The sequence below is a fragment of the Trifolium pratense genome, linkage group LG6 (assembly GCF_020283565.1).
Source record: "Trifolium pratense cultivar HEN17-A07 linkage group LG6, ARS_RC_1.1, whole genome shotgun sequence".
In the NCBI taxonomy this organism is placed as follows: domain Eukaryota; kingdom Viridiplantae; phylum Streptophyta; class Magnoliopsida; order Fabales; family Fabaceae; genus Trifolium; species Trifolium pratense.
The window spans coordinates 38,035,393-38,140,525 of record NC_060064.1 but is presented as its reverse complement, the minus strand read 5'-3'; the positions used below and the strand labels follow the sequence as shown (position 1 = coordinate 38,140,525).

Below are 105,133 nucleotides of genomic sequence, written 5' to 3'. Positions count from 1 at the left end.
AGGGCAAAATTTTCAACCACCACTACTAGTAGTTAGTCCGCTCTGCTCCATCCATTTTTAAACAGATTAATAATGTAATAGGACAGAGCGGGGCAAGTTGATCCTTTTTACCATCACTACTTATTAAAAAGGAAGTGTGTGTCTGGATTATTTGAAAGTCCTTTTTCTTATTCAAAATAGCCGGTGACTTATTAAGTACATGGAGGTATTCTTTTATAGGCACAAAAATAATAGGCACAAATTTAAGCACATACATCAATTTAAAAAATTAAAAAAAAAATTGTCACATCAATCAATATTAATTTAATTATTTTATCTTTAATTTTTAATCTTGTGAATGTGCCTAAACTAAATTTATTTAGGGTCGTGTCTATAGTAGAATTTGTGAAAGACATGTTACCTAGAAACCTAGAAAGGGGTTTGAATTTTCCACGACAAACCAAATAAACTAAACACTAATCTCTCTCTGACACGTGAATGAAATAAAAATACGTAGAGATTTCCCTCATCACTTCACTATGCCATGCATGCCTTGCCATACCATGGTGTTCCCCCTAACTTCCAGAACTTTCTCAGCTAAGAAGATAAGAACCATCCATTCCACGCCCTCTTTCCATTTTATCATCATGCTATTTGAGGAAATTAAGAAATTCAATAAAATAGTAACTAAATTTTGACAATATTCTCATTTTTAATTAATACTTAATTTTGAGTCTAAATGTTGGTATGGTTATATTTCACAAGAACTATTACCTGTATCCTTATTTATAAGTAAAACTCTATTTTTTAGAGTAACAACTGATATATCTGATCTATAATATAAATCAAGTACATTAATTATTCAATAAATATGAAATGCTAACTTTCGAGCTCCACAACAAAAATGTGTTTGATCAAAATTTTCTTAGTTTATAACCTTCTTACTCTTTTTTTTTTTGGGTCACAAGTTTGTAATCTTCTTTTACGGGCTTATATATTTCAAGTAGCTTATCATTTTAATTAATAATAAATATGTACTATACTATATTTTTCTCTAAAAAAACTAATTTATCGATTATCCACTCTAAATCAAACAAAGTATCTAGTAAAGAAAATTGTAACTTTGCAAATATAAACTATTATCGAACAAATCTGGTCACATAATTTTTTATTACAGCATATTTACATAATCTTATAAACTATGTATAAATGATCCGTTATAAATTCAAAACTGTGTTCCCACAATTGCTTTTTTGGTGACAAATTTTACCAAATATTTTGGAGTACAAAATTTACTAGATATTCGTGATATGTTGCATTAGGATACCCTATCCACGCAACCTCAATAATATAATACGAGCTTTCCAAGACTATCGACCTAAACAATTTCTTTTTTTTTATATATATATATATAGAGTGATAAAGAAAAGGTGACGATGCACAATATAATTCCTATATTAAAATGGATGATTCTCACTGGTTGATAATTTTAAATATAAATAAACAAATTCAGCTTTGTGACAGTGATGGCCACAGTGGCGGGGACGGGGAGCTTTGCTTTATTGTGTGGAAAGATTAAAGAGCAGTGAAGTGATTGTAAAATTCATCACTCAAAGGAATTTTGTCAACAAAAAAAAAAAAAGTCACTTGAAGAAATTGATATGGATGTAATGTAATATTGTAAGACTAGATTGTATTGCTTGCCAGTCCCAACAAATGCGCCACTTGTTGCATTCTTTGGGTACATTAACTTCTCCTGCACACACGTCGTGTTTTTTAAGGGACAAAATGGATCGAGTGATCCATCGTTAGTCGGTTTGGTGGTAATTGATATTAAACTTAGTAAGGAGGATCACAATATGATCTCCACAACTGCAATTGGAGGGATAAAAACTACTTAATATCATAATTGACTCCCAAGCTAGCTAGATTAGACGGTTTAATGAGCCAAATACTGATGATGAAAATAATAAATAAAAAAATCAAGTCAGTCTTTTTTTTTTAATAACAAATATATTATATATTAATATAAAAAAAAAATATAAGAAAAGATTCGGAACAACCAAGAGTAGTAAAAGTTAACTTCATTTTGTTAAACCGGATTAAACTAAACTCTCCAATTCTTTAGGTAGTTTATCAAAACAATCCTAAAATAATCATAACAGACGATCATTCTTCTCGAGCGCAACCTAGCGAACCCGCGTACAGGTGCGGAACTAAATTACAAAAAATAAATAGAATAGTGATAATCTGCATAGAGCAGAACAGTCTGAAAACTATTACGAGGATCGAGACAGATAAGCACCTGGTACCGAAAGTGGAGGCAAACCCAACCCTCGAAACCTGACATTCACTCATATTGAGTCCATATCCAATTAATTAATCAATTAATTCTAAATAGAAATCTAATTAGCCTTTTATTTTATTTGATCACTTAATCAATTAAGATTCCTAATTAATAAATAGCTAATATAATTATATAAAAATATTTTCCCACATAATATTATTGTAATATCATAAAATATTCCAACAAATAAATCTTCTTTAGGTTGAAAACTAGCACTTAAAACTCCTAAGCATGAGGAAAAAACCCCTCATAGTTTCAACCAAATGAAAAATATTAAGACAAGCGAGAGGAGCCTTTCAAATCTTTAATCTATCTTTATGAAAATCAATTTTTTGTAGTTAGAAAATCAACACTTCACACTTCTCAAAAATATGGCTAATAAAAACAATTTAATCAAACTTCAGTTTTTAGGTTCTATAATTCAAATTTTGTTTCATCTTTAATTTTTTTTACCATTAATTTTAGAAGATAATTACACATGAATAAAAAACAAACGAAAAATATTATTTTATTTGATCACTTAATCAATTAAGGTTCATAATTGATAAATAGCTAATATAATTATATAAAAATATTTGCCTACATAATATTATTGGAATATCATAAAATATTCCAACAAATTTAAATAAATCTTCTTTAGGTTGAAAACTAGCACTTAAAACTCCTAAGCATGAGGAAAAAACCCCTCATAGTATCAACTAAATGAAAAATATTAAGACAAGTGAGAGGAGCCTTTCAAATCTTTAATCTATCTTCATGAAAATCTTTTTTTTAGTTAGAAAAATCAACACTTCGCACTTCTCAAAGATATGGCTAATAAAAACAATTTAATCAAACTTCAGCTTTTAAGTTCTATACTTCAAATTTTGTTTCATCTTTAATTATTTTTACCATTAATTTTAAAAGATAATTACACATGAATAAAAAACAAACGAAAAATAAATTGCGTCACTAACTCTTTTGAACGTCTAACCTTTCAAATTGAAAGAATAATTTTATTTGGAATTTGTTTTTTTATTGATGTTGTCTAGTATTATAATTTATTTAGATAACAAATAAAAGTCAATTGATTTTATTTTATATACATAAAGTACTCAAAATTATATTGTTGAAAAAATTACTACATCCAAATTCCAAAATATCTATATATGTCCCATTTGATCAACAAAAAAAATGTGACAAGGCCACATAAGATATACGCACGTACGGAAATACTACTAGCACTAAATAAAAGTTTTATTTTTCTCCTTAGATTTTGGTGGCAGAATATAGTTTACCTTCACCAAAGTCACCAACCAAATGAGAGAACAAGAAGCTCACTCTTCATTCATTCATTCATTCTTCTACTTCTGAAAAAAAGAAGCCTTTCCATAAATTCCATGCTTATCCTATTTCCATTCATTTGATTCCAATCAATTATTATTATATAGTGACTCTTTTTACAAGTGTTACCACTCAATTGAAGGAACAAGTTGAATTTCCCTTTCAATACATATACTAATACCATATCCTATCCAAAGTATTATAAAATCAGTGTGCCAACCAAAACCACTCTCTCCAACATGTGAATCCCCACAAACAATATTAATTTAATCAAACAATAATATATAGTTTCCCCACCATTATATCAAATATTTCCTTCCTCTTTAACTTCCAGAACTTTCTTAACAAAGAACCCACTTGCTATTCATAGAAAGGATTAATCAACTAATCAATAAAATAACACAATATTGCTTCCAAGATGTCTAGAATGTTCTTAATAATACAATTTTTTTAATATTAATGTTTCTCACTATAGTTCACTCTCTCTTTCTATATAAACCTTCACAACACTTCCTCTTATAGCTTTCTTCAAATATAGGTAAGACACCTCATCAAGTTCTTATTCAACTGTCTTAACTAGTTTCCATATTTCTTCTTTCACTAAAAATTCCCAAATTTTCAATGCTTCATTTTTTTACTTTTTTTCTTTCAACTTCTTTGAATCAAGCTCTTTCTCTTAATAAGCTCATTTTCACTTCTTTTAAACCCCCCCTCTATTTTAACTTCTTTTAAAACACTCAAAAATTAATTTTCTGCTGCGACTTTCTTTATTGTTTTCGAGCAACCTGATCGTGATAAAATGAACTATTTGTACCCGGTGAAAGAAGAGTATTTGGAAATTGAAGCAACATCATCGTCGGCGTCGACGACATATGAAAGAGGAAGTGATGAGGGATCAATGGTTGTTATTCCACGGCCAATGGAGGGACTACATGAAGTAGGACCACCACCATTTCTAACCAAGACTTATGATGTTGTGGAGGACCCCACAACAAGTCACATAGTTTCATGGAACAGAGATGGTGCTAGCTTTGTTGTTTGGGATCCAAATGCTTTCTCAAGAGATCTTCTTCCTAGATACTTCAAACACAACAATTTCTCAAGTTTTGTTAGACAACTCAACACTTATGTAAGTATTCTTCTGTTTGATTAAGATTAGGATTATGATTTCAATTGTATAGATAGATACACATTTATCCCAATTAATCAACCAATATCATATTTTCTTTAATCCCACAAGAAAAGTTGTGATATTGACCTTAATTAATATTAGTTGACTGTCCTGTTAGTATATTTCAGTTAGCAGGAACATTGCATATAATATACAGGGTCGGGTTTGAACATAATACTCCAACTATATTATATAATAAGTTTGGGTCATTTTACATTACTTCTATATTTTGCTTAAGTTTTTTAGTAATATTTTAGCTTTTAAAAAAAAGTGCATTAAAAATATATAAAAAAATATGTTTAGTATTTTGACAAAAAAAAAACGTTTAGTTAATCTTAATTGATAGAAGAAAAAAAAAGATATTTTACACGATTATTATCTAATTATAGTAAAATAATTGAATTATTGTATAAAACGTTTCGAGTGTATATTTAACTTTTCAACTCAGCAGATATTTTCACTATTTAGTTGCTTTATAATATTTCTTTCTATTAATTAACTTATTTTTTAATATAGTATTATTGAGTAAAAAAATAAAATATTTGTTCTATCTTGAAGTGGACTCTGTTACCATTTCTCAACACTCTATTTTTAAGAATAGATGCCCAGTCCTCCACAGAATTCATTAAATCCCAGCATAATTTCAAATTAGCAGCTTCATTGATAGTAATAAGAGATCTCAATCCAAGCCCTCCTTCTTCATAAGGTGCACAAACTTTTTTCCATGCTACTGTGACTAACTTCTTTTGACTAATATCACCACTCCAGATAAAGTTCCTGGTCCAAGATTCAATGGATTTGAGAATAGATGAGGGCCAAGAGTAGATTGTGATGCTGTAGATAGCCATACTTTGAATCACTGACTTCACTAATTGCACTCTACCGGCTATTGATAATAAAGAAGTCTTCCAAGCTGAAAGTTTAACTTTGATTTTATCGGCAATGGATAGAAATAACTAGCTTTTGGCCGGATCTTGTTATTGGCTTTGTTCTTAGGTTTTAGTACTCCTATGTACTTTTTCCCCGATGTGGGTAGAGTACGTCTTCTACATTTTCCTCCCATTTCTCTGCTTATTAATATATTTATCACTTTCTTTGCTGCTTAAAAAAAAAAAAAAAAACTGAGAATGAATGTGGTGATGGTGGGGCAATGTTGAAGACAAATAAAATATAAACCTTTTAAGTTTAGTGTTTATTTAATTTTTATTATATTTTTAATCACTATAAAATAATTTTTCAAGGACTAAAAATATAATAAGGATTAATTTTTCAAAATACAAGTTAATTTAATAGTACTCCAAACCAAAACTAAGTGCATGATAATTTTTCATAGATTAAAAATATATTAAAAATTAAGTAAGAATTAAACTTAGAAAGTCATCATTTTATAGAAATAAAAAAAAAACATATTTAAACTTTTATTTTATTATCGATATTATTATTTTGTTAATAATCATTAGAAACCAAAAAAGGGAAATGAAAAACCCAGAACACGGGTTGTCTTCAACATTGCCCCACCATCACCACATATATTTAACTCTAAGACTATGTTTGAATTGGTGGTATGTGGTGGAATGAAATAGAATGAGAAGGTATATAATAAAATTTCATTGTTTGGATTTGCAAAAAACTAATGGAATGAAACCCAATGGAACCAATTTCATTCTATACCACTCAATCCTTCAATTTTTCATTCCTCCCAATTTGGAGGGTATCCAATAGAATGGAACATCACATTTTTAATATTACTTTTTTATTCTTATTTTATTTTTCTCTTTCAGCTTTACAACTCTGTTCTTCATTATATTTCTTCTTCTCCGAAGCTTTACAACTTTGTTCTTCTTTGATTCTTCAACGTACCTTATGCGTGGCTATCTTTTGATTTGCTTTCACGGGAAAAACTTACAATTCAACAAAAAAGCAAACGAACACTAAACGTTGATATTTATATGGCTTCCATTATCATACTAAAAAGGAGTTTTTGATTTAAAAAAATCTTGTATTGTTTTTTTTTAGTTCTACTTATTTAAAAGGTATAAATTTATATCCGAAATAATTTTCTTTCTTTTATTCAAAAAATAAATAAAAATGTTTCCTTTCTAAAATATATTTATATTATGAAATCCATTTTAATATATAGTAGAGTGAAACATTGATCTGTCAAAAAAAAAGTAAAACATTGATATTTTTTTTTTTTTTTGGTAAGTAAACATTGATATGTTTTATAACTACAATTTAGATGACAAAATATTGCAGGAATATTTTATATACATTTTAAATATTCAACATATTAGAAAGAAAAATATTTAATAGAAGAATATATTTTAACCAAGGATAAAAATGGAATAAAAAAGTTATAATTTATTCCATTCCGTCAATTTTCCAAACAACGGAATGGAAAATTTATTCCGCTTCATTATAAAATACCCAAACAGTGGAATGGACTATTTGTTCCATTCCATTTCATTCTATTTCATTCCGCTCCGCTCCGTTATTATAAATTAATTTTATTATTTTATTTAATTAAGGATAAAATATAATTCCAGTCCCTATTTTTATAGTAAATTTTGATTTTCGTCCCCGTAAAATAAAATCACTTGTTTTCATCCCTACAAAAAAAATTCTTTTGTTTTTAGTAGGGGTGATCGTATCCGAACCAATCCAAAAGTAAAACCGCAAATCGAACCAAACCAAACCGAAAACCGCAAAAACCGCATTTGGTTTGGATGTATTTGGATGGCTTTCTTACTGAACCGCAAACCGCAAAACCGCAAACCGCAAAAACCGCAAAAACCGCGGATAACCGCAAAAACCGCATTAAGTTACTATTATATATTTATATTCCAATATCGTAAAAGAAAATATATTTATATTCCAATATACATGCCCAATTACCAAGTCAGTCGACCAAATTAATCGAACTTCAAGTTGTTTTTATTTTTTGTACTGAAATTTTATTTTGGTTTTGTAATGTTATTTTAAATAAACAAATTATTTTTTTTTTTGGTTTACAATGAGCATCGAACTCATGACCTATAACATACTACCCAAATCCCTCACCACTAGACTAAATAAACAAATTTTATCGGTACCGTGATGTTATTTTGAAAATTCAATTTTTTTATATATTTAAAATTGTAAGTTACTATAATGTTATTTTGGATAAATAATTTTTGTTGGTACTACAATGTTATTTTGGAACTTCAATTTTTTATTTTTTTTTTATGCTTAAAATTGTTCGGTACAATCGTTATGTTTTAAACCGCACCAACCGAACCGATCCAAACCGCATTGGTTTGGTTTGGTTTGGTTTGGATGACTTTTTAAAAATCAACCGAACCAAACCGAACCGCATGCATTTTTATCTCGCGGTTAGGATGACTTTTATGCTCAAAACCGAACCAAACCGCACCGCGATCACCCCTAGTTTTTAGTCCCAAATGAACAAAATTTTGATATTGTTTTGACATTTTTTAACATAATATAGACTTATCACTTGTATAGGTTTAACATGATAAATAAACATAATATAAACCACTTTAAACATAAAAATGTCATAATATTTGCATCAAAATGTCAAAATATTGGCATTAAAATGTCAATATTATGTCAAAATGTATTTTTGACATAGGGAATATAGATCAGAGGGAGTGGTTATGGTGCATAAACAAGATTTATGTACCATACATAAATATGGAAAATTGCTCAGTGCACCCTCAAATTTCTCGCACCCCCAGATGCGTGAGAAATTTGGGGGATGCGCGAGAAATCTGGGGGTGTGCTGAGCAATTTTCATTGTTTATGTACCATGCATAAAAAGAAGGCTTATGCACCATAACTTCTCCCTAGATTAGATGCATTAAATATACAATGAACATAAAAAGTACATTTTTATTTATAAAGTGTTAAGGAGGAAGTAAAGTACTCCCCTCCGTTTTTTTTTTAATTGTTGTTTTTGAATAGTAACACTAAATTAAGAAAGTGAATTTTTGCATTTTTTCTTTCTATTATACTCTCGGGGTGTGGTTATGGTGCATAAGCTTTTTCCTTATGCACCATGCATAAATAATGAAAATTACTCAACGCACCCCCATTTACTCCACGCAACCCCATATGCTACCCCATTACTCGCGCGCCCCCCATTTACTCTGTGCGCATATGCTACCCCATTACTCGCGCGCCCCCCATTTACTCACGCGCCCCCCATTTGCTTAGCGCACCTCCCAATTTTTTTTCTTTTTCTCCCCTAGATTTCTTACGAGGCCCCCAGTTTTTTTCCTCCCCTAGATATCTAGCGCGCCCCCCAGTTTTTTTCCTCTTCCAGATTTCTAGCGCATCCCCCAAATTTCTAACGCGCCCCCCATTTCCAATTAAATAATAACTTTTGTTCCTTTGAAGTACATATTATAAGAATCTATTTTCAATTAATTGTGTTGGATGATTATATAGTCATATTTTAATTTAAAATTACATACTAAAACATGTACTGTAATTATGGTTTAATTTATTACAATTAACATAAATCATTAGACGAAACCATTGGTTTTTTGTTTTATTACAAAATCATTAGACAATTATTTTGGTTTCACATAGAAAACTATCAAAACCATTAAACCATACTTATGGTTTCAGTAATAATCAGTATTTAAAATCATTAAATCATTTAGTGTAAAACCGTTTTACAATACAAATGGTTTCAGTGTATAACTATCTGAAACTATTTAACCAGCATAATGGTTTCCAGGATTTTTAAAACCATAAAAACACAATATTGATTTCAGAAAACACACTAGCAATATACCCGTGCTCCCGCACGGGACGCGCGTTTCGCGCGTTTTGTTTCGTGGGGGGCCTTGGGTCGGAAATGTGTGTGTGATTCTTTTAATTGATTAGTTTATTGATTTTTTAAAAAATTGGAAAAAATAAATTTTGTTTTGTGTAACGTAATATAGTAAATTCTAAATTTGATATTAGTTTAAAATGAGAAGAAATATATTATTGAATAATAAAATATGTAAAAATGAATTTAATATGTATTATATAATAAAAGTAGTTAATGAAAAAAAATTGGAGAAAAATTGAAAGAATTATTAATTTATGTAAGGAAAATGTTAATATTATATTATTATAAGTGATTTATATTTAAAAAAACTATTGATTTAGCAAATGATAATTTATTATATAAGAAACTATTATAAAATAAATTAACATTTACAGAATGTGATGAAAAATTAGATAGAAAGTAAAAAACATTAGCAATCGATGATAGAAATTTTTCATCAGCAACAACGTATTCCACGTGTATTATTTAAATGCAACATTGTAGTAATTTTAATATAGTGATGAACATTGTAGTTATCCCGTATATAATTAATTAGTGATGCACATTGTAGTTATCCCGTGAATTTTTCATCAGTAATAATTTATAATAGTGATTTTAAAACTTTTATCATCGATAAAAATTGTCTTCTCCCCGTGATTTTTTTTTGTATCAGTAATAATTTGTAATAGTTATTTTAAAACTTTTATTAGCGATAAAAATTATCTTCTCCCCGTGATTTTTTTTATCAGTAATAACTTGTAATAGTTATTTTAAAACTTTTATCAGCGATAAAATTGTCATCACCCCGTGAATTTTTTATTTTATCAGTGATAAAATTGTCATCACCCTGTGAATTTTTTATTTTATCAGCGATAAAATTGTCATCGCCCCGTGAATTTTTTATTAGTAATTAGTAATAACTTGTAATAGTAAAATAGAGTTGAAGACAAAAAGAGAGAGAAGAAGGTGAAAAACAAAAGTAGAGAAAATTGAGGGAAATGAATGAATGAAATTTGAAATGAAAGTGAGAATGAATATTTAATGTGTTAAAATTTGAAATTCAAATTAAAAAAAAAGAGTGGGAATCAAAAAGAGAACAAAAAGTAGATTATTTGCTAAGTCCAAAATGCCCTTAAAAATGATGATGTGGCTGCAAAATTGATTAGGGTAGAATAGAGAATTCCACAACATGTTCTTTTGTTAAATTGTTATTAGATAGATTAAATAAAACCATTTTACAAAACAAATGGTTTCACTTTTTAACTCTCTGAAACCATTTAACCAGCATAATGGTTTCCAGAATAATATTGCATATATATATATATATATATATATATATATATATGTTTCTCTCACCTTAGTATTTATATAAAACCATTTAACAATACTAATGGTTTCAGTGTATAATATCTTGAAACCATTTAACATACCAAACAGGATGAGATTCCGAAAATACCAAATAGAATTAATATTAGTTTGTCTAGCTTTATCGTTCGATTATTCGAGAGATGAGCGAGGGATGAGCGGATGCAAACCCGTCGGTCCCCTTTTTAATCCAATTTTATTTATTAATTTTATTTGCGGAACAACCGGTAAGCAAAGCGCACGGCCAACGTTCGGTCATTCGAGGGTTTAGCGGATGTAAACCCGCCGGTCCCATTTTAAATCCAAATTATTTAATTATAATTTGTTTTGTAGGTTTTTATCATTTTTTTGATTTTTTTGGTTTAAATTAAACAAATTAAATAAATTAGATAATAAATAAATAAACAAATAACATCACAAGGGTTCATAAAGTAAGCAGGAGAGGTGCATGTAGCATGAAAGAATACAAGCCCAACCCACAAGAAGGCCCAGCGCAGCAACAAACAAAAAAAATAGGTGGATGATCTGGACTGTTTGATTAATCAGACGACTCATGCTTGATCAGGAGGGTGGAAGCACTAAGGCTGCTTGATCAAGAATCAAAGGCTAAAATGGAATGGCGCGCGGAAGTAACGATGCGCGCACGCGTAGGGAATTAGCATGCATGATAACTTTTGCACCTCATCTTAATTCCCCAATAAATTCTTATTTTTTTGCACTCTTTTCAATAAATTTAATGTTATGCAAAAAACAAATAATTAATATATTATTTTTCTCTCGTAACAGTCAATTGTTTTTTTTTAGGAAAAAACAATTGTAACAAAAAAAAATATAGCATGAACTAGTTTTATTGAAAAAGATAAAAGTAGTTGATAAAGAATTTAATTGACAAATCGTAACCTTAAAATACAAAAGCGACAATTAAATAGAAAGATAAATCCGACAAAAAACGACACTTAAAAAAAAAAAAACGGAGGGAGTATTAGGAGTTAAAACATGACTGAAAAAACCAAAATTAACCATAGGTAATTCCCTTGTCGTTGTCGCTTATAACTTCACCAATGCGATAAGCTTTTTCAACATCATCAAGTATTCTATTAGCTGCCTCCGAACTAACTACCAGGACCATCCCTATGCCCATATTAAATGTTCGTCTCATCTCGGAGTCTTGTATGTTCCCAGCCTAATGTGAGAGATTATTAATACAGAACTATACTTAAGATTTTGAAAATGAAAATTGAATTCAATTATATGCAAGTATCAGAAGTTGGTTATTGAAACATGTATTACCTCCTGAAGCCATTTGAACACTATAGGGACTTCCCATGAGTCTTTGTATATAAGGGCACCAAGGCCTTCTGGAAAAACACGGGGTATGTTTTCTGTTAAACCACCACCTGTGATATGGGCAATTCCCTTCACCCCTCCTTTGCTAACTAAGTCAAGCACCTGTTGATAAAATATGAGAAATCTTCAAAATCTAAAGAGAAGGAAACATCACATAGTAGAAAATTTATGACAGTGAAAAACGATGAATGACCTGTTTAACATAAATAACAGTTGGTGCCATTAAAGCTTCTGCAATTGTAATATCGCCACCCGGAAGTTTACCTTTCAATGATAGACCACTTTGTTCAAGCACACTGTTAACATATCAATACATTTCAGTAACCAATAATTTTAAAGCTTAAATACGATTTTAGTTTTTGCAAATATCATTCATTTTGATTTTAGTCCCTGTAAAAAATATTTATGCCCTTGTAAAATTACAAAAGTTTTAAAAAAGTCCCTAAACTACATTTTTCGATGATTTGGCCAAATTTAGGAAAATGTGGCACATGTTGACTGTACAACTGTTGCTGACTTGGCACTTTTAAATTATTTAATTAATAGTTATCTCTAATTAATTCTTTTAATCTATTAATTAAAAATGTAAAACTAATTAATTATTAAACCAATTTGTTTTATACAGTTAAATAATTAAACCCAAACACTCCTTGAAGCCAAAATTGATCTTTGTTGTGGATGTGAGAGTGGTAGTGAGAGAAAGTCACGGTTGTTGTGGATGGGAGACAGTTGTCTGGTGGTGGTGGTGGTTGTTATTGTGGTTGTGGAAACTGCCAAAAGCGATGCCTACACACCAGCGGTCTCAGTCAATGGAGTTCCGTCGACAAGGAACTCCTTAGGTGTTATTCAAGACTAAAATCAAAATGAGTCATATTTGCAAGGACCAAAATCATATTTAAGCCTAATTTTAACAAAATTGATAGATTTGATTACTCATCGTCAAAACCAAAACCAACCTTCTTACAAGTGAGAAGCCATTAGAATGAACTCCACTAGATGGCAAGCCAATAAGAATATCACCAGCAATAATGTTCTTTCCATCAATTACAGAATCTTTCTTCGCAATGCCAACAGCACAGCCACATAGATCAAAGTCACCTTCTCTGTAGAGACCAGGCATCTCTGCAGTCTGTAAGTGTAAAATTAACTAAGTCACCCATATTATCTCTTTATCAACAACCATATTTGCAGATGGTTGGGTATATGCGTAGGAGGGAGAACTATTTAAATAAATAAAAAACTAGAAAATATTTCAATACCTCTCCTCCTAAAAGAGCACAATCAGATTGCTTACAGCCAGATTGCTTACAGCCATCAACAATGCCTTTGATAACCTGAATAATAAGAAGAAGAAATGAAACAAGGGGAGAAACACAATAAGCTCTATTTAACCAATACACACAGAGCTCAAACCATAACATCAAATGCACATCCATTACCTTCTCAGCAACATCCACATCAAGGTGGCCAGTAGAATAGTAATCAAGGAAACCCAAAGGTTTTGTCCCCGAAGTAACAACATCGTTGACACTCATCGCAACCTAAACAGAAACAAGGATGCTCATAATACAAAAAATTCAAATATCATAACACATTTCCAAAAGTTTAAAAATTAAAATTCAGTTTCCACAAAGTTCACCAGATCAATCCCAATTGTGTCAAGAATGCCAGTTTCGAGGGCAAGCATCAGCTTCGTTCCAACACCATCCATACTGGCAACAAGGTACGAACCATCATCTGCTCAAAAGCAAAGGTGAGTCAAAATATAATAAAAGAACAAAACACGAGTGAAGATGAAAAAAAAGAGTACCTAAAGGTAAAAAACCGCCAAAGCCTCCAATCCCAGGCGCCATCTTCGCTATTCTTCGAACGAGTTCAGAACCTGCGTCGATATCAACGCCGGCGCCCCTGTACGTGAGACTTGCGCCCCCTGCTCCAGCAACCACAGTGTTCTTGCCCCTCTTCGACATCGACATTGATAATACGCCGCTGTAACCGCCGATTGGACAGCATAAATCGTGTCTGATTGCAGAGGAGCCATTGGACTTGATAGGGTTAGGCTTAGCTGATGCTACTGCAAGGTAACATGATAGCCCTGTGCATGCTCCCAAGATCATTGTTGAGACCAATACAAGAACTGAATAAATCAAATCAATGACGATAAGTTTCGCTCACTCAGATAGAATAAATCAAACCAAAATTAGTACATAGTTCATTCTAAAAAGTTTGTTGTTTAAGGTTTTAGCACAAAAATGAAAATAGCAATTATTGATACTACAATTTAACTATGTTTTATTTTTGGTCTCTATAAAAAAAGTAGCATGTTTTGGTCGTAAAAATTACCATAGTAGTTAATACCGGATCACGGAGCGGTGCGGCCAACCCCAAAATTGGCCCCAAAATTGGGATAGCGGCATTCCGGGGAGCGGGATGGCCGGGATGCCGCTATTTCATTTTTTTTATTTTTATAAATTACATAAATAATACTATAAACATATAAATTAGAACATAGAAGAAACAGAACGAAACATAGAAGACAGATTCTACACTAAAACAGAACAAAACATAGAAGAAACAGAACGAAACAGAGATTAGAACATAGAGAGAAAATAAAAAAGGCTTGGAGAAAGAAACAGATTAGAACAAATAAACAGAGTTTAGAACCAAAAAAAAAAAGAAACAAAGCTTGGAGAAAGAAACAGAGATTAGAACAAAGAAACAGAAATTAGAACAAAAAAAAAAGTACACTTGGACAAAAAAAACAGTGCAGACAAAAATAGAAATATAGAAGAAACAAAACAATCAGAACAAAGCTTAGAGAAGTAAAGAAGAAACAGAACAAACCTTGGTGTGAAGCTTTGATGAGGTGAAGTTGTGGAGAAGAAACAGATCTTGGAGAAGAAACAGATGAAGCTTTGAAGCTTTGAAGAGATGAAGAGTACGATGAAGCTTTGAAGAGGTGAAGAAGAGATGAAGTTTTGATGAAGCTTTGAAGAGACGATGAAGGTGAAGAAGAGATGAAGAGTACGATGAATTTTTTTTTGGATCGGTGAAGAGGTGCGAGGGAATAGATCGTGAAATTGGAACTGGCGGCTAGGGTTATGTGAAGTTGTGAACTGATAACAACAAATTAATTGTAAAATACCTAATATGCCCTTACTAAACTCAATAAAATTCCAAAAAAATCCTTTAAAACCCATTAACTTAGAAACCCAGTCCTGACCCGGGATTGAGACCCGCGACCCGCGCTGCTCCGCTCCATTGAGAACCCGGTTGTAGCGGCCGAGAAGCTTAGTTGCTCCGCTCCGACCGTTCCCATCCCGGTGAGGTACCGCTCCGCGACACCGGGATCCCGTCGGGATCGCGCGCGATTGAATACTATGAAAATTACTATACACGAAGTTTTTGTCCCTACGGTTAAACCACCTATTTCTAGTGGGCGCCTTCTAGGGTGGTCCCCACGGTGGGCGAGTGAGCTTATGCTAAACTTGCCTGTATAACATTTTTCTAAATGTTTTTTTTTTTACAAAAATCTTCTCCGCAGGTTGGGTCACCCATGACCACTGCCTTCCACCGATTTTCTGCTGTCAATTAACCAATGCAGAGAAATCACCAATGTTTTAAAATCAACATTTTAAGAAAAATTGTATTTAGCCAAGTTTGATTTCAACATCAACATAATGTATTTATTGTGTCATGTTTAAGAATGAGTTTATTTGGAAATTAATTTAGAACCTCACAATCCCGCTATAGTGGAAAGCAGACCTGTATCATAGCGGGGAGGGGTCTGCCGCTACACTATCCCGCTGTAGCGCCGCTATTAACATCCTAGGCTGTTGATGCATCTATTTGCAACTAGATTTAAATTATAAAGCAGGTGAAGAAATTCATGAACTAAATTAAATTAAACCTTCATATATAATATAATAAAAATGTAATCAAAACATAACAGAAAAACTGAGTCAATCCTCATGTACACAGGGCCGTCTCCGAGTATTTAGAGGCCCCGGGCAAATAATAAAAATGGGCCCGGTAAATAAAAATTAAGAGATAATTAGCAAATAAACTTAACATTTTACACAACAAATAAAATTATACAACATCAACAACATAACAACATCCTGTTCAACAACTAATTAACAAGGGAAATTGAAGCATTAGCATTTAGCAACATAGGGAAATTGAAACAACATCTTGAGAAAAGCTAATGAAACAATTAAACAAACAATATCCTGAGACAAGCTAATGATTTTTATAATAACAACACAGGGAAATTGAAAGCAGTACCAATATCTTAATATATGAATTGAAGCATAAACAACATCATCAACAATAGAAAATGAATAAAGAAGAATAAATTAATAATTAGAAAAGGAAAAAACTGATCAACTAACCTTGAATTTTGATTTTTCCTTGTAGGGTTAATGGGTTATGTTTTTCCCCTTTTGTTTTAGAGAGAGATAGAGAGGAGAAGGTCACTTCTTAGACTCAAAGGGAAGGCGACGATGATGGCGCGGTGGTCACTGGAGTTCACGGCGGTGCGGTGCGGTGGCTTCGGATCGGAAACAGTGAAGGAGAAGATGAAGAAGAAGCAGCGTACGCGTACTACTGATTGCGATAGAAACATGCGTGTTTGAGTTTTTTTTTTGTTGTTAGTAGCTTTCCCTTTGTTGGGCTTAACTTACTATTGGTTTTCTAACTACTATTTAAACCCCCCCTATATATAACTACCTAAATATAAAAAAAAAATTGAGGCCCCAATTTTTTGGAGGCCCTGGGCTTGGGCCCTGCCTGCCCTGGCCCAAAACCGGGCCTGCATGTACACAGGGAATCTAAACTGAGGTTTGAGAAAGCAAAATACAGAAAGAAAATATGAAACCTGGGATAGGATCCTAAATCGCTAAAACTCTACCTCTCTATGCCTCCAACAAATCCCAACAACTTTTTCAAAAAAAAAAAAAATCCCAACAGCAAAAGATGTGAGAAAACTAGGTTAAAAACACAATTTATAGTTTGCACTGCAGCAGGCTGTGATCTAGAGCTGTTACGCACACAGAGTAAAACTGTGCACCCTCGCAGAGCTGCTACGTGGCGCGATCTGACGCGATGGTACACTATAAGCTCGTGGACCCTCGGCACACAGGATTCCAGCGACTGATCAGCATCATAACGATAAAAATAAAATCATTAGTATTTTGTCTTACGGCTAAAGCATGGGTACTCCATTTGAAGGAGAGTACCGATACCGAGTACGTATTGGGTATTAATACGTATCTGGTACATCATGGTACGCACCGAAATCGTATCAATATTTTTAATTTTTTTTCTCATACAGGGTACACCATGGGGTATGCCAAACACAAAAAAATGGGATTTTTTTCGATTTTTTATCAAAAAAGAGTAAGACATATAATAAAAAAAAAAAAAGGAGACAGTTGTCTGATGGTGGTGGTTGTTGTTATTGTGGTCGTGGAAACTGCCAAAAGTGATGCCCACACACCAGCGGTCTCAGTCAATGGAGTTCCGACGACAAGGAACTCCTTAGGTGTTATTCAAGACTAAAATCAAAATGAGTCATATTTGCAAGGACCAAAATCATATTTAAGCCGAATTTTAACAAAACTGATAGATTTGATTACTCATCGTCAAAACCAAAACCAACCTTCTTACAAGTGAGAAGTCATTAGAATGAACTCCACTAGATGGCAAACCAATAAGAATATCACCAGCAATAATGTTCTTTCCATCAATTATAGAATCTTTCTCCGCAATGCCAACAGCACAGCCACATAGATCAAAGTCACCTTCTCTGTAGAGACCAGGCATCTTTGCAGTCTGTAAGTGTAAAATTAACTAAGTCACACATATTATCGCTTTATCAACAACCATATTTGCAGATGGTTGGGTATATGCGTAGGAGGGAGAACTATTTAAATAAATAAATAAAAAACTAGAAAATATTTCAATACCTTTCCTCCTAAAAGAGCACAATCAGATTGCTTACAGCCATCAACAATGCCTTTGATAACCTGAAGGGAAAACACCGCCAAAGCCTCCAATCCCAGGCGCCATCTTCGCTATTCTTCGAACGAGTTTGGAACCTGCATCGATATCAACGTCGGCGCCACTGTACATGAAACCTTCGTCCCCTTCTCCAGCAAACACCGTGTTCTTGCCCCTCTTCGACGTCGACATTGATAATATGCCGCTGTAACAGCCGGTTTGACAGCATAAATCGTGTCTGATTGCAGAGGAGCCATTGGACTTGCTAGAGTTAGGCTTAGCTGATGCTACAGCAAGGTAACAAGATAGCCATGTGCAAGCTCCCAGGATCATTGCTGAGACCAATACAAAGCGGTTAAGGGGAAGACTAGTGAGAGTGTGAGACTGTGAGAGAGAAAAGTATTTTGGTTTAGGTTTAAGGATTTAATTTATACCGTGTAAACAATTATACATGCCTTTAATGAGATAACAACAAAAATCATCATTTTTTTAACGTACAAAATTAAAGATAACAACAAAAATAATCTTTTTTTTTAAACGTACAAATAATCACAATTTAATCTAATATTATGATGAGTGACCTCTTAAGTCTTATGAATCTAGTATAGGATTTACGGAGGTGAAAGCCGTGAAAGGTGCTTGTTGCGAGGAGAGTTAAATGTCAGGGCTCCTTCCTTGGCTGCCTGTGTCAAACCTTTGTCCAAACCAGAGCTCAAACCATAACATCAGATGCACAGCCATTACCTTCTCAGCAACATCCACATCAAGGTGGCCAATGGCATAGTAATCAAGGAATCCCAAAGGCTTTGTCCCCGAAGTAACAACATCATTGACACTCATCGCAACCTAAACAGAAACAATGCAAAAAATTCAAACATCATAACACATTTCCAAAAGTTTAAAAATTAAAATTCAGTTTCCACAAAGTTCACCAGATCAATCCCAATTGTGTCAAGAATGCCAGTTTCGAGTGCAAGCATCAGCTTCGTTCCAACACCATCCATACTGGCAACAAGCAAAGGTCGGTCAAAATATAATAAAAGAAAGAACAAAACACGAGTGAAGATGAAAAAAAGAGTACCTGAAGGGAAAAAATTGCCAAAGCCTCCAATCCCAGGCGCCATCTTCGCTATTCTTCGAACGAGTTCGGAACCTGCATTGATATCAACGCCAACGCCATTGTACGTGAGACCTTCGTCCCCTTCTCCAGCAAACACCGTGTTCTTGCCCCTCTTCGACGTCCACATTGATAATATGCCGCTGTAACCGCCGGTTGGGCAGCATAAACCGTGTCTGATTGCAGAGGAGCCATTGGACTTGCTAGAGTTAGGCTTAGCTAATGCTACAGCAAGGTAACAAGATAGCCCTATGCAAGCTTCCAGGATCATTGCTGAGACCAATACAAAGCGGTTAAGGGGAAGACTAGTGAAAGTGTTGAAGTGGCAAAGTTTGTCACAAGAAAGAGGGGTTTGAATTGTGAACCTTTTAAAATTTTAACCTTATAGCACAATAAGAAGTGTTAGTAATTAAAATTAATTCTGTGTTAAGTGAGATCGTTCTAAGAATGATCTGTGCAGTGCAAATATGACAGTAGAAAATAAAAGTTAAGGGAAAGAGAATCAACACAAAGAGTTATCCTGGTTCACCCCTAATCTTTGGGTTACGTCTAGTCCCCACCACCTGTGAGTTTATCCACTAGAATCACTTAAAGTTACAGATTCAAGATCTACAATTCTTCTTTAATCTTGACCTAAGATCAACAATTACCAAAGCTCCTAGAGCTTTACACTTTCCTTGTCACCTTGACTAAACACACTCAATCAATAGTCACGTATTGACTTGAGCTATTACAATATGATTGATTTGATTCTAAGCTATTTTGATACTTAAAACAAAATGAGAAGCTTAGATAAAAACACTCTAAAAGAGATTGATACTCTGATTATGAAACAAAATTAGAGTGACTTAAAAGAGCTTTGAGCTTGAGAGATTGAATGTGATTGTAAGACTTAGAATGCTTGAAAACTCTTGCTCTTTCTCTTGGATCTGGTTGCCTTTTATAGATGCTTGCTTGAGATTGAAGCTTGGCCTTCAAGTATATCAGTTAGAGACCAAAATAGAGCCGTTACTCAGAGCCAAACAAGCAGCAGATATTTTCTGCATAATTGCCAGATTCTCTGCTCATTCTTGAAACAGTCTTAAACTAAGTTTTGCTTGGATTCACAAAAGCCAAAGGAGTGTGAGCTGTTAGCAAGTACAAATGGGTTGTTTCCTGCTTCCTTCCAATGTCATAGATCAGAATATAGCCGTTTGAAGCTTCAGAAAAAGAATCATGACAGTTGGAGGTGGTTTTGCAAAACTGTATGCAGGAACATTCTTGAATCATTCTTAAACCATTCTTTCAGCATATCAACAAGTGTGATGAAGCTTCATCCTTATCCCTTTGTGATGTGCAGCTGTTTACTAGCCTCAAGGACAACTCAAAAATAGCTTCAGCTTGGAAATAAAACAGCTGGAAAAGTACCATGGCATGTAAGACAAAAGTGTACTTGTATGACACCTTCATTGAAGAATGTTCCTTTATTGTACTTGGCTTCAAGTGCATCATAACTCATAGATCAGAACTTGTTGTTGCATTCTGATTGGTCTATGATATGTGATCAGATATTTCCATTGGTTGATCAATACCATAAAGGATCAAGCTCATAGTTTACTTTATGACTAGGAAAGCATATGCTTAAGTTCCATCAATATTGTTGATCCCAAAAGAGATTAATTCATGTAGAGATTTAATCCACTATTCCTTTGTAAAAGTGCTTATTTGTTTTGTCCTTAGTTGACTTGAATGATCAGAAAGCACTTAAACCAAAACGTGCTTCTATTCAAAAGTGCAGTCTGTGTCTGAAGAATGATCTTAGATTGGTCTTAAAACAACTTTGCAGGATTTTAACTTTGCAAGTGAGTTGTTAGAATCTGTTTAAACTTATACCACTCAAAAGCACTTGTTAGATAACAAAATGATCAGAATCATTTAAAATATAATTAAAGATGTTTGTAATCTTTAAAATATCAAAAGTGGATTTTGCCTCAACAAGTGTGAGACTGTGAGAGAGAAAGGTATTTTGGTTTAGGTTTAAGGATTTAATTTATACCGTGTAAATAATTAAACATGTCTTTAATGAGATAACAACAAAAATAATCCTTTTTTTAAAACGTACAAATGATCACAATTTAATCTAATATTACGATGAGTAACCTCTTAAGTCTTATGAATCCATTTTAGGATTTACGGAGGTGAAAGCCGTGAAAGGTGCTTGTTGCGAGGAGAGTTAAATGTCAGGGCTCCTTCCTTGCCTGCCTGTGTCAAACCTTTGTCCAAACCAGAGCTCAAACCATAACACCAGATGCACATCCATTACCTTCTCAGCAACATCCACATCAAGGTGGCCAGTGGCATAGTAATCAAGGAAACCCAAAGGCTTTGTCCCCGAAGTAACAACATCATTGAGACTCATTGCAACCTAAACAGAAACAATTCAAAAAATTCAAACATCATAACACATTTCCAAAAGTTTAAAAATTAAAATTCAGTTTCCACAAAGTTCACCAAATCAATCCCAATTGTGTCAAGAATGCCAGTTTCGAGTGCAAGCATCAGCTTCGTTCCAACACCATCCATACTGGAAACAAGGTACGAACCATCATCTGCTCAAAAGCAAAGGTGGGTCAAAATATAATAAAAGAAAGAACAAAACACGAGTGAAGATGAAAAAAAGAGTACCTGAAGGGAAAAAACCACCGAAGCCTCCAATGCCAGGCGCTATCTTCGCTATTCTTCGAATGAGTTCGGAACCTGCATTGATATCAACGCCGGCGCCATTGTACGCGAGACCTTCGTCCCCTTCTCCAGCAAACACCGTGTTCTTGCCCCTCTTCGACGTCCACATTGATAATATGCCGCTGTAACCGCCGGTTGGGCAGCATAAACCGTGTCTGATTGCAGAGGAGCCATTGGACTTGCTAGAGTTAGGCTTAGCTGATGCTACAGCAAGGTAACAAGATAGCCCTGTGCAAGCTTCCAGGATCATTGCTGAGACCAATACAAAGCGGTTAAGGGGAAGACTAGTGAAAGTGTTGAAGTGGCAAAGTTTTTCACAAGAAAGAGGGGTTTGAATTGTGAACCTTTTAAAATTTTAACCTTATAGCACAATAAGAAGTGTTAGTAATTAAAATTAATTCTGTGTTAAGTGAGATCGTTCTAAGAATGATCTGTGCAGTGCAAATATGACAGTAGAAAATAAAAGTTAAGGGAAAGAGAATCAACACAAAGAATTATCCTGGTTCACCCCTAATCTTTGGGTTACGTCTAGTCCCCACCACCTGTGAGTTTATCCACTAGAATCACTTAAAGTTACAGATTCAAGATCTACAATTCTTCTTTAATCTTGACCTAAGATCAACAATTACCAAAGCTCCTAGAGCTTTACACTTTCCTTGTCACCTTGACTAAACACACTCAATCAATAGTCACGTATTGACTTGAGCTATTACAATATGATTGATTTGGTTCTAAGCTATTTTGATACTTAAAACAAAATGAGAAGCTTAGATAAAAACACTCTAAAAGAGATTGATACTCTGATTATGAAACAAAATTAGAGTGACTTAAAAGAGCTTTGAGCTTGAGAGATTGAATGTGATTGTAAGACTTAGAATGCTTGAAAACTCTTGCTCTTTCTCTTGGATCTGGTTGCCTTTTATAGATGCTTGCTTGAGATTGAAGCTTGGCCTTCAAGTATATCAGTTAGAGACCAAAATAGAGCCGTTACTCAGAGCCAAATGTAACACTCAAACCCATTATTTCTATATTTCTACCTTAGTAAAAATCTTTTTCAAAATACGCAACGGAAAGTAATGTTCGATATTATAAAAGTTGTGGTTCGAGTATTACATTCTTCAATCAAAATAATACTAATGTAGTTAATTAGTAAAAATACTTGTTTATACAAATGTTAAATCAACTAATGTATTTATTGATTATACAAAAACAACCTAGACAATAGACTTTATATACAATATAAAACCCTTTCCCGTGTCACAATCAGAGCGGAGCTTCACCGACGACTCAACATCGAATACCACAAAATCCTGTAAAATCTGGACCCCCAACGGTCCAGCACATAACACATAAAAGAGAGTTAGATAACATACTCAAAATAATACAAGTGTAAGTAAATTGTACTTAAACACTTCTTCATAAAAACATGCATAATCATACATTATACATATACATCACCATCATTCATGCATATTCATATATCATGCATATTACTTCATTTATCACATAATCAATCATCTACAATTATATACCAAACATATAGTTTCACGTCGTCTCGGACAATACCAAAACATCAACAAATACATTGTTCAGATTATGGTCATGACGGACCCTGCGTTGTTCATTTTATAGTCATGACGGACTCTGCTACTCACATACGGATTAACAATCAACATTTACCAAGTATGTGTCAAACATCATTTATAATAAAATGCACACATAATCCCTAATGCAATCTAATGCTTCACATTCATGTTATGTCCTCTAGACACCTCTAATGCATGTGGTACCATCGTCTTTATCAGAGTATTTCACCTCCGATATCCGTCTTTATCAAACAAATATAGTTCGATATCCTTCTTTATTGGACAAGCCAATATCCCTAAATATTCATGATGCATGCACTCAAAACTCATGAATATATTCATCAACAATTTTGGCATATAGCCCGTCAACAATAACGTGGAACACTATCCAACGTCCGTCTTTATTAAGATAATCAATACCTTAATATCCGTCTTTATTAGAATAACATAATTCTAATATCCTTCTTTATTAAGTTGATTAACACCTTAATATACTTCATTTATACTTCATACATGATTAACAATCAATATATGCATCAACAATCATCAACAAGCATCAACAATCATCAACAATCATGTAAGAATAAGACACTGATTCGAAACTACATGCAAAGGAAGATCGCAGATGAAAAACTGGTGAAAACTGCAGTATTTCCGCCTGGGGCGGAAATATTTACGCCTGGGGCGGAAAAACATCAGAAAGGATGGCTGCTCACTGCTCTTCCGTTTTAGGCGGAAATTACTGGACAGCCTCTCATTGCAACGATCATAACTTGGGCTACGAAAGTCCAATGGAGACGCACATATACTCGTTGGAAAGCTAACAAACAGGGCTACAACTTTTATGTTGGCCACTAAAACCAGTTCGCAACGAAAAGAGGTCAAAATTGCACGTAAAGGTTCAGACCTCATAGATAACAATTTTCTACATTTCTCATTTCAAACTCTAGACTCTCAAAACTCTCACATAAGTCATTTTTCATGTTATAAACCCCAAATAAGTTCATATTCAAGTGCAACAAGCATATCTAAACACAAAAGGACAGTTCATTTCTCAGATCTACGCCATAAACATCGAAAAAGTAAAGATTGACACTTTTTCATCAAAACTCTCAAGAACACAAAGTTCTTGAGTTTAATCCATTAGAAAGCTCGTTTTAACCATTATTTCCGTTCATTAATCATGTTACAAGCATGTTAAACATATTAAGAACCTTAGGAACGATTTCCATCAAGAAAATCCATTCCAATCTAAAACGAAAATGGGGTGGAGGAAGTTCGGGTAAGGAGAAATCGACATTCTCCCCTTCCTCGAGTCACCCACGAATATGAAATCTACTCTCTTACCTGGATTCGAAGAAAACACGACGAAGCTCTCGAATCCCTATCTCTCCCTTTGCCCTAGCTCCCAAGCTCTCCTCTTCTCCTCTCAAGAACACAAGAACCATGAGAAATGAAATGTTTCTCCGTTCCTTCATGGCCATATGGCGCCCCCTCACACACACAAGGCCCATTGGGCCTCAAGCCCAATTGGCTTGGCCCAATAACACGTTAACTCTCTCTACTCGCTTAATAACTAAAGTACTCGATAAATAACTCAAGTTATTAACTTAATTAAAATGCCACGTTAAATAAAATATTTTAACACATAAAAATAATAATATGAAAATTGGGTCGTTACAACTCTCCCCCACTTAAAAGATTTTCGCCCTCGAAAATTACGCAACTAAAGCAACTCCGGATAACTCCTGTATCCGACCCTCCAACAAAACGCTCAAAACGCTACACATTACCAAGTTTGACAAAATTAGTTTATCCCATCCAACACAATTTTTGTCCATCTATCAACAAGAGATCAAGGACGGCCAGTTCCTCAATTTGTCGATAAATATTCAACAATCATGATATCGGCACAAACCATTCTTATCAAACCGCTAAAACATCCACTTCGTACGAAACATCCATAGACTCACATTCTACGGCCTCACAACGTTACCCTAAAACAACCAATTGAACACACTCTGAAAAAAAATACTTCCACAACTCCATAACTCCACAAATCCTATAAGTCTCTGATTCCCTCATGGATCACTTAACCGTGTTACATCACTTATTCATATTCGAATCTTATTTCAACTTATCACTTGATAGTTCAATTCCAACAATCACTTGATGACCAACATTCTCAAACTTCATTGACACAAGCTAAAAACTACCGTCTCTAACCGTCAAATTCCTTTTCTCGCATATCTCCAATCATTGAGTCGAATCTCGTTACGACTATTCTATTCCCAAGTAATCTCTTAACCAATATTTGCATTCCTTAACGCAAACATTTTCCAATACCACTTCTCCTTAATTCCTTAGTAATTCGCTACTTCAAAATTAGACCACTGCCTAAAATTGGTTCTCCAAACAATCATAACTTCTATCTCATTAGTTTCAAACGACATCTTCAATTCGCCCATAATCCATCTATCGATGTTCCTCATCATCTTGCATTGCAACAAGCATACTCTTCTCCGTTTATTCACTCATCGAATTTTTTATTCATCTCTGACCCCTACCAATCATCATCTCTCTTTGGATAGTTATCTTTAAACTCCTCCTTAGTACATTCGATACCAAAATCAAACTCTTGAATTAAATCTACAAAGCTCCAAATATTCGCCATACGATCTAACTCTATCCATTAAATTCTAATCAACCTTTGTCTTAGTATTTTTACTCATGACTCCTTGTCTAATCCCAATATGACATCTCTAGAAAATTTCCAAAATTCTCGTCCAAATACATTTTAAGTTATGCACCAAGTCACTACCGTTTCATCATCCATGATGAAACAATTTAAAATCCTTTACTTCATTGTCACCGATTACGACCATACTACATCAACATCCACGATGCATCTAACAAAACTAGTCTCTACCGACTCTTCCATTCCATGAATCCAAATTCCTTAGCAAATACTTACTCACTCTTATCTTTTGGGCACCACAAAATGCTCTCCGACACTTACCTTAGGCATCGCCTTCAACTCCTTACTATAAGTGCTAAAACACAACATCTACTCACATGTGCGGTAATTCTTTTTCGCAAACTCCCACCTAACACAAGTCACTTCCAACATGACCTCATATTACTTATTCTCTGAACGTTCTCCAACGGCTAACTTTCTTATTCTTCATCATTCAAAAATGATACCTCTCTTTTAGCTTCATCTCCACTTCTAGGATCTCATTCAACTTCGACACAAATTGCCCTGTCATTATCCAAATCCAATTACTCTTTCTTCAACATGCCTCTCACAAAATCCTTCGGATCGTTATCCCACTTCCATCTTCGAATAAACTCGATTATTCATACAATCCTCACTTCCAACGATTCACCAAACATACCAATCCTATTATGATATTTCTCAATTCCATTCTTATTTACTTTAAAACCTACTTCCCTTCATCGATTAATTAACACCAACGGTTCACTAATCTTCATATCTCTTTCTCTAAGCTTCTCAAATCTCTTCCGAAAGTCACTCCACACTAGACTTAGAACTTCAAATTGTTCAACCAATTCATCCTACTACCATATGCACGACTCACATAAAGCTTCTTACTCAAGAATCCGGTACAACATCTGATCCACTTGGATGACAACTTACTTCAAAATCATCACCTCCTCAAGAATCTTAATCACTTCCTCTTCCTCATATTCGACTCCTTCCGATCAAACAGATACTTCAACCTTGGTCCACAAAAACACGCCTCCATACTTTTAGTGCAACACATGATCTCCAACCGTTCCGAATACTCTTCATCTCACTTAACCAATCTCACCAACTCCCTACGGCGAAACACTTAGTCTGACAACTTCTCTTCTAGGAGTTTCTCACAACTCGTTGCTCCCATTCATTCCACTTCGAACAACGTCACCACTTCCTGAATATTCTGCTTCAAGAGCATCTCTACTCATCTCATCTTCTCACGTTCGAAACATCTCGGAGGGATATAACCTTCTCCCCCACTTATCTCAAACCCACCTACACTCTTCCACTATAACTTCTGGTGCTCACACCTAACGGTTCTATCGTCTCTAAACATATTCTTCCTAAGAAGAAACTAGTATCGACATCGTTTACACGCATGTCGCATACAGGGGACAAAACCTAACCCACGATACCTAAACACTAACACAAATTCATGCAAGCATTCAAGTAACCTATACTTCCCTCACTTTTCAAAGTTAGGAAATCAAGCAATCACAAGAAAAATAAACATTGCAAGGCAATAATTCATACTCACATTCAGTCAACTCAGAACAAGACGTCAACAAAAAATAAATTTCTTGTCTGGCTCCCTCGCTTAGCAAAAGCTAGCGAGCTCCCGGCGAGACAAGTCAAAACATTCACAGGACTTAGCAAGACTTAGCGAGACTCAGCGAGGTTCATTCTTCGCCTAGCGAGCACATCCAAAAATCTGGGTGCTCTGCTACGGTTTTGAACTTACGCTCACTGAACTCTCGTTTTCTCGACTCACTAATCTACAAAATCCAAAACATCAAGCATATAACATCATTATAGACTTGAAAGCACAATTAGAATCATGCATCACAATTACAACATAGGATTATGAGATCTTCATGTTTTTACTCATAAAACGCATAGCAATTCAAATGCCTAGTAATCATCTAGCACATGTTATAAACAAACATATAACAAACACATACCAGGACACATTAATATCCTACTCTTCTCACCATTTTGAAAATTAATTTTCACTCACCCAAAAGAAAATAACTCTATATTTTCACCAAAATCTTCAAGAAATAATATTAGTTTTTAAAATTATTTCAAATCATTACCACATGCAGTTTTATATCATGCCGGATCGTCACATGCAGTTTTATATCATGCCGGATCGTCACATGCAGTTTTATATCATGCCGGATCATCAACAATTAGCAATAAGCATCAATCCATCAAGTTTAAACTACAAAAAGGTTAAACTCTACGCATATACAACTATTATAAACATAGGAGTATAGCACTCACACCATTACTCACAAAAAGAACGAATAATTTAATTCAATTCACATCACTCATAGTTCCTAAATGAACAACATAAGTGATTTCACAAAACAAACACAACAAAATTGTTAGACAAACACGACTGACACACAATACTCACTTGGTCTGACTGCACAGACCTGCTCTGATCGACACATAACCCACACAGTCCGAAGACGACCTGCTCTGATACCAATTGTAACACTCAAACCCATTATTTCTATATTTCTACCTTAGTAAAAATCTTTTTCAAAATACGCAACGGAAAGTAATGTTCGATATTATAAAAGTTGTGGTTCGAGTATTACATTCTTCAATCAAAATAATACTAATGTAGTTAATTAGTAAAAATACTTGTTTATACAAATGTTAAATCAACTAATGTATTTATTGATTATACAAAAACAACCTAGACAATAGACTTTATATACAATATAAAACCCTTTCCCGTGTCACAATCAGAGCGGAGCTTCACCGACGACTCAACATCGAATACCACAAAATCCTGTAAAATCTGGACCCCCAACGGTCCAGCACATAACACATAAAAGAGAGTTAGATAACATACTCAAAATAATACAAGTGTAAGTAAATTGTACTTAAACACTTCTTCATAAAAACATGCATAATCATACATTATACATATACATCACCATCATTCATGCATATTCATATATCATGCATATTACTTCATTTATCACATAATCAATCATCTACAATTATATACCAAACATATAGTTTCACGTCGTCTCGGACAATACCAAAACATCAACAAATACATTGTTCAGATTATGGTCATGACGGACCCTGCGTTGTTCATTTTATAGTCATGACGGACTCTGCTACTCACATACGGATTAACAATCAACATTTACCAAGTATGTGTCAAACATCATTTATAATAAAATGCACACATAATCCCTAATGCAATCTAATGCTTCACATTCATGTTATGTCCTCTAGACACCTCTAATGCATGTGGTACCATCGTCTTTATCAGAGTATTTCACCTCCGATATCCGTCTTTATCAAACAAATATAGTTCGATATCCTTCTTTATTGGACAAGCCAATATCCCTAAATATTCATGATGCATGCACTCAAAACTCATGAATATATTCATCAACAATTTTGGCATATAGCCCGTCAACAATAACGTGGAACACTATCCAACGTCCGTCTTTATTAAGATAATCAATACCTTAATATCCGTCTTTATTAGAATAACATAATTCTAATATCCTTCTTTATTAAGTTGATTAACACCTTAATATACTTCATTTATACTTCATACATGATTAACAATCAATATATGCATCAACAATCATCAACAAGCATCAACAATCATCAACAATCATGTAAGAATAAGACACTGATTCGAAACTACATGCAAAGGAAGATCGCAGATGAAAAACTGGTGAAAACTGCAGTATTTCCGCCTGGGGCGGAAATATTTACGCCTGGGGCGGAAAAACATCAGAAAGGATGGCTGCTCACTGCTCTTCCGTTTTAGGCGGAAATTACTGGACAGCCTCTCATTGCAACGATCATAACTTGGGCTACGAAAGTCCAATGGAGACGCACATATACTCGTTGGAAAGCTAACAAACAGGGCTACAACTTTTATGTTGGCCACTAAAACCAGTTCGCAACGAAAAGAGGTCAAAATTGCACGTAAAGGTTCAGACCTCATAGATAACAATTTTCTACATTTCTCATTTCAAACTCTAGACTCTCAAAACTCTCACATAAGTCATTTTTCATGTTATAAACCCCAAATAAGTTCATATTCAAGTGCAACAAGCATATCTAAACACAAAAGGACAGTTCATTTCTCAGATCTACGCCATAAACATCGAAAAAGTAAAGATTGACACTTTTTCATCAAAACTCTCAAGAACACAAAGTTCTTGAGTTTAATCCATTAGAAAGCTCGTTTTAACCATTATTTCCGTTCATTAATCATGTTACAAGCATGTTAAACATATTAAGAACCTTAGGAACGATTTCCATCAAGAAAATCCATTCCAATCTAAAACGAAAATGGGGTGGAGGAAGTTCGGGTAAGGAGAAATCGACATTCTCCCCTTCCTCGAGTCACCCACGAATATGAAATCTACTCTCTTACCTGGATTCGAAGAAAACACGACGAAGCTCTCGAATCCCTATCTCTCCCTTTGCCCTAGCTCCCAAGCTCTCCTCTTCTCCTCTCAAGAACACAAGAACCATGCGAAATGAAATGTTTCTCCGTTCCTTCATGGCCATATGGCGCCCCCTCACACACACAAGGCCCATTGGGCCTCAAGCCCAATTGGCTTGGCCCAATAACACGTTAACTCTCTCTACTCGCTTAATAACTAAAGTACTCGATAAATAACTCAAGTTATTAACTTAATTAAAATGCCACGTTAAATAAAATATTTTAACACATAAAAATAATAATATGAAAATTGGGTCGTTACACCAAACAAGCAGCAGATATTTTCTGCATAATTGCCAGATTCTCTGCTCATTCTTGAAACAGTCTTAAACTAAGTTTTGCTTGGATTCACAAAAGCCAAAGGAGTGTGAGCTGTTAGCAAGTACAAATGGGTTGTTTCCTGCTTCCTTCCAATGTCATAGATCAGAATATAGCCGTTTGAAGCTTCAGAAAAAGAATCATGACAGTTGGAGGTGGTTTTGCAAAACTGTATGCAGGAACATTCTTGAATCATTCTTAAACCATTCTTTCAGCATATCAACAAGTGTGATGAAGCTTCATCCTTATCCCTTTGTGATGTGCAGCTGTTTACTAGCCTCAAGGACAACTCAAAAATAGCTTCAGCTTGGAAATAAAACAGCTGGAAAAGTACCATGGCATGTAAGACAAAAGTGTACTTGTATGACACCTTCATTGAAGAATGTTCCTTTATTGTACTTGGCTTCAAGTGCATCATAACTCATAGATCAGAACTTGTTGTTGCATTCTGATTGGTCTATGATATGTGATCAGATATTTCCATTGGTTGATCAATACCATAAAGGATCAAGCTCATAGTTTACTTTATGACTAGGAAAGCATATGCTTAAGTTCCATCAATATTGTTGATCCCAAAAGAGATTAATTCATGTAGAGATTTAATCCACTATTCCTTTGTAAAAGTGCTTATTTGTTTTGTCCTTAGTTGACTTGAATGATCAGAAAGCACTTAAACCAAAACGTGCTTCTATTCAAAAGTGCAGTCTGTGTCTGAAGAATGATCTTAGATTGGTCTTAAAACAACTTTGCAGGATTTTAACTTTGCAAGTGAGTTGTTAGAATCTGTTTAAACTTATACCACTCAAAAGCATTTGTTAGATAACAAAATGATCAGAATCATTAAAAATATAATTAAAGATGTTTGTAATCTTTAAAATATCAAAAGTGGATTTTGCCTCAACAAGTGTGAGACTGTGAGAGAGAAAGGTATTTTGGTTTAGGTTTAAGGATTTAATTTATACCGTGTAAACAATTAAACATGTCTTTAATGAGATAACAACAAAAATAATCCTTTTTTTTAATGTACAAAATTAAAGATAACAACAAAAATAATCCTTTTTTTTTAAACGTACAAATAATCAAAATTTAATCTAATATTATGATGAGTGACCTCTTAAGTCTTATGAATCCATTTTAGGATTTACGGAGGTGAAAGCCGTGAAAGGTGCATGTTGCGAGGAGAGTTAAATGTCAGGGCTCCTTCCTTGCCTGCCTGTGTCAAACCTTTGTCCAAACCAGAGCTCAAACCATAACACCAGATGCACATCCATTACCTTCTCAGCAACATCCACATCAAGGTGGCCAGTGGCATAGTAATCAAGGAAACCCAAAGGCTTTGTCCCCGAAGTGACAACATCATTGACACTCATTGCAACCTAAACAGAAACAATGCAAAAAATTCAAACATCATAACACATTTCCAAAAGTTTAAAAATTAAAATTCAGTTTCCACAAAGTTCACCAAATCAATCCCAATTGTGTCAAGAATGCCAGTTTCGAGTGCAAGCATCAGCTTCGTTCCAACACCATCCATACTGGCAACAAGGTACGAACCATCATCTGCTCAAAAGCAAAGGTGGGTCAAAATATAATAAAAGAAAGAACAAAACACGAGTGAAGATGAAAAAAAGAGTACCTGAAGGGAAAAAACCACCGAAGCCTCCAATGCCAGGCGCTATCTTCGCTATTCTTCGAACGAGTTCGGAACCTGCGTTGATATCAACGCCGGCGCCACTGTACGCGAGACCTTCGTCCCCTTCTCCAGCAAACACCGTGTTCTTGCCCCTCTTCGACGTCCACATTGATAATATGCCGCTGTAACCGCCGGTTGGACAGCATAAACCGTGTCTGATTGCAGAGGAGCCATTGGACTTGCTAGAGTTAGGCTTAGCTGATGCTACAGCAAGGTAACAAGATAGCCATGTGCAAGCTTCCAGGATCATTGCTGAGACCAATACAAAGTGGTTAAGGGGAAAACTAGTGAGAGTGTGAGACTGTGAGAGAGAAATGTATTTTGGTTTAGGTTTAAGGATTTAATTTATACCGTGTAAACAATTAAACATGCCTTTAATGAGATAACAACAAAAATAATCCTTTTTTTTAATGTACAAAATTAAAGATAACAACAAAAATAATCCTTTTTTTTTAAACGTACAAATAATCAAAATTTAATCTAATATTATGATGAGTGACCTCTTAAGTCTTATGAATCCATTTTAGGATTTACGGAGGTGAAAGCCGTGAAAGGTGCTTGTTGCGAGGAGAGTTAAATGTCAGGGCTCCTTCCTTAGCAGCTTGTGTCAAACCTTTGTCCAAACCAGAGTTCAAACCATAACATCAGATGCAAATCCATTACCTTCTCAGCAACATCCACATCAAGGTGGCCAGTGGCATAGTAATCAAGGAAACCCAAAGGCTTTGTCCCCGAAGTAACAACATCATTGACACTCATCGCAACCTAAACAGAAACAGTGCAAAAAATTCAAACATCGTAACACATTTCCAAAAGTTTAAAAATTAAAATTCAGTTTCCACAAAGTTCACCAGATCAATTCCAATTGTGTCAAGAATGCCAGTTTCGAGTGCAAGCATCAGCTTCGTTCCAACACCATCCATACTGGCAACAAGGTACGAACCATCTGTTGAAGTAAGCCCTAAGAGCCAATCTATTTTCATAGTATTTGCTTTAGGAGTTTGAATATAAATATGGCATTTCTTTATTATATTTGTAAGGTTGCAAAATAATGAAGTCCCTAGAATAGAAAGTCCGTTTAATAATTAAGTGTGACTTAATCATGAGATAATATTAAACATAAGGACACTATTCTTAAAGTATCCGTAGTCGAGCTTTAAGGTAAAGGGGATAACCTTAAAGCATAAAGACTATTATGAAGATAGACTGATGATCACATCTCATGGATCATGGGATAAGGAGTTATCAAGTCTTGACGTAGGTATAAATATTAGGAGTAATATTTATACTGGATTGACCCGCTATGAGAGTACTACATGCAAAGTTATGCAAAGTGTCATAAGTTACTCTCATGGTGATAATGGTGTAAACCGCCCTTAGACCTGAAACCACTTTGTACCCTAGATGTGGAGTCAAGCACTTTGTTGCTGATCTAACGTTGTCCGTAACAGGATAACCATAAAGGCAGTTGATGGGTACTTCACAAAGCATGCCGAGGGACAGTAGTGACCTAGATGGAATTTGCCAATCCTGCACAACAGGATAAATGTCATGGGCCCAATATTGAACTGGACAAAGATGACACCAAGTATGTTTTGTGTTCAATATAGACATAAAGGGCAAAGGGGTAATTATACACACTGATATTATCACAAGAGGTTATGTTTAGATCACATGTTAATTTCTCGTAACTTGAGTAGCAGTGATGTGTTGCTAGATACCGCTCACTGTTTATTGTAATAAATAGTGATTTATTATAATTGTCAATGTTACGGAAACCTACAGGGTCACACACATAAGAACAATCTAGTGAGATTGGAACACCGTAAGGTACGGTGCACCTTGGAGAAATAAGGAAATATGATAAGGGTATTATGGTAATTAAAATGAGCATTACATCATATGGTATGATGTAGCAAGAAGGGGGTGCAAATATGTACTAGACATATTTACATGAGAACGGCGCCCACTATAGCCCATTTAGTTAAAAGGGCTTTAGTGTAATTTTGCCATGGCAAGTGGTTCTATAAATAGAACCCTTGTGGTAAGGAGAAATAGTTACACACTTTTGTTACTCATTCTCATGAGCCTTTGTTCTCTCCTCTCTTGAGAAACCCTAATCACCTTTCTAGAGTTTTTGTGAAAAACCCTAATCCTTATTTTGTGCCTCCTTTCTCCTAACCCTTCAAACCATTGGAGCTAGCACTCCATTGAAGGTTGTTGTTCGTGTGGACTGGCTAGAGGCGTTATACCTTTAACGCTTGTGATCAAATTCGTTGGTGACTTGGTGGTGACCTTGTTCGTGACGGTTCGAGGTTCTTGTTCGTGACCTTGTTCGTGATTCGAAGTGTTCGATAGCCGTTCGTGATTTAAAGGGAGTTTTCGAACCAAAAGGTAAAACTCTAAACACAATTCATGACCATTCGTAAGGATCACAAAAGGAAAATTTTAAAATTCCGCTGCTTTTATCGTATCAATTTTCCTTCAGTGGTATCAGAGCCACTTACGAAACCATGAATTGATGTTTGTTTAAATTCATGAATTCAGTTTTAATATGATTAAAACAGTTAATAAAAGATTAAAATCGAGTAATTAAAATTTGACGGTTGTTTGTGTATAAATTGGATGATTAACATTGAAACGGCTCCGGAATCCGACACTTGTATGGTGGAGCATGCGATATGTTGATTGTCCTAAGGTTACACGAACAAGAACGGTCAATACTTACATGTGATGTAAGTTTTGTGTATGAATTGGGTAATTAACATTGAAACGGCTTCGGAATCCGACACTTGTATGGTGAAGCATGCGATATGTTAATTGTCCTAAGGTTACACAATCAAGAACGGCCATAAACTTATATATGATATAAGTAACCGTAATGCAAAATGGTGTATGTGATATACCGTTAGTAATTTCGTTAAAATTATTATGAAAGTTATTCAATTAAAGCGAGCCGTGTTCATTTGTTTCGGAATCCGACATTTGTATGGTGAAACAATGACATGTTGATCAATTGGATTGAATTTGGTCATAAGGAATTTTGACGGCATGAAAGGGTTGCACAAATGTTGTGTCATTAAAATTAGGATTTGCAAAACGTATCAAGTGTTGATGCGAAAAGTAGATGATAAATATATTTAATTTTGAAATCGTTTCAAAAATTCTAGAAATATCTTTTAAAATTGTTTTAAAAGATAATATCATCAATTTTGGAAATATTTTATTCAAAAGGGTTTTGATTAAATAATTTTCCATATTTGACAAATATATTTAATTATGAAATCGTTTCAAATCTCTAGAAATATCTTTTAAAATTGTTTTAAAAGATAATATTACCAATTTTGGAAATATTTTATTCAAAAAGGTTTTGATTAAATAATTTTCCATATTTGGAGAATTGTCAAAAGATTTAATTCTACTTTAAAATAATGTTATTTATTTTAGCAAATTTTGATTCGAAATATTTAATTGTGAATTAAATATTTGAATCAAACTTACCTGATTTGATCAATCGCCGGATTTAATTAATTATGAGACTTTAATAATAATAAAGTTTGTTTGTTATTATTATATTTGATGATCGGTTATGGCCTTAGTTTATTTATTTTATTGCATTTGGTTTTTAAATACGGCCTGCGTGTCGTGCCTTATCTCTATTCTCTATATTCTCTTCTCATCCACTCCCTCGTATGTAAAACGAGTATTCTTTTATATTATTATGTAATATTATGAAGAAGAAGAACAATGGAGGTCAACCTTGGAGATCATGCTTGGAGAAGTATAGATCGTTTTAGGTTAGATTAGGTTCTCACATTGGCTTGGGAGAACAAATGCGCTATGGGCCATAACTGTTTCATTTTATTATATTATGTATGTTGATGCATGTTATGAATGGAGTGACGTCATTGTATGTAAGCCGTGGTAAGGTGAGATCAAATTAATTATAAAAGCCCTCAAAGGAATTAATATTAAGTTTTATTGCTTTCCAACGAATAGCGCCCTTCAAGATCAATATCGATCAATGTAGGTTTTGCCAACGCGAAGTGCATTGTCAATATTGATAAGTTGCGGTGAGGTAATTTATTTATCCGATCGCTATTTAATGGGTCTAACTTAACTAAAGAAAATATAATAAGATTATATGACTTTAGAAGCAAGTATTGGGTCATTCCATGTGATGGATTAGAATAAGTGTTATTCACCCAATAGAAAGGATATGAGAGTTGTATGAGATACAATTGGAAAGGAGTTTCCTACCTAAATAACTAAGTTTTGTGTAATCAGCCCAACGCTGACTTAAAACGAAGTGAAATATGGATCTCATTCTCACTAGAAAATCTTCCAACGGGATTTTCCGAATCAAATGTCGAGGGTCATTTGTTTTGAGTAAAATAGTGAGAGAGCGTATTTAATTAAAGACCAAATTAAATATGATTTAGTCATAATATCTTCATATCTTTGTAATTAGAATTTCGAAATACAATACATATTAAGTTGTCCTTATGAAGGACAAGATTTTCAGAAAGGAGTTTCTGTATTGGTACAAATTGAGAATTGTTCTCAAATGCGAGAAAACTATAAGTCTTGAACTATAAACTGTGAACAACCTACTATAACTAGATTGGAAAAGGGATACTTGTTAGAAGCATCAAGTTGACGTCTAGATATAGAATATATAATAAATGATGTGATCATTTAATCTCAAGTAAGATCCTTTTGAAAGAACTTTAGAGTATGATAAATTTCTCAATGGATCAAAAAGTTGGTCATAGGATCAATCTAACAAATTATAATGGAATAGATATAGACAAAATTGTTTTGAATATCTACCGGAATTTGTTGAGTTGAATGAGAATTAATTTGCACTATCAAAGATTTGAGATATAATATAAATAAGATTTATATTCCTCTTATTTGAATAGTACAAAATGGTTGTCAAAGTAGAACGGCTATGGTTAGACCATTAAATAAAAATGACGTAAATAGTTCTTGGAAGAGTCAAACCAAAAGTATGAAGTGAGACTTCAATAATGCACATATTGTTATAGAAAGTCAAAATTTCTATTTCTACATCAAAAGTATATGATACAAGATGTTGAATCTCAATTTTTCGAAAATAGAGATGCTTAAAGAATTAGAACATTGGCTATAATTTTAAGTCAACCCATATCTAGAATGAAAATTGTTTCATTGATAATGAGAGCTTATGCAATGACTTAAAATCGAGTTTGAAATGGAACACAATAATTGTTATTGAATTCCATCTAGTAATAGAAGTAGCAATTGTATATCTTGTATTGACAATATATGAATTGTAGCCTTAAATGATAAGACAAGTAATGGTCCTATCATTTAAGCAAAGTTTTCTATACTATTACTCCAAGTCAAGTAATGGACTAGGGTTCCATGGTCTTGATAGGGTTATCTATAACAATCGTGATAAGAGCCAAATATGATTTGGACCTTAAATATATCAAGAGCATTGTTGTTTAGTACAAATATTCGATGTGTCAATAAAATAACGCATGACCTATTTGAACAATATACATGAGATGTATGTCGACCACTAAACATATTTTGTATATTGAGTTTATTTTACTTCATTAACATTGATGATTAAAATCATTAGATGTTGGTAGGTGTATGACACCAATTAGAAATCTTTGAATTTGTCAAAGAAATTCAACAATGAAGAAAATAGAACTCGACAAAAGTATTTAAGTTATATGAATGAGTCATATCAGTAAATACTTAATTAAAAGACTATAATAACTATTTTATCACATCATGTTTGACATGATTTAAGGATAGTTTAATTATATATTGACTCTTTCTATAAATCTCTTTACTTATAATTAATCTTCACCCACAATTAGTTCCCTTTTAAAATGATCATAAAGACACCATATGCGATATGGAGGTAAGAGTACCAAGTTTGTCTTTATGAGAATTTTGGATTAAAATTTATTAGATAAATCTAATTCCAAATGAATGAATGAATAAGTGGAAATATCCTAAAGAAAGGGATATTGGTCCTATATCACTCTTAAGGACAAAAGGTTGTTTTGTTGCTAGGTTTGAAACATTCCTCTAGTGGGAGTGTGTCTCTAAAAGAGACAGTGGGAGTGATATAGAACTTGAATAAATTCAAGTACCACAAAACATATTTATTTAAAAGGGAATGCAAACCGGTTCCTCAAGGTTGTTGAAGAACCATTGTTTTAAAGTTGCACAAATCCAAGATAAGTCTAACATATCACATATGGCTACAAGGTATGGTTTTATCATGACTCAGCAATGTGATATGATTCTCATGGAAGATGAGTCTTTGACTTTCTAAAAGGTCGTAAGACGATCTAGATTATGAGAAGTGGCTAAATGCCATGAAATCTCATACAGAATCCATATACACTAACCTTATGTAGATAATGGTTATGTCTTCAAGATGAGTAAGACTCATACGATGAAAGTGAGTATTCTTTTTGAACACTGATATGGATGGTATTAAGAATACCTTATAATATTTGATTGCTTCTGCTAAATGTTGTACTACATGTTTTGGTAGATGGATAACAAAGTTGCATTCCTTAATTGGAATGACCTCATATATATGCGTTGGACATATACGTAAGGGTTTTGTTGATCCAAATGATGCTAGAAAGGTATATAACTTGTAGCTATCTAATTTTGATTAGATAGAGTTCTCAGAAAATTAAATTATTGTTTGTTCCTTTTATGAAGTTTTATGAAAACAAATTAACAAGGACAAACCTATCTAACTTTGATTAGATCGAATAAATTTTAATATTTGTTCCTTTTGAAAGTTTTGTGGAAAACAAATGAAGGACAAATATAAATCTTGTGCATACAAAGTTTTAGTGGGAGTGATAATATCTGATATCATATTAATCATCAAGACATTTTTCTTATACATGTGAGACATGACTAAGAAAATAACTCTTGATGAAACACTTAGGCAAGAATTCCTAAAGAGTTAGGAATAACCTATGTACCAAAATTGAAATTAGTGTTTGACACTAACTTACCTTCAAGAATATCCCTAAGGACCTTAAAGGAACTAAGGCCTATTTCTTGAAATAGATAGGTATGGGAAGGATCATTATAAGGAAGTTATAATGAAGGAAGTTTCCATACCAATGTATTGTATATCATGGCTGAATACAAGCATCGAAAGCTATAAGATAAGCTTCGTAATATGTTTGTTTCAATTAAATAAGTTGAGTATTTAAGATTGGATCGTTTGGCTCATGATTGAGCTAAAGATATGTTTCCGGTGTTACAAGTCACATTAATCACATTAGTGATGGTAATAGTTTAATCTTGCAAGAACACTTGAAAATAGATCTCACCGACGATTCATGAATATACTTAGACACTTATATATTTCGATAGAGATCGAAATAGAACGTTGGAAGATACGTAAGATACCAACATAGGAAATAGTTCCTTATCCACTAACAAAGCCTCTTGCGCAGTTGAAGCGTGATGGGCATACTAAGTCTATAGGTATTAAGAGAAACCTAGATTGGCTTTAGTGCTAGTGGGAGATTGTTGGAGTAAGCCCTAAGAGCCAATCTATTTTCATAGTATTTGCTTTAGGAGTTTGAATATAAATATGGCATTTCTTTATTATATTTGTAAGGTTGCAAAATAATGAAGTCCCTAGAATAGAAAGTCCGTTTAATAATTAAGTGTGACTTAATCATGAGATAATATTAAACATAAGGACACTATTCTTAAAGTATCCGTAGTCGAGCTTTAAGGTAAAGGGGATAACCTTAAAGCATAAAGACTATTATGAAGATAGACTGATGATCACATCTCATGGATCATGGGATAAGGAGTTATCAAGTCTTGACGTAGGTATAAATATTAGGAGTAATATTTATACTGGATTGACCCGCTATGAGAGTACTACATGCAAAGTTATGCAAAGTGTCATAAGTTACTCTCATGGTGATAATGGTGTAAACCGCCCTTAGACCTGAAACCACTTTGTACCCTAGATGTGGAGTCAAGCACTTTGTTGCTGATCTAACGTTGTCCGTAACAGGATAACCATAAAGGCAGTTGATGGGTACTTCACAAAGCATGCTGAGGGACAGTAGTGACCTAGATGGAATTTGCCAATCCTGCACAACAGGATAAATGTCATGGGCCCAATATTGAACTGGACAAAGATGACACCAAGTATGTTTTGTGTTCAATATAGACATAAAGGGCAAAGGGGTAATTATACACACTGATATTATAACAAGAGGTTATGTTTAGATCACATGTTAATTTCTCGTAACTTGAGTAGCAGTGATGTGTTGCTAGATACCGCTCACTGTTTATTGTAATAAATAGTGATTTATTATAATTGTCAATGTTACGGAAACCTACAGGGTCACACACATAAGAACAATCTAGTGAGATTGGAACACCGTAAGGTACGGTGCACCTTGGAGAAATAAGGAAATATGATAAGGGTATTATGGTAATTAAAATGAGCATTACATCATATGGTATGATGTAGCAAGAAGGGGGTGCAAATATGTACTAGACATATTTACATGAGAACGGCGCCCACTATAGCCCATTTAGTTAAAAGGGCTTTAGTGTAATTTTGTCATGGCAAGTGGTTCTATAAATAGAACCCTTGTGGTAAGGAGAAATAGTTACACACTTTTGTTACTCATTCTCATGAGCCTTTGTTCTCTCCTCTCTTGAGAAACCCTAATCACCTTTCTAGAGTTTTTGTGAAAAACCCTAATCCTTATTTTGTGCCTCCTTTCTCCTAACCCTTCAAACCATTGGAGCTAGCACTCCATTGAAGGTTGTTGTTCGTGTGGACTGGCTAGAGGCGTTATACCTTTAACGCTTGTGATCAAATTCGTTGGTGACTTGGTGGTGACCTTGTTCGTGACGGTTCGAGGTTCTTGTTCGTGACCTTGTTCGTGATTCGAAGTGTTCGATAGCCGTTCGTGATTTAAAGGGAGTTTTCGAACCAAAAGGTAAAACTCTAAACACAATTCATGACCATTCGTAAGGATCACAAAAGGAAAATTTTAAAATTCCGCTGCTTTTATCGTATCAATTTTCCTTCACCATCATCTGCTCAAAAGCAAAGGTGGGTCAAAATATAATAAAAGAAAGAACAAAACACGAGTGAAGATGAAAAAAAGAGTACCTGAAGGGAAAAAACCGCCAAAGCCTCCAATCCCAGGCGCCATCTTCGCTATTCTTCGAACGAGTTCGGAACCTGCGTTGATATCAACGCCGGCGCCACTGTACGTGAGACCTTCGTCCCCTTCTCCAGCAAACACCGTGTTCTTGCCCTCTTCGACGTCGACATTGATAATATGCCGCTGTAACCGCCGGTTGGGCAGCATAAACCGTGTCTGATTGCAGAGGAGCCATTGGACTTGCTAGAGTTAGGCTTAGCTGATGCTACAACAAGGTAACAAGATAGCCCTGTGCAAGCTTCCAGGATCATTGCTGAGACCAATACAAAGCGGTTAAAGGGAAGACTACTGAGAGTGTGAGACTGTGAGAGAGAAAGGTATTTTGGTTTAGGTTTAAGGATTTAATTTATACCGTGTAAACAATTAAACATGCCTTTAATGAGATAACGACAAAAATAATCCTTTTTTTTAATGTATAAAATTAAAGACAACAATAAAAATAATCCTTTTTTTTAAATGTACAACTAATCAAAATTCAATCTAATATTATGATGAGTGACCTCTTAAGTCTTATGAATCCATTTTAGGATTTACGGAGGTGAAAGCCGTGAAAGGTGCTTGTTGCGAGGAGAGTTAAATGTCAGGGCTCCTTCCTTGCCTGCCTGTGTCAAACCTTTGTCTAAACCAGAGCTCAAACCATAACACCAGATGCACATCCATTACCTTCTCAGCAACATCCACATCAAGGTGGCCAGTGGCATAGTAATCAAGGAAACCCAAAGGCTTTGTCCCCGAAGTAACAACATCATTGACACTCATCGCAACCTAAACAAAAACAATGCAAAAAATTCAAACATCATAACACATTTCCAAAAGTTTAAAAATTAAAATTCAGTTTCCACAAAGTTCACCAGATCAATCCCAATTGTGTCAAGAATGCCAATTTCGAGTGCAAGCATCAGCTTCGTTCCAACACATTCCATACTGGCAACAAGGTACGAACCATCATCTGCTCAAAAGCAAAGGTGGGTCAAAATATAATAAAAGAAAGAACAAAACACGAGTGAAGATGAAAAAAAGAGTACCTGAAGGGAAAAAACCGCCGGTTGGACAATATAAACCGTGTCTGATTGCAGAGGAGCCATTGGACTTGCTAGAGTTAGGCTTAGTTGATGCTACTGCAAGGTAACAAGATAGCCCCGTTCATGCTCCCAGGATCATTGCTGAGACCAATACAAAGCGGTTAAGGGGAAGACTAGTGAGAGTGTGAGACTATGAGAGAGAAAGGTATTTAGGTTTAGGTTTAAGGATTTAATTTATACCGTGTAAACAATTAAACATGTCTTTAATGAGATAACAACAAAAATAATCCTTTTTTTTAAACGTACAAATGATCACAATTTAATCTAATATTACGATGAGTAACCTCTTAAGTCTTATGAATCCATTTTAGGATTTACGGAGGTGAAAGCCGTGAAAGGTGCTTGTTGCGAGGAGAGTTAAATGCCAGGGCTCCTTCCTTGCCTGCCTGTGTCAAACCTTTGTCCCAACAAACAAGACCATGTTTTTTTGGGATCAATTTCATCCTACGGAGGCAGCTTTGCGTATCTTTGTCGACAGAATTTTCGATATTAATATGAGACAGCTAGTAGTAGCCTAAGTTAAGAGTTAGCAATTAATTTTTCCCTTCAAAAATCAAATGACTTTTTTTTTTTGCACGCCATCGAACAAAAATTGTAGACAACAACATGAAAGGGGTATTAGACTATTGGTTTAATTAATAATAAAAAGGATGGTCCGTAAGAAAGGTGTCGTGGAAAAAAATTGTAATACATGGAGGCCATTGATTCCACATTAGCTAAATCATATCAATAGACATATATGGAGGCTATTATTATCTGCATCTAACAGTGATGAGTGATGACTAATATTAATATGATGAAGATCCTTGTTGAAAACTACAACCAAAAGACTTGGTCATGATGCATTAGGAACTAGAGAATATCTCCTCGAAAAAAAGGTTTAAGTCGCCACTGTCAATATCGAATGTCAACAATTTCTCCATGGCATTCTGCATTAGACATGTCTATTTTGAGTAAACGATATCCAATATGTAATAATATCTTTAATTTGACTTTTGAAACTGAAATGATACCTTGTATTCATCATCTTGAGCGGAGATGTTCTCATTGCATAACCTCTCAACACAATTGTTTTTTGAAACAGCATCCAACACAACTTCTGCTCTTTTTATAATTTCGTCTGGCACGCCTGCATGAACGATGTAGCTATCTATCAGAAACTGAGAATGGAAAAAGAAGACTCAACATTATTCATCACACTAATAAAAAAGTAAAATAAAATAAATATAAGATTATACTGTGTTGAGCATTACAAATACCAGATAAAGCATCCATCCAATATCAATATTTTTAGTTTCATCTTCAAAGTAAATTTTAGTCCCTATTCTGTATAGTTTTTTGTTGACTGGCCTCTGCTGTACAGTTTTCACCAATAAAATATACTTCTAGTAACATATCATCACACCCTCTCTTCTCTTATGCTGTATTGGTTTACACAGTGAAAAATAGTGCTTAAAAGAGTGTATTAGAGTGTTACTAATACTCATCTTTACTAATTTGGCTTTTGGTCCCAACAACTAATACCTTGTTTGTATTATTATTAGATTTTTCTATAATCAATCAACTAAGGCAATGCTTCTGGTAGAATATTTATTAAGCAAACAGGTGTTAAGTATCAATCCCTCTATTTCTTGGTTATTTGGGCCTTAGTTCTTATAATTTCTAGTAGCTAAAAGTAAATGGTCCTTATTTTCCACCAAGGATTAATCCCTCTAATTTAAGGTCTGGTTTTATATGACATGAAATTATTGACCTATAATTGGGGTGGTGATGGTGAGGTCTAGATTCCCGACAAAGGCAAGGGATGGGTCATGAATTGTGATAGAACAAAGTCAGCAAACTGTGTGGGATCCCACATTGGATGACATATGATTATATGACTGAATCCGCCCCCAACCTATAACTTCCCTGTAAAAAACTCAATTACGCACAACTATAGGAACTAAAGGCACCCTTAGACCATGTATATTTATCAGTGACTCATAGAATGGCCTGATTTCATTACTATTAGCGTAAACATAATGAAGCTGTCTACATCGTACAAGTGATTGAAAAATGAAGCAATGCTATCCTTTCCTTTTCCTCTCTCTTAGCGGCACATTCGTGAAGGCGATCCACCAATTAAACCAGGCACATGACAGTTAAGAGTGTTTCTGACATTCATTATCTCTTGCAAAGACAATAGGGTAATGCATTTCAAATGCTTTTAACTTTTCTTGTGATTTGAAAGAGTTCAAAGAATTCATATTTATCCCATAAAAGCATTCTTTATCAATAGATTTCTCAAGAAATTTAGTGATTGCTCAGAATCAGAATGCCATTACATTACTTCTATGGAGAAAAACCTAAGATTTTACCAATATATATCACATGTTCATTTTTAAGACTTAAAACCAAAGATTCCACTTCCACTCACCTGTCCGCGCATCCTCCCATCGTGTTATAGTAAAATTAAGAACCTTAGCATAGACCTTTTACAAGGAAACCATAACGAAAACAGACATTCATGTATCTCCTTATATAAACAGTAATCTTGTAAATTACCTGCAAGCAATGCACAGTGCAGCCCTGCAGGATTCCCAAAAGAACTCGTGTCATTTCCATCCATATTTCAATTGATATCAAATATTAGTAGTAGTAAAGCAAAAGCATACCATAGCTATGATGCACATGCCCTGGAACAAGTCTGCATCAATATGAAAATAAGTTGATAACAAAGCTGAAATCTCCTCAGATGAAGAACCATTTTAGTTCCATACTAATTTAAATAATCTAGAAAGTGTGAGGATGTCATTGAACGCATCGAATACAATCACTCATGCACATATTATTATATATTAGGCTATTAGCTATATCAGGATGGGAATGTTGAAACAAATGTATGCTCAAATATATAAATTTTGGCTAACAGTTTCCCATATCCAGAGTCTTCCATAAAAAGGTTCGCATTTTATTAGGTTATATGGGCCGTGGCATCAAATGCCCTTGTGAGGTAAATATAATTCATAGCATACCACGTGGCACAATCAACAAAAAGATACCTATATAAAAATACGATGTCTTCCATTTGAGTTGAATTGTCTTTCAGGCCTCAGTATACTCATCGTGTAGAACTTAATCTGCTCAGACTAAAATAGTCCAAGGAAACCATATTTTAATTATCATTTATCTCAATTGACAGTTTTAAAACATCCAACTCCACCATAATGAATAAGTACAAAACCTTGGTCAAAGAACACCCATGCAATAAATCCATCAGATGAGTGCACATGAAAACCTACAAAATTCATACAACAAATGACAAATACGATGAACATGTTATCACAATGTCATTTATGGAATTATCACAATGTCTTCCCCTTTAAGATGAACATAGGCTGAATCTATATATAAGCATGCAGATCTAATTGAAAGACGGCTTCCACTAAAGAGGCAAGGGCAGGCCATAAAAAAGTATTGAGAAACCAACTGAGCATGGTCCATCACCAACATAGCATAATTAAAAATTACATCAATTTTCAAATTTGAAATAAAAGATTGACATTTCAGGAATATAACTGTTAAACCTTTGGAGGTTCATCACATGTGATAAAGTGATTTATGGCCCCTGCAAGCAGACCAACACCGTCTGAAAGGAGATCAAAACATATATGCTAAAAATTAGTCTCTTCAATAAAGACATGTATTACACACATATTAATGTTTTAGACATTTCACAAACATTGAAGAAACTGACCTTCTGTAAGAGTACCTTTACCAAATTCATCCACCAGACACAGAGATCGTGAAGTAGCATGCCTGCAGGTGCAGGTTTTCACCACAACAACCATAATTAAATCTCTCACTATCATTACATTTCTATCATATCAGTTCCCACATGACCTCTAAATTCAAAACCTATAGGTTGTTACTGGAAAAACAACAATAAAATCTTTTACTATAACTACATTTCTATCATGCATTAACTTGACATATAACCTCTAAATCCCTTATACGGTTTTGAATTTTTTTTGTTTCTCTTTATCCCTGACTATTAGGGTGAGACTATCCTCCAAATTATATAAGACACTGTATCCTTTTTATATGTTTATAATGAAAACTTCATTATAGTTGTTTTCCTGATCCTCTATTGTAAAGTTATAAGAGTAATGTGGAAGAAAGGGTCATCCGCACAGTTAAAATAGTAGGTGAATATTCAGATTAGCCCAAGATTAGTTTTAGTTCAATGTAATAGAGTTATCCTTATCGGCCTTTTTTCGGCATACCTCAGCATCATCCCAATTTGATGTAGATCAATCATAAATGTTGATTGTTCTGCTGTCATAAGCCTGCTTCCCATCGCACAAAATATTCTGCAGTTTTTATCCCCCAAAAAAAATGTTAACATTAAGATTGTAATATCTTCTTTTTAAAAAGTTAAGATTGTAATTACTAAACATACAAAGGTGAACTCCTGTCTCACAATAAAATACATGGGATACAAGAAAGGCATACCTATCTGTCAGTCCAACAGTTGCTGCATCAGCTGGTACAAAACTACCGATGTGGGACAGGAAAACAATTACAGCCACCTGGAAAACACTTGGTTATTTTTTTTACCATAGCATCATGTAGTAAGGATCAAGTATCCGAAAAATTGTATGCAAAATAATATTTTTGTTCAACTACAAAACCGATAAAAACTTGTTAAAGTGAAGTACATAAACAGACAAGCTCGCCACATCAAGTAAATAAAGTTATTTTAAGTTTGTAAATTTAGAAAAAAAAATTGTAATTGTCCAAAGAAAATTGTCCTCGTTACTCCTGAAACTTCTATATGACATGCAAAAAGGTCCCATGCCCAACGGACTCATCCAGCTAACATTCACCACATGAACCGAATGACTGCGTCCAATTGGTGTAATAATGTCTCAAAATCATAGGCAAAAATACATTACACTGATGATACAACAGAGTCAGAGATGTATGGCCTGCAAAGCAGTAAAAAAATATTTCATTTGTATTTATCACTTGTTAAATTGTTGTATAGTAATCAGTAAATCTTCTGGGGTTTATTTATCACTGCCTGTAACTTATTTACAATCTGTAACTTCATTCTGAAATGGGTTTTTCGGTTTCAAGATTCAAAACTCCGTTAATAATTGTAGCATTTAGAGTTGTCAGATCAGATGAATAATAACAATCAGCAGTTGATACGTACACATACTGTTAAAAACAATAGTTCTGATACATATTTGAACATTAGAAATAGAGGTTAAAAATAAGATGGTCTGCCTCTTCAACATTATTGCAATTTGAAACAATAAATACAAATGGTCTAGACAATACATATTCTAGGAATATAAAGAACTAATTACTGACCAACCTGTTTTATATAGATACTCTTCCCAGAAAAGTTAGGACCAGTAATGATATTAACTCTTCCTGATAAAGAGTAATTGAACAGGGATTAAACAGTAAAATTATATCCAATAGGATTTCTTGGCCGTAATTTAGCTAATATCAGTTATTTATATCTATAACTATCTACCATCATGAAAAATCTTAGTATCGTTAGGAATAAATGTGTCTACAGTCATTTCCTGTAAAACATGCCTACAAACAAAATCAATTGTTATCATTAGTCATTTAAATAGTTATCCATTATGAAGAGGTTTGTTACGAATCAGATGGTTCAAACCTTCCATTTTTTATATCGAGCATGTTTTCTTCGGACAATAAAGGTCTGACATAATTGTTCTGTCGAGCAACCAAAGCCATTGACAAAAAGCTGGGGAAACAAATTATCAACGATGAAATGCCTGGGCAAGCACATGTAATTATAATGACAAAAATTGATCATACCAGTCCAGTTCAGCCGCAAAAGTTGAAACCTTTATCAAATGGATTGAGAACAATGATACATGTGAAAACAAGTCTCTAGTGATCGCCCTCTCCATATCTTAAATGACAGAATTCAGAAATAATCAAGTAAATGTTTGCACCAAAGACCAAGTATTGCAACTCTAGAAGCAAGATAACATTCTCTGTAATGTATCTTATATATGAATCTGTTTTTCTGAATGAGTTACATCAAGGTTTGGAGCTAACTCCTTACAATAAGAGAGGGCAATTCGTCTGTTACTGACCAACACAAGATGCAGAACAAGGAAATAAGTAATATAAATGGAACAGACTCCTTCCAAGATGAAAACAAAGCATATAATAAAAGAACTATAAAAAACGTGGAGGTTGTTGACTTTCTAAAGCTGCAGCATGAAAGACTGGGTGCACCTTATTTTTTGAATTTCCCTCAATAGATCCGCCAAAAAGTGAAAAGACATCAGGGAAATATCAAATAAATAAGTAATTACCTAGAATTTTATGATAGATATCTCCTAGAAGATTGTCCAATTCTCTTGTCTTTGGCGTACGATAAAAGTATCTTTTCGTCTCTCCATCTTCATCACAAAACTATATTTGAAATGATTGCCATCAAAATAGAATATATTGATTAGAATAAATTACTTAAACAAAGTGGAAACACCAACATACAGTGTATTCCCATTCTATAAGTTTCTCGAGAGTAGCTTCTTCAAGTTTTTCTTCAAAGATGCACATCAAATATCCTACAGCAAACAAAAAAATATGCAAGAAAAACACGTTAATATAGCAGTCGCCTAAGAAATAGTGTATTAAGAAATAAGAATAGTATACGCTTATTAGCAAATATAATTCAGCAAGAACAGTGAAACCACTCGTTACATGTTTTCTGGATACAAAAATTATTCATAGTCAGGACTACCTATTTTCTGTATATAATCAATACATGGAACAAACTTGTCCTTGCATAGATCGGGGAGTTGTGCAAGTTCCAATGATGAAACCTGTAAAAAAATGTATTATGATGAATAGACACACAGCATATTTGTTTTGCTGAATTAGAATTTTGAATTTTCATCAAAGACTACCTCTTCCAGGAATTCTGGCAGTTCCTCATATATTTGCCTTAGCTCATCCAACTAAGAATAACCAATTTATCAAAAGTCCAAAATAAAATATCAGCCACAGTAAAAAACAAATTTTACATTATGAAGGAAGAAAATTTATGTAGTAGAATAAAACTTCAACAGCTATGGACTAATTCATCTGTTGAACAACTACGCAAATGCTTGGCGAAACAATTTGAGGGATCGAAGTTTAACCTCATCACAGAAACCTTCTTTCACCACTGTCATATAACCCTTCTCTTTACTTCTATTTACATCAATAACCCCAATTATCTGTAAAAGATGGTCAGTTATAACAGGAATCCAATTAAAGGATAACCAACAAATGTCACTCATACTCAAAAAAGGATCAAATAAGTTTCTAATCTCTAGATTGTGTTGACATTAAAGATGCTCTTTTTTAAAATAAAATAAAATTGGATGCCTTAAATCATCAAAGCACCATTATACACAATTTAGTTTTTGCATCTCATTCTGGTAATTAATAGGAATAAGAAAATATAACATACCAGCTCATAGACATAAGCAAGCTCCGTTGTTATGCATGAATTTGCCTGCAGTAGTATTGCGCATTAAAAAAAAATCATTTAAGCTAGAACCTATACAAGTGCACTTGAAGAGAATGGATGCCTACCATCTCAACAATATCCAAGTTCAAGTACTTCAATTCTTCTTGAAGACCTTCGGAAATTCCAACTTCAAATATCTTGTTTATATGCAATAGTGCACTGATGCTCTTAAAAGATTAAAAAAAAAAAAGATATAAGAACAATTTTGTGACACCAAAATGTGATATTCATCGGCAAATTCCTGTGACTCTTAACAGTTTGAACTTCACAGGAGAATATATAATGTTTATCCTAAGAGTAAAGGCATCCTCTCATACATACCAAACTTGTGTGTCAAAATGAATTCATTAATTAACAGCGTACTTATACTGCTATGTACAAGAACAACATCAATGCCCAATATACTCATATCATGACAAAAATAATGGATAATCCAGGAAAACTATGAAAAAGATATTCCATCCATATATATTTATTTTTTTTTCAAAAAATGACATTTAAATAATTCACATATTTATATCATTTTTTATAAATCACAATCAAACCATATAGAATAGAATGGAGTAAACCTCGGGGAGTAGAAATAGAATCCAGATAGTTTAAATGATTTTATGTCACGTTTGCAACTTTTATGTCATGTCATTTTTCCAGCAGCAAGACTTCGTTATTTTTCAATCATTACTTACAAGCTTAGACAGAAAGTAGGAATAATATGAGCGGGGGGATTACTAGAAACAAACTTTCGGTTCCCCAGGCAACAAGTAACAGGATACAAACAAAGGTGCTTACAAGTTTATGCCTTTTTGTTAATGGAATTGGGATCACAACATAATAACTCAAGGAACCTTTTACATGTAGAAGCAAGCATGACCTCAAACAGCACAACAAAACAATAACTGGAAATCAAATAAAGGCCTCAAAGACAAAATTACCTTCAGAAGTGCTGCCCAATCATTGCTAGTGCATATGGAGCTCGGAGAGTCAAATTTCTTGATTGATTGAAAATTAAATATTTGGACATATAAGTATACAGAGAAATAAACTTATGCTGAACAGAGAAACATCATATTCTTAATTATACAAAAATGGACCAGCCTATCTTCACATAACAAAACTCTATACTCATAAGATAAAACACAAATATCAATGCAGCATGTAATAGTTAAAATATCAGTTTCAACAAGATATTGACTTATTTTTTGAAAATTTCAACAAGATATTGATAATACTCAATATATGTGAAAATGGTTTTTAAAAAATCCAATAATTACCATAACAATTAAGGGCATACATCATACTATTTTTCAATAATCAGTTGACCCCTAAGAAAACAGGATCTATAGAAGAGAGCTTATTAGAAGGACAACAACATATTCAAATAAATTGGGGGGAGGTGGGATCAGGAGAGAATTTTCATGCCTTAAGCAAGTGGGGTATGTCTTTCACAGATTTCAGGGTTTCTCGTAAAGAAGCAACAAGTTCTTCTGAGCATTGAAAGAAAGATATCTATTTCCCATCAAAGAAAATCAGTTCTTTTTTACTAAATAGCTAGTTCATCTACAAATGTACAATAAAGTAATACACTATAAAAGGATACAGAATTTAAGCGGTAGTTTAGAACTTCAAGATCAAGTATGGGCCTCAAGAACCACTGTCTGAAATGGGAATACGACAAAAAATCACTAAGTTTTAATGTTTAAGATGTATAAGTATTCAATCTCACAAATTTAATAGTTTGTTACTTATCACCTCAAAAGACGTCTACCCATTGGTGTGACACACTGCATTCAGGACAAACACTTATTCATGTGTTGCATGAAACTGGCACTCACTAAATTGAATTAAACAGCTCCAACAAACCTTATTCATCATTCCAAATACAGAAAACCTGCAATTAAGACATATTACCTCAGAAAGTTACTGAATTTTAAAGTATAATATACTAGATTGAGTCAGCAACTACCCTTCTTTTGCTCTACCAATTCCCATGTGGCTTGGGTGCTTGTCTATCTGGAATATTTGTAATGCTTCGTGAGCTGCTGCATCAAGTTTGATAAAGTTATTTCTGTATCTCCAATTTAAAGAAAGACACGGGTTGAAATCTACATTATCTCCTTTCAAATAGCACAAAGTTGAAGAATAAAATATGGATTGCATTTAAGGGCCGAGTATGTGTAAGGATACAGTGAAATTTCTGCTGAAGAATCTATTGTAATTGATGTATTTCCAGATTCTTTTTGCTCAAGAGTGTCTACAATCCTTTCATTCTCTAATATTGCAAGAAGGCCACCACTAGCACGAACTTGTACTTCACTTCCCATGTCCATCATGGAACTCAACTGCAATTGTAACATGGAATAAAGGGCAGAAATACATGTAAATCTGTTGGAGTATTGCACTGATATATGGAAGGAAAGGAACAATGATTCAAACACCAGACTTAATACACGTAAAAAATATCCAAAGAAAAAATATTTACATTATTAATCTAAGCAGGTGCATTTATATGTAACAAACTTAAGATGCTTGGAAGATCCCCTAATATGATATATTGAAACAAAGATGATAAAATGCAGTAGTAGTAGTTTCGGACTCACAAAGTAAATCCTCTCCTTGACGTCTAATCCGTCATCCATTCCCGCCACCCGAAGGTAAACTAATCTGTAAAAGAAAGAGGGAGAGAATGAGAAAGAAGAAGCAAATGAATGCTAAGATTTCAGCACACCATTTTTGTTTTTCCTTTTATTGGAACGATTAGATTGGCAATTCACCAAATAAAATTTCATACAATATCCTCGTTCCAAATCAAAATGAAAAATTATGCATGTTAATTAGAACAAGTACAAAAGAAGACAGTTTGTATCTCTTGAGGGAGAAGAGTTTTGCCGCCTATTGTGGTCCTAACTTTTCTGGTCCTAACTATGCATGTTAATTAGAACAAGTACAAAAGAAGAGTATACAAGTACAAGTAGTGAAAGTTAGGACTAGAAAAGCACAAAAGTTAGGACCAGTAGTGAAAAATTATGCATGTTAATTAGAACAAGTACAAAAGAAGAAAGTTTGTATCATTACTGGTCCTAACTTTTCTGGGAAGAGTATCTATATAAAACAGGTTGGTCAGTAATTAGTTCTTTATATTCCTAGAATATGTATTGTCTAGAGCATTTGTATTTATTATTCTAGCAACATATCATTGACAAGCGCACTGCAAACACTTGATAAAAAAATTCTTTTAAGATTTTAGCTGCTTCAATACCTGTGCCACGCTTGCTCATAGCTGAATATTGAACTTTTCACAAGCTTTACTGTAAGAGCCTCAGCTACTTCATCTGCATTACATCAATTGGTAAAATGATCCAAGAGCTAGGTTTTTGTAATTCAACCACATGATGTGCACTATACCACTTCGTTGCAGAGCAGCCAAGAAAGATTCTTCACATTTAGTGCTTGTGTATATGACCAGAGGGTTTGCTTGAAATTTCACTGCATTAGCCATTGAAGCCATAAGACATTCATACATTACAACCCATAACTAATAAGAAAAACATTTACTGCAAGTCATTAGGGGCATGTGGAGCACAATAGTGACACAATGAAATTAGGGTGAAACGACAACACATAAAGCAATTAGGTTCCAGTTTCAACCATGATGGAATACCGCAACCAGAAGCAACGTAGAAACTAAAACTGAAATCAAATCCAACAACAATAATGGGGGAAATCATACCCAGATCAATAACCGAAAAACCTTTATCCCCGTCATCCCAAACTTCAAGCACATTTAGCTGTCGGAGGCTGGAATCATAATATGAAACTCCAATTCTGTAAAGAAGATTTGAGAGTTCATCAAATCAAGAATACATGATTTAAACCCAAACCGAGATGTTCCTGTATCATGGGATTCATACATGCACTGCATATACCTTTTATAGTTATCTAACCACTTTTTACCAATCACTCGGCATATTATAATTTTTATATTATTTTTAATTATCAATGTTTCTGAAACAGTTGGCCACTCAATTTCAACTACCATCCTGCAACATCATTCTTCACACAATTTCACCTCCAATCATGCACAGAAACTATGATTTGATTCTTGCATCAAACAATTTTATTCTAGATTGGTTGGCAATTTCTAGCAACAGATATTTGAGCTACTAAAAGAAAGCTTACCTATGACCATTTTGTATGCAGGCCATGTAAACCTACATAACTCAAAAAAATCCAATTAAGAACTGAGATTACAGTGGAGTAAATTATCAATTTAAGCAAAAATATTACAAGAACTAAGCATCGAAGCTGATGAGTTATTTATGTGTAACCTCTAAGAAATTATAATATTTTCATATGCTAACTTCTAATCTAATATGAAACATGTTGAATAAACTTATTTAAAACTCAATTTAGAATTTAGTACTTAACTTTATTACACATAGACCTCAAGAATACTTGTCAGCTTATATAAATCATGTTAAGAAATTTCTTACACAAAAGAAATCACGTCACTAAATTGAAACTTATTCTTCTTTAATTTGAACATTCCAGTAACTCTTAATTCAGCAGCACAATATAAGGCCACACCTCCCGGCTCCCGCCATAGATGTCTAATTAATAACTGTGACTTATTATTGATTATCATACACTGAGCTTGAAATAGCAAATTATTAATTATTTGAAGATAGGATTAAAGATTAAGCAAAATCACTCTCTATTTCAGTATCAACTTCAGTTCATCAAATTAAACGATTATAGACCGTTATTAACTACAAATTAACTGTTTAATTTTCCAGATTCTCTATAAAAACGCAATAATTAATCAATTGCGCCGATTTCAGTTTTAACCTCGTTGATCTGAAACGAAGTGTGTGATTGTCAAGGAAAATAAAATTAATTAGCATAAATAATCAAAGGATTTAATTAAGTTTGTGGAATTTTCTCGCATTTTCTACGCGGTAAGAAACGAAAAATTGGAAGAAAAAGATGCGTGAGGAATAGACCTGAGGAACGTCATCGATTTCATCATCCATGTCCTCCATTTTTGGCGATCTTGTTTCTGAGCTAGCGAGTAAACGAGCGAGTTAATGTGAAAGGAAAATGAATGTGCGAGAAAGTAACGGAAATTTGAGCGGGGAAAAATCGAAATGGAGAAGCTCTGATTTTATACTGGGGTGGAAACTGGAAAGCAGTGGAAAATCTGAATAACTGCTGCGATACGGCGTCGTTTGCTGATCCGAGAAGCATGGACTCGTGTCATATAGGTCCAATTACAGCTTATCAAAACAAAAAAAAAAGGCCCAAACAAAGCTTATTAAAATAAAAAAAAGCCCAATCATAGCTTCGATCTAGTCGTTGTAATAATAGTCGTGTTGTGTCGTAAGTACAATTTAGTTGATAGTTATAATGACGTTGATATGCATCTAAATTGGGACTTCCTATTTTCACAATGTATGTGTGTGAGTTTAGTCACTAGACTACTTTTTTTTTTACGGATAGTCACTAGACTACTTAACAACAATAAAAAATCTTCAATACTCATAATTTTTACGAGTATATGTTTGTTCTAACATAGTAGGCAAAATCACAGAGAAATCCCGCGACAATATGAAAACTCCACTTTGTTTACAATCTTCTTGAACCTTTAAGAAGTCGGAGAAGAGCTTACACATTTCATTACTCACCTTCTCCACTTTATTGAAAAATTCATTTTACCCACCACCGTATCAAATACTTCTATTCAACCGAGTCATATGTCTTTTTAAAATGAACTTTAAACAAAAGAAGCTCCTTATTAAACTTTATAACTCCATCCACCAATCTATATCGCACTCAATATAATCCATTAAAAAAATTAATTTTCCCCTTCAAATAAAAACCATAGTTTTTTCCTTATTTATTATCTAAATACAATGAAAAGAGTCATGCTAAATAGTACTGTATTTCAAAGGCACCAATTAAAAAACAAAAAAGATATTTTTTTGCATTAAAAATAACATTTTTTTTCATATTTTAAGAATATTAATTATACAAGTTTTAAAATAATTTTAATGGTCATGCTAATGAATGCCTTTAACACTAGTTAAAAAATATGAAAGTAGTAAACTTTACGTTATAAAAAAGCATATTTTACATTTTAAAAATGTTTATTAAATAATTTGAAGACAACTTTACTACTTCTAATTCTTTAAATTTAACTAGTGCTACGGAGATATACTAGTACTTAATATGTACTATCCCTAACATTTTTTTAACATGTACTTAATATCTTTAACAAGTATTCTTAATGCTCCATTTTTAATTATAAGCAAAAGTCAACTTTTTAGATTCATTGAATAACTAATGTATCTGACATATATTATAGACCAAATACATCCATTATTGAATGAATCTAAAAAGTAGAATTTTGCTTATAAATAAGAATGGAGGGAGTACTAATTAACATTTTCTTAAAATAAAACTTTTAATGTGAAAAAAGTTTGCAACTTTTACCTTCTTTTCATATGATCCAAAAGTCTAAAACTAATTTTCACTCCTTTTCAACTATACATCTGTTTTGGATTCAGTGAAAAAGAAGAATTCAACGTGAATTTAGAGAAACAAACATAAAAAAGGCCGGCCACTATGATTTGATACATTTGTCAAACAAAATTAAGTAAAACAATAATTTAATAAAACTTTTTTTTTTGACGGAATAATTTAATAAAACTTAAACCAATCTAATCTCTATAAAATTATTTATAAAAGTTAATTAAAAAGTGTTAATTATTTTATTCCATTTTTGTATAAATATTTTAGTGTCCATTTGACGTAGCTTTTTTTGAGCTTATGCAAATAGCTTATGCAATATAAATTAAGTTTTATGTTATTTTATAAGTTCACACCAGTGAAAATTATAATTTTATAAACTGTTTTATCATAAACTATCTTGATAAATTTATAATAATATATAAAAATTACATAAGTTGTTTGCATAAGCTCTAAATAAGAGAAAAAAAAGTTAGGGCAAACGATAGCTCGCAAACCACTGAAATTGTGATCTTCCACTACCGTGTTAGAAAAAGCACCATCACCAATTCACCATCATCAGCGTCAACTCGTTCCTCCTCTTATCGAACACTTCAAATACTAAATACAATAAGCTATAATTGAATTATCCACGTTACAAATAATCACTTCTTCCTCACCGTGTTTTAAGCTCTTCTTCATATTCATAGATAGTGCGCAGAAAATGGAATCACCTACTTTCGTTTCAAAAGCAAGGACAGCCTTTCATTCCGCTGCTGCAAAAGCGGAACGTGTTCTTCTCGACTTCAAATCAGATCGAGGTTCTAATTTTCATTTCAATTTTCATGATTTTAGATTTCAACGGATATGTTTTTTTTATTCCATTTTTGGGAGTTTTTCATTTTATTTTATAATTCTTATTTTTAAGATACTTGTTTTTGGAATTAGCATTGACTTAATTTGTTAATTGTTGAAAAATATCAAGATAAACAATCTCCTAATAGCTTCACAACGCAATCTGGAATTGAATCTCCAAGCAGCAGCGAGAACGAATCTAAGGTAATCACAATTATGAGAAATTTTTGTTTTTGTTTTTTGTATTTCCCTCATTCAAATTGTTGCATTGAGCGCGGTGAAAATGTATACATTTAGATTATGAAATTGTTAGGTTTTGATTGAAGGTTAATAAAGGAAGGGAAATTTAGATTAAATTTTTGTTACTTGTGGAATTTTTAATTTTATCTGTAGTGGGTGGTAATTACTACTAATTACTTACAAATTTGATTTTTGTAATGGGTTTTTTTGTTGCAGCTTCGTGGTGTACCGAAGCATCCTATAAAGTCGAGACCGAAGAATATAGGGATAAAACAAGATTGGCAAGAGAAGTTTAGGAATATTCGGATAGGGAGAAAAGAAGTTGAAGCTGAAGATACAGATAAAGTTGGGGATGCAAACATGGCAATTCCATTTTATGATGAAAATTTGTATATTTTGAATGTGAAGAATGATCTTGAAGCTAAGGTAAGAAAATATGAAACATTTTAGCTTAAGAATTTAGCTTCTGATTATGTGCTTATAGGTTAGCGTTCTTTGATGGTAGAAAAGTTTGATAATGTGGGCTTTGAGCATTTTTTGTTTTCAAAATAGTCTCTGTCAAACTGTGTCTCATGTCATCAATTTTGACGAGTAAATTAATATGTAGAATAGGAATGCATGGTATGCTTATGGTGAACTTGTAATGTATGCTTGTTTAGAATCTCATGGTTAATTTCATCTTTCCAATAACTTAATTAAGGATACAGTGGACATTTTCTCGTTGATTAGCCGAATTAATTATACAAATGGGTTGCTTTTATGATTCGTGTGTGAAATATTTGATTTAGGCTTCAGAAGTAATTCCATCTGTAGAAGCCCTAAATGCTGCGATTAAAGATCCCATTGCTGCGTCCTCTGTGCTGAAGCAATTGGCTATAGCTGTTGAGTAAGTTGTAATTTTTTTGCAATTCTTTTTCCTTTGCTTGCTCATTTTTCCCGCCACTTACCACAAACTACTCACTCAAAGGTTCTATTCTATGTTATCACATTCTACTTCTCTGGTTGCGAAATTCTCCTATTCTATTAGGCACTTGATTATTAAATGCAAGTCTGTATAATCAAACAACATTAGAATCTTGTTTCTGTCGTTCTGAATGATTTTCAGCTTAATGATACAATTATCTTATCCTCTTCCTTAAAATATTTGGACCTTTTGACTAGGGCTGGAAGTAAGACAAAGTCCATGAAAGATTTTATATCTTCATCAGGAAGTCCTTCACATGCAAGAGATAGGGTAGGCTTAAGTCTCTCTGCATTAAGGCTTTAGTGTTACGTGAAAAGGAGGATAAACTTACCTCTGAGTTTAGTAGGGACGAGAAAGTTGTGCTTTTGATCAATGCTCTTTTTGATCCAGGTATGTGCATTTTAGGAGGCTTGGTGATGACGTAATTGCGCCAAACAACCTTTTTACACTTGAACTTTTTCCTCTTGACATATTATCCTGTGATGATCTTTCACTTTCATTGTAATATTTGCAAGATATTCGCAGAGGAAGATTTCCTTAGAAGGAAGATCGATTCGAATCCAGAGGAAAATGATATAACATCTTTGGCAAGAGATATTCATGGTGCTCCTCCTGAAAGTCTTGTTGTAAAGTTGGCCGAAATTGTTGGAAACTACAAGGCCCTCCGAAAAATGGCTCTGTTCTGGTGCAGCATTGTTGCTGAAGTATGTTTAACTCGAAAATAACTTTTGGTTATGATATTGTATAGACACTTCATTGTTAATCTAGGAATCTAGTTTTGATTTATGCTTTTGATCGCACTTTCTTTGATATTTATTAAGTAACTGTTTAAGGAGTAAGGACTTACGATCTTAGTAATAGAGTGCATTGTCATTACAAAATTAATATCTTCATCTTAAATCACATGATTTGGACAATTAATATCTTCATCTTAGATCACCGTATTGAGTTTATTTATTATTTTCCTCCTTTTTTGGGTACTTATTTTATAGGATAGTGATTTTTTTTTTCACTTTGTTCTAATGGTGCTTCCCCTCTTCCCCATTGTTATTATGGTTGTTATATGTTTTTTTATTCTGGTCTATTAAATTTGCATCCATTTACTTCCTTCCCCTTAGCAAAAAAATGAAAACTTGAAGGAAAAGAAGCAAACTATTTATATGTTGCGTGATTGGAAACTTTGAGATGCTTTACAAATCAACTCAATCCTATGAGTCTTGATCCTGTGAAGTTTTCTGCCTTACTTCTTTCTCCTTCAAATCTGCTTGTCTTTGAAAGAAAATAAAGAAATACTATCTTAACTCATGTCTAGAATTTGTAACTTGAACTTTACTTTGATCAGTAATGCTACTCCTTAATTTTCCTTCTTTAGTACCGGCTGATGAAGAATATTTTATTTTTTTACTGATGCAGCTGAGAAAATTTTGGTATGAAGAACAATATATACCTGGAGTCCCTCAGAATGAGATTCCAGACCTGAAAACATGTCTTCTGAACCAACACTTTCAAGTAATTAATTGCTGTATTTCTCGGAAGAGGCTCCGTATCGTTGCGACTGAATCTCTAGACTCTATGATGATGCAAGCTAGTTCAAGCATTAAAGAATCAGCCAATGATGATGATGGAGTTCCTGCAAGCCCTGTTTTATATGCCAGATTAAATACCGGAGAGCGTGTTCTTCGACTTGGTGCTAATTGCCCCTCTGGTGATTTGACTTTGTTGGAAACTGGCGAGCCTGTGTACTCTCCTGTCACACAGGTTTGATATATACATTTATTGTTCTCTATAATTTCCTTTTCAACTTGTTAATATACCTGAGATATCTGTGATCATTTCATGTAGGAAGGACCTTTGCTTACAGAAGATTTAATCAGAGAAACAGAGGAGTTTGTGCTGTGGACTGGGAGGTCTGTACACCAACTGAGATTCATCTTTGACCCAGTTTGTTACCTTACATTCTAAATCCATTTTCTGTTTTCGTTATACAAATCCCAATTCACTGTTTTATGTCACAAACCTTTCGACTAAGTAATCAACCTCATCTTGCTTTTTGATTAAATATGCCTTTTGAATCGTTTGGCATGATCTAAACCTACCACCTGTTAACTTACAAGAAGTTACATCAATTACTCCTAGGACCAAGGTCTGAGAATTTAAATATACGACCATTGTCTACTTAGATCTTTTTTTTAAATAATCTATATAAATTTGCATAATGTTGTTTTCTAATTCATGGATGATCATGTGTCTGTTTCTCACGCGACTAGTATTGCAAATGCTAGGTTCATTTAACTGCGGATGTGCATCCATTATGTAGTACCTTATGTTTAGCATCAACTAGGCATTTCTTGATTACTGACTTACCTTTTGTTGTCAGTGTTGGCGCTGGCTGCTCGCAACTGCTCTCAGATATGCAGGCTTTCAAGGTCAGGCTCTTACTTGTACTGAACTTTTCTTGCCATTATGAATGCTTCTAAAGTCTAACTATTTTTAATATGCCTAATGTTCTGTCTTGAGTTAGTTTTGTTTTTCATCATATTTTAGGCTGCGAATCCTGGATGTATTTTGGAGAATTTTGTAAGATGGCCCTCACCTCCTGATTGGATAGACAATGAGGCTAGTATTGAGGACAGTGATGTTTTTGACAGTGGCGAGTCATTGTCGACCAGAGGCCAACTAAGTCGGCGTATACAAAAAGAAGGTCTGCTAATGATCTTTTTCATCTTATATTGATGCTTCAAATCTAATTTTTTATTTTTTTAATGTTAATGGGTCATCAGCATCTGATACAATTGTGGATTTTCTCTGATTGAAGCAAATATAGCCTATTCACTGTATCTGGTCACCAATTGTGAGAAACTTGTGCTCTATGGTTATAAATTTTACCATCATTTAGTTTATCGTGGCTTGATCTACATAGACGTTGTAGATTGGTGAGTTGTGAGGTAGGTATCACGGAGTCTACTATATATATGGCAGGAAAGTTTTAGTTCAGGCTTGATGGAAGAACTCTTGCGGTAAACTGCTCAGATTTAAGGTTAGAATGTCTGACAATAGAACTTGAATAATTTTTTAAGTTGAATTTATAATTAATAATAATTTAAAAGGGGATACTTGGTGTAATAGTTAGAATTTTGGTTGTGTAACTAGTAGGTCACAAGTTTGAATTGGGTTGTAGAATCAGCCTCTTGCGCATATAAGGTAGGGTTACCTACAATAGACTCACAATGGGTTCGACTCTTTCCTGAACTCTGCCACAGCAGAAGCTTGTAGCATTAAGTTGTTGTCATTGACAGTCATTGATATTGGCTTAGATCTTCCAGTTTCGTATTACCAACTGCCTTGTGCAAACCATTGGGTTGAAAGTCTTTGCATCTTATGTGTCTATATCTTTATGGCATCTATGTAAGATATATATTGCGTAAAAGGCTATGTCTAGCACTTTCTAAATCAAATAATCTACTACGTTTTGCAGGATTATTGGTGCCTCTTTGCAAAAAGGCTATGTCTAGCACTTTCTAAATCAAAATATCAATTTCGGAGTTTTACGTCGAAAAAACATTAAGCACATAAATAAATCGTCAACATAAACAAAATAGAGATATATATAACCAGCCAGATTAAAAGATTACACTAGAGTCATAACTAACTAAATCTAATCCTAATAACAGGGAGAATTAATTACACAAAGCAACGTTACAATACACAACTAGAAGAGATGGAAAACTGACATCGATGATTCCGCCGCTCCTCTTTTGATCACTCTCTGCCTCCAAGGAATTTTCTTCCTTCCCCCACTGGTTCATTGAAGCCTTGCGTGTTTGTAAGAATGAATGGAATGGCTACTGAACCCTTTTATAGGATTTGAAACTTAACAATTAAGTATGCAAAGTCTTTGCTATTAAGAAACATCAAAGTGGTGGGTGACTACTTGGACCACTTGACCGCCTCTTTTCAGCTTCTACTTTCTTCTTTTTTTTTGTTTGTTTTACACCTGTTATGTAAATATATATAAATGCAATAATAAATATAACTAATAAAATAATATATAGTATCTATTATAAATTAGGAGATATATCAATATTTAAATAAGTGTCTTTAATTTAAATCATTTATAAGTAAAATTGACACTTATCATCAATCTCATAAAAACCTATAAAAGTGACTAGAAATAGGTGAAAATAGCTAAAATACTAAGTTGCTAGTAAAGACTAATATTTATAATTAGTTGAGGTTTTTACTTCAAATAACTTTATAAAATAAGTCAATAAATGCTTAAAATATATAAGTAAAATTACTGTTTTTTGACACTTATCACTAACGCCTCAGGAACACTAGTTAGCATTTGCCTTAAATTATTAATGCTTGGTAAACCAAATTATCAACAACGCTTGGTGTTTTTTTTTTTTTTGACGGAACGAGTTGTACAATCCCTTTTCTGTTCATTAAACAAAGAAACTTAAAAAAAAATAAAAAATGATGCAAGATATATGGATGGACACGAGGCATTAAGCATAGTAGTTCCAACGAAACGAACATATTTGGAGGAAAGAATTCTCAAGAGAATTAACATTATCTTTATTTTTGGAAAATAAATATTTCATATAGATTTAACAAAACTAATTATTGTTTTTTTTTTTTGATAAGCAATGTTAGTTGTTAGTATTACAATATTATGTTAGTTTTTTTCTCCTTTGCCAGTACTTGAACCCTGGATCTCTTGCTCCTTAACCCTTAGCTCAACTATCTTAACCAGCTGAGAATGAACAACCAACAATGAATTAGTCCAAGTGGTAAGGCTTTTGGTTCCCTTAAGCATATGATCAGGGGTTCGATTCTTGGCTCATGCATACCAAGAAAATTTGGTTGGGAGGGGAGAACCAACCTTGTGTCTCCCACAGATTCTCCGACGGAGATTAATTATCACTAACGGCGGTTAAAATTTCGTATCAATATCACGATAACAAAAAAATAGTTAAATGAATATAAATATTGACCTTTGATTAAACAAATTTGAATAGTCTACATTTGACGTGACTCTTTAATTATAATGTTAACCGTGCTAAGAAACAAAAAAGATAGAGTAGGAAACATATCCAATAACAATCAACTAATATTAAGGAAAATTCAAATTTATCTAATAAAAAATAATTTGAAATAACTTCCAAAAAAGTTATTAAAAAAAAAAAACAGGAAACAAAAGAAGATAAGTATATCTTCTTTCCTAACCAACTTATCTAGATTCTATAAATAAAGATAATCTGTTTCTTAAATAACTATGATATAATAGAAGGTCTCACTTTGCAGCAAACAAAAAGAATAGTGACTCAAGATTCATCGGTTTCAGCAAATGGAAGAAGAAAAACCCAGTCTTCCATTGGTGTTTAAAGAAAAGATTGAACAAATGAAAGGTGTTGACGTGAAGTTGGTGATCCAGAAAAAATTGACCATGAGTGACGTGAACGGAGACGACGGCCGCTTATCTATTCCAATAGATAAGAAGATCGAAGAGAGTATTATTTTGACGCCAACGGAGAGTTTGTCTTTGAATATTTATGTGCCTCAAAAGAAAAAAGAGAGACTTGTTGGTATATCTGTATCTATGTTGGACCATAATCTTAAAATTTGGGATGACATATACCTTAAGAAGTGGAAAATTGGGAAATCCAAGGTCTACAATATTACGGGTGGATGGTACAAACTTGTAGTAGAAATCACTTGGAAGAATCTCGGAAGATACAACTTTGGTCTTTTAGATGCAACGGTCATCTCAATTTTGCACTAGTCAAACTTTAGCAAAAATCTATCGATCGATGCTTCAAATACTTTTTATTTATAATCATCTTAATTTCCTAGTATTTAGACATTTTTATGCTTATTTGGCTATTTGTTATTTTAAATAGTGGACAAATTTTAAACTAGGTTTTGTTTTATGATTAAGAAGAGTTTTTCACGTTAAAAAATTGTGTCTTGTTTTATTTTATTTTTTATTTTGATTTATTGTTTATGTATGTTGCTTGGAATGACTTTAATCAACTGAAAATTAACCGTAATAATTGACATTTTGATCAATTAGAAAGAGCATGACTCGACATGCAAGATTGCTATTAATCAATTTTAGAATGCCGAATATGTTTCTTATGAAAATTCACAATATTTTCACAGTAATATGTCCTCATGTTAGCTCAGCTAGTTGAAACACTGCATTATATATACAAGATCGCGGTTCGAGCACCAAACACTCCACTTATCTATGGTGAAATTTTTATCCACTAAATTACTTGACAAAAAAAAAATTGTGTTTGTCTATCATGTGCAAATTGTTGTTCATATGTTAGACAAACTCTCCCTAATTTACTATAGCGGCCTACAGACATTTATTTGTACAGATGCCATTGGAACATAATTATTAGCATATTTTTGTTGAGTAAATTTATGGACTTTTTGAGTGAATAAGTAGAGAATTTTTGGTTCAAAATTCGAAAACCACTTCTATATATTGTAATATTTTTATCAATTGATATGTGTGTTCATGGAAATTATTTACCTAATTTAATTAGGAGATATGTCACTGAAAAACTAGGAGATACTATTATTCTGTTACAACATTTTTTTATTTCTAATAAATTAGTAGTTAGATTCACACTATAAATGTAGAGATGTGGGAGAATCCAAGATTTTGACCCCTTCAATAATATTTTTTGCTAGCTTATTTTTACGAAACTTTACAATGTTTTCTTTTTCTTTTGGTCAAAAATGTTACGGTCAAGAACGTTACGACATTTTTTGTAAACAACGCTACAATATATTTTTTAGTTTACAATGTTGGTAGTGAAGATCGAACCTAAAATTTCATAAATATTATCCAAATCCTTTACCACTAGACCAAATCTAGTGGCTTAACGTTACAACATTTTAGTATGCATGTTCATGAGTTACTCCCTCTAAAACATAGGAAATATACATCAAAATATATCTTTATATTTAGTCAAAAAAAAATATATCTTTATATGTACAAGTTCAAACTACCATACCATACAAACTAAGTTCAAACACTGCAGGGGAATGAATGTGTTCTGTTTCACTTCTAGTTGATCAAGATATCAATCACGTTTAATTTGTAGCTGATTAAAGTCATTCCCAAGCAACATATATAATAGTAATAAGGCAAAACAAAATAAAACAAGAAACAAATTTTTAACTTGAAAAAGTTCTCAATCATCATAAAATATAGTCTAAAATTTGTCCGCTATTTAAAATAACGAGTACGAAAATGAAACATAAAAACGTCTAAATACTAAAAAATTAAGATAATTACATGAAAGTATCATTGGAAGTGTTGATTGATAGATCGTTGCTAAAGTTTGACGAGTGCGAAATTGAGATGATTGTCTCTTTTAAAAGACCAAGTTGTATCTTTTGATCTTGTTCCAAATGGTTTTCTTCCACAAGTTTGTACCATGCACCTGTGATATTGTAAACCTCGGATTTCCCCATTTTCCATTTCTTGAAGCACATTTTATCCCAAAGTTTAAGATTAGTATCCAACATAGCTACGGACATACCTTTAAGCTTCCGCGTCCCTTTCTTTTGAGGCACATAATCCAAAGACAATCTCTCCTCTTCTGTCAAAAGACTACTCTCTTCAATTATCTTACCTATTGGAAGAGATAATCGACCGTTGTTTCGTGTCACGTCAGTCATGGTCAATTTCTTCTGGATCACCAACTTCACATCATTACCTTCCATTTGTTCAATTTTTTCTTTAAACGCCAATGGAAGATCGGGTTGGTCTTCTTGCACCGCTTCTTTCTCACGATTCTTGAATTTCTTCAACGAATTCCTTGATCCCTCACCCATTGCTTTTCTTTTCTTGATATTCTTGATCCCTTCACTTGTTTTTTCATTGACTATTATTTTTCCAACCTCCTCATTGTTGCTTGTACAAGAAGTAACCTTAAACTTTGAAGAAAGAATGTTGTAATCTATTCTCTTTGATCGACCACTTCTTACTTTCTTCATTGGGACGATTTCCCTAAAAGCTTGGATGTCGAATCCAGAATCAGGAAATAGGGACATTGTTCTTTGAATGAAGAGCACCATACAATGGATCTTTTAAAAGTAGCAAGGACTCAAGGACTATACATTCATTGCCAACAAACCCTAATAGTTTTGATGTAACATCTTTTTTTTCTTTTCCATTTGCTGAATCCGATGAATCGTGAGGCACTATACTCTCTTTGTTTTAAAGTATGATAGTTATTTATGATCTTTATATATAGAAGCTAGGATAAGTTAGGTTTTTTTGTTTATTTTTTAACTCAAATCAAGGGAAGTTTGTTAGGAAAATTGTAATATCCCCATTTCTTTTATTAGAATTATACATCAACCGGAAACTTTGTGAGTAGTTTAGTTAAATTTTGACCAAGATAGGAATACGTTAAGAAATTTTAAGTGACCAATTGAGAGTATAAGTAATACTAGTGGACACCTATGGGATAAGCAACCCAAACCCATTATAACCACATGTTCCTTCTCATTATTTTCCTGTCAACAAAGAAGCAGTGATTCTTTCTTTTCTTCCTTGAGCTCTCATCCCTCTCTCACGCCGCTGCCTCCTCTTGTTCTTCATCTTGTTCTTTCCAAAATTCTTCAAGCAATTTTAGATCATCAATCCTCAGCCCTAATGTTAGAAATAATATAAAACCATTGATGTGGCCTTTCCTAACAGCTTAAGCTTTTGGGATAATCGGTCATATATGATATGGTATCAGAGCCTCTATGACTAAGTGGTCTAGAATTCGATCCCCGCTCCCCTCACTTTCTAATTAAAAAGTGGAATTTAAAAAAAAGCATATGGTAGGTGGGCCTATGCATTATCCACGCTTCAAGCCCAAGTGGGCTCTTGCGTGAGGGGGCGTGTTAGAAATAATATAAAACCATTGATGTGGCCTTTCCTAACAGCTTAAGCTTTTGGGATAATCGGTTATTTGATACCTAAGCTCTCTAGTAGGTAAGTTTAATTGCTCATCTTCCTCTTAAATCCCTCTATTTCGTGCACTGTTCATCCTCACCCTAATGAACCAAATCATGATCTTTTCATATATGTAATGGGATTGGGCTTATTTGTGTTCTTGTGGTGTTTTAGGAAGTGGAATTGAAGGCCAAAGCTCAAGAGGAAGTTGAAACTCTCAATTCAGATTTGTGACCAAGTTTCAGAGCTAGAATCAAACACCAATTCAGGTGGGTTTCATTAGGAATTGATGTATGTAGGTTGTGCTAATTTATGCTTGATGATTTGTTAACTGATTGTGTTATGAATTGGGAAATGAATAGGTTGTGCTACTCTTTGAATTTGTCTGGTTCAAGTTGCAGGAAAAACCAATTTTAACACTGGTAAATCGATTTACCCTGTGATGTAAATCGATTTACCAGGTCCTGGGAGTTTCTGGAAAACGAGTTTTAGCCAGGGTAAATCGATTTACCCCCTCAGGTAAATCGATTTACCTGCCTCCTGCACTCAAAAATCTGTTTTGTTCTTAACCCAAGTCCTGCACTTCAAGAACCTGGTTTTTAAGGCCTACTTGATTCCCAAATTCATAATACATCAACTCACAACTTATTAAATGTAACTTTGGCTACACACAACTGTATGAAATTTGGTATAATGGAGGAACTTAGAAATGTTATGCATGAATCCTTAGGGATTATTTAGGAACTTCCCCGGAACGGGTTATGTTGGTTAGATAATTATGACACTTAATTGTGGAACTCAGTCAATCGTTATGTGTGATACTTTGGTATCACGTTTTGGATAGCTATGCTATTTTGGGATTCAATTTGGAATCCAATCTTGAATTAATAAAAATGTAAGCTGTTGCCGTGTCGATACTTTATTATCGCAGACGGATTTGTGAGGCCTCTGAGACCGGCTTACCTCAGAGTGTCCTATTGGTAAAACGAACAAGATAATAATTTGTGCTACATCATTATTTATGTTATTGAATATGAACTGGTTGTTTATTGGATTGACTGAATCAGGTACCCCGGTGTAGTCAGCACCTTAGTTGGATAGTAGAAACCTACTGAGGCTTAATAGTCTCACCCCTGCTATTTATTGATTTCAGATAAGCAGGGTGATCGAGGTAAGAAAGCTATGGAGTGACTAGCTTGAAGACCTTAGGACTTATGTTTATTTTCGCATATTTTCTACAAGTTGTTATGTGATCCTTCTCTTGAACTTCAAGTACTATGTACTGTTTTATTTGTGATACCTGTGTCGGGAGGACTGATGTGTTAAGTCAAGTACTTCTTGGATCATGATAATGTAACTTATGTTGTATTCGTGCTTGAACAAAACTTTCGGTTGTAAATTTAATGTATCTTATGTATGTTCCCTATTATATTCTAGACTAGACTATTTGATATGGGGCGTTATAAAAATAGATTATAGTATAACTTATCTTTTTATTTTTATTTTGAAATTATTTTTGACTCGATGATTTGAATTTTCCTTAATATCATTAGTTTATTGTTATTGGATACTTTTGCCACTCTATATATTTTGTTTCTTACTGTATGATATATGGCTATCACTAGCGTTGATCCCAACTATTTGGAGGTCCGACTCCTAAAGTTAAAAATGAAATCGTTTATAAAAAATGGAAAAAAAAGTTATAAAAATATAAAATGAAATCGTTATTATAGCGCTTTAAAAACGAATTGTTTAAGCAATATTAGAATTTGTTAAGTCTCCCAATTACAATTAATTATCTGGTTCCACTACGTGAATAATCAACACACCCTAAACTTTTTAAACGAAGCATCAACATACATAATAAACACACAACCCCACATAGAATTTTCTAGTATAGATTTTATGAGTTTTGTATGACTAGAATAAATTATTTGCTTTTAGTTGATGATTTGGAAATTACTACTTATAAATTGATTGTTAGCTAGTTTTCTCTTTTGGCTTCAACTATCTTTGTATGATTAAAAAAACCATTTTAAATGAAGTATTCGTTAACAAACCTTAATAATAATAATAATAATAATAATAATAATAATAATAATAATAATAATAATAATAATAATAATAATAATAATAATGACAAGATAAAGTTATAATGAAGATTCACTTTTTTTAAATAACTTGAAGATTCACTTTCTATTTGATGAGAAATGAAGATTTAATAAGATATTGGAAGATCTTTTAGCAACAATAAATTTACCATATAACCTAAAAAAAATATACCAACAATAATTTAACGAATTATTAATGTATCAATTTACCATTCTAAATTTTGTAGATGTTGAAATACAAATCCACCGATCGTTAGTTGGTCAAATGGTGATTGACGCTGGACTTGATAGAGAGGACCACGGTTCGATCCCCCGCAACTGTGATCGGGAGGGGACTGAAACCACTTGATGCCATAACTGACCTACGAACCAGATTAAGCGGTCCAGTGGGCTGGATACTGCTGGTGGTGAAAAAAAAGTAGAAAGAAATACAAATCCAAAGAAAATTGAAATCATAGATAGAAACATAGAAAAAGGTTTGAGAGAGCAAGTATACTACGAGTAAGAATCCTCTCAATTTTCTAAGATTTCTATTTCTTTTATTTACCAAAGTTTTTTAATATTTTGGAGGGTATAAAAGAGATTTTGACTAATTTAATATCACACTTTTGCATTTATATTTCCAAAACTATATAATAATGGAGGAAATGGAAAAAAAATAAATACAAAATGGAGAGGAATCCAACTCGTATAGTACTAATAGTAAATTACTAGTAATATAACAGAAAAATCATGTTTGGAAAATTTGATCCTTTATATACCAAACTGGTCATAACAGGAAGATTACAAGTTTTAATCCTTGGCAGTAAATTCTTCAATTTGAATCTCAGTTATTAACTCTGCATAATTCGAGTTGGGATCCTCTCCATTTTCCATGATTTCCATTTATTCCATTACCAAAGTTTTTTAATATTTTGAAGAGTATAAAAGAGATTTTGACTCATTTAATGTCACACTTTTGCATTTATATTTCCAAAACTATATAGTAATGGAGGAAATGGAAAAAATACAAAATGGAGAGGATCCAACTCGCATAATTCCATGTTTCTCCATTGATCATAAAAAAATCACTAGATAAAGCAAATTATGTTCTTTAAGGTATAACTTCAAGAGAAATGAAAAATAATTCCTTCACCTGTTATCATTTAATAATTATTTTTGTCTAATTATTAATAAATACGTGTTAGCAATTGATGATTCTTTGAGGAAAATAATGACAAAAATAAAAATACAAAAGAAATTAACTTAATTAAACTATAGACAGTCTCCGTCAACTTATCTCTAATAAAGACATCATATTATATATTCAGAAGCCGATTCTCGAATCATGCACACTCCATTTATTACTTACGGGTGGAAAAAAACAGCTATATATAAAAGAAATTAAAAACTCCAAGTGAGTTAAAACTACCATACCACACAAACTATGTTCAAACACTGCAGAGGAATGTGTTCTGTTTCGCTTCTAGTTGATCAAGATGTCAATCACGTTTAATTTCTAGCTGATTTAAGTCATTCTAAAGCAACATATATACTAGAAAATAAAACAAACACAAACTTTCAACGGGAAAAAGTTCTCAATCATCATTAAATCTAGTCTAAAATTTGTCCGCTATTTAAAATAACGACTACGAAAATGAAACATAAAAAGTCTAAATACTAAAAAATTAAGATAATTACATGAAAATAGCATTGGAAGTGTTGATTGATAGATCGTTGCTAAAGTTTGACGAGTGCAAAATTGAGATGATTGTCTCTTTTAAAAGACCAAAGTTGTATCTTTTGATCTTGTTCCACAAGTTTGTACCATGCACCTGTGATATTGTAGACCTCGGATTTCCCCATTTTCCACTTCTTGAAGCACATTTTATCCCAAAGTTTAAGATTAGTATCCAACATAGATACGGACATACCTTCAAGCTTCCGCGTCCCTTTCTTTTGAGGCACATAATCCAAAGACAATCCCTCCTCTTCTGTCAAAAGACTACTCTCTTTAATCTTACCTATTGGAATGGATAATCGACCGTTGTTTCGTGTCACGTCAGTCATGGTCAATTTCTTATGGATCACCAACTTCACATCATTACCTTCCATTTGTTCAATTTTTTCTTTAAACGATAATGGAAGATCGGGTTGGTCTTCTTGCACCTCTTCTTTCTCAGGATTCTTGAATTTCTTCAACGAATTCCTTGATCTTTCACCCATTGCTTTTCTTTTCTTGATATTCTTGATCCCTTCACTTGTTTTTTCCTTGACTATTATTTTTCCAACCTCCTCATTGTTGCTTGTACAAGAAGTAACCTTAAACTTTGAAGAAAGAATGTTGTAATCTATTCTCTTTGATCGACCACTTCTTACTTTCTTCATTGGGACGATTTCCCTAAAAGCTTGGACGTTGCATCCAGAATCAGGAATAGGGACATTGTTCTTTGAATGAAGAGCACCATACAATGGATCATTCAAAAGTAGCAAGGACTCAAGGACCACACACTCATTGCCAACAAACCCTAATAGTTTTGATCTAAAATCTTTTTCTTCCTTTTGTTGAAACAGATCGTGAGCACTATTCTGTTTGTTTGCGGCAAAGTGAGACACTTTGTGAAGGAAAATTGCATTTAAAACAGAGTAAAACGCAGCGGAAATTTAAGAATTTTCCTTCGGTGGATCCTTGCGAATGGACATGATCAGGGTTTCGATTATTACCTTTGAAGAACAATTCCTCGATTCTGAATTGATCACAAGAACCGCACGATCGCAGCACCTCTAGCCGGCCCACACGAACAGTTTCCGTTCACCTCTTAGTGCTAGCTTCAAGACGACGGTAGAGGGAGATTTAGTGCGGTTAGGGTTTAGAGAATTCTAGGATTACTCTAAAACTCAGATTATGTGTGTAACTCTTGACTGAATTACATAAGGCTCTATTTATAGAGCTTATTATGTTGTCTTCAGGCCAAAGTGGTTATTGGACTTCATAAGCCCAATAACCTACTGTAACTAATCGCACCCCACTAATAAGTCATACTTATTTCTCCCGTCATTAACTGTCCTTATGTGTGTGACCCTGTAGGTTCCTATGACGTTGGCAATAATATTAATCTCAATATTATAAACAGTGAGCGGTATCTAGCAACACATCACTGCTACCCAAGTCACAAGAATGTCACGTGATCTGACAAACCTTTCGTGATAAAACTCGTGTGTATAATTACCCTTTTACCCTTATGTCTATATTGAACACAAGGCATAGTACGTCACCCTTGTTAAGTTCAATATTGGGCCCATAGACATATCTCCCGTTATGTAGGAGGGGTAAATTCCATCTAGGTCACTCATGTCCCTCAGCATGATTCGTGGAATACCCATCAACCAACCTTATAGTCATCCTGTTACGGATAACTTTGAATGGCGACAAAGTACTACACTCCTACACCTAGGGAACATAGTGGTTTCAGGTCGAAGGGTGGAATACACCACTTATCACTATGAGAATATCTTATGACATTTCATAACATACTATGTAGTATTCTCATGGTGGGTCAATCCGATATAAATATTACTCTTAATATTTATATCTATGTGAAGACTTGATAACTCTTTATCTATGATCCGTGAGATGTGATCATCAGTCTACCAACATAATAGTCTCTACGTTTTGATGTTATCCCAATTCACATTAAAGCTCGACTACGGATGTTTTAAGAATAGTGTTCTCATGTGTAATGGATTCTCACGATTAAGTCACACTTAACGTTCCATTCAATGAACTTACTATTCTAGGGACTCTATTATTTAACACATAAACATAATAAAGAAAAGCCTTTATTTAATAAGTAAATTATCCAATACAAGTATCATGCAATTATAAATAATTGGCCTCTAGGGCTTACACCAACAATCTCCCACTAGCACTAGAGCCAATCAGGCATACTCCTAATACCTATGCCCCTAGTGTGGCCCTCATGCTTCGGCTGAGCAAGAGGCTTTGTAAGTGGATCAGCAGCATTGTCAAGTGTTGGTACTCTGCATATTTTCACATCTCCTCTATCAATTATCTCTCGAATAAGATGATAGCGCCTGAGTATGTGTTTGGACTTTTGGTGAGATCTAGGCTCCTTAGCTTGTGCGATTGCACCATTGTTGTCACAAAATAATTCAATGGGATCCACAATGCTAGGGAATATGCCAAGTTCAGTAATGAACTTCTTTATCCAAACAGCTTCCTTTGCTGCATTTGATGCAGCGATGTACTCAGCTTCGGTTGTAGAATCAGCAACTGTATCTTGCTTTGAACTCTTCCAGCTCACAGCGCCACCATTTATGCAAAACACATAGCCTGATTGCGACCTAAAGTCATCCCTATCTGTTTGGAAGCTAGCATCAGTGTAACCAATTACATTTAGCTCTTCTTGGCCTCCATATATTAGGAATGAGTCTTTAGTCCTCCTTAAGTATTTAAGGATGTTCTTGACAGCCACCCAGTGAGCCTCACCAGGATCAGACTGATAACGGCTTGTTGCGCTTAAGGCATATGAAACATCTGGTCGAGTACATATCATGGCATACATGATAGATCCTATAGCCGATGCATAAGGGATCTTACTCATGCGGTCCCTCTCTTCCTTAGATGAAGGAGACTGTGTCTTTGAAAGACACAGGCCATGTTGCATAGGAATGAATCCTTTCTTGGAATCATGCATATTAAAGCGTCTTAACACTTTATCTATGTATGTACTCTGGCTTAGGCCAAGCAGTTTTTGTGATCTATCTCTATAGATTCTTATTCCTAATATATAGGCTGCTTCACCCAGATCTTTCATAGAAAAGCAATTCCCTAACCAAGTTTTAATTTGTTGCAAGGTAGGGATGTCGTTTCCTATTAGTAATATGTCATCTACATATAATACTAGGAATGCGACTATGCTCCCACTAACCTTCTTGTAAACACAAGGCTCATCTTTATTTTGAATGAATCCGTACTGTTTTACAGTTTCATCAAAACGAAGATTCCAACTTCTGGAAGCTTGCTTCAATCCGTAGATTGATCGCTGTAATTTGCATATCCTTTTGGCTTCTCCTGGAATGCAAAAGCCTTCAGGTTGTGTCATATACACATCCTCAAGGAGACTCCCATTGAGGAAGGCAGTTTTTACATCCATCTGCCAGATTTCATAATCATAGTATGCAGCGATGGCAAGTAAGATCCGAATGGATTTGATCATCGCAACTGGTGAAAAAATTTCATCATAGTCTACCCCATGAATTTGTTTGAAACCTTTAGCAACCAATCGCGCTTTGTAGGTCTGTACCTTTCCATCCATGTCAGTCTTCTTCTTGAAGACCCACTTGCATCCTATGGGTTTAATCCCATCAGGAGCTTCCACCAAGTTCCAAACTTGATTTGTGTACATGGAATCCATTTCAGATTTCATGGCTTCAAGCCACTTCTCAGATTCAGGACCAGTAATGGCCTCTTGGTAAGTCACAGGCTCATCTTGATCCATGAGTAATACATCACCTTGTTCCGATATGAGATATCCATATCTTTCAGGTTCTTGACGTATCCTGTTGGACCTACGTGGTTCTTGTGTTACATGAGCAGGGTTCTCTGTCACAACATCTTGTGCATCCTGCTCTTGTTCCTCCATTGGTGTGTCACTACTTTGTGGATCGTGAATTTCTTCAAGATCTACTTTCCTCCCACTGATTCCTTTGGAAATAAAATCCTTTTCTAGGAATACTCCTGTTCGAGCGACAAACACTTTGCCCTCAGAAGGATTGTAGAAGTGATATCCTTTTGTCTCTTTTGGATATCCCACAAAGAAGCACTTGTCAGATTTAGGTTCAAGTTTAGTAGAAATTTGACGTTTTACATAAACTTCGCAACCCCAAATCTTTAAGTAAGACATATGTGGTTTCTTGCCACTCCATATCTCATATGGTGTCTTTTCAACCGTTTTAGAAGGAACACGGTTAAGTGTATAAGCTGCTGTTAATAGAGCATGTCCCCAAAAGGAGTTTGGAAGATCAGCGTGACTCATCATAGACCGCACCATGTCCAACAAGGTTCGGTTTCTTCTCTCAGACACACCATTCCATTGCGGTGTTCCAGGAGGAGTGAGTTGGGATAAGATCCCACACTCTTTTAGATAGTCATCAAATTCTAGGCTTAAATACTCACCTCCTCGATCTGATCGAAGGATTTTGATTTTCTTTCCTAGTTGGTTTTGTACTTCATTTTTAAATTCTTTGAACTTTTCAAAGGATTCCGACTTATGCTTCATTAGGTATACATACCCATATCTGCTGTAGTCATCAGTGAATGTGATGAAGTACTGAAAACCTCCTCTAGCATGTGTGTTCAATGGTCCACATACATCAGTATGTATGAGAGCCAAGTGATCATTTGCCCTTTCACCTTTACCAGTGAATGGGGTCTTTGTCATTTTTCCCAATAAGCAAGATCTGCATGTTTCAAAAGATTCATAATCAAATGAATCCAAGAGCCCATCTTTATGGAGCTTGGAAATGCGTTTCTCATTTATATGGCCCAAACGACAGTGCCAAAGGTATGTAGGATTTAACTCATTAGGTTTAATCCTTTTCGTATCAATGTTATAAATTGGCATTTCAAGATCAAGAATATATAATCCATTACTCATTTGAGCTGTGGCATAAAAGATATCATTTAAATAAATGGAGCAACAATTGTTCTTTATTATAAATGAAAAGCCAAGTTTATCCAAACAAGAAACAGAAATAATATTCCTGCTAATGGCAGGTACATAAAAGCAGTTCTCTAACTGTATTATTAAACCAGAAGGTAAAGTCAAATTAAAAACTCCTACAGCTAATGCGGCAACTCTTGCTCCATTTCCCACTCGTAGGTCGACTTCACCTTTAGCCAATCCTCTACTCCTTTGCAGCCCCTGCACATTAGTACAAATGTGAGAACCACATCCGGTATCTAATACCCATGTAGAAGAAGTAGATAAATTAATTTCAATAACAAAGATACCTGCTGAATTGGAGCTCTCTACTCCATTCTTTTTATCTTCCAGGTATTTTGGGCAGTTCCTCTTCCAATGTCCAGTCTTGTTACAGTGGAAGCACCTACCCTCCTTTGCAACTCCCCCAGTGGGCTTCAAAGCTTTAGGGGTAGGTTTGGGTTTGGCAACTTCCTTGCCCTTCCCTTTACCTCCCTTCCCTTTGTTGCCCTTCCCTTTGTTTCCATTGCCAATCATAAGAACATGGTTGGATTTCCCTTTTGTTTTCATGTTCTGCTCAGCCTGCCTCAACATGCCCAGCAGTTGTGGCAAAGTCTTTTCCATGTCCGACATGGTGAAGTTCAGAACAAACTGATTAAAACTCTCCGGCAACGATTGCAGGATCAGATCAGTTGCAAGCTCATTTCCAAGTGGAAATCCCAATTTTTCTAAGTTCCCCACGTACCCAATCATCTTGAGCACATGTGGACTTACTAGAGATCCCTCAGATAGCTTAGCTGAAAACAGGGCTTTGGAAACCTCAAACCTTTCAATCCTGGCTTGCTCTTGGTAGAGCGTCTTCAAGTGTTCGATCATATCGAACGCATTCATGTCCTCATGTTGCTTCTGAAGCTCAGAGGTCATGGTAGCCAGCATTAGGCACTTTGCATCCATGGCATCATCAAGACGCTTCTGATAAGCATCCCTTTGAGCCTTAGGGGCATTAGCCGCAGGTTCATCCTCAGGGTTAGGTTGGGGTTCCTCAATAGCATACAGCTTTTTCTCGTGCATGAGGACTATCCTCAAGTTACGATGCCAATCAAGAAAATTTGTCCCAGACAATTTCTCTTTGTCAAGAATGCTTCGCAAAATGTTGTTCGAAGTATTGGTGTTTGACATGGTGATCTACAATTGTAAAAGTGAAAATATAAGTATTTGAACAATTTTAATACACATTTAATTAGGCCTTTAATTAAACATGTGCTCCCACTATTTTACTCAAAACAAATGACCCTCGGCATTTGATTCGGAAAATCCCGTTGGAAGATTTTCTAGTGAGAATGAGATCCATATTTCACTTCGTTTTAAGTCAGCGTTGGGCTGATTACACAAAACTTAGTTATTTAGGTAGGAAACTCCTTTCCAATTGTATCTCATACAACTCTCATATCCTTTCTATTGGGCGAATAACACTTATTCTAATCCATCACATGGAATAACCCAATACTTGCTTCTAAAGTTATATAATCTTATTATATTCTCTTTAGTTAAGTTAGACCCATTAAATAGCGATCGGATAAATAAATTACCTCACCGCAACTTATCAATATTGACAATGCACTTCGCGTTGGCAAAACCTACATTTGTCGATATTGATCTTGAAGGGCGCTATTCGTTGGAAAGCAATAAAACTTAATATTAATTCCTTTGAGGGCTTTTATAATTAATTTGATCTCACCTTACCACGGCTTACATACAATGACGTCACTCCATACATAACATGCATCAACATACATAATATAATAAAATGATATGGTTATGGCCCCTAGCGTGATTGTTCCCTCAAGCCAATGAGAGAACCTATGCTATATTTAACAAAAACCTATACTTCTCCAAGATAGATCTTCATTGCTGTCCTTCCTGTCCTATTTGCTAATCTTATATTACATCACTACAAGAAACTCGTGTTCATACGAGGGAGTGAGATGAGAAAAGAATTACATCAAGAAAATATAAGAAAGGCACGACACGCAGGCCGTATTTAAATCCCAAATAAAACGAAAAGAAGAACTAAGGCCATAACCATTCATCATGCAACTTTAATAATAATAAACACACAATTTTATTATTATTACATTAGTCCAATTAATAAAACACCATGATTGATCACCTTACGCAGAGTTAGCCGGGGGTTCCGCTGCCCGGTCAGCGGACGGTGGTTCCGCTGACCGTTCAGCGGACGGGGTTCAAAGGGGCAGCGCCCCTTGCGGGGCCTCCGGGGCGGAGCCCCGGAAGCTAAATTTCGATGAACACTTCATCATTGAATCCTAATCGCACCAACACTTGATGCTTCAGATATAAACCCTAGCCGTACTCTGCTTTTACAAAATTAATACAGTAATCATTCATCAAAACGTTTCAGGATTTTGTTCACCATAAACGATTGGATATATGATGCTTCACCAGTTATCGGTTCCGAAGCTCACGCTCACAATCATCCATGCTCACGACAATCACTTAAAACTTTCAATGAACAATATGTTCTGTTTATATATAACAACACAACACTTGTATTGTTATAAACCCTAATACAACCGCCATTCATCAAAACGTTTCAGGACTGCTAGTTCTAGATGAACGATTGGATATATGATGCTTCACCATAAACGGTTCCGAAGCTCACGCTCACAATCATCCAAATTAAACGCCAATCACTTAAACATTCGAATGAATGACACGATCAATGTATCACATACACCGATGCGCCGTATCAGAAATATATATCACATATATATTTTAAAACCGATCAATCAAATTTTATTAATCCTTGTTATTATTATTAATACCGATTCAAAACCATATTAATAAAACAGTAATAAACAACAAACCGATTCATGGTTTCACAAGTGGCTCTGATACCACTGAAGGAAAATTGCATTTAAAACAGAGTAAAACGCAGCGGAAATTTAAGAATTTTCCTTCGGTGGATCCTTGCGAATGGACATGATCAGGGTTTCGATTATTACCTTTGAAGAACAATTCCTCGATTCTGAATTGATCACAAGAACCGCACGATCGCAGCACCTCTAGCCGGCCCACACGAACAGTTTCCGTTCACCTCTTAGTGCTAGCTTCAAGACGACGGTAGAGGGAGATTTAGTGCGGTTAGGGTTTAGAGAATTCTAGGATTACTCTAAAACTCAGATTATGTGTGTAACTCTTGACTGAATTACATAAGGCTCTATTTATAGAGCTTATTATGTTGTCTTCAGGCCAAAGTGGTTATTGGACTTCATAAGCCCAATAACCTACTGTAACTAATCGCACCCCACTAATAAGTCATACTTATTTCTCCCGTCATTAACTGTCCTTATGTGTGTGACCCTGTAGGTTCCTATGACGTTGGCAATAATATTAATCTCAATATTATAAACAGTGAGCGGTATCTAGCAACACATCACTGCTACCCAAGTCACAAGAATGTCACGTGATCTGACAAACCTTTCGTGATAAAACTCGTGTGTATAATTACCCTTTTACCCTTATGTCTATATTGAACACAAGGCATAGTACGTCACCCTTGTTAAGTTCAATATTGGGCCCATAGACATATCTCCCGTTATGTAGGAGGGGTAAATTCCATCTAGGTCACTCATGTCCCTCAGCATGATTCGTGGAATACCCATCAACCAACCTTATAGTCATCCTGTTACGGATAACTTTGAATGGCGACAAAGTACTACACTCCTACACCTAGGGAACATAGTGGTTTCAGGTCGAAGGGTGGAATACACCACTTATCACTATGAGAATATCTTATGACATTTCATAACATACTATGTAGTATTCTCATGGTGGGTCAATCCGATATAAATATTACTCTTAATATTTATATCTATGTGAAGACTTGATAACTCTTTATCTATGATCCGTGAGATGTGATCATCAGTCTACCAACATAATAGTCTCTACGTTTTGATGTTATCCCAATTCACATTAAAGCTCGACTACGGATGTTTTAAGAATAGTGTTCTCATGTGTAATGGATTCTCACGATTAAGTCACACTTAACGTTCCATTCAATGAACTTACTATTCTAGGGACTCTATTATTTAACACATAAACATAATAAAGAAAAGCCTTTATTTAATAAGTAAATTATCCAATACAAGTATCATGCAATTATAAATAATTGGCCTCTAGGGCTTACACCAACACTTTGATCTCTTTGTTTTAAAGTATCATAGTTATTCATAAACTCAAGATCTTTATATATAGGCTAAGATAGATTAGGTTTTTTGTTTCTCTTTTAACGCAAAGCAAAGATTAGTTAGTTAGGAAAATAGATTATAGTATACATCGTATCTTTTTATTTTTATTTTGTAATGCAAAATTAACGGATTGATAAATGTCCATAGGATTTGCTCAAAAAAAAAAAAAAAAAAAAGTCCATAGGATTGATTGTCAAAAAAATAAATTGTCCATAGGATTGAATGCTTTAACGGATATGTCCATAGGATTGAATGCATTAATTGTACATGAACCCATTAGAATTCAATATTCAATAGAATGAGAAAAAATCATACCCAATAATACGGAATTTGTTTTTTAAACTACTACTACGAGGACCTATATTTTTATTTATTTTTTGACGGAAGATCTATATTTTTATGAAGACATGTGTTTCTGCCCATATATTAATACAAAATATTTTTTTTAGTAATTTATACGGAACTTATATTTACATGTACAAGGTTAATTTTTTTTTGTTTGTAATTTTTACGGATGTTTTAATACGGGGCCGATGGCCGTTTTTTATAATTACTATGAGGAAATATATTTCTATGAGACCTATATTTATACCTATATATTAATACATGGCAGGGACAATTTTTTTTTGTAATTTATAGGGAACCTATATTTATATTCATGGATAGGGTTAATATTTTTTTTGTTTATAATCCCCTGGTTCCTAAGGGAAGGGGACCCTAGTTATTCAAAGTTCGGCCGTGAGGTAAGTAAAGTCTGACTAAAAAATTGTTTCATCCTGGAATCGAACTCGGATTCTCCCGAACGATTCGTCTTTGGTGAAACTCATTAACCACTTGAGCCCAATGACTTGGTTATGAATGAGGTTAATTTTTTTTCTTCTACTTTCTATGGATACGGGGTTATTAATACGGGGCCGGCGACTTTTTTTTTTCCTTTCTTTTTTCTATGAGATCCTATAAGTATACTCATATTAATATCTTGTCAAAAAAATACTCATATTAATATGGAAGACCTATTTTTTTTTGTAATATCTACTTTTTTTTTACTAAAATAAAAGATATTCATTCATTCAAATTGGTAGAGTACATCAGATTCAAGTACAAATTCAATACCGCTAAAAATGAAAAGGATGAATCTGCGAACAAACTCACAGCATCCAAATTAATAGCATAAAACGGCATACTCATGTCTACAAATAATGTGAGGAGGCACTACTCTTTTTGTTTAGTATCATAGTTATTTATGAAACTGATATATACTAGTTAAGATAAGTTAGGTTTTTTTTTTTTCTTGACCAAAAAATAAAAGTTAGGTTTTTTTTGTTTCTTTTTTAACGCAAATCAGATCAAGTTAGTTAGAAAAATAGATTTAGTACATCGTATCTTTTTAAAATCAAATTAACTGACAGATTATAGTATATCATAGGTCTTTTTGAGCAAAGTATATCATAGTTATTCAATATACTGATCCATAAATGTCGAAGCATTGAGTGCATTGGATTTGGATTCTTTGCATTTAAAAATCTTAAATTTACTTACATTCAAGCAAATTTTAATTAAGAAAGAGAAAATGTGTCATATATAAATGCATTTATGTGTGTTATAAAAACCAAAATACCCTACAATTTTGCCTAAATGTAGAAAATTGTGACTTTAGAGAATCCAAATCCGAGTGCATTAATTATGCATTTAATGAACACATTAGAATTCAATATTCGATAAAATAGGAGAAAAAAAATCATATACTACTAAAATCATATTCAAGTACAAATTTAATACCGCTAAGAATGAAAAGGATGAATCTGTGAACAAACTCACAACATCCAAGTTAATAGCATAAAACGACATACTCATGTCTACAAATAATGTGAGGAGGCACTACTCTTTTTGTTTAGTATCATAGTTATTTATGAAACTGATATATACTAGTTAAGATAAGTTAGGTTTTTTTTTTCTTGACCAAAAAATAAAAGTTAGGTTTTTTTTTGTTTCTTTTTTAACGCAAATCAAATCAAGTTAGTTAGAAAAATAGATTTAGTACATCGTATCTTTTTAAAATCAAATTAACTGACAGATTATAGTATATCATAGGTCTTTTTTGGTTACATATCATAGGTCTTTTTGAGCAAAGTATATCATAGTTATTCAATATACTGATCCATAAATGTCTAAGCATGGAGTGCATTGGATTTAGATTCTTTACATTTAAAAATTTTAAATTTACTTACATTCAAGCAAATTTTAACTAAGAAAGAGAAAATGTGTCATATTTAAATGCATTTATGTGTGTTATAAAAACCAAAATACCCTACAATTTTGCCTAAATATAGAAAATTGTGACTTTAGAGAATTCAAATTCGAGTGCATTAATTATGCATTTAATGAACACATTAGAATTCAATATTCGATAAAATAGGAGAAAAAAAATCATATACTATGTATTTTATATGAGAACCTATATGTATACTCATATTAGTACGGAAGACCTATTTTTTTGTAATATATACTAAGATTTATGTAAAACATCAACATCATCGTTATCTCCCACATTATCATTCTCATTCAAAACCACTTGAGCATGGATGAACCTTGTCATGACTCATGATCACGTTATGTTTAAAACCAATAAAATAAGGGAGATTCTATGGTGAATTCATGCATTTGACTTTTTTGGTGAAGTCACTTTAATTGACCAATAGAATATCAACTTATGCCACGTCAGTGCAAGTATATGGTGAGTCTCTTTTTTTTAAGAAACTTTTACTTATTGCATATAAGTCCTTTTATTAGTTAAAATTTATTTAATAATTAAAACTTATTTTATTAATTTGGATTTAAATCATATTTCTAGAAAATAAATTATCATCACCAAACTCACCATCATCCATCATCCATCATCCATCATCATCACCAACCAAAACTACTTGTGACTTCATCAACTTCTCAAAATTTCTTCATCTCCATTAAAGAACTAAAAGAAGATGAAGATTCTTATTAACAACAACAAAGTGGGTTTGATTTTTCTGGGTTTTGCATTAAGCTTGTTTTTGAGTTCTGAGTTTAATCTTTAATTTATATGTTCTTTTATGCCCTTTTTTTTGTTAATCGTTTTGTGATGATTATTTAATTTTCTCATCCAAAGAAGTTTCAAATTTTGGTTTGTTTAGATCTTTTTTATTTTCTGAAGAGGCAACCGCCAAAACCAAAGGTTCTTATTCTACCACTCCAGCAACAACAAAAGCTCATGCCATGTTAATAAATCAATTCACGATCTTGCCACCCTTTGACTTGCTAGATAATTACCAAAATCGTTTTTTGGTAGGCGCGGCCAGATCCGCCGCGAAAATACGCAGGGAGCGGTGGAATCGTCGTTCCGGCGCGAGTCTGTTCATCAACCAAGGATTTCGGGTGTCCGGGTCAGATTCGTGACCCGTTTCTGAAAAACCCGGCCCAACTTTTGGGAAACCGTAAAAAATACTACGTTTTTTATTTTGCCTTTACAGCTACATTAATTGCCTTTGGAAACTAGTCAGCTGTTCATTAAGCCAATTGATTACTATTTCCTACCTTCCCAATACACACCCATAAATGCCATAATCTGTGGATTTTACCAAAGTAATAAAACTCAGTTTGGTAAGTCTATTTCTAAAAACAAGTTTTAAAAACGAAAAAATGAAAAACAATTGCTTGGTCAATTTATTTCTAGAATAATTTTTTTTATAATGATTTCTAGAATATGTTTTGAAAACAATAAAGTATAAAACTTGTTTGATATATATATATTTTTAGAATAACATAGTTGCAAACGAGAGCTTAAATACTCCATATATTTTCGTAAAAAGTGATTTATAATTCACTCTATATATTATTCAAAAACAATCACTTTACACGGTAATATATATTATAACAATTTTCTATAGCGTAAAAAAAAACAATTTTTTTTATATTTATAATTATTTAACTCTATTATGCGTCAAAAAAATTAATGGACTCTATTATAACTTCTAAAAAAGTAATTAACAAACGAGTTTAGTGGACTAACACTTTAAAATTTTTTTACACATTCCAGTTGAAACTCATCTTATTGTGCTTAATTTATTGTGGTGCTTCAGTTGAAATGAAGTATAATTTTAAGTCAGAGATTATGGTTAATAGTGCTTAATTTAAACTGGAGTATAATCTTAAGTTAAATTATACTTTATTTTAAAATTATACTTTTTTTATATAAATTTTAAATCATTAACTTCAATCGGAATATAACCCTCAGTCAAATAACAGGATTAACGGTGCTTTAGTTGAACCCGAGTACAATATTCAGTTAGAGATTAGGGTTAATAGCGTTTAATTTGAACCGGAGTATAATCTTATGTCAAATTATACTTTATTTATATAATTTTTAAATTATTAACTTCAACCGAAGTATAACCTTCAGTCAAATATTAGGGTTAATAGTGCTACAGTTGAACCGGAGTATTATCCTCAATCAGAGACTAGTGTTATTAGTGTTTAAAATGAACCGGAGTATAATCTTAAGTCAAATTATACTTCTTTTTCTTTTTAATTTTTTTTTACTTTATTTATATAATTTTTAAATCATTAACTTCAACTGAAGTATAACCCTCAGTCAAAGACAATGGTTAATGGTGCTTTAGTTGAACAAGAGTATAATTCTCAGTCAAAGACTAGGGTTAATACTGCTTAATTTGAATCGAAGTATAATTTTAAGTTAAATTATACTTTATTTATATAATTGTCAACTCATTAACTTCAATCGGAATATAACTTTCAGTCAAAGAATAGGGTTAATATATGGTGCTTCAGTTGAATCAGAGTGCAATCTTCAACCGGAGTATAACCTTCAATCAAATATTGCGGTTAATAGTGTTTAATTTTTTTTTTTTATAATAATAATAGTGTTTAATTTGAACTAGAGTATAATTTTAAGTCAAACTATACTTTATTTTTAAATTTTACTTTATTTATATAATTTTTAAGTCATTAACTTCAACCGGAGTATAACCCTCAGTCAAAGACAATGATTAATGATGCTTCAGTTGAACCGAAGTATAATTCTCAATTAGAGAGTAGGGTTAATAGTGTTTAATTTGAACCGGAGTATAATCTTAAGTTAAATTATACTTTATTTATATAATTTTAAAGTCATTAACTTTAGCTAAAATATTACACTTAGTCAAAGATTAGGTTAATAGTGTTTAATTTGAACCAGAGTATAATTTTATGTCAAATTATACTTTATTTTTAAATTTTATTTTATTTATATAATTTTTAAGTCATTAACTTCAATCGGAGTATAACCCTCAGTCAAAGACTAAAGTTAATACAGCTTCAGTTAAACCGGAGTATAATCATCAGACAAAAACTATGGTTAATAGTGTTTTAGTTGAAACGGAGTATGATATTGAGTCAAATTATATTTTATTTTTAAATTTTACTTTATTTTTATAATTTTTATTTCATTAACTTCAACCGGAGTAAAATTCTCAATCAAAGACTATGGTTAATAATGTTTTAGTTGAATTAGAGTATAATCTTAAGTCAAATTATATTATATTTTTAATTTTTACTTTATTTATATAATTTTTAAGTCGTTAACTTCAACCGAGTATAACCCTCTGTAAAAGATTAGGGTTAATAGTGCTTAAGTTGAACTGGAGTATAATCTTAAGTAAAATTATACTTGATTTATATAATTTTTAAGTCATTAACTTCAACCAGAGTATATCCTTCGGTCAAAAACTAAGGTTAATAGTGTTTCAGTTGAATCGAAGTATAATCTTCAATCAAAGACTAAAGTTAATAATGCTTCAGTTAAACCAAAGTATAATCTTAAGTTAAATTATACTTTATTTTTAAATTTTAAATTATTTATATAATTTTCAAGTCATTAACTTCAACCGGATTATAACCACGAGTCAAAGACCAATATTAATAGTACTTTAGAATAATTTTACTTAATTAAAGATGCTGCGACTGCTCCCTAATCAATTAAAATTATAAAAATCATATTGATATTTAATTCAGAATAATTAAATTGTGTAAACAGTAAGTAATTAATTTTAATTTATATAATTATATGATTAAAATCACAGAAACTCTGTATTAATCCTAACAGCACAAATAATCAGAAATTGATCACAGCCCAGTGGTTAGGTGACGTCTTTAACTACTACAAGTCCTGTGTTCGAATATGGCTTGTAGAAGTAATGTGATTTTTATTTTTATTTGCATGGCTGTTCAAAAAGAAAAAATAAATCTTCAAATGAAGCAAACTGGAATCGAACCCACGATGTTGTTGCAACTAAAACACAGATCAACCGCTGCGACGCGTGGAAAACTCGTTACAATGTTGCGTTATGTATTATTTATATGATAAATTTATATTTATATTAATCTTCATCTTCAGCCGGGTCACTTCGACCCGGTTTAAAACCCGCGATACCAGCATGAAACCCGACGGTTTCAGGTCCAATTAAACGTCGAAAATAACAATTAATTATTCAGAAATATGACAAAAATCATTTACAATACATTTATGATTTTTATTTTGATTCTAATGGTCTAAAACAAAAAAAACCTAAAATTCAAATTTTCAAAAACTTGAAAACAGTTCAGCAAGGCAATTACCCAAACATCAACAAATTTGTTTCATTTGATTTGTTGATGAAGTGGTACGTTTGTTCTTATTTTGCAACTTTAAATCCAAATATGTTATTTTCTAAGTCAACTGATTGATAATGAACTCAGATCTATCATTTTTGTAACTTTTTGTTATGTTTTTTTTTCATAAATCAGCGATTATGATGATAAAAGAAAAGTTTTTTTTTTTCTTTCGATAGGAATGGAAGAAGAGATTTCTTTCAACACGACAATGATGTTGTGATGTTGTTTGAATTGATTTTGACAGTAACTTGATGTTGTTTTAATTGATTTTCATAATAACAATTAAAATTAAAAAAATAATATAAAGATTGGGATAATTTTGTAACTTTTTTTATAGTAGGGATTTGGTTACAATATTAATAAATATAAAGATACATGGTAAGGACCATATAAATGATATGTGCCACATAACTCTATGTGACATTGACTAAGTCAACATTGTTTTTTCATTGGCCAAATTAATGTCTTCACTAAAAAAGTCCAAAACATGACTTTACCATAGAATTTTCCATAAAATAATGACCACAACATTTTTGTTTTTTTTTTACAATGAGCTGGGGATCGAACCAGTACTTATAGCGTACTGTCCAAACCCCTCACCACCCGTGACTTGACCATAACATGTTTATATATTCATCATTGACAAGAAAAACATAACAGTTCTCTTTCAACCAAAACTTTATTTCCAATTTTAGCATTAAAATCACTATGACCAAAAGATCTATAAAAAGTTCCTACTTGTAATATTAGCATCAAGATTCAAGACTTCCAGGAGGTAGTATTCAACAATGTCACAGTGGTAGAGGTCAAGCACATGCAGTCACACACATGGGAGAGGGGCAAGATTGTGTGTGGAATGTTATATACTATTTTTTTTTGACTAATATATGTTATATATGGTCTCATTCTTATTCTAACAAATTTGGACTATTAATTAAACATAACAATTTGTTTATTTTAATTCTACTAGTGAGAGATTTTGGAGTATTAAATAAGGCACAAAAATGTCCAAAATAAGATGTAAAGCGTTTAAACAAAAGCGAACACAAGTCAAGGTGACATTCAAGCTTGAGGGGAGAAGGAAGACCGTAGGATCTATGAGAAATCTTTAGCAATGCGACAAAACACCCTGATTTTTGAAGAAAAAGAATACAACAATTTCTTTTTGGCTTAAATGCAGTTTTACCCTCCCTATTTTAAAAAATGCGGAATTTTACCCCCCCTATTTTAAAATGCGGAATTTTACCCCCCCTATTTTATAATTTGTTGGATTTTGCCCCCCCACCAAAATTTTGCACAAAATCTGCTTCTGAGCCTCAAGTTCAAAGCTACGCACAGAACTCAATTTGGATCAATAATTCACCAAACTGGTACCAAAACGACCGCAATCGAGTTAGTTTTCCACAGAATCAAACTCCACTAAATTTGGAGTTACAGAGAGAGATTAATTACTGTTTTACTGAAGGTCTGTTCAAATTAATTATCGTATGAAACTACTACTGGTATTCTCGTCATTCCTCTCACCCTGTAGCTCATTTTTTAATACTATTTACATGTATGGAAATCTAACAAAATTACCCTTGTTGGCATTTCAATTTCGTCGAATTTGGAGTTACGATGTGTTCGGTAGACGATGTTGAATTTGAAGATCACAAGTAGATTTCTGCAGAATTAGTAATTGGACAGACCTTCACTAAAACGGTAATTAATCTCTCTCTGTAACTCCAAATTTAGTGGGGTTTGATTCTGTGGAAAGCTAACTCGATTACGGTCATTTCGGTAGCCATTTGGTGAACTATGGATCCAAATTGAGTTGTATGCAAAGCTTTGAAGTTGTGACTCGAAAGCAGATTTTTTGCAGAATTTTGGGGACATACATTCACTAAAACGGTAATTAATCTCTCTTTGTAACTCCAAATTTAGTGGGGTTTGATTATGTGGAAAGATAACTCGATTATGGTCATTTCGGTAGCCGTTTGGTGAATTATGGATCCAAATTGAGTTGTATGCGAAGCTTTGAAGTTGTGACTCGAAAGCAGATTTTTTGCAGAATTTTAGGGGACATACCTTCACTAAAACGGTAATTAATCTCTCTTTGTAACTCCAAATTCAGTGGAATTTGATTATGTGGAAAGATAACTCGATTATGGTCATTTCGGTATCCTTTTGGTAAATTATTGATCAAAATTGAGTTGTGTGCGAAGCTTTAAAGTTGTGACTCGAAAGCAGAATTTTAGGGGGGGCAAAATCCAACAAATTATAAAACAGGGGGGGTAAAAGTCCGCGTTTTAAAACAGGGGGGGTAAAATTCCGATTTAATCAAAACAGGGGGGGCAAAACTGCATTTAAGCCTTTCTTTTTTACACTAACATAGAATGTAGAAATCCCTTGAGACGCACTACATTCCCTTCTCCACGTAATAACAACCAACTATTAGATGCTCAGACAACCAGAAGGATTCGACCACCACCGATGACAATCAAAACTAAAATCTTTTTTCCTAGTTTTAAGCCACCACCAAAAGACCATTTTAATATTCTCCCCCAGTTGATCCGTAGACAAAGCTTAACTTAAAATTACGATTGTTGCGTTCCTTCCAAATAGACCAACAACATGTCGCCAAATCAAATAAAGAATATTTTTAACCCCATAACCGATAGGCAACGATCCTCCAAATTGCAGAACGTGAGCATTGGCTTCATGTGGAAGGACAAGAGAGAAACCCAACCAACTTGCCACCGTCGAGGTACATTAGCAATATATGTGACACTCTTCTTCGGAAAAACAATATACATGACACTCCTCATAGATGAAATATCCGTAACAAATGCCATTTTCTCCAAAATTCGTAACTGTTTTAAAAATTCATAACTTTCTTTCCTCGATTTGTCTATCAATCTCACGCTCTCTTATGCTATTTAATTCTCATATATTTTTGGTCTTTACTTAAAACGAGTCCTTATGTTCTTATGCCATAAAATGTCAACTACATAGATTTAGGGATGTCAATTTGCATCCGTCAGAGCGGATCCCCGTGGGAATTGCCCCGTTTGGAGATCCGAAAACGGAGATTTTTTTCCCGTGGGGACGGGGATGGAGGCAAAAACTCCTCCGTAGGCACTTCGGGGCGGGGATCGGGGACGAAGCATCCGTCCCTGCGGATTCCCCGAATCCGTCCAATACTTAACTATATTATTATTATTTGTCTAATTTGGTTGAATATTTACCAATTACCAATAATTTTGAGATATTTTGGTTATGAATTTTTGTATGATTATGCATACTTTGCTATACATTATGGAATATTTTGGTTATTAGGTTTTGTATGATTATTAGTAGCCAAATGCTTTTGCAATGTTTTTTGGTTATGAATGCATTATGTGTTATTTTTATTTTTTTTAAAAGAAAGATGCAAAATATTTGTTTTTTTTAAATTAAATAGAAAAAAAACGTCATACTACTGTCAAAATTTTGACCAAAAAATATAGAAATTTTGTTAATATTCGATATCCGTGGATCTCCGCGGGTACCGTGGGGATCTGTGGGGATGGGGATGGGGACAAATATTCTCCCGTGAAGAAGGGAATGAAGGCAAAAACTTCCCCGCAGACACTTTGGAGCGGGGAACAGGGAAGCTTCCTCCGCACATTCCCTGTCCCGTTGACATCTCTACATAGATTGTCACACATGCATCTAATGTGCCACATCATACTCCTCCCTAATGACACAAGTTAACGAATTGACCAATTTATTTGACATCATTCAATTTTAAAGAGAGGCATTCTTTCCAAGGTACAATGATATAGGCGCAAGACTTAGGCGCACACACATCAATTAAAATAAATTAAAATAAAATAAAATAAAATAAAATAGTCACATTAATTAATATAACTCTAATAATTTCTTCTTTAATTTTTTTTACTTATGTGTATGCGCCTAACACCTCTAATTTGTTGTTGTGTCTAAGTAAATATTTTTCTTTTAACGATTACTTTTGTAGTTTTGCTTATTTAATTCGTAAATTATAGGAAGGAAATGAGGCAAATTTGCAATTCACTAATTTATTTCACTCCATAATTTTTTTTGGTTAAGTAGTTTAATGGTTAGAAATTCCACCTTTGAGGTGGATAAGTGAGATAACTGAGATTTGAACCCTGACTTCTATGCATATATAATGCAACGTCCCTACTAACTGAGTTAAGCTCACGAGAACATTTTACTCCATATTTCTATTACAATAGTATAGACGTATAGTACTAATAGTATTATGGATATTGATCTCGTGTAGTCACACAATCAATGTTTTCTAATTCCATTTGATTAAGATCGTACGATTTAAAGTCTAAAACCAATAATTTAATGGGTCATGCTAAACAGTGTCCCCGGGTACTTGTTAAGCATACCAAAAATAGAAATAAAAAATAAAATTAATGTTGATGAGATAATTTTTTACATTTTCAATGTAATGAATGCACAAGTTCCAAGACAGAATTTTCATATTTACTAGTATAACTTACTCGTGCTATCGCCCGGGTTAATATTCTATGAAAAATATAGATCATTTTTTTTCATACATGAAAAATATGGATTATTAAAATTTTAATATTGTGATTTTTTTAATTATTTGTAAAATTAATTTTATATTTAATGTAATAGTTTATTTAAATATGATAAAAGATCCAAATTTTGGAGATTTTAAGGAGAAATGACATAATGGAAAGTGATACTCCACTCTCCGTTCCAAACTCACATGTTCGTATATTTGTTCTTTTATTTTCATAAAAAAAAAGGTCATTAAGCAAAAATTAATCTAGCGGTTAATATATATTTGTTATTAATCGTCATCTCTCTCCTTTAGACATTTGTTTTCTTCAGGAGTATTTTATCTCATGTCCCCGTGTGAAAGAAATTTCACATTTGAGAAGCAAAATGGGCCGATTTTAATTTTAATATTATTTATTTAAAAGTAATGAACAGTAGAATTGTTTGTCATTTGCTTGACACAAAAAAAATTTATATAATTTTTTTAAGCATATCTCATTTGTTAATGTGCAAATTTTAAAAAATGTATCTATTTGTTTTTATTTTTATTTGTTTATTTTACAGTGATGTATGGAGAATAAAAATAAAGTAATACATGATATTATTGCTTTTAATTCTTTTTTTTTATATATAAAATCATTGTTATTTTCCCTGCTTTCAATTGATATCGTATTTTTTATATAATAAAATCTACAAATGTATGTCTCACCCCGTGTAAGTTATTTTTTGCTTAATACCTCCATGTAGGTTATTTTTTTTATCAATACCCCCGTATTTTAATATTTTGTTTGGTACAAATCACTATGTATTTTTTTTTATTAGAAAAACCACATTAAGGTAAACCATAATTAATAGAATAATAAAATGAAATAGAAAAATAATCTATGAAGTCAATTACTTGATTCCTTTTATATTTCAGACAATGACACATTTTTCTCTACTTGATGAATATGAAGTTTAAAAATATTTTTTTTAAGCATATCAATTTCTCAATTCCACATTTTTCCAATTCATTCTATAGTATAGTCATTCGAGGAGTTTCTATTATTTTATCAGTGTATTTGTTAAATATCACATGAAAAATTAGACAAATAAAAAAATAATGAGTAAAAAAATAGAGTACAACATTTATTTATAAATAATAGTAAAAAAACATTTATAAGCATTATTTAAATCCAATAAAAAATAATATGAACAACAATTCTTTTTTAATAAGTAAACATATGATTAAAAAAATGACAATAAAATATAAAAAATATAAATAAATACTTAAAACTCTAACATCAATTGATAATACTTAATCCTAATTTGAATAACAAACAATATTGTTCTTCCGTATATGGACCTGCAAATAAAGAATTATAACTCAAAATTAAATTCATTAAAGTCAAATATATTGATTCCATTTTTAATTTTAAAAATATATTAGTAAATTAGTAATTAGTAAATTAGTAAATAAGACATATTCCATTATATTATAAATAAATTAAATAAATTAATACACATGAATATAACACACATATTCCAATTTTTTTAAATAATAATAAAATATTAATTATATTATGTGACTCTATATAATTATAAAATTATGAAAATATATAATTTTTTTTACCGTAATACAATATATGTAACGACCCGTTTTTCGTATTCATATATTTTATTAAATGTTATTTTATTTATTAATTGGCTTTTATTATTTTAGTGAGCGACGAATAATTATTTAGCCGAACGTAAGTTATTAGACGCGAGAACCTTTGTTTTGGGCTTAAGGGGCGTGAGAGGCATGGGCCTAAGCCAATTGGGCTTGGTTCATGACATGAGAAGTAGTATAAGTAGCAAGTCAAACATATGAATAGTATCATAAATTCATTTCTTTGAGTTTGAGTGAGTAGAAGCAAGATAGAGCAAGAGCTAGGGTTTTGGCTAAGAGAAAGCTTGAGCAAGAGAAGGCTTGGATCATCATCTTTGCTTAAGGTAAGAGATTAGAACTCATGATTCTTGAGTGGCAAGGAGAGGGGAGATTGTCTATGTCTCCGTTCCCGAACTCTCCCACTCAATTTCTTTTAGACTTTTGATTAAGCTTATGTATGTGAGTGTGATGTTCTTCATCATCACTTTGTATGTGTTAATCACTAGCTTGATTTCATGATAAATATGTATGTGTTTGGATCATGTTGAAAAAGTTTATGAAAGTTACTTAAAACTCAAGTAATTGGCATGATTTTGATTGTTAGAGGTATTTGGATGTTTGGAAGGGATGATTAATGTTCCTTGATACCATATATGTTTGAAATGGCTGTTTATATGAATTTATAACATGTTTGGATGAATTTTTGAGCTGAATCTATGTTAAACCGCCTTAGATAGCTCAAGAACAGATTTTCTTTCTGGTGTAGTTCGCTTAGCGAACAGGAGTTCGCTACAGCGAACTGTTCGCCACGAGCTCGCTACCTGTTCGCCATGTACCTGTAATCCTCTGATGTAGTTCGCTACAGCGAACTGAGATTCGCTTAGCGAATAAGTTCGTTACCTGTTCGCTTGGGATTCGCTTAGCGAACAGTACTGAACCTGCAATTCTTGTTGATGTTTGTAAGTGTGGTTAGGCACTTGTAACATGGTTTAAGAGTATCCTTACATGATTGTTGATACATGTTGATACTGTTAATGCTTATTGTTAATCGTTATATGATTGATAAACGTGTATGCAATAAGTGTAGCTTAAAGTGAGCAATGTTATGTTTTGGCATTAATTTGCAATGTTAAGTGAATGTGTTAGGATTGTGTTCCCGCATTCATAAAAGTGTAGCTTCGAGCTAGAGAATATCATATGGTTGATATGTGTATGCATACATGCATTCATGATTGTATGTGAACATTGGAAACTTGGGTTCCAATAACGAAAATGGATTATGTGTCCATAATGAAGCCGAGGATCGGATTAGATGAATCCATGAGTCCAGAGCTGCTATCCAACAGGATATAAAACTGTTTTGGCTTATCCAAGGGAGATAAGATGGTTCGGTAAGTTCCGACATATCCAGCATGATATAAAACTGTTCTTGGTCCACCGTTGGTGTGACATCTTGGTACCACATGCATTTAGTTATGTCTAGGGATGGCATGACAGTGAATTAATTGGCATTAGATACCTTAGGGTAAATGCGCATATATTTGATAAATGGTATGTGACATTTATTTGGTTGAATTGTGTTGAACTTTATTAATTGATAATTGTTTAGTGCGATGTTTTGGCGTGAGTTAGAATATGTATGATGTAGTTCGAAAGTGTAAGGTCTTTCTTATGCTCGTATGATATGCGATTATGTTTTCTAACTCTCTGCTTTGTGTTATTTGCTGGACCTTTGGGGGTTCAGATATTCAGGCTGAGGATTGTGCCGACGTTTAGACTGCTGTTCTAGCGTGGTGTTGAAGTACCTTTTGGTGAGGAGACTTAGCATAGATTACTCCTCTTAGTACTAGCTTTTGACTAGAGTTTGTAAATAGTGAATGCTCTGGTAATGTAACATCGAGTCGGGGTTTACGCTTGGATTTCATCGTATATCGGTGTTACCTTTTTGTTATGCTAGTTCTTGTATAAGTGACATCCTTAGGGATGAATATGGCTTATGTATATATATATATATATGTATATATATGCATGCTTGGTTTGATTGGAATCCGCTGTTGCTTTTCATGTTAAATTTCATGATGCTCTGTGTGTATGCTTGTGTTTTAATTACCGCGTGGCACTCTGCCTTTACACTTGTTGAAAAGTTTTTAAAATTACGTTTTTAAGGGTAGTATGGGTTAGGGTGTTACAATAGTGGTATCAGAGCAGGTCGGTTCGTGTGAACCAATTAGGACTTTTCTTTTCCCCGTATGAGCATGTGTAGGGAACACTGTTAGTACTTTCTAACGTCTAGTTGTGATTCGTTCAGGAATCATGGCTGCTGCAAGAACGAATGCTCAGATTGCGGAGGCTTTGGCCGCACTCACCAACATTGTGGTTAGAGATCATCAACCTGGAAGAGAGGTAGAGATGAGATTGGAAAGGTTCATGAAGCAGAAACCGCCAACATTTACCGGAGGTTACAACCCGGATGGAGCTCACAAGTGGCTGGAGGAACTTGAGATAATTTTTGAAGCAATGGATTGTTCCGAGGAAGGGAAGACAACCCTTGGGACATATGTGTTACGTGAGGAAGCGAATGTGTGGTGGAAGAACGCCAAGTTGAGGCTAGGACCCGGTGGTATGGCTATACCATGGGCAATGTTTAAAAGAGAATTTTTGGTTAAGTATTTTCCCGTGGATGTGAAGAACAAGAAAGTGGTGGAATTCATGGAGTTGAAACAGGGAAATATGACGGTAGCTGATTATGCCGTCAAGTTTGAGACTTTGTGTGCGTTTAGCCCGCATTACAACACTATGGAAGCGGAGAACGACAAGTGTGTGAAGTTTGAAAGTGGTCTACGTCCAGACATTAAGCATATGATTGGATTTTCGCAGATAAGGGATTTTGCGACCCTTGTGAACAAGAGTAGGATCTGTGATGAAGATGGTAGGGCTAAGGTGAACTACTACAAGGCTGTGAATGACCGAAAAGGGAAAGGACAAGAGCGCGGAAAACCTTATGACAACCGCGGTAAAGGAAATACAAGTGGTGGTAAGAAGCCGATGAATGGAAATTGTTACAACTGTGGAGAAAGGGGTCATATGTCTTATGATTGCCCGAAGAAGGGAGATAGGTGTAAGAATTGTGGAAGGCTGGGCCACAGGACCGAAGTGTGTAGGACAAAAGTGGTGTGTTTCAATTGTGGAGATGAAGGTCACAAGAGTCTGACTTGTAAGAAGCCCAAGAAGGTGATGGGCAAGGTGTTTGCTTTGAGTGGAGAGGATGCTAGCCTTGAGGACAATCTCATTAGAGGTACATGTTTCATCTATGACACTCCTTTAATTGCGATTATAGATACGGGAGCGACGCATTCTTTTATTTCTTTGGATTGTGTGAAGCGTCTTAGTATTCCTTTAACGGATATGATGGGTAGGATGGAAATAGAAACTCCTGCTAATGGTTCAGTGATTACCCGACAAGTATGTCGTAACTGCCCCGTAACCATTTTTGATAGGCACTTTGGAATGGATTTAGTGTGTATTCCACTTAGTGGTATGGATGTGATTTTTGGTATGAATTGGTTAATCTTCAACCGGATTCATATCAACTGTCGTGAGAAGGCCGTTGTTTTTCCGAAGCCGGAGGAGAACTTGCATTTGATGAGCGGGAAGGAAGTATCGGAAGCGTTGAAAGAACATGCCGAGATGTTCATGATGTTTGCATCATTGAAGCTCGAAGGAGGAGTTAAGATAGAAGAGTTACCGATCGTTTGTGAATTCCCAGATGTGTTTCCGGATGATATATCTGACGTGCCTCCAAAGCGAGAGGTAGAGTTTTCTATCGACCTAGTACCTGGAACTAGTCCGATATCGATGGCGCCGTATCGAATGTCAGCGTCAGAGTTGAATGAATTGAAGAAGCAACTTGAAGAGCTGCTTGAGAAGAGGTTTGTTCGACCGAGTGTTTCGCCATGGGGAGCGCCGGTATTGCTTGTGAAGAAGAAAGATGGAAGCATGAGATTATGTATAGACTATCGTCAGTTGAACAAAGTGACGATCAAGAATAAATATCCACTTCCGAGGATAGATGATTTGATGGATCAACTAGTTGGAGCTTGCGTGTTTAGTAAGATCGATTTGAGATCTGGATACCATCAGATTAGAGTGAAGACGGAAGACATACCTAAGACTGCATTTAGGACGAGGTATGGGCACTACGAGTATTCAGTTATGCCGTTTGGTGTGACCAATGCACCTGGAGTTTTCATGGAGTATATGAACCGAATTTTCCATTCATTTTTGGATAGATTCGTGGTGGTGTTCATTGACGACATTTTGATTTACTCAAAATCCGAGGAAGAGCACGAAGAGCACTTGAGGATTGTTTTGCAAGTCTTGAAGGAGAAGAAGTTGTATGCCAAGTTGTCGAAGTGTGAATTTTGGATGAAAGAGGTGAGTTTCCTAGGGCATATAATTTCAAGTGGAGGAATCGCGGTAGACCCTGCGAAGGTTGACGCTGTGTCACAGTGGGGAACGCCGGAATCTGTTTCGGAGATTAGAAGTTTCCTTGGTTTGGCCGGTTATTATAGAAGATTCATCGAAGGTTTTTCGAAGTTGGCTTTACCGTTAACCAAGTTAACGAGGAAAGATCAAGCGTTTGTTTGGGATGGTATTTGTGAGAAGAGTTTCCAAGAGCTCAAGAGAAGATTGACTACTGCACCCGTGTTGATTTTACCTGATGCCAAAGAATCGTTCGTCGTGTATTGCGATGCTTCGAAGTTAGGACTTGGCGGAGTGCTTATGCAAGGGGGTAAGGTGGTAGCATATGCTTCAAGGCAACTGAAGGTTCACGAGAGGAACTATCCAACGCATGATTTGGAGTTAGCCGCAGTGGTGTTTGCTTTGAAAGTGTGGAGACACTACTTGTATGGATCGAGGTTTGAAGTGTTTAGTGATCACAAGAGTTTGAAGTACTTATTCGACCAGAAGGAGTTGAATATGAGGCAACGAAGATGGCTCGAATTCTTAAAGGACTACGATTTTGAATTGAGTTATCACCCCGGAAAAGCCAATGTAGTGGCCGATGCATTAAGTAGGAAAACTTTGCATATGTCATCATTGATGGTGAAAGAGTTAGAGTTGATTGAAGAATTCCGAGACATGAGTCTTGTGTGCGAGGTTACTTCTTCAAGTGTGAAGCTTGGAATGTTAAGATTGACGAATCCTTTTCTTGAAGAGATTAAAGAACGTCAGAAATCGGATAAGAAGTTGATGGAGAAGATGGTACTCATCAATGAAGGCAAGGAGACCAATATCAAGATTGACGAAAGTGGAGTCATGAGATTTCACGGAAGAGTTTGTGTACCGGATGTACCCGAATTGAAGAGAATGATCATGGAAGAAGGTCACAGAAGTGGTTTGAGTATTCATCCTGGAGTAACCAAGATGTATCAGGATTTGAGGAAGTTATTTTGGTGGCCGGGAATGAAGAGGCAAATTTCTGAATTTGTTTATTCCTGCTTAACTTGTCAGAAATCGAAGATTGAACATCAGAAGCCGTTTGGTTTGTTACAACCAATGTTTATACCCGAATGGAAATGGGATAGCATTGCAATGGATTTTGTGGGAGGTTTACCGAAGACCAAGAAAAGTAACGAGGTGATTTGGGTAGTGGTAGATCGTCTGACGAAGTGTGCTCACTTCATTGCTATCAGGAAAGGTACTTTGGTGCCTAAGTTGGCCGAGATTTATGTGGAGCAGATTGTGAGGCTACATGGTATTCCAACAAGTATTATTTCGGATAGAGATCCGAGATTTACTTCCAGATTTTGGGAAAGCTTGCAAGAAGCTTTAGGAACGAAGTTGAGGTTGAGTTCAGCTTATCATCCTCAGACAGATGGTCAGTCGGAGAGGACGATACAATCCTTAGAGGATTTGTTGAGGGCGTGTGTTTTGGAGCAAAACGTGAATTGGGATTCTTGTTTGCCGTTGGTAGAGTTTACATACAACAACAGTTACCATTCTAGTATTGGAATGGCACCGTTTGAGGCTTTGTATGGGAGAAGGTGTAGGACACCTCTGTGTTGGTATGAGACTGGAGAAGGTGCAATTCTTGGACCAGAGATTGTACAAGAAACAACAGAGAAGATTCGGATGATTCGTGAGAAGATGAAAGCGTCTCAGAGTCGACAGAAGAGTTATCATGATAAGAGGAGGAAGGACATTGAATTCCAAGAAGGGGATCATGTATTCCTACGAGTTAAATCGACTACTGGAGTAGGACGTGCGTTGAAGTCAAGGAAGTTGACGTCGAGGTTTATTGGGCCGTTTGAGATTTTGAAGCGAGTTGGGAAAGTTGCATATAGGATTGCATTGCCGCCATCATTGGCGAATTTGCACGATGTTTTCCATGTATCACAGTTGCGCAAGTATGTGTCTGATCCGACACACGTGATTGAATCGGACGATGTTCAAGTGAGGGATGACTTGACCATTGAGACTGTACCCTTGAGGATAGAAGGAAGAGAAGTGAAGAGGTTGAGAAACAAAGAGATTGCATCCGTGAAAGTCGTGTGGGGAGGACCGGCTGGTGAGAATGCAACGTGGGAGTTGGAAAGCAAGATGAGAGATTCTTATCCCGATCTGTTTCTAGGTAATTTCGAGGGCGAAATTCTTTTAAGGGGGGTAGGATTGTAACGACCCGTTTTTCGTATTCATATATTTTATTAAATGTTATTTTATTTATTAATTGGCTTTTATTATTTTAGTGAGCGACGAATAATTATTTAGCCGAACGTAAGTTATTAGACGCGAGAACCTTTGTTTTGGGCTTAAGGGGCGTGAGAGGCATGGGCCTAAGCCAATTGGGCTTGGTTCATGACATGAGAAGTAGTATAAGTAGCAAGTCAAACATATGAATAGTATCATAAATTCATTTCTTTGAGTTTGAGTGAGTAGAAGCAAGATAGAGCAAGAGCTAGGGTTTTGGCTAAGAGAAAGCTTGAGCAAGAGAAGGCTTGGATCATCATCTTTGCTTAAGGTAAGAGATTAGAACTCATGATTCTTGAGTGGCAAGGAGAGGGGAGATTGTCTATGTCTCCGTTCCCGAACTCTCCCACTCAATTTCTTTTAGACTTTTGATTAAGCTTATGTATGTGAGTGTGATGTTCTTCATCATCACTTTGTATGTGTTAATCACTAGCTTGATTTCATGATAAATATGTATGTGTTTGGATCATGTTGAAAAAGTTTATGAAAGTTACTTAAAACTCAAGTAATTGGCATGATTTTGATTGTTAGAGGTATTTGGATGTTTGGAAGGGATGATTAATGTTCCTTGATACCATATATGTTTGAAATGGCTGTTTATATGAATTTATAACATGTTTGGATGAATTTTTGAGCTGAATCTATGTTAAACCGCCTTAGATAGCTCAAGAACAGATTTTCTTTCTGGTGTAGTTCGCTTAGCGAACAGGAGTTCGCTACAGCGAACTGTTCGCCACGAGCTCGCTACCTGTTCGCCATGTACCTGTAATCCTCTGATGTAGTTCGCTACAGCGAACTGAGATTCGCTTAGCGAATAAGTTCGTTACCTGTTCGCTTGGGATTCGCTTAGCGAACAGTACTGAACCTGCAATTCTTGTTGATGTTTGTAAGTGTGGTTAGGCACTTGTAACATGGTTTAAGAGTATCCTTACATGATTGTTGATACATGTTGATACTGTTAATGCTTATTGTTAATCGTTATATGATTGATAAACGTGTATGCAATAAGTGTAGCTTAAAGTGAGCAATGTTATGTTTTGGCATTAATTTGCAATGTTAAGTGAATGTGTTAGGATTGTGTTCCCGCATTCATAAAAGTGTAGCTTCGAGCTAGAGAATATCATATGGTTGATATGTGTATGCATACATGCATTCATGATTGTATGTGAACATTGGAAACTTGGGTTCCAATAACGAAAATGGATTATGTGTCCATAATGAAGCCGAGGATCGGATTAGATGAATCCATGAGTCCAGAGCTGCTATCCAACAGGATATAAAACTGTTTTGGCTTATCCAAGGGAGATAAGATGGTTCGGTAAGTTCCGACATATCCAGCATGATATAAAACTGTTCTTGGTCCACCGTTGGTGTGACATCTTGGTACCACATGCATTTAGTTATGTCTAGGGATGGCATGACAGTGAATTAATTGGCATTAGATACCTTAGGGTAAATGCGCATATATTTGATAAATGGTATGTGACATTTATTTGGTTGAATTGTGTTGAACTTTATTAATTGATAATTGTTTAGTGCGATGTTTTGGCGTGAGTTAGAATATGTATGATGTAGTTCGAAAGTGTAAGGTCTTTCTTATGCTCGTATGATATGCGATTATGTTTTCTAACTCTCTGCTTTGTGTTATTTGCTGGACCTTTGGGGGTTCAGATATTCAGGCTGAGGATTGTGCCGACGTTTAGACTGCTGTTCTAGCGTGGTGTTGAAATACCTTTTGGTGAGGAGACTTAGCATAGATTACTCCTCTTAGTACTAGTTTTTGATTAGAGTTTGTAAATAGTAAATGCTCTGGTAATGTAACATCGAGTCGGGGTTTACGCTTGGATTTCATCGTATATCGGTGTTACCTTTTTGTTATGCTAGTTCTTGTATAAGTGACATCCTTATGGATGAATATGGCTTATGTATATATATATGTATATATATGCATGCTTGGTTTGATTGGAATCCGCTGTTGCTTTTCATGTTAAATTTCATGATGCTCTGTGTGTATGCTTGTGTTTAATTACCGCGTGGCACTCTGCCTTTACACTTGTTGAAAAGTTTTTAAAATTACGTTTTTAAGGGTAGTACGGGTTAGGGTGTTACAATATATATATATATATATATATATATATATATATATATATATATATATAGAGAGAGAGAGAGAGAGAGAGAGAGAGAGAGAGAGAGAGAGAGAGTTTAATTGTTGTGCACCGTCAGTGTAATTTTTTTTTACACATACATCCAATGACGCGTTGCCACATCATTTAATGAATGTGACACGTCATGTGTTTTTAATTACCATACATGATGTGTCGGTATATTATTGGACTCATGTGCAAAACAACTTTACACTGACGGTGCATATAAATTAAATTCATATATATATATATATATATATATATATATATATATATATATATATATATATATATATATATATATATATAGGGGTTTTCTAACTTAGACCCTAGTTAGGTCTAAGTTAGCAAGGTGCACCTTTTCAATTGGACCAAAATACCCATTCTTTTTAATTAATTAACCAAAATACCCATTAATAGACGCGGATCTAGTGTCGCGCGCGTACCGAAGGACCATGGTTACAGACCGTTGATTTCCATCAGACAGCCAAGATCTGATCTCATCAAGACTGTCTGATCAATCAGACAGCCCGGATCATCCTGATCCATCAGATTCCAGCGCGTGCGCCACACTGGATTACAACCTGGAGAGAGAAAAATTTGCTTTTTAAAAGTAGGACACGTGTCACACAATGGTTGGCTGGACGTGATTTTTGTTCATTTAATACTTTGAACTCAATTATTTCGTTGTAAATTATTTTTTTATTTTTTTATTTTTATACCAAAATTCATATTTTTTTTTTCTACAAATAGAGACTTGGTTCGTTTGATTTGGACACCGAAAAAAAAATGCAATTTTTCACTACCTTAATCTCATTTTTTGTCTACTAAATACGTTACTTATGTGTTGTAATTTAACACGCACCACTCAACCAACTCACTGAAACCATTATACCAGGAAAATAGTAGATAATATTCTGGAACTTTTGGTATATTTTATGAAATTTTTGGAGCTTTGAAACTATTTTTAGTTAATTAAATGAGATAAAACGGTAATTAAAAACTAATGTTTGCTTCTGAAACCATTTTACTGGTAGAATGGTTGCACATAGTTGTATTCTGAAACCATTTTACTGGTAGAATGGTTTCAATGAGTAATTTATTAATTGTGTTTGCTTCTGAAACCATTTATCTGGTACAATGGTTTCAGAGAGTTGTAATCTGAAACCATTTTGCTGGTAGAATGGTTTCAGTAAGTTGATTATAAGTTATTTGCTTCTGAAACCATTTAGCTTGTAGAATGGTTGCACATAGTTGTACTCTGAAACTATTTTACTGGTAGAATGGTTTCAGTGAGTAATTTATTAATTGTGTTTGTTTCTGAAACCATTTTGCTGGTAGAATGGTTTCAGTAAGTTGATTCTTAGTTATTTGCTTCTGAAACCATTTAGCTGGTAGAATGGTTTCAGAGATTTGTACTCTGAAACCATTTTCCTGGTAGAATGATTTCAGTGAGTTGATGTAAGGTAGTGAAAAATGAGATTAAGGTAGTGAAAAATTTGGTTTTTTTTTTCTGTGTCCAAATCAAACGAACCAAGTCTCTATTTGTAGAGAAAAAAAAATTATGAATTTTGGTATAAAAATAAAAAATAAAAAATTAATTTACAACGAAATAATTGAGTTCAAAGTATTAAATGGAAAAAAATCACGCCCAGCCAATCAGACAGCGACACGTGTCCTGCTTTTAAAAAGTAGATTCTTCTCTCTCCAGGGTGTAATCCAGTGTGGTGCACGCGCTGGAATCTGATGGATTCGAATGATCTGGGCTGTCTGATTGATCAGACAGTCTTGATGAGATCAGTGCTTGGCTGT

General features: G+C 33.9%; 8 protein-coding genes, 1 long non-coding RNA gene and 1 pseudogene across 11 annotated transcripts; 4 read left to right on the top strand and 6 right to left on the bottom strand.

Moving 5' to 3' along the window:
- Positions 1-3,573: 3,573 nt before the first annotated feature.
- On the top strand, positions 3,574-5,882 carry LOC123889919 (heat stress transcription factor A-2c-like). The gene is made up of 2 exons (XM_045939433.1): positions 3,574-4,778; positions 5,589-5,882. Exons 1-2 carry the CDS (start codon positions 4,449-4,451, stop codon positions 5,643-5,645), a joined length of 387 nt encoding a protein of 128 aa, XP_045795389.1. The 5' UTR covers positions 3,574-4,448; the 3' UTR covers positions 5,646-5,882.
- A 5,957-nt stretch (positions 5,883-11,839) lies between these two features.
- LOC123889918 (phosphoribosylformylglycinamidine cyclo-ligase, chloroplastic/mitochondrial-like) lies at positions 11,840-16,951 on the bottom strand. 2 transcript variants are annotated; one of them, XM_045939432.1, is made up of 9 exons: positions 16,749-16,951; positions 14,165-14,491; positions 13,994-14,091; positions 13,794-13,895; positions 13,614-13,688; positions 13,311-13,483; positions 12,548-12,650; positions 12,298-12,456; positions 11,840-12,190 (listed from the first exon to the last, which is right to left on the bottom strand). In XM_045939432.1, the coding sequence occupies exons 2-9, from the start codon at positions 14,469-14,471 to the stop codon at positions 12,023-12,025; spliced, it is 1,185 nt and encodes a 394-aa protein (XP_045795388.1). In that variant the 5' UTR covers positions 14,472-14,491; positions 16,749-16,951; the 3' UTR covers positions 11,840-12,022. The 2 variants fall into 2 exon arrangements, with proteins under 2 accessions (XP_045795388.1, XP_045795387.1); XM_045939431.1 differs by lacking the exon at positions 16,749-16,951 and adding an exon at positions 15,199-15,512.
- A 963-nt stretch (positions 16,952-17,914) lies between these two features.
- LOC123889917 (phosphoribosylformylglycinamidine cyclo-ligase, chloroplastic/mitochondrial-like) lies at positions 17,915-22,445 on the bottom strand. The gene is made up of 5 exons (XM_045939430.1): positions 22,139-22,445; positions 21,965-22,062; positions 21,777-21,878; positions 18,324-18,383; positions 17,915-18,189 (listed from the first exon to the last, which is right to left on the bottom strand). Exons 1-5 carry the CDS (start codon positions 22,443-22,445, stop codon positions 17,968-17,970), a joined length of 789 nt encoding a protein of 262 aa, XP_045795386.1. The 3' UTR covers positions 17,915-17,967.
- Positions 22,446-32,520: 10,075 nt separating this feature from the next.
- Positions 32,521-42,316, bottom strand: LOC123889916 (phosphoribosylformylglycinamidine cyclo-ligase, chloroplastic/mitochondrial-like). The gene is made up of 3 exons (XM_045939429.1): positions 42,254-42,316; positions 32,827-32,924; positions 32,521-32,740 (listed from the first exon to the last, which is right to left on the bottom strand). The coding sequence occupies exons 1-3, from the start codon at positions 42,294-42,296 to the stop codon at positions 32,549-32,551; spliced, it is 333 nt and encodes a 110-aa protein (XP_045795385.1). The 5' UTR covers positions 42,297-42,316; the 3' UTR covers positions 32,521-32,548.
- A 443-nt stretch (positions 42,317-42,759) lies between these two features.
- LOC123889915 (phosphoribosylformylglycinamidine cyclo-ligase, chloroplastic/mitochondrial-like) lies at positions 42,760-43,469 on the bottom strand. The gene is made up of 3 exons (XM_045939428.1): positions 43,334-43,469; positions 43,160-43,257; positions 42,760-43,073 (listed from the first exon to the last, which is right to left on the bottom strand). Exons 2-3 carry the CDS (start codon positions 43,229-43,231, stop codon positions 42,882-42,884), a joined length of 264 nt encoding a protein of 87 aa, XP_045795384.1. The 5' UTR covers positions 43,232-43,257; positions 43,334-43,469; the 3' UTR covers positions 42,760-42,881.
- Positions 43,470-43,946: 477 nt separating this feature from the next.
- On the bottom strand, positions 43,947-56,079 carry LOC123889913 (annotated as a pseudogene).
- A 1,875-nt stretch (positions 56,080-57,954) lies between these two features.
- Positions 57,955-63,579, top strand: LOC123889914 (rab3 GTPase-activating protein catalytic subunit-like). The gene is given in 12 exon segments (XM_045939427.1): positions 57,955-58,273; positions 58,438-58,511; positions 58,764-58,973; positions 59,336-59,433; positions 59,709-59,800; positions 59,803-59,901; positions 60,037-60,215; positions 60,925-61,269; positions 61,354-61,418; positions 61,889-61,937; positions 62,056-62,212; positions 62,987-63,579. Coding segments are annotated over 12 exon segments (1,512 nt in total). The 5' UTR covers positions 57,955-58,176; the 3' UTR covers positions 63,034-63,579.
- Positions 63,580-64,861: 1,282 nt separating this feature from the next.
- Positions 64,862-65,296, top strand: LOC123892230. Its single transcript, XM_045942039.1, has one exon. It carries the CDS (start codon positions 64,862-64,864, stop codon positions 65,294-65,296), a length of 435 nt encoding a protein of 144 aa, XP_045797995.1.
- A 1,529-nt stretch (positions 65,297-66,825) lies between these two features.
- On the bottom strand, positions 66,826-67,590 carry LOC123892229 (B3 domain-containing protein At1g05920-like). The gene has a single exon (XM_045942038.1). The coding sequence runs from the start codon at positions 67,588-67,590 to the stop codon at positions 66,826-66,828; it is 765 nt and encodes a 254-aa protein (XP_045797994.1).
- A 416-nt stretch (positions 67,591-68,006) lies between these two features.
- LOC123889912 lies at positions 68,007-69,938 on the top strand. Of its 2 annotated transcripts, none has more exons than XR_006802672.1 (3): positions 68,007-68,524; positions 68,660-68,754; positions 69,553-69,938. It is a non-coding gene; the product is annotated as an uncharacterized LOC123889912 (long non-coding RNA). The 2 variants fall into 2 exon arrangements; XR_006802671.1 differs by having other exon boundaries at positions 68,010-68,524; positions 69,639-69,938.
- The last annotated feature ends 35,195 nt before the right edge of the window (positions 69,939-105,133 follow it).

Bases quoted from the DNA above. Each gene is read 5' to 3' on its own strand.
- LOC123889919 (XM_045939433.1), top strand. From the start codon at position 4,449: ATGAACTATTTGTACCCGGTGAAAGAAGAGTATTTGGAAATTGAAGCA. The intron at 4,779-5,588 runs GTAAGTATTCTT...TCACCACTCCAG, and splicing joins TTAGACAACTCAACACTTAT to ATAAAGTTCCTGGTCCAAGA.
- LOC123889918 (XM_045939432.1), bottom strand. From the start codon at position 14,471: ATGATCTTGGGAGCATGCACAGGGCTATCATGTTACCTTGCAGTAGCA. The intron at 12,651-13,310 runs GTTGGTTTTGGT...ATATGTTAACAG, and splicing joins GGCTTCTCACTTGTAAGAAG to TGTGCTTGAACAAAGTGGTC. The intron at 12,457-12,547 runs GTCATTCATCGT...TTTTATCAACAG, and splicing joins CTGTTATTTATGTTAAACAG to GTGCTTGACTTAGTTAGCAA.
- LOC123889917 (XM_045939430.1), bottom strand. From the start codon at position 22,445: ATGATCCTGGAAGCTTGCACAGGGCTATCTTGTTACCTTGCTGTAGCA. The intron at 18,384-21,776 runs GTAATGGATGTG...TTTTCCCTTCAG, and splicing joins ATGTGGATGTTGCTGAGAAG to GTTATCAAAGGCATTGTTGA. The intron at 18,190-18,323 runs GTATTGAAATAT...TTACACTTACAG, and splicing joins GTGCTCTTTTAGGAGGAAAG to ACTGCAAAGATGCCTGGTCT.
- LOC123889916 (XM_045939429.1), bottom strand. From the start codon at position 42,296: ATGGCGCCTGGGATTGGAGGCTTTGGCGGTTTTTTCCCTTCAG. The intron at 32,925-42,253 runs GTACTCTTTTTT...GCTTTTGAGCAG, and splicing joins TGGCGGTTTTTTCCCTTCAG to ATGATGGTTCGTACCTTGTT. The intron at 32,741-32,826 runs GTGAACTTTGTG...GTTTCTGTTTAG, and splicing joins ACACAATTGGGATTGATTTG to GTTGCAATGAGTGTCAATGA.
- LOC123889915 (XM_045939428.1), bottom strand. From the start codon at position 43,231: ATGGAATGTGTTGGAACGAAGCTGATGCTTGCACTCGAAATTGGCATT. The intron at 43,074-43,159 runs GTGAACTTTGTG...GTTTTTGTTTAG, and splicing joins ACACAATTGGGATTGATCTG to GTTGCGATGAGTGTCAATGA.
- LOC123892230 (XM_045942039.1), top strand. From the start codon at position 64,862: ATGGAAGAAGAAAAACCCAGTCTTCCATTGGTGTTTAAAGAAAAGATT.
- LOC123892229 (XM_045942038.1), bottom strand. From the start codon at position 67,590: ATGTCCCTATTTCCTGATTCTGGATTCGACATCCAAGCTTTTAGGGAA.